The sequence below is a fragment of the Dipodomys spectabilis genome, unplaced genomic scaffold (assembly GCF_019054845.1).
Source record: "Dipodomys spectabilis isolate Male_0828 unplaced genomic scaffold, ASM1905484v1 ptg000526l, whole genome shotgun sequence".
NCBI lineage: Eukaryota > Metazoa > Chordata > Mammalia > Rodentia > Heteromyidae > Dipodomys > Dipodomys spectabilis.
The window spans coordinates 2,126,057-2,270,235 of NW_024871203.1; the positions used below are offsets into that span (position 1 = coordinate 2,126,057).

The 144,179-nt window shown below is 40.4% G+C and overlaps 1 protein-coding gene and 1 pseudogene across 1 annotated transcript; one reads left to right on the top strand and one right to left on the bottom strand.

Moving 5' to 3' along the window:
- Window positions 1–53,269: 53,269 nt before the first annotated feature.
- Window positions 53,270–106,224, bottom strand: Ptchd1 (patched domain containing 1). The gene is made up of 3 exons (XM_042670206.1): window positions 105,865–106,224; window positions 67,300–67,960; window positions 53,270–54,924 (listed from the first exon to the last, which is right to left on the bottom strand). Exons 1-3 carry the CDS (start codon window positions 106,213–106,215, stop codon window positions 53,270–53,272), a joined length of 2,667 nt encoding a protein of 888 aa, XP_042526140.1. The 5' UTR covers window positions 106,216–106,224.
- On the top strand, window positions 92,266–92,382 carry LOC122099647 (annotated as a pseudogene).
- Window positions 106,225–144,179: the final 37,955 nt, after the last annotated feature.

Below are 144,179 nucleotides of genomic sequence, written 5' to 3' on the forward strand. Positions count from 1 at the left end.
GTGAAGGATTGCAGCCAATTCCTCTGGGTGGCTTAGACAACACATGGCATAGCTTGCGTTGAGAATCGGGGAAGGGGGCTGGGATGTAGCTCAGTGGCAAAGTGCTTACCTAGCAAGTACAACATCCTGGGTTCGATCCCCAGTACCAAAAAAGAAAAGAGTCAAAAAAAATACAGTTAAAAAAAAAGAGAATAGGGGAAGGGAAGAGAATCATGGGACCTCACTCTTGTTTTGTGTGTATTTGTCGTATGTACCCATATCCTGTCTCAAGTGGCTTTCTTACTCTATATAAAATCTTGATCTCCCTTTGCCTAACTACAACTCTTTATCTTGTCTTGCATTTGATTTTTTTGGAGGATTTTTTTTGCATCGGATATCTGTATCTACACTTGCATCAGAGGAATAAAGCACTTAGAAAATGATTTTTAATACTTGCATTAGTATGTTTTGATCGCTAGTCTCTCCATATAAACCTAGATACAGGTTATGTGTATGTGTGCTTATTTGTTTTTGCCTGTCTCTTATCCTAGAATAGAAATAATGGAAGTAAGGGGTTTTCCTTTTTTTTGTTTAGGTTACATTCCCATATCTGGGGTGATTTGTCCAGCAGATAGTTAATCCTTAATAAATAATTATTGAATTAATGAACAAAAGGCATTGTGCCATGTCATCTGTGGAACATAGAATGACTAAGACATGGTGCTGGTAAATATTTAGCCACTAACTCTTCAGGATATAAAAAAGCCCATATTTGTAGTATTTGCCTATTGCCTAATATGACCATGCCCACTACTATGCACCATTTCCAACTCCCAACATGATATCAAGTGAAGAGTTAAGAAGGGATTCTCACTTGGTTCTCAAGAACTTGTACAAACTAACTTCAGCACATTGCTGTATGGAATTTAGCAGAAGAGATAAGTGTGCCTATAAATACCTTTGATATGTAATAAAATAGGATAAATATCGAAAGAAATGGGTGAAGGATTATGGAAATTGAAATGAGGAAAGTGTTTTGCCCCCTGGATGGCTGAAGGTGTTTGCACAAGGTTGGGGTCAACATAGATTCCGAACTAGTCTTGAAGAGAAATAGTCTAGAATCTTGCTGAGGAGCTCAATTTTACCAGTTTACCCTGGTTAAAGGCATGCTACTGTTTGATACGAAGTAGTTAGACAAGGTTCTTGGTGAAAGTGGCACTGGAGCAAGGACCTATCGGAAGTGAAAAAGCAAGTTCTGTTGAGTGTCTGTGGGAAGAACATTAGAAATATAGGAATAGAGCACTTGGCAAGGGTGTGTGTGTGTGTGTGTGTGTGTGTGTGTGTGTGTGTGTGTGTGTGTACTGATCCTGTGGCTTGAACTCATGTGTGTGTGTGTGTGTGTGTGTGTGTGTGTGTGTGTGTACTGATCCTGTGGCTTGAACTCATGTGTGTGTGTGTGTGTGTGTGTGTGTGTGTGTGTGTGTGTGTGTGTACTGATCCTGTGGCTTGAACTCAGGCTTGAGTACTGTCCCTGAGCTGCTTTTGCTCACGTTTAGTGCTCTACCACTTGAGCTACAGTTCCACTTCTGGCTTTAAATTGGTGATTAAATTGGTGATAAGAGTCTCATGGACTTTCCTGCCTGGACTGCCTTTGAATTGCAATCTCAAATGACTGTATTACTTAGGATATTTTGACTATTAGTAACAGAACATTATAAGAAAAACATATTCCCTTATATTTTAAGGAGTCAAGAAGTGGGCTGGGAAACTGGCTCAGTGTTAGAGCTTGTCTTGCATGCGTGAGGCCCTGGGTTCGATTCCTCAGCACCACATAAGCAAAAAGAAAAAAAAGCCAGAAGTGGCGCTGTGGCTCAAGTGGTAGAGCGCTAGCCTTGAGCTGAAGAGCTGAGGGACAACACCCAGGCCCAGAGTTCAGGCCCCACAACCGGACCAAAAAAAAAAAAGTCAAGAAGTGAATATTCAGAGTTGGTTCAGCGGTATCACCAGAGATCCTGATTTCCATCTTTCTGCTATTCTGTCTTCAGTATGAGAGCTTTTCTTTGCATATTTACTCTCCTGGTGGTTCCAGTATGGCAGTCTTGTTAAGTGTAGTCATATGCAGACACAGTGACATCCAGAAGAAAGGTTTCATCACTTTGGGTGGGAACACTTTGTATTATGAAGTTCAATTGCTCAGCAAAAAAGAGAAAAATATAAATACCTTTACCCATAATTTAGATGTGATTAGGGTTAATATTTTGATTTTTTTCCTTTTTTAGGGAATAATTTGAAAATAGTTGTCATGACCTATCACATCTATAATAAAGATAGTTTCCTAAGTATTCACAATATCCTCATCATGCATAGAACTTAAGACTTATTCTGTAACATAACTAACTTTCCAGTCTGTATTCAGATTTTATAGCTTTAAAAAATTTCTAAACTTTGTACCAGGATGTCAGTTTTCTATATTACTGAGCTTATTATTTTACACTATTTGAATTCAGGACCTTATGCTTGTCTGGAAAGCACCTAATACTTAGGAAAGGACTTAAGCTCCTTTGTGAGCTTTAGAAAAGTATTCTATTTTATCAGCAATCAATATCTTTAGAAGTATCTTTTAGATGAGCTATCTCTTGGGGAGGCATCCACTCTTTATGTTCTAGCCCTTTCCATTTTATTTTATAGGCTAGCTCTTATTAAACTGTTATTTCAGATGGGATATTGTCCAACCTTTCTCCCAATTCAAGAGCACATCTGTTGAGAGTGTTTTTCCCTGTATGTGACTACAGAAAGAGGCTTCTAACAGCACAACAGATCAGAGTTGACAAAAGAAGCAACACAGAGCCGTTTCTCTTAATGCAGTTGGTAATTGCCCCTCACAGCGTTAGACGTTCCCTGGAAAGTGAATGCATAAGCAGCTTGATTATCTGCAGCTAGTTATCGCTTCCATCAACTTTACCCCTGTCCCTTTTCTTTGCTCTCATCTGCTGATTGACCAGTTCTCTGTTTATTAACAGTTTTTAGAAAGAAAGGCAGAGAAAGAGAGTTACATTTTAATCAGCATACTTGGGTTAAAAAAAACCAGTTCATGTGAAATGGCTTCCTCAAAGAGAAAGAGAGTGATGGAGTGAAAATAGAAAATGAAAATGCTTTTTGGGATATTAGTTGTTGATTTGATAGGATTCATCCTCAAATCCTAATGGTCATTGAGCAAATTGACAGTTATCACTTCAGTTATTTTAAAATTTGATTATAGTTTATATTTGAAAATGTTTCTATAATTTAGATTTTAAAATGTTATTATAATTCTAGTTTTCTTTGTATGCATGCATATGCACACATGGGGGTAAAAAAACATCAAAATTGAATGGTGTATTTTTCTAGTGATGAGACCTTTATTTTCTCTTCCATTTTTCAGCATTTTTGAATTATATACAATGAACCTCTTATTTTTAATAATAAAATATATTATGACAATTTTATTAAACGACACTTTGAAAGGAAAGAATGCATGGGTGCCATGATGTAATGTTTTCTAAGTGTGTATCAACTGCTACTTGCAGCTTTTTCTTTGTAAGCCTGTGGCTTGAACTCAAGGCCTGGGTGCTGTCCCTAAGCTTTTTTTGCTCAGGGCTAACACTCTACCATTTGAACCACAGCTCTACTACCAGATTTTTGGTGGTTAATTAGAGATAAATGTCTCATAGACTTCCCTGTGCAGCCTGGCTTTGAACTCTGATTCTCAGATCTCAGCCTTTCGAGTAGTTAGGATTACAGGCATGAGCCACTGGTACCTGGCTACTTGCAGCTTTTATAAGACAACAGTGATCTGAGATATTTGCCATACTTCTCCCTTCATAGGACTTTGTAATGTCACAGTACTTGTCTTAATAGAAACAAAAGAAATTGGGTGCTTCCTTAGTTGGAAGTAAGGCCTGTGTTGCAAAACTCAAAGATCAGTACATCATCTGGGTATATGACTACATGGATAACTGAAGTTCAATGAGGCTAAGGGTATCTGAGAGAAAATATGCAGCATGCCTCAAAGTTATCCCACCCAAGGGCCAAGCGAGCTGGGGTTTTTATCTTTCAATGCCATTATTACCGGTTGAGAACAGATCCTGGAGTAACTGCCTGTCATTTCTCACTTGCCCTACATGTGGACTGAAAGGAAGCCTTTAGGTGGAAAGTTGTAGGTGCTGGCCATAGGAGACAGGTAGTGGATTCTATTACATTTGGTAAGATCTGGACAGCATCTCTGACAGTTATCTCTATGCAGACAAGGGGAGGAGATGATCCATTTGTCTGATTTGCAGTGGGCAGCAGGGTCTAATACTTGACCTCTACTGTCAGTCATGACTGAGCTCTCCAGAGACTATAATAGAAAAATAGCGAGAAGATAAGCATGAGTCCAAGCAGGGTATCTTCTAGAAACATCTCAACTTTGGGAAGGCATTAGAGAGCTACAATGTGTTATTCTACTCTACTTTTTTTTTCTGTCCAATAGCTATTGTAGCCTGATCAGTCTAAGGACCAAAAGAATTTTAGAGCTGAAAATATTGTCAGACATCAGCCTTCCTCATACAGGGTTGCTGTGGCTTAGATTGGTTTCATTGTGTTCCCCCCAAGGGTGCATGTGTTTGAAGCTTAATCTCCAGTGTTGTGAGATTAAGAGGAGAGGATCTTTAAAAGCTGGGCCTAATAGGAAGTAATTAGGTTTGTTAGGGTGCTCCCCTCTGACTGAATTTATTTTGTTTCCATGCAATCTTGATTCCTAAATAGCTCTACGGCTTCCTGCATCCTCACATATTTGAACCATTATGCCATCCACCATGATGTAATGTAGCCAAGGGGCCCTCGCCAAAAGTTGAGTCACTGGGACTGCCTGATCTTGGAATGTAAGCCTCCAAATTTGTGAGCTAAAAAAACATCTTTCCTATGGGTAACCAACCTTAGATTATTTTGTGTGTATGTGGCAACAGAAAATGAACGAATACAAGTGTCCTGCTGCTGCTTCTCCATCTGCTGTGAGTTCTTTAGGTTCATTTATTTTGTTAATGGACTTTGAATGGGGCTGAGAGTTTTAGGGTGGTGTAAGATCCATTAAGAGCTTTTATATAGTAAAGCATCTGCAAAACAGTCAACCCTTTTCCATTGCCAAGATTCACTCCTTCTTAAATTTCTATTGTGCTTTTAAAAAAAGTGCTTGTTACACTAGGTGCTGTGGCTCACACCTGTAATCCTAGCTACTCAGGTGGCTGAGATTTGAGGATCACAGTTTCAAGCCAACATGGGTAGGAAAAATACTACAGACTCCTATTTCCACATAACCACAAAAACTAGATGTAGAACTGTATCTCAAATGGTAGAGCTCTAGTCCTGAGCAAAAAATGCTCAGAAATAGGGCCTAGACCCAGAGTTCAAGCCCTACTACAGGCACAAAAATGCCTCTTTCTTAGCCTCTTTAAAATATTATGGTTAGTATTTCCTTCGTATACTTGTTAATTGGTGCTGCATGTTGTTTTATAAACCTATTTGGTCCATCTACCTAGGGAAATTCAGTCATTAACCACCCCCTGCCCATCAACTTCCATAGAACCTGAGGAACCAGAGAAAGTTGAAGGCTATTGTGGAGCACAGAGGCTTTTCTGTTCAACTATGCTATTAATGCAGGATAAATTATTGATACAAGTTAAAAAATCCTGGCTTAATTTCATGCATGTGTTTGAACAGATATTACACATAATATTTCGTTAGGGAATCACAATCATTTCCTTTAAAATTCATCTTCCGTTTTAAAATGTGATTTTATTTTGTCTATGGAAGAAGGTCTTTAACTATGTCTTCTCAGAACACAAATATCATCTTATAGTGTTAATTATAATGCTAATTACCCTAATTCAGTATTTTATTAACTTCACTGGGATTCTTTTAAAATTACAATCTTTAAGTAGTTATACAAAGGGTTTCAATTCAACATGTCAATTTATGAGTACAATGCATCTTGATCAATGTCACATCTTTCATCATTCCCCCCCCCCCCCCCCCTTGGGACTCTTGGTGCTTCCTCAGAAACATGGATTGATTAGTTCATCCTACTAACAGATATACATTGAGCCCCTACTACATACCCATCAATGTTTTCAATGCTGGAAGTACAAGCATAGATCCTATCTTCGTGGACAGGTGAGATGGAGGGTGGTGGTAACACTTGTGTAGCAAATGCAGCCCGTGTGCCTCCACGAGAAATATACACGATAGAGAGGCAGGTGGTTGAGCTCTAAGCTGAGCTGTTTTGTCAGTTCCTGCTTCCCACCTGACTCCTTTATTTTGTTTGCTGTTACCCCTCCATCTGTCTGGAAGGGATTTTTTGAGCTGCCTCTTTTCTTTTTCTCCAATGGCTGGGTTCCCCTGGCACTAGCTCTCCTCACACATCCAACTCTTGAAGGTTGTGGAGAGAATGTCACCTTGTTTCTCCCCCACCCTCCAACTCTCCTTTTATATTTAGAAATCCAAGGTGATTTACAGCAATGATTCATACCTTGCAGTTCTGGAATCTAGAGTTGAACCTTAGGAGCACAGGAGCAAGGAATGAGTTAAACCCCTCAAATTCAAACCTCAAGTTGCCTTAAGCATTTGGAAATTATGCATTCAAGTCACTCTTACTTGGTTTGTGAACAGGTGGGCGAGAGCCTGGTTGGTGTCATGGGCTAGAAAATGCCGGCAAGAATTCCTAACAGTTCCTTTATAAACCTTCTGACACTGAAGCTGATTTGCATCTGAGCCTATAGCTTTGTGGCTGTGAGCTGTATGAAGTATGTGCTTATTTAATTACCCTCGTGATGCAGGGTTCCTTTTTGTACTTTTGAATTTGATCTGTTCCCTGCTGAACAGATTTTACTATTTTTAACTGGTTGTCATTAAACATTCTGTTGTTTGCTTTTAAACTTGTTGGCTGGGTAAATTAATTTAGAAAAGCTATGGAGATAAACATTTGAAGATTTTTAGGGAGAGGTTAGAACTTCATTCACTGTCTTTCCAGGCTGCTGTTATGCAAATGAATTTCTTATAGTCTCATTCCTGAGTCTGACTGTTGCTGCAAAAGGAGAGAAAAATGTATGTTCAGAGCAAAGAAGACATCAATATATTTGAGAATATATTATATATTAAGCATAAAATGGATTAGGACTGTGGTAGAGAAAAAATATGTACTAGATGGATAGGTCATATACATACAGTGGTCTAATTAATTTACTAGTCATTCATATTATTATCCCAGATTGATTAACCATGACAAGAGATTTATCATAGAATCAGAGTACTCTGTTTAGAGGAGAAAAAATATAGACTCATTCACCAATTAAAATGTTGCTTTGAATATTAGGGGTTTTCCCCCTCAAGGATTTCATCTTTCAGACCAAGAACCCAAATAAAATAAATATGAAATTTTCTGCATTGTGCTAGCACGCTTCTGGGTGGTTGGTATATCTGCTTCAAATTAAGGGTTTGGTGTCATGGAAACAGCTTGTTCATTTGGAAAGCTGCTGCCACTCTGTGGGAAGGCAATGGACCAGTATGTGTGAGTGTGGATGTGTTTAACATTCCCTATCAACCCTCAGCAAAACAAATACCCATTCCTGCCAGAAAGTATGGAATTTATGGGAAGGTTAAACTTCTCTGTTACTTTTGGCATCAAATTTTTTAGAACAGACCATATGAATCATCTGGAGACTAAAGTGAGAATGAAGATCCTGATGCCCTGAGATTTAGCATTTCAAAGAGTTCCCAGATGACATTGATGCTGTTGCTTAGGGGATTTTACTCAGAAAACCACTACTCTGAAGTTATTAATTTGGCTGAACATTCAACTCACCTTCCTCTTTGGCATGTGTGAATTAATGTTTGGCCAAAACATTTTTTTTTGCTGCTTCCTATGTCAATTTTAACTTTTGTCTGGAGCTCTTAAAATGTCTTGGCATATAAAAGAATTCCATGTTTTATACACTGTTTTATATTGGGAATTGCTCATAGACTCTCCAATTACATTAGATTCTTAGGGGAAGACAATCTGCCATTTCCTACCTTCACATGGAGGCCAGAGACCTGATAGGATTTTAATCTGGTAAGAGCTATGGCACTTTGGCACAAAGGTAAATGAAGAATACCCATTAGAGGAAGGGCAAAAACAAACCGTTTAAATAGGGATACAAGTGGACCCATTGCAACAATGAAATGTACAAGTCGTTCTGTGGACAAACGAACTTTACAGGGAGGAAAGGGGGAGATGGGAAGGGATGGGAAGGGGAAACAAAGGAGGAGGCAACAATGCTTGATAAGAAATGTACTCATTATCTTGCCTATGTAATTGTAACCCCTCTGTATGGTATTTTTACAATAAAAAAAATAAAAAAAGAATAGCCATTAAGAGTAGGTGGAATAGTATCTTTCCCCACAAAACCCCACCTCTATTGAGAACCTCACAATGTGGCCCTAATTACAGCTAGGTTATTTTTTGTCAGATTAATTAATACTATATTAGGGTGGATTCTAAATCCAATGAAGGCAGAGATTTGAATGATGCAGCTACCATTTAAGCTTCTCCAAGGATTATCAGGAGACAGTAGAAGCTAAGAAAAAAGAACGAATATTTCCCTAGATTAGTTTTGGTTGTTTTAATGTACCAAGTTTGTGATAATTTGTTATAGCATCCCCAAGGACCTTTACTTTAACACAGTGAGCTACACAGAAATTTGATCTTATCCAGGTTGAATAAAATGTTTTTCTTTCCTTGGGCTGGACAAGCATTTTATTTCCTATAGGAAGTATGTGATTTTCATTTTATTGATCCATAAACCCCTCACTCTGTTCAAGGATCACTGTGATTATCCTGTGATTGTGTGTGTGCGTGTGTGTGTGTGCGTGTGTGTGTGTGTGTCCTAGGGTTTGTACTCATGTCCGAGGTGCTGTCCCTGAGGTATTTTGCTCAAGACTAGCATTCTACAACTTGAGCCATATCTCCATACCTCAGTATTTTTTTGGTAGTTAATTGGAGATGAGAGTCTCATGGAATTTCCTGCCGTGAGCCACCGGCAGATAGACTATTTTGTTGTTAATACTTTGTAGCTTTAATTGAAACAAGCTATTTAAAAATGACAGGACAGCCAGGTACAGGTGGCTCACGCCTATAATCCTACCTACTCAGGAGGCTGAGATCTGATGATCACAGTTCAAAGCCAGCCCTGGCAGGAAAGTCTGAGACTCTTATCTCCAAGGAACCACCAGAAAACCCAAAGTGGCGCTGTGGCTGAAGTGGTAGAGTGCTAGCTTTGAGCTGAGGGACAGTGCCCAGGCCCAGAGTTCAAGCCCCATGACTGACAAAAAAAAAAATCATCCATCTTTCTTCAACATCCTTTAAGTTGTACTTGAGAAGTCCCATCTTTCTTCAACATCCTTAAGTTGTACTTGAGAAGTCCCATACATACAAATGGTCCTTCCCTTATCCAAAATGCTTGGGATCAGAAATATTTTGGTTTGGGAATTTTTCAAAATTTTCAGTATTTTCATATACATTATAAAATATCTTGAGGATAGGACCTGAGTATAAACACAAAATTCATTCATGTTCCATACACACCATTGCACAGAGCCCAAAGGTACTTTTATACAATATTTTTAAGGCATTTGCATTTTGACTGTGACCCATTTCATAAAATCAAGTGTCGAAGTGTTCTACTTGTAGCATCATGTTGGTACTCATAAGCTTTCAGAGTTTGTAATTTCAGATTAGAGATACTATGTATCTGATTTCTATGTAGCTGATTTCTATGTGATTCACCATAACTTCCTTGATACTGATGTGGTCAAAGTCATAGAAGTGATTCCTTGATAAAGCAGTTAACTTTATTTTAGTTCTTGGTCACATACTGCCCTTTTAACCCTGACTAGTGTGCTTGAAAATGATCAAAATTGGAATTGAGTGAAGATGTCTAAAGAAAATTCAACATTTGAACAGACAAAACATTTCAAGGACAGAGCCTTCTGAAGGGCTTCAGTAGGCATTGACTTTCATGCGAAGGACAGTGTGGTCATGATCCTGTGGGTGATGGTTTAATGTGTAAGTATGCTTCAGCAGTTTAGCTGTTCATCAGCATTTAGTTCATAGTTTGGAAAATTGGATTGTGATTTCAGTCTGTTAGATTTTAGACACAATTGAGATGGCTTTGAAATATATTAATTATTAATGCAGCTCCTTTGATTTTGAGGGGAACACTAATTACATGGTTTTTAATAGTTGCCTTAGATATAGCTTTGAGAGTTCTAGGGAGACACTGAAAATATTCCTGTCCATTTCTCATAAATCTTAGAATCTTATGCCGAAACTGACAAATTTGATCAAGGTTTTGTGACAATTTCTAGTTCAGTCAAAGTACTTTGACCGGTAGGGTGTTTGTATCAGTGCATATTTGGCGCTGTGATTTACATTCTAATAGAGGTTTTGAAAAAAGATCCTGGAAGTTATTTCCTTTATGGTAAGATGCTGTGAAAAGCTTTTCTGAGATTCGATGCTACAATAGGCCCACTCTTTTCCGTAAATATTAATTGGTAAAGTGTCTCAGTAGAGGCAGGGAGCAAAGAGATAAGACTCCTACCTTTTCAGGGTTTGAATAATGATTTTATTTTTCTGAGATGAAAGGAGGAAGTGGATTTGTCTTAAAGCATTTGGGATTTGAGCAAAAAAAATTGAAAAAGTGTGCTGTCATAGTGCAGCATTTCACAGTTTCTTAGAGGTTAAATATACTTTGCAGTAGGTTTTGTCAGAAAAAAGAGAGTTTGGCAGATTACCAGCTGATTCCATTAATAAGATGCCTATTTCCCTGGCTGCTCACTTTGTCTTATTTGGTGTCATTCATTACAGGGATGGGTGCCTTACTAAACATCTGTCCTATTTCTTATTTTCTTGCATGAGGAAAAATCCCAGATAGCCAGGTAGAATCTAAGGTACTCAGTGGCTAAGCCTAGTGTTTATTTGTCCTGTTCGTCTCTTGGAAATATTAAAGGGGAGAAAGGCTTAAAATGTTACAATACTCATAAAAGAGCAGTCTCAAGACCATATGTCTAAGTAGAATCTTTTAAAAAAATCCTAACATTTATCTATCAAGTGCCAGTTATTGTGATGATAAATTCATATATCCCAGCAGCCTTCTGACATAGGGATTACAATTTCAACGTCAGTTTTAGGAAACTGAGGTTCAAAAAAAGGGGATGTAAGCCGGGCGCTGGTGGCTCACGCCTGTAATCCTAGCTACTCAGGAGGCTGAGATCTGAGGATCGCGGTTCAAAGCCAGCCCGGGCAAGAAAGACCGTGAGACTCCTATCTCCAATAAACCACCAGAAAACCGGAAGTGGCGCTGTAGCTCAAGTGGTAGAGCGCTCGCCTTGAGCTGAAGAGCTGAGGGACAGCGCCCAGGCCCAGAGTTCAAGCCCCACAACCGACAAAAAAAAAAAAAAAAAAAAGGGGGGGATGTAATTTACCCAGGGCTACACAGCAATTAAAAGAGATTTAGGTTAGTCTGACTCCACAGCCCATTTTATTCAGTATACTGTGTTATACCCTGTTACCTTTCAAAAGACAAAATAAATAGAGTATTGAGTCCGACCTTTATCAGACACTTTACATTCACCTGCTAGAAGGTGGTAGAACACAGTGATTAAAAGGTCAGACCTTGAGCCAGGTTGCTTATGTTCAAACTTCATGCCAGCTACTTACTACCTGTGCGACCCTGGGTATATAGTATGTCCTACAAGAGCCTTAGGTTTTCATTGTATAAAGGGTAGTAGAGTTAGCATCTCCCTAGCAGGGTTGTGGTGAATTCAGAATAAGCAACTAGAGTTGTATCTGATATATGACGAGGACCAAATTAGTATTTATTACTGAGCTTCATGATGACACTCATCAACTGAGGAAATAACTAACTTACCTAGAGTACCACAGCTCAAATGGAACAGCACAGAAGAGACAAGGTTTGAGCCTTGCTTGATGCTAAGTCTAGGGTTCTTTCTACTATGTCGCAAGAGAAAATGATCAGGAGTCACTGAGAATCTGGGAGGATATAATATCTGCAATGTTTGTGTGGACACACACACACACACACACACACACACACAGCTGTGCTCTGGGTCATGCAAACCCCAACACAAACACACACACACACAGACACACACACACAGCTGTGCTCTGGGTCATGCAAACCCCAGCAGCTAGAACCAGAAGGGTCTGATTTCCAGCTGCAGCTCAGGAAGCAGGTCAAGAAGGCCCTCATAGCTTCCTCATTCACTGCCTTTCCTTAAGATACTGACTCACTGCCACCTGCATCCCGTCTCCCTCCCTGTCCCCCATATCTGGCATGAGCTGTAGAATTGCTGTGGAGGCAGCAAGCATCTGATCCCCATGAAATGACTGTGCTTTAAAGCTCCTTGCAGAGTTAAATCTGGAGTTGCTGGGCAGTTAAAAAGTACTGCTTGTCAAGTCCCTTCTAACTGTCGGTTGTAATGTGAGTGTGTTGGCTGGAGGTAAATGTCAACCTTTGCAACAGGAGGAACTAAGAATCATCACTTTCTACCACCCTCACCTCCCTTTTACTCTTTATGAGAATGGATCACAAGTCACTTGGGCTGGTGTAAAATACATTTCTTGAAACGTTATTGACAGACTTTGAGTAGAAAGGCCTGCCATAGTTTCTTCCTCTCCTCTGCGTCCCTGGAATTGATTCTGTTTCCCTGGAGTTGATAATGATGGTGTTCCTATTAGCCCTGTTTTCCTTCTCATCCCTTGGACACCCCTTGTGAACGCCCCCCCCCCCCCACGTTTTTGCTCCTGCTCCTGCCTTTCCCATTCTGCCACTTAGAATTTTAGGATACCTGTATAGAAGAACAATTTCAATATTTCCCATATCCCTAACTATGACAAAGATAAAGACTTGCATTTTCGGAATGCCTCTTAAATGCCTAGTGTGGTGCTGGCAAAGTCCCATATCTCAGAATTCCTCTGAGGGAGGTATTGTGATTATTACTGATATGCTATTGCTTCTTTAAGAATCAATTAAAACTTGGGGTTGGAGGCATGCATGGTTCAGTTGGTAGAGCTTTATACAATGAGCAAAAAAACATAAGGTCTGGAGTTCGAGTCCCAATCTTAGACTTAAAAATAAGTAAAGAATTAGTTAAAACTCTACTTTTTCTATCACTGGCCTGATCTCCCCATATGAGCTGCTGCCTAAATGGCATCTGCATCTAAACCTGGTGCCTGAGACTATCAGAGCCTTCATTACGTCATCCCTCAATACACACCGCCGCTGAGTCCTGTATACACAAACCCTGCGTTCTTACAGGGAACACTAACTATTCCTTCCTGTGGATTTTTTCTTGTAGATTTATGCTCAACCCATGTGCAAAACAAGTGAATGCCCAGAAGTAGCTCTCAGCTAATTATGGGACAGTTGTTAGATAAATTCTGCACTTCCCTTATCCTTCATTAAGGTAACTCTGAGACATATTCCACAGTATGTCCCCGAAGGCAGCAGCAGGAAGGACATCAGCTGCCCAACAGCAGTAACCCACTCAACAATAAACCCTAGATTAGCTTCTTTTCCTCCCCTGGCTTACTCCCAGCCTTTTACCTGGCCTGGAACCATTTCCTAAATGAACTACTTGCACTGAAATCTGTGTGTCAAGGACTGCTTATGCAAGAATCCAACCCAAGCCATTCTTTATATTATTTTAAAATACGATTATTTTTCCTCACTTTTTTGGCCTTTTTTGTGTATGTAGTGACGTGGGAAACAGCTTCTTCTTTTGATTTCACAATATTTATGGAGCACTCACCTGGGTATTGAGACACTGCACTGGATTACATAGAGGATTAAAACACACATGACACAATTCTTCACCTCCAGAAACTGTGAAAGTGGATTTAAAAATAGAAAACTTCAAGTTATTTTCTTTCTCTTGGCTTTTAATTGATATACTATTTGGAACAAAAGAAATGATGTTATGGTAACACAGATTCAGAGATGACACATTGCCAGCAGTATTAGGTGATCCTCTGAGTTACAAAAACCCAACAACCCATAATCCCACACTTCTCAAGCATCAAGTATCAATTTGTTTCATGCTTTTTTTTTTTTTTTTTTTTTTACCATTTCTCTCTATATTCATACATATTGTAACAGATGGCAATCAGAGAATAGAGACAATTTTAAGTTCTGCTTTAAATAATTATCACTCTACTGTGTACATTTCTATTTTAAACAATCTTTGTTAATTATTGTGAATAACTTCAGAGGATTGCAATGAGTCAGTGTATCATAAATTATAAAATATTTTCCACATTGAGGAACATTTAGGTTGTTTAAATTTTTTTATTGCGTGTTTCAGTGAATGTCTGCTGACCTTTATTTTCATGTTGAAATGCATCCTTTTCTGTGTGCCAGCCTTGGGGCTTGATCACAGGGCCTGGGTGCTGTTCCTGAGCTGTTTTTGCTCAAGGCTAGTGCTCTACCACAACCACAGCTCCAATTCTGGCTATTTGGTGATTAATTAGAGATAAGAATCTCATGAACTTTTCTGCCCAGGCTGACTTTGAACTAGCTTCCTAAGATCTCAGCCTCCTGAGTAGTTAGGATTAAAGGCATGAACCACTGGTGTCCAGCTCAGATAACTTTCCATTTTAAATGGAAAAATATGCTGTTTTAAAAAAATACATAATAGGAACATTATGATTCTGAAGTTACATATATAGCATCTGGTGGCATTGTTCTGTCCTGTTTACTGAAGTGGTCACAAGGAAAATAGAAATTGAGTCTTATTCATGCTCAACAAGTTATTTGGACTTGGTGAATCCATTGATGTCAGATAGATTAGGCCCTTAAGACAAAAGTGATCTGAGAGCAATTAAGCACTTATATATGAGTTTTTTCTACTCATAAACAATGAGGAAATTTCCAAATGACAATGTATTTTCTTCTTAGCAATTTGAAATGCAGTGTATTAAATTCAGAAACATAGCTAAATTATTTTGTACCATCAATGACAATTCTGAGAAGGTTGCCACTCAGTATTAAATTTAAGACTAATAAATAGAATTCCCTATTATTTATTCTTGGATGATATGGACTTGTGTAGGTACTAGATTCAGATTTCCTGGGTTCAGATGCCCTGTGAATTTTTTTTTTTGTCCATTGTGAGGCTTGCAAGGGTGCTGTTCCTAAGCTCTTCATCTCAAGGCTAATGCTCTACCGCTTTAAGCCACAGCTCTACTTCCTGTTTTCTGGTGGTTGATTGGAGATAAGAGTCTCAGGGCCTTTCCTGCCTGTGCTGGCTTTGAGACATGATCCTCAGATATCAGCCTCCTGAGTAGCCAAGACTACAGGTTTGAGCCACCAGTGTCTGGTGGAAATGTTCTTTAACAGAAGAAAATTTAGGGGCTAGTGGATTAGGTTGCTGTCATTAATACAGCTTTGTAGAATTTTAGGAACTTGATCACTTGAATATGTATCTTCATCTATCTATTGCTTAATTGGGGGGGTGTTATGTGCTTCATTTGTTGGACTTGAGTCTTCGGAGTATTTATTGGACATAAATATTACTGTTGCTTGATTACGTTTAATGTTATACACTATTGTTGATATAAAACTAGAAGTAGGTACATAGTGTAAGGTAAAGCAGGCATTAGCTCCATGGAATCTTACGGGATGTGTTCTCCAGCAGAAGGTGGTTATTACTTGAGTGCATGAGGAAAGCATGTGAGGACAGGAAGGCATGGACTATAGCTTTCAGAGTTCCTTATAGATACATCCCACTAAGTTAAGCTGGAGAAGACCTTAGAGAGCTGAACCAGTGACAACTCCAGTAACACATTAAGAATAATGTGGAAGCATTCAGAATGATTCTTGCTTAAGTACTATCCCAGAGAATTTTGACTGGGGTAGGTTCCAAGCATTGGAATTTTAAAAAGCTGTCTAGGATTTCCAAGACACAACCAGGGTTGGAGACCACTGATAGAAACCACCTATATCTTTTCTGAAAAGCACTGGCATTAAAACGGACTATTTCAAGGCTAGGTCACTACAGTGTGGTGGGGCTGTCTGCACCGCCTGTACCTTTGCTGTTATCCCATGCTTCCTGCTTCATTAATTTGGCAAATTCTATTTTTCTACCTTCCCCAAACACAGTTGTACGTTTTGACAGGACTAAATAATACAGTCTGCTTGGGAGTGCATTGGTGTGCTTTGGCTCCAAGAGGTAAATTACTCCCTATGGACAAACATTTTTTTTTCCTCCAAGGAGAACATATTTTATTCACCATACTTTATAGCACTCTGGCGGGGTGGGGGGGTGAGGGTGGGGGGCAGTCCACATAGATGTTAAACAGCAGGAATTCCCTGGGGAATAAAGAAGGCATTGTATTAAAAGGGCACGGCAGTGCGCTGGAACCACAAAGGGAAAACAAGTTTAGGAGTCTCCTGCCTCCTGTACATTTTAGTCTGGAAATGAATTCTGAGGCCTTGGGTTTATTTTGTGGAACATATTTCTGAGATGAAGGTCGTCATTTTTTAAACAAAGAAATCTACTTTGAAGGATATGTCTTCTGTTGAGATTTTAAGAAGCAATATTGCAGATATGTTTGTGAGAAACTGGTGAGGTTTACTTTTTAATCTTTCTTCTCTCTTAAAATTAAACAGTATTTTAGCTGGGCATGGTGGCTCACACGTGTAAGCCTTGCTATGCAGGAGGCTGAGATCTGAGGACAACGGTTCAAAGCCAGCCTTGGCAGGAAAGTCCGTGAGACTCTTATCTCCAATAACTATCCCCCAAAGCCATTAGCATAGCTGTGGCTCAAGTGGTAGAGCCCTAGCCTTGAGCATAAAATGTCAGGGAAGGCACTCACACACAAAATAAAACAGTATTGCAAGCACAGAAATAAATAGAGAAAAACATGATAGATGTGTGCTTACCTCTGGGTTTTTCAAGTCATAACATTTTAATACAAAATGGCATATAAAACATGAAAAATGTTGAAGAATTTACCAAAGTACTTTACATAATATAATACTCATGCAGTTTTTATTCAGCTTTAAATATTATCAACATCTTTCCAGTCTAATTATATCATCTCTCTTCCTCTACCACCATTTCAAATTATACTAGAACATTTTAAAGAAAATCCTAGATATCAAGTACTTTTCTTCATAAATAATCTGGTATTGCTGAGGTTGTATTTTTGCACATGATCATCATACAATTATTAAGCCTAACAGAATTGTAAAAAGTCTTTTTTGACTCAAAACTCTTGTTATGCCATTCTACTTTAGCCTCTTGCGTGCTGGAATTACAGTGTGCACTACTAACCCTATACATTTCTAAATACCCACCCCACAATCAAATTTCTCTTGTCTCAACATCTGTTCATCTTTTTTGTTTTCTTACTGTTGTTTGTTCACTATAGTCATTCGGTCATTAAAAATTGAGAACATAGCAGAGACAATAATAGATGACAACCAATAGCTCATCACCCAACTTTAACAGATAATAATTCGTTTTTGTGTGCTGGCACTGGGGCTTGACCTCAGAGACTAGATACTTACTGGCCCTGAGCTTTTTTGTTCAAGGCTACTGCTCTACCATTTGAATCACTTCTGGCTTTTTTGATGCTTAATTGGAGATAATAGTCTTATGAACTTTCCTGTCTGGGCTAGCTTTGAACTGTAATCCTCAGATCTCAGCCTCCTAAGTAGCTAGGATTATAGGTGTGAGCCATTGGCTCCAGGCACAAATAATAATTTGTTAAAGAGCTAAAACATTTTTATTGTATAGTTCCTCTTGTATTTGGCATGTTTCATTTCTTAGCATGTTCTAAGTAATCTCAGGAAATGTCCATAATATATAGTGTGCATTCTTTGAGCTTTACTTGAATAGTATGCCTATTATTTAGCAGTATGTCTCTACTTGAGGTTGTCTATTTTTAGTTTATTTTTGTGGCTTGGGATTTGAGCTCAGGGCCTTGTGCTTGCTAGGCAAGTACTGTACCACATGAGCCATATCTAAAGTTATAGGTTTGTTTTTTTAATGCTCCTTCACCTTTCATTTACCACTTGTATTGGATCTTTCAGATTTTGTTTGCTCTTTTGTAGTTACTTGCATAATGTTAGGTTATTTATGATCTTTCTACTTTTGTCATAGACTTCCTTTGTAGAATTTCTTCTTTCATAGCCTCTAATCTTTTGACATTTTTTAGTCAATAAAATCTAGTGGAAACAAGACCGAATTTTCATCCTTGGCCTCAGGAACCCCTGCACTATTTATTGTCTTGGGACCCTTGCCACTAATACCTAGAATTGTCTGGGATGGCATACTATGCCAGCTGAACTAGTTTAGATTAATTAATCTTTAGATAACCTAGCAACTGACTACCATCCCATGATTGAGCATGGCTGATAAGCTTCATGACCAGCTAGATTCTGAGGAAGCACTTTTCTGGAACTAAAGAAATCATTAAGCAAGAGGTCACATGTCCTATGAAAATGAAGGCAACCCTCCCATTTTTTTTTTTTGGTTCCCAATTTTTTCAATTCTAGTGCCTGTTTTATCTTCACAACAAGTTGATTCTCAAGGCTGCTTGTGTAATGTGTTCTCTTAACCAATGGATCTCAGTCAATACCCAACACCATCTTCGGAGGCCTTTGTAAGTGCCCGGCTTTAGAAATGTGAGTCACTTCATTTTCCTCTTAGAAGCCCTCCACCATTAATAATAAAAAGAAAAATTAAGCCATGTGCCGGTGGCTCACTCCTGTAATCCTAGCTACTCAGGAGGCTGAGTTCTGAGGATCGTGGTTCAAAGCCAGCCCACGCAGGAAAGTCCGTGAGACTCTTATCTCCAATAAACCACTAGAAAACCGGAAGTGGTGCTGTAGCTCAAGTAGTGGAGCGCTAGCCTTGAGCTGAAGAGCTGAGGGACAGTGCCCAGGCCCAGAGTTTAAGCCCCACCACCGAAAAAAAAAAAAGAAAAATGAAAAAAATCTCCACTAAAGCCAACTTATGGGCCAAGTAGTTCGAAGCACTTCATGTGACTGGATTGATTTATCCTCAAGAAATAAATAATTGACCTCTGTGGGTTTTGGTGTGGTTAAATAGTACAGATCTTTATACTATGTCAGTCTGTCTCTTTTTATAACAGAGTGTCTCAATAGGAAGATTCAGTTTGAAAAGACAGTACATTCATTTTAAATAAGCTTTCTCCAAGAAGAGTTAAAACTGTATTTCCTCAAAGGAGTTATTGTAGAAGCACATAGGAAGGCAGAAAACGGCCTCCGATTTGGGTAGCAGAGACAGAAGGCAAAACAGGCCCTAAGTTAGACAATCATTCTGTATTTGTTTTTATGAGTAGAAGATGGAAAAGTGTTCAAGCAGCTGTAGAAGACTGAGGGTGAGTAATTAAACTGTCTGCAAAGCCTCTGCTATTACTGTTACAAAAAGATTCTAAAATGGAAGAGACATCAGAATCAGCCTGCTTGCTTACATGTTGAGTAAAAAAAAAAAAATGGAGATTCCCTTGGGGGTGTTTTGAGTACTTGATTGGTTCTGGCAGAAGTCCAGACGATGGAAAAGTGGCAGGTGGCACATTCTCACTGGAATAAAGGCTTTCTGTGTCCATTGGCAGGTACCTCAGGGCCCATATTTGAATCAAGCTGAAGGGACATCAGGGAGATTTCTTTTGTCTTATTATCAGAAATAAAAATTTAAATGGTATAGAGCAGTATTTGTTGTCTTCTTCAACTTCTCTTTTAACAAGTATAAAAATCTCATGCCTTTAATGTTTCTTGAAACTCAAAATTAAAATATGACTGAAAATAGATCAATAAAATATGGACAAAGGACTTCCTGTTTTCCTTCCTTTCATCTTCCTCTCTTTATTTTTCTCTCTTTCCATCTGTCTTTCTCTCTCCCTTTATTTCTTTTTAGGGAGAGGAAACCGAGGCAGAGTTTTATATCTTGTAGGATATTATGTTTTTTAAATAGTGTGCTCAGAATCAGAAGATCCTTTTCTGAATGGCTTCTAATTCCAGAGTTACACCTCTAAAACTGACTGATAAAACTGTCTTTTCGATGTCAATTAATAGTGTTGAAGATTACACTCAATTGTTTTGCAGAGGCCAAAATATAGTCAGCGAGATATTTGAAAGACTGTGAAGAAACTTATTTTAAAGTTGGTGCATGGTATGCATTGCTGTCAAAGAGGAAATAATTCCCTTGGAAATGGTAAGTAGTATGTGATGAACTTTGTTAGTACTCTGGGTTGACCTTTGGCAGCTGTGTTGAATTCTTGTCATGTTTTTTACATTTGCAACCTATACAGTGGTCTGTAATATCTCACTGAGACTTTAGGTCCTTCATATGATAGAAAGATTTTTTTAAAATCTCATAGCTTTTAATACACAATCATTGTCTAATATGCCATGAAAATCCAACAAGCTATCACAATTTCAGTGAGTAAAACTTGGTGAGAAGCAGACAGATTTAAGAACTATTTTACACTGAGCATTTGATCAAGAAATAGACTAAGAAAAGCAAGAACTCTTACCCAGGTTAAAGCCTGACATTTAACACAAATGTTTTGAGTGTGCCTGTTAGTTGCTCTGCTTTCTTTTCTCCCTGCCCTGTTTTTATTTTCTTCACCGATTCTGCTTTCAGAACCAAATCTGGAGTGTTTTGTAAGCACATCATGTTCCTTGAGTCTTTTATTTTTCTCTAGAAATAGTATAGTGCTGACCACTTAATGCTCTTCCCTATGAATGAATTGTTCTTTTGAACGGAATCAAATGTCCTGCAGGTATGTTTGGGCTCCATTTCAACCTCCATTGCTTTGTGGGTATATTATTTAGCCTATTTTCAACATTTTCGGGAACAAACAGCTCCTTCATATGTTCCCTTTCTACCTTCAGCAGCTTTCAATCCAATTTTGGCTGCAGACTCTCTTTGTCTATCTTTGCCTTCTCCATTGCTCTCCCTCTTCTTGCCTCACATGTATTCCTAGAACCCTTTCTCTGACAATCCTTGTGCAGAGCATTACAGCTGAGCTTACCAGTTAAGCTTTATAACTTGGAATACTAAAACCTTTCTGCAGCTTATGCTTAGCAACGGGATAAACTTGGCATGGCAAGTGGGTCGTCAGTATGCGGTCCTAGCATGCTCTTTGCAATCTAGTGTGGTAGGTAACCTACCTACATAATGTAGAGTTGTCACTTGATATTCATGGGAGAAGGTTGCCAGATTCCCCACATATTATAACATCTGCAGGTGCTCAAATCCTTATGTAAAAATGATGTAGTACTTGTGTATTACCCATATATACCCTTCCTGTACTTTAAAAATTACTACTAGATTAAAGTTGGTCAAAGGTAAATTCTATGTAAATAATTGTTGTACATTAGTACAATATAGGAATAATAAGGAAAACACATCTATATGTATTCAGTACAGATGCAAAATTTTCATAGATATTTTAAATCTCCTGTTGGTTGAATCTATGGATGCAGAATCTGTGTATATGGAGGGCCAACTATATCTGAATCTTCTTATTTTCTATGCTTTGATCTGTTGTGAGGCTTGAACTCAGGGCTTGGGCACTGTCCCTAAGCCTTTTTGCTCAAGGCTATTGCTCTAACACTTTGAGCCACAGCCCAACTTCCTGTTTTCTGGTGGGAAATTGGATGTAAGAATCTTACAGATATTCCTGCCCAGACTGGCTTTGAATCACAGTCTTTAGATCTCAGCCTCCTGAGTATCTAGGATTACAGGCCTGAGCTGCTAGCACCCAACTTGTATATAATTCTATACTATCAAGTCTTTGCTCATGTTGAAACTTCTGTTCTAAAACCAATTTCCTAAACCTACTCCTATTCAACCTTTAATATCCAACTCAACATGTCACGGTTTTCTGCAATTTCAACTTGTATATCACCCCCAAATCAATTCCTTCTTTTTATTGTTGGTTATGGGGTTTGAACTCTGGGCCTGGGCACTGTCCCTGAGCTCTTCAGCTCAAGGCAAGTGCTCTACCATTTGAGCCACAGTGCCACTTCCGGTTTTCTGGTGGTTTATTGGAGATGAGAGTCTCACGAACTTTCTTGTCTGGGCAGCATTGAACTGTGATCCTCAGCCTCCTGAGTAGCTTGGATTACAGGCGTAATCCACCTTAATAACTTTTAATCCCGATATGTCAATTTATGCAACAAATGATCTCAAAATATCAGTTATCTGATATCTGATTTGGATATGAAATACATCCCAAAAAGACTCATGTGTGGAAGGCTAAGTCTGTAGCTGGTAAATTCCATATTTGGATCCTGACGTCTCTGACCTGCCCAACAGATGAATCCCTTTATGGATTCAAATACAATGGATGGCATTATTATGTGGTGAGACCTAGTTGGAAGAAGTTACTGGTGGCATCCTCTGAAAAGATACATATTGTTTTGGCTCCTTCTTGCCTATCTCTCTCTGTTTCTTAGCTGCCATGAAGGGAGCATCCCTTGCCTCTTTCTTTACTTCCTTCCTGGCTGCTATGAGGTGAGGAGCTTTCCTCAGCTATGCCCTTCCTCCATACTGTTTCTGCCTTGTCACAGGTCTAAAAGCAAGATAGCCAGTTGACCATGGACTAAAACCTCTGAAACTGTGAGTCAAAATATTTTTTGTCTCCTTTAAATCATTGTCAGGTATTTGTCACAGTGATGAAGAGTATGACTAACATACACTGGTGCATTTCAAGTCTGCTGTGTCTCTTCTCTGAATCATCTGTACTCTGGGGCCATGCCAGAAAAATAGCATTTATCTGGGCTATTACTGGTCATTTGAAACAGAGTAAAGAAAATATAGTGAAACCAATGAGTCTTCACTCAGAAATGTTGAACGTCAGTTTTGTTAATATTCCATTGGCCCCTCCAAAATCAGATTATGAGCCAATGGGATGAAGAAGTATAATTACATGCCTAGAGAAGAGCAGCTTGTATTTGAATGCTGTTAATGTATTCAACCGAACAACTTCCTATACTACTTTGCCTTTAGCACAGTATTATTTGCTACATTTTACTGTTTTTTAAATATTTTGTCCTCTGAAAATGAGTTCCTTAAGCTCAGGAAATATATTTTATTCGCCTGTTTATTTCTATAGTTTGAACTTACCCATCAAGGCACAGAAGAACTATTTAATCATTGTTTGTTTACTAACCAATGCATAGATGAATACATATATTTTGCTTGAGTCCAATTGGGATATTTACCAAACAGTAACCCTACCTGAATTCAAGTGCTTCAATATCTTGCAAGAATGTCTTTCTTTTTTTTTTTTTTTTTTCAAAATAGCCTCATGGGCTTTTTTGGACCCTATGTCTTTGAATTATTTTCACAAAATAGGAAATTTTAAAAGCCAGTTGATATCATTAGTCATTGGAAATCATCTATTTGACACCAGTAAAAGCACCAGCCTACCACATTTTTTCATAAGAAAAATGGATCCAGTGGAGGTGTAATGATCCAATGAACTAGTTCTTGCAGAAGTGAGCTCCCTGACACATAAAGAAGGAAAGACAATGTGACAGAATAGAATGACCCTGGTCTCCAATGTCAGGTAAACCTGAATTTAAATTCTAGATTAGCTATTTGTAGATAGATATGTAATTGACTTTCTTAGGTACAGAAAAAGGGATAACAATATTTACCAGTTTGAAAATGGCAAATGCAAAGTTTCTGGCATGCAGAATTCACTTAGTAATTATGGAAAATAATATTAGGATGTTTTAAAGAACATTCTTATGTCATTTGAGGACAGAATGATTAGGTTGGTTAATTTCTAAGTCCCTTCAAAAGCTAAGATCTTATTCTAAAATTGTAACCACTATTTTTAAAAGGAGCTCAAAGATCCCACCAAATATGGCAGAATGGGGAATTCCAGGGCTTTGTTCTTCTAAAAAACCCAAAATCCTTGCTGGCATAAATGGCCAGAAACAACTTTCATGTAAGTCACAAATCAGAAATGAAACTAACCAGGGGAAATCTGTAGGGGAAAAAAACGGCTACATGGTAAGATTGTACCCTGACATTTTGTTTTCCACTTACCACCCTTTACCCCTATATTGCCTGTGACTGTGTACTCCTGGTACAGAGGGAGCTGTATAAACTTACTCCTAAATAACTATGATTTGGGGTTTTGAGCTATGGACTGGATGGACAAATTTTCTTTTGTTAGACTCAGACAATTCCCAAGGCTGGGTGGCTTAACACGTGTCATTTGCCAATAGTGTTTTAAGTAAAAAGAACCAAACTCTGCTCCCTGGAATACAAGAAACAGACGTGTGTGTGTGTGTGTGTGTGTGTGTGTGTGCGTGTGTGTGCGCGCGCGCGTGTGTGTGTGTGTGCGTGTGTGTGCGCATTGAGGAAAAACGTTCTAAAAGGAAATGCAGGAAGGAATAATGTATTTAAACACTTCCATATGTACTTAGGAATAGAGAAGGCCATGAATTTGCTCATAGCTAGATACATACTTAGTGAAGACATGAAAATACCCTGAATTTCCAACTCCAACTAACTTTCACGTTTTGTGCAGGGTGAAAGGTATCTGGCTGAATTTGGCTAAGTGTTAAAGGAATGCACCAACCTGGAACCAATCCACAACGTCTTAGAGAATTTCTTGTCTTTCCTTCCTCTTTTTTGCTTTGGCATTTGAGGAGACTTGCTGTCAAAACAAAAACTGAATAGTAGGTTATAGAAGTGGTTATACATGACAAAGAATATAGCATGTATAAAGAATTTAGAAAAGTCAATCACACAAGGCACGTGAGAATAGATAATATAGAGGAGAATGGATGTCTGGAGTTGAGACATTATACCTTTCAAAATATTCTGTCTTCAATAAAAGTATATATACAACAAAACAAGAAAATATGGCTCATTCTCAAGAAAAATAAGTTCATAGAAGCTCTTCTTGTGTCTACACACTGTCTTTCATAGATAGAAACTTTAAGCCAGCTGCCTTAAATGTGCTCAAAATGATAAAACCATGGATGAAACCATGAAAAACAGTATCTTGCAGAATATAGTGTATCAACAGAGAGAATTTTATTTTAAAAAATCGAAGTAGAAATTCTGATTGAGAAAATTAATGTAACTGAAATTTGTTTGACAGATTCAACAGCAGATTTGAGCAGGCCAAAAAGGAATTGGCAAAATTGAAGATAGGTTGTAATCTAGACTATAATCTAGACTGATAAAAAGAAAGAAAAAAATGAGTGAGGAAAAATGAACAGAGCCTGAAAGATCTGAGAGATACAAAATGAATCAATATATCCATATGTTCATATGGGAGTAGAAAGAGAAAAGGTCAGAAAGATACTTGAAGTAATAATGGCCCCAAACTTACAAGTTTCCTGAAAGACAGAATCTACACCTGAACAAAATCTACACAAAGAATTCCAAGCCAAATAATTCCAAGATTCATCCTGAGATCCAGTACCTTCAAACTGTTCAAACAAACAGCCAAGTGCGGGTGGCTCACAATTGTAATCCTGGCTACTCAGGATGCTGATAGCTGAGGATCATGGTTCAAAGCCAGCCTAGGCAGGAAAGTCCAGGACATTCTTATCTCCAATTAGCAATAAAAAAAAAAGCTGGAGGTAGAGTTGTGTCTCAAATGGTAGAGCAAAATAGCTCAGGGACAGTGCCCAAGCGCTGAGTTCTAGCCCCAGAACAGGCAACAAAACCAAATAAATACAGAGAGAAATTTGAGAGCAATAAGAGGATATTATAAATAAAGGATCCTCAGTAGCATTAAAGGTCAATTTCTCTTCTGAATCATGGAAGCCAGAATGCAATGAGATAATGTATTAATGTACTGAAAGAAAAAATGTCAATGAAGAATTCACCATTCTTCTATAATGGAGAGAATAAGGTACTTCCAGATAAAATCTGATGGAGTTTGTCACCAGTAGACCTGTCTTATAATAAGCACTAGTGGTATGCATTCAGACTGAAAGCAAAACAAAACAAAAATCTGAGCACACTCCCTCCAAATGGCATATCCATCAAACAAATGTTCACTGAGTGGCTATCTAGGTGTAATCTTGTGCTGAATACAAGTGTAGAAAATGCATGTTTTTCTCAATGAACTTTGATAAAATAGAACTTACAATGAAGCCACTTTTACTATGAGAATATAAATATGGCAGCTATTCAAATTTTAGGGGGCTAAATAGAACCTGAGGAAACTGCTTTGCAGGCTAAAAATAAGTGACCACCAGGACAAGGTAGAGTTCCTGTGTCTTTTCTGATGGATTCTTTTCTTTCCTTCTTTTCTTTTCTTTTTTTTTTTATAATTTATAATTTTTTTAATTCTGAAAATACCATACAGAGGGGTTACAATTGCATGAGCAAGGTAAGGTAATGAGTATATTTCCTGTCAAGCATTGTTGCCTCCTCCTTTGTTTCCCCTTCCCATCCCCCCCCCCGCCCCCCCCCCCCCCCCCCCCCGTGCCAAAGTTGTAAAGTTCATTTTTCGACATAACATCTTGTACATCTCATTGGTGCAATGGGTCCACCTGTATCCCTATTTAAACAATTTGTTTTTTCCCTTCCCCTCCCCAAATTATACCAACATCAAATACAGTGAAAACAGGGATTATACCGTGGGGGAGGAACATACAAAGCAACAAAAAAATATCTTATAAGTATGTTAGACACAATAGCAAGAAAGAAAAAAAATTGAGTCCTTAACTTGTGGTTCATTTCACTTAACATCAACTTATCTGATCATTTCTGCTTGTCCCAGACATATACTAGTAATTGCAAATAAGGGAAACCATGGGACCTATGTTTCTTTGGGCCTGGCTTACTTCACTTAATATAAGTGACTACCAGGACAAGGTAGAGTTCCTGTGTCTTTTCTGATGAATTCTTTTCTTTCTTTCCTTCTTTTCTTTTCTCTTTTCTTTTTTTCTCTTTCTCCTTCCTCCCTTCCTTTCCTTCTTCCTTCTTCCCTTCCTTCCTTCCTTCCTTCTTCCTTCCTTCCTTCCCGCCCCTCTCTCTCTCTCTTTCTTTCTTTCCTTCCTTCCTTCTTTCTTTCTTATCTGGAAGTTACTTCTTTTAGAAAAATAAGAGCTTATTCATTACTCAAAGTATTCATATTTAGAGGAAGATATACACTTCACAATTGATTCTGATTGATGCTTTTTTTTTTTCTATATGGCTAACCGAAACATGGAGAGCTGTTGGATGAAATAAGGATAGGAATGGGAAGGTAAGATCATTTAACAACCCTTCAATACCTTGTTGAGATAACCGATACAGAAGGTCCTATTGGGAAGTAAGTAAGGCTGTGCAGTCTATTAATAATGGTTCTAAATTCAGTCTTCTACTATTACAGAGTTGGAATCTTACGATTTTCTCTTCTTTTCCATCTGGAATGTTTCTGTGATTGATTGATCAATAGAATATGGTGGAAGTGATACTGTGTTAGTGACAGTCTTAGGGCTCAGGAGTCCAGAAAACTTTTTACTTTCTTCCTCTTAGAACATTGTCTGGGAGCTTTGAATTACTCTATATGAAAGCCACGGTACTGGAAAGAATATATGTAGGCACTGTGGTTGACAGTTCTATCTGATCCCAGCTTGGAAGGAAAACCTTCCAATGTGCTAGATATAATAAAAGTGAAGCCAATTTGACCTTTAGATCTGCCCATTTTTGAACAGAATACTGACAAGTGTACAAGGTGAGTCTTTAATATATGTGAACAGTGTAGAATGGTTAAACCAAGTTAATTATTCATCACCTCATATACTCATTTTGGTAATAAGAAAATTTAAAGTCCTATTTTCTTTGTAGTTTTCCAGTGTATTATACGTTATTATTAATAAAAGAAACTAGTAAAATATTAAATACTTATTTCAGAATTAAACTTTTTTAATCTGTTCGCTAAGAGCATACTTAATCCCCTCTGGTTCTGCAATTTCTTTTTTCTTTTTTTTCCAGTCCTGGGGCTTGAACTCAGAGTCTGGGCACTGTTCCTGAGCTCCTTTTGTTCAGGGCTAGCACTGTATCACTTGAGCCACAGTGCCACTTGTGGCTGTTGGTGATTAATTGGAGATGAGATTCTCACAAACTTTCCTTGCGAGGACTGGCTTTGAACCGTGATCCTCAGATCTCAGCCTCCTGAGTAGCTAGGATTACAGGTGTGAGCCACCAGCACCTGGCTATTTCAGTGATTTTTGTTGTTGTTGTTGTTGATTATGGGGCTTGAACTCTGGACTTGGGCGCTGTCCCTCAGCTCTTTGGCTCAAGGCAAGTGCTCTGCCGCTTGAGCCACAGTGCCACTTCCTTCAGTGAGTAATTTACCACAACATTTATATACGTCTGAAAAATACTAGTGTCTATATGTATAAGGCATATGAAAATGTTGAGCTTTTTTGAAGCGTCATACTTACTCTATAGACTCTAAAAGAATTGTAATCTTGGAGATGAAACTAATTCTAATTGTTAGTAGATGTAAAGCAATTGGGTATGAATTAGGAGCTAGTGGAACCAGCACGTTGAAGCTTATTGATGATTTATTACTAAAGGATGAAGTTCATGAATTGATTGTTAAAATATAGACATTGAGATATTGGGTAAATACTGTTACATAAACTTATCCTAAGACATACATCTATTTCTTGGTGTTTAGTACTGTGATTATTTTCATCTTTATTTCAAGGAATTATTTTCTGAATATAATAGTTCACCTACCCATTGCACATATATCATAGATACTTATACATTTTCATTATTAGACATTTGCTTTGATTAAATTTTGCTTTAAGGTGTCTCATCTTGGAGAATAAAAGGTCTTCTCTGGACTGTTAAGGCAAATTTTAGGATTCTTTTCCCTTAAAGATAGAATGTCTGATTTTAAGCTAGTTCAACATTGTAGATGCTTCCAACATCAATGTAATTTCTTTTTCATTGCTCTGTATTTTGTGTCTGGTATATTTCCAGAGCTGTTTGAAAAGTAATTGAGTAGACTATGTAAGTGTTCTATCTACTGAGCATTACCTGGTGTAAATGGATTATATAATAAGACCATCTACCTCTGTGGAATTCAGCGTGTAATGGATACATCTATTAAACTTCCTTTTGGCTTGCCATTACACAAAAGATGTAAGCTTAAAACTAGAAAAAAAGTAGTATCTATAACGAAATCCACTAATGCTGAACACTTACCTAGAAATAAAGGAGGGTAGTTTAGAAAATAGTGTTTGGATATTTTGCTGTCCTTTTGCCAAGGACAAAATGTTGTTTTTGTATTTTAGTTGGTTACTAACATTGGTTAGTAATTTGATTTCTGTAGGAAAAATTATTGTAAAGTTATGAGTTTGAAACTACCTGCTAATCATATGTAAGCTTTATTTATTTATTTATATATTTACTCACTTACTGTTGTGGGGCCTGAACTCTGGGCCTGGGCACTGTCCCTCAACTCTTCAGCTCCAGGCTGGTGCTCTACCAATTGCGCCACAGCACCACTTCCGGCTTTTTCTGTTTATGTGGTGTTGAGGAATCAAACCCAGGGCCTCATTCATGCAAAGCAAGCACTCTACCACTGAGCCACCTTCCCAGCCCCATTTTTTAAAATTTTTGTGCCAGTACTGGGGCTTGAACTCAGCATCTGAGCATTTTTGCTCAAGGTTAGTGCTGTACTACTTAATTCACAGTTCTACTTCCAGCTTTTTGGTGGTTACGTTGAGATTGGGGTCTCATGGACTTAGCTACCTGGGCTGGCTTCTAATTTCAGTCCTCAGATTTCAGCCTCTTCAGTAGCTAGGATTACAGGCATGACTGGCAAGTGGCTTAAGTGCTTTTTTCTTTTAACTTTTTTGTAAAGGTGATATACAGAGGGGTTACAGTTACATAAGTAAGGTAATGAGTACATTTCTTTATGAACAATGTTACCCCTCCATCATTTTCTCTTACTACCCCCTAACTTCCCTCTCCCTCTGAGATGTAAAGTTTATTTCCAACGTATTATCTAATGAGTGTCACTATTACATTGGCTCACCATTTGTCCCACCGTTCCTGTGATTCCCCTTCCCTTCCCCAAATCACATAAACGTCTTTAAAATTTTTTTTTTTTATTGTGAAAATACCATAGGGGTTACAATTACATGGGCAAGGTACTGAGTACATTCCTTATCAAGCATTGTTACCTCCTCCTTTGTTTCCCCTTCCCATTCCCCCCCACACACCAAAGTTGTAAAGTTCCTTTTTTTTTTTTTTTGTGAGAATACCATACAGAGGAGTTACGATTACATGGGCAAGATAATGAGTACATTTCTTACCAAGCATTGTTGCCTCCTCTTTGTTTCCCCTTCCCATCCTTTCCTGTCCTCCCCCCACCTGATCCTCCCCCGCACAAAGTTGTAAAGTTCGTTTTTCAACATAACGACTTGTACATCTCATTATTGCAATGGGTCCACCTGTATCCCTATTTAAACGGTTTTTGTCCTTCCCCTCCACAAATTATACCAACATCAAATACAATGAAAGCAAGGGTTATACCATGGGGAGGGACATACAAAACAACAAAGAAACCATCTTATAAATATGTAAGAAACAATCGCAAGAAAGAAAAAAACATTTGAATACTTATCTTGGGGTTCATTTCACCTACCATCAACTTATCTGAACTTTTCTGCTTGTCTCAGACATAAACTTCTATACAAGAAAAAAGACACAGAAATTTTAAAAAAACAAAAAACAAAAAAACAGTAACCACAGGGAATAAGCCAAAGTGGGGAGAAAGAAAAAAAATAACTGAAAACAGTACAATAAAAAAGTCTTGTTTTCATTTCTTGGTGTTCATTTCAATAAGCATCATTTTATATGGTCATATCCATATTGCTGTTGAGTCATTATAATCTTCTGCTAAGAATATCTGAGACATATTCCAGTTACTACAAATGAGGGAAACCATGCAGCCTATGTTTCTTTGGGTCTGCTTAAATGCTTTTTAAAAGAAGCATAGTTGGGGCTGGGAAGGTGGCTCAGTGATAGAGCGCTTGCCTTGCATGCATGAGGCCCTGGGTTCGATTCCTCAGCACCACATAAGCAAAAGGAAAAAAAGCCGGAAGTGGTGCTGTGGCTCAAGTGGTAGAGCACTAGCCTTGAGCCTTGAGCTGAAGAGCTGAGGGACAGTGGCCGGCCCCACGACCGGACCCCCCCCCCCAAAAAAAAGCATAGTCTATTTCTAAGCATAGAAAATTAAAGAGGGGCTGGGAAGGTGGCTCAGTGGTAGAGCGCTTGCCTTGCATGCTCGAGGCCCTGGGTTCGATTCCTCAGCACCACATAAGCAAAAAGAAAAAAGCTGGGAGTGGCGCTGTGGCTCAAGTGGTAGAGCGCTAGCCTTGAGCTGAAGAGCTGAGGGACAGCGCCCAGGCCCAGAGTTCAAGCCCCACAACCGGACCAAAAAAAAAAAAAAAGTTAAAGAATGTTGGATTAGTTTCAATTGTTTAATTATTTATTAATTATTTAATCAAACAATATTTATTTATTTATTTATTAATAATATAACACAATATATTTATATACAATATAATATAATATATTAATTAATAATTTTAATTAATTTTTACTTATTTAATTTTAAAGTCTTGAATCACTGATTCTTCACTTCAGATTTTGTTATAATCTTGGTATCTGTCATTGATCTTGAAAGATGTTACAGAATTCTAAAAATTAAATCCCTCAAGACAAAATAAATTTTAGTGTAGTCAATAATTATATCAAAACTGCCAGAAAAAAACCTTGCCATTCTGGAACATAATATGGAAACATTGGAAACTAAACAAACAAAGGGGTGCTCAAACTCTGTAATTCTAATTGTCACTGTCTTTGACACTGGCTGCATGAATCTTACTATCTTGTCTCATTTTGTACACATAGAAATAACTTGTACTATTGTCTTTAAAACCACACTCAAATGAAATCTGTTCTTTTTGTATTTTGCCATGCTGGAGTTTGAACTCAGGTCTTTATGTTTGGTAGGTAGGCTCTGTATTGCTGAACCATATCGATAGTCCATTTTTTTGAACTGGAAATTTTGTGATATGGTCTTCTTTTTTCCCAAACTGTGATTCTCCTATTTTAGGCATCTAACCACAGCTGCAATGACAGGTGTATGACACCATGGCAAGCTTTTGAGATGGCTTCTTGCAGATTATTTTTTTTTCTAGTTGGCCTAGGATAGCAGTTTTTTCCAATCCCAGCCCTCAGTCTGCAGACACATGTCGCAATACCCAACTATTAGTTGAAAAGGGGATCTCGGGAACTTCTTCACCCAGGTTGACCTTAAACCATAGTCCTTTTGATCTCAGACCCCCAAGTAGCCAAGATTAGAGATATGAGCCACTGCACTTGGATAATTATAGTTCTTAATATAAACCCAGGTGCTGGTGGCTCATGCCTATAATCCTAGCTGCTCAGGAGGCTGAGATCTGAGGATCACAGTTCAAAGCCAGCCCGGGCAGGAAAGGCTGTGAAACTCTTATCTCCAATAAAAAAAAAACAAATACCAGAAAACCACAAGTGGTGCTGTGTCTCAAGTGGTAGAGTGCTAGCCTTGAGCTGAAGAGCTGAGGGACAGCACTCAGGCCCAGAGTTCAAGCCCCATGACTGACAAAAAAAAAAAAGAAAAAAGAAAAAAGTAAAGCAACAAATGTTTCCTCACATACAAGAAATGACAAATTAAGTCTCAGAAGTACCAACCAAAACACAGTACACTGGACTTTCTTAGTAGAATATGTAATGTCAGGGCTGCCTGTCATAATGCAGCAAAAGAAAACAAATGATCATTGCCAAGCACACTTTTGTTGCAGACGTGAATGGGAAATGTTTCAGGCAGACTTCAACCTGTCATTCCCTATAAATTAATTGAGTGTTACTAAATTTTGCTGATGGCAAATAACTATTCTTACCATGAGCTACTCCATTTATCAAACTTGAAGGCAATGGAGGATCTGGTGTGGAAACCATGCAAAAGCACATAGACCAAAAATCTACTAAAGGGAGGAATCCTTTATGGCCTTGTCTCCATACAGTGTTATACTCTTCATGGTCTTCATACAGTGTTATACTCTTCATGCAGTGTTATATTCTTGGATATCCACTCACTATCCAAGGATAGGCCATTTGAATAGTTTTTGATATCCTAGGGATAGAATCACAGGAATCAGTTGTGATTGGACAATCACTACACTCACGTAATTCCTTTTACTGGGACATCTTGCAGAAGCAAAGCTTGCTATACATTGTGACTATTGAAGAGCTAATAGTAAGGGGCAGAATCCATAAGTGAGGCTTGTCTTCACTCTTCTTGCCAGGAAGATACTCTTAGATTTTGCCTTACGGATTCCTCAGTCACCTTATCTCATGATTAAGTGGAGCACCTATAAGTACTCAGCTGTTGCTTGAAAAATATGTGCAAGAATTAATGTGTCTTGGCCAGGTGCTGGTGGCTCATGCCTATAATGGTTGCTACTCAGGGGGGCTGAGATCTGAGGAGCATGGTTCAAAGCTAGCCCAGGCAGGAAGTCTGTGAGACTCTTTTTTTTTTTTTTTTTCCGGTCATGGGTCCTGAACTCTGGGCTTGGGCACTGTCCCTCAGCTCTTCAGCTCAAGACTAGTGCTCTACCACTTGAGCCACAGCGCCACTTCCGGCTTTTTTCTTTTTGCTTATGTGGTGCTGAGGAATCAAACCCAGGGCCTCAAGCATGCAAGGCAAGCGCTCTACCACTGAGCCACCTTCCCAGCCCAGGTCTATAAGACTCTTATCCCCAATAAACCACTCAGAAAACCAGAAGTAGTGCTGTGGCTCAAGTGGTAGAGTAGTAGATTTGAGTTCCTGAGGGACAGCACCTCGGCCCAGAGTTCAAGCCCCATATGTCTCAAGTATTTGCCATGTCTGATGAGAATGGAAGGAGCATTCTCTATTCATCTGGACTTCCTCATTGCTGGTGGGGGAAACCTAAGGGGCAGGAAGAGGTAGGGATGGTAAGAAGGTGGAGCGCAAAGGATGGCCATATACAGAAGCAATGCTTCCCAGACAAGCAGTGCATTGGGGGAATTATATTTCGCGAGTACTGTTCATCTTTGGCTGCGGTATAGAGCAGTCAGCCCTGTGACAGCCCCGGAGACCACCATTCTACCAGACAGCTCTCTTCTTGTGTGTTCATGTTCCCCATATCTTCAGTATATAGAATTATCTTTTTTGCTGGGTGTGCCAACCATAGATTTGTGGTCATGGCTCCAGCTTTGTGACAATGTCTAACCTGTGGCTCAGAATTGGCTACACTGATCTAGCTTTAAAAGGGACTCATTTTGTTGAAAAGGAGAGGAACATATCTGAACCCCTGGCTTTATGTGCCATGCCCTTACCTATTTATTATCTCTCAAAACACAGTAATTGTTCTAGGCTCCTTTAAAGCTTATGGTGCCAGGAGAACAATGAGCATAGATAATGGCTTTCTCTTGTAGAGAAAGATGGCTCCTCGTAGGATTCCTTCTCCAGCCTAGTAGCCAGAAGTGTCTTTCTGTATAGATTTCCCTAAACCTTGAAAGTTTTGGTTCTATTACCCCAGATGCTTTGGGGGAAACCAACCTCATCTCTGACTCTTAAGAGGGAGATCTGTTTTTTAGGCTTCTGTGGTTAAACCTATTTCTTGGTCATAGAGAATTGGTTCAAGGATAGATTTTTGACATAACACTAGGAACTCTTGGAGAAAAAAAGCTTCCAGAGTCTTCAGAACTAGAGTAACTCTCTCCGTACCCGTGGGACTTTCTGGAACTAGCTTGAAATCAGAGAAAAGCAACATCCTGAATATAAATTTGTCATAGAGAGGAAAGAATCTGGGACTCCTATTTCAGTATGGAACTGCTGAATCAACTCTACCCTGAAACTTGCATAGCTGAACACCAAACTTATTAGAATTATATAAGCCTTTTATTGTTCAAGTTACTTGACTCAAATTCATCCTAATAATACAGTGGATGGGAAGGGAGGGGGTGGTTAAAGAAGATGAGTTTCTACCATACTTCCAAATTGGTGGTGGAAACTCTTAGAGGTGGTGAATTAGGAGGTGGGTAGATGACATGGCAGGTATGAGGGAATCTTGTGGATGTTAGATGAGCTTTTCTTTGTTTAAAAAAATCTGACCTCAGGGTCATCAGTGAGCTGTGTTTCTGCCATGGCTGTGTAATACTGAGCAGGTACTCAATGACTGTCATGTACAATGAATGAAACCAGTGCTGTACTACGGAGAAAGCAAGTACACCTCTGCCATTTGCTTCTTGGTTAATTTAGTAGTGTCACCAAGAGGTCCTATTTGCACAGTCCATCATGTCCCAAGTCCCTAGGCTTTTTAGTGAAGAGTAGACCTTTGGGATTATAGGTGATGACCTTTCGAAAGGCACTAGAAACAGATAGTGCCTAAGAGCAGAGGACAAGCAGGCAGCACAAATTAAGGCTTCTTTTTGTGGCAGTTGCCTCCGCAATGCTTTGACACATTCTTGCCCTCTTTAGTGTCTTTTTAAGCTGCATCGAACTCCATGCCTCTCATGTTTTCTTCCAGAAGGAGTTTGTGTCAGGGGACGTCCACTTTCTTTAAACCGGTCAAGGACAAATATCACTGTTCACTGCCAGAGTACATACTTGCTGCCACTAAAATGACTGGAATGGATTTCATTTGGAGCAGGGGGTCCTGTATTACCCTTTCATATCCTTTTGGCCCTTCGATGTGTCTTGTCACAACTCATGCCCACTGCAGTGCAAGACAAGCAGTTGATTTGAAGCAACAGAATTTATTTACTATATGTTTCCAAAAGAGACTCCACAGTAGGTCTCCTGGTTAATGCTACAGTGAATATAATCTATTTTATGAACCATCAGGTGAGATATAAGCAATAATTCTAGGACTTTTAATATAGAAGCCATCCATCAAAACCTCTGTGTGACTTGAAGTTTTAATAAATGTACTTGTTTATTAGATAAACCACTTGTAAAATGCAACAGAGAAAGCATTAACAGAAGACTTCAATAAAATTCTTAATACTTTGTTTGTTTTCACTCATTTATTTTGATTTCTCATGTTACACTCAATAGTTATATACAAATGTACCCCAAATGATGGCAGACATGAAAGATAACATTACTATAATTTAATGAGCTAAATCTCGACTCAATTCCAAGTAATGACAATGGTTTACAAATATCCTTTTCCATGAGATATTGAAATGCCTTTGATTTCAGAAAATTGTTTTCCATTTTTTATCACCAAAGAAACTTATTATCTTGGTAGTCAACAAAGTGGTTTTTTTCATGCCAGTTAAGGAAATAGCATTACACATTGAACCTCTCTTTCATGTGAACTATGTTGCGATGTCATTTAAATCCTTTGAAATTGCAGTTTCCCTGGTACATTAAGGAATTTATTAGGCAATTATTATTCAATAGAATGGTGGATAGAACAATTTAAAGCTAAGATTAACATAATTGAAAATTTATTTGAAATTAAAAAAATCTTGAGATGATAATATAAATCAGTAAGCTTTCAACAAAAAATCATTTTATAATATGATTTCCTTTTTTAAGAAAGAGGTATATTTGAGCATTGGCAAATTCTATGGCAGCTAGAAATGATGGCTCCAAACTGCTAAGTACTTTATTAAAAAAAACGAAAACCCAGAAGTTAGAAAGAGGTCAGCCTCCACAAAATGGAGATCAAAACCCAAATCAGTGTGTTACCCACCCCCACAGAAACTGAGGTAGTTATAGGTATAACCTTCAACATCAGAAGCTGAATATGTTTTAATGATTAGTCATTAGCCCTTTAAACTTGAAAGAGTAACTGGATATTGGGTGGAGATTGGTATGTATTAGTGTGTTGCAGCCAGTTCATGTTTTTGACAGCCAATTATTTCATTTTCAGGAATTCTGCAACTCATTTAATAAACTGTGAACTTGGAACAAACTATGCATCCTCTTCTCCAGATAGTAAGTTGGTAACATTTATTACTACATGGCTGGATGTGAAGTTTCTTGTATATACAAAGATAAACTTAGAATCAGAAGTCTTCTTGTTCCTGACATTAGCACCTAGTTTTTCTTTAGCCATCTGGTTTCTTAATCTTGTTCATACCTCAGAATGATCTATGATCCCCAGTAACTACTGGACAGACCCTATCTGTGTTCATGCCTATAGCCTTCAGTGTCATTAGCTTTTTTTAGTCTTTCCTTGGTTGTCTTAGTACTATTGTTGGAGACCCGAACCAGATTTTAGCTCATTTACCTTCAGTCCTGACTTAGACTCTTGCAGCCCCCAAACCTATCCTTTCTGAGAAAATGAATGAAACAATCTCAAAGAATACCCCTAATTATAGAAGATAACACCTAAGGTCCGTCCATGCCTTTCAACATGCTTCATTTCAGCATGTGTTTAGAGTAAGCATCTACTCCATCATCCGCAGTTCTTTCCTGACTCTTCTTTAGGTGATGGATTGGAAGGCTGCAGGTGAGTTCATACAAAGTTCTCATCTAATATCTGGTAGCACTTCAACTTAGATGTCCTAGCTACCTTATCCCTCAGGTGTAAACACCCTGAAGTATGTGCCACAACTATTTCCAAAAAATGGCTGGTGGGGTGGAGCCTTGTAGAATAACCTCTTCATGAGCAAATCCCTTATTGCCTTTCTTTTTTTTTTTTTTTACTTGTCTCACCATCCCGCAAGTACTTCTGGCATCACCTCCTAAATAAACCAATTGCACACACATCTTACCTCTGAGTATGATTCTGGGAAAGACTCAGCTTGAGACATTCATTGTTCTCATTATTATGTCAGTAACCAATTGTAAGGGATTTATGAACCAAATTCCCCCCAAAATGCTTGAGTTACAATACCTGAATAAGAAGATTCTTGGCTGGAAGATGACACATTTGTAAATGTTCAGCTCAGCATCTGCTTTATTTTTAATGCTGTATGATGGCCAAAGATTTTGCAGTATTGCAAAAAAGGGAAATCATGGGACCTATGTTTCTTTGGGCCTGGCTTACTTCACTTAATGTAATTTTTCCAAGTCTTTCCATTTCCTAACCAATTGGGCGATGTCATTTTTTCTGTTGGAGGCATAGAATTCTGTTGTATATATATATACCACATTTTCTTGATCCATTCATCTACTGAGGGGCATCTGGGTTTAGTACATGTATAGAACAAGCAGAAAAGGCCAAAAGCTATGTACGTATGACCATATAAGATGATGTTAAGTGAAATGAACCCCAAGTTAGGGACACAAATATCTTTTTTTCTTTCTTGCTATTGTTTCTAATGTATTTATAATGTACCATGTGATTTTTTTGTTTCTTTGTATGTTCCTCCCCCATGGTATAACTCCTGTTTTCACTGTATTTGATATCAGTGCCCTGGATCTTGTATATACACTTCTCTGATTTGGGGAGGGAAAGGGAAAAAACAAAATGCTCAAATAAAGATTCAGATTGACCCATTGTAACATTGAGATGTACAAAACACTATTTTGAAAATGAACTTTACAACTTCGGTGGGGGTTCGGGGTAGTTATGAAGGTGGGAGGGAAGGGATGGTAGGGGGAAAACAAAGGAGGAGGCAGCAATGCTCAATAGGAAATGCACTCATTACCATGCTCATGTAACTGTAACCCCTCTGTACAGCATTTTTGCAATAAAAAAACGTACAAAAAAAGATTTTGCAGTAGTGTTTGCTGTTTTCCCTTTGCCATGATCAAAGAAATGAAGAAGGGTAACAAGTACAAGTACACACATGTATTTGTTTTTAGTTGTGGGGTTTATTTTTAAATCTGTGTATATACAAAATGATGGAAGTGTCTGTTTACTAAACATTGCATTTGACCGTGACATTTCACAGGCTGTCAAAATAGTTTAGCTTGTAATTGTGTCCTTTAGCTTACAGTACATAATTCTATATCTTTTAGGATAATATTCACTTGGAAGATGCATTGGACATGGTGCCCAGAAATGCTTACAATTGTAGCAATTGTAAGAGTTTGTGTGGGAAGGTTTGAGCCATATTAGCTGAAATTAATAAACATGTTTTGCCATCTAAGATAGTAAAAAATATAAGGAATGTGAAAGAACATTTCTAGAAAGACAAGGACAAAACATCCAACATAATGCAGTGAAGTATTTTCACTTGGAAAACTTTTCTATTACTTTGATAATAGAAATGAAATTACCAGACCCTCAAACAATTGAAAGTGAAAGAAGGTATATTTTGAATTTGTGTTTCACAACGTTGCAGAAATTTCAGATTTTCTTTGCATGTTCATACAAACAATCCTGACAAGTACAGTTATTTCAAGTTTAAGCATTGGGCTAGGTGTGTGTGTGTGTGTGTTTGCATGTATAGGAATTATTTGGTATAACTGGATTTTTCTTCATGTACAGAAATTATTTGGTATAACTGGATTTTTCTTTTCTTTTGGTTGGTAGAACTCAAGGCCTGTGCACTGTCCCTGAGATTTTTTGCTAAAAGGGCTAATGATCTACTACTTTGAGCTTTGAACCACAGCTTCACAGTTTTTTAGTGGTTAATTGGAGATAAGATTCTCAAGGACTTTTTTGCCTGGGCTGGCTTCTAATGGTGATCCTCAGATCTTGGCCTCCTGAGTAGCTAGGATTATGGGTGTAAGCCCCAAGCACCCAGCTATTTTTTCTTTTTGTCATGAAATATCAGTTGCTAACAATTAATAATCACATTCAGTACTACTCTAAGGTTTGGGAGGATCTTGCATCATTTTTCTACAGTTTTCCTATAATGTAAGATTAAATGAATATAATTAAATGGATCCTTTTCTAACAACCTATATTGCTTATTTCGTATGGCCGCAAACAAATACAACAGCCTCGGGTCCATAGGAGTCAAGATTTTACATCTGCTTATGCTATAGTGTTGGGTATTTACTGCAATTCTTTTAGAACTTCCCATAAATGAATGTTTTTGAATTTGTTTATTTAAGCAGCATCATTTAAGGGAACTTTTTGTGTTTTATATTTTTGTAGTCAGTGATGTTCATTGTGGAAATGGACAGTTTCCTGTAGATAATACAGTGGAATCTCAATGTCATCCTCCAGGAAGAGGGAAGCTGGCATTTGATGCCAAGTGTGAAGGGTCTAACATGTTAGCTGTACCTTAGTAGAAGTTTTAGTTTACCAGCCCTTCACTCTTTTCTGTTGACTATTATTTGAACCCCAAGAAATGACATCTCCACTTTTCTGAGTAAAATCATTATCTTTTCACTTACAATGGCTTTAAAGACAGAATTATCTTTTTTAACTTTTCTATTTTTTTCCATTAAAATATGACTGGATGACCTCTAGTTTTGCCTATATTTTTTGTCAGTCATGGGGGCTTGAACTCAGGGATTGGGTGCTGTCCTTGAGCTCTTCTGCTCAAGGCTATCATTCTACCATGTTGAGCTATAGTGCCACTTCCTCTAGTTTTGAATATACAGTGGTAATATCCTCATCCATTTATAAGGCTACACATCCAAGTATAAATCCATAATGAGAATACCCTGCAGTGAGTTTTTTTAAGTTTGTTTAAGCATATTTTTCTTTTTTGTTGTTGTTTAAGCATATTTTCCTTCTATTTTTGTTGATGTAATTTAACATGTTTTCTGTTTATGATCGGGCATTATTGTCTTGTTGGTCTTTGCCAGCTGATGCATATAACAGTTCATCCTGGTTTGGGATTCTGGCAAAAGCTTCATGGGTTGTAGCAGTCAAACTTTGCAGAGGGACTTGATTTTTTTTTACACTTGCTTCAAAACCAAAATTATCAACTTTAACTCATTTTAAAGTGAAAAATCTTTAAAAAGAAATCCTGATTTTTGTACTTTTTCATGGGGAGAAGGGACAGGAATGGGAAATAATATATTAGCCCTGGTCAAGAACTGTCCTGTCTGCATATAGAAGGCATCTAGGTTGTCTGATGGCCTCATTGGGGACATATAGGAAGGAACAATGTTCATTCTTCTTCCAACTTTGTTGTTTTTTTTGGAGCCTTTTATAGGCAACAACTTGAATATTGGCCTGTTTTCAAGGGAAGTATGAGCTAAAATGGGATCAATTATTAGGCAGTATCTCTACAAACCTGAAGTGTGTACATATTAATTTGCCATTTGGATAGAAACGTAACCGTGTATATGTTGAAAACTTAAAATGAATTCATTTACTTTGTCTTTTCCTTTAGCACTTATTTTCTGGGTTATTTAGGGAAATGTCAATGTTTCAGAGTAAAGCAATGTAGGCAAAAATCCAAGAGATTAAATTTAGTATTTTTGTGAATAGCTTTTCACTGTAAAATATTTCCATGGTAAGCTCAATTAATTGAACATGTGCTTATGAACTGGAATGCCCCAAAGAATTAGTAGTGAGCGTTTAGTGTAATATATTTATTTTTCTAATCAGGATTTTTCGTCTACATTAGGCTTGAAAAAGGAAGTTAACTGAATTGCTCTCGCTTCTATTTGTTGAGGAGTTGTGTTTGATGAGTACATGTCCATGCTGAAATTATTCTGTAGAACTATAGTTTTCCTGTATGTGTGTATGTGTGTGTGTGTGTGTGAGAAAGAGAGACAGACAGACAGAGACAGAGACAGCGAGACAGAGAGATAGACAGCGAGACAGAGAGAGGGAGAAGGAGAAGAGGGAGAAGGAGAGGGGGCAGAGAGAGAGAGAGATCTGATTTCAGTTTCCATGGAAATAGGCTAAATAAGGACTTTAACAGACAGGAGTATGAGTGTGACTTCTCTTTTGCAATTCCCAGCTGCTGAGTTCTAGCTCAGTACTATTGAGACAAAATTTAAAATCTCCCTATCCTTTATATTATGAGATCAATATTGTAATTTGTACCTGTAACATATAATTTTGGACTCAAGCTTTCTTTTGTAACAGTGATAATCACTCATCCATTCAGTTAGTCCTGTGAAATGAACTAAAAAATAGAACCCACCCACAATTGCCTTCCACAACTGCTTTGACATCCCGTGCATATATATTGCTTTGTTACTTTTTCTAGGTTTTTCTCTTCCCTCTCAACACAGGTTTTGACCTATAAGCTAATATATTCAATGTGCCATCCCTCCCTCCCTCCTTTCCTTTCCCTCTCCTTCGTTCCTTTATTCCTCCCTCCCTCCCTCCCTGAGTTCAGGACTTTTTGATTATTAGGCAATTGCTTAACACTTAACAATGTCATCAGTGCTTTTTTTTCTTTCCAGATAAGGTCTCAAGCTAAATTTTGCCAGAGCTGGCCCAAACTTGGATTCTGATTGTCCTGTCTCTATCTCCCAAGTAGCTGGGCTTATAGGCATGCACCATCATTCCTGCCTCAAACTTTTTCTTAGGCCTTTATTGACTTTGTTTTATCACGTAAAGTGCTTCCTGCTATAATTTTATTACCCAATTTTCAATTATGTATTAAACTAAGGCCAGGAATTTTTTTCTTTCCAGAAATGGAGAAATTTGTGCCCATTAAGCTAAAGAAGCTTAAAAAAATGTAAAACACCAAAACCACGACTTAGTGTCTATTGAAATATCTGGACAAAGAAAGGAAGGGAAAATTCAACTGGAGATATTCCCCTTGCCTACTTTGGTATGCATCTGTGAGAAGATTTCAAGTACATATGAGCAAGCCAAGCAAAAAAAAAAAAATAGGATAAGTATATGAGGTGATGAGTATGCAAATTAGTTTGATTTAATCATTCCACAATGCATACATATATCCAAGCATCACATTGTATTCCACAAATTTATACAAGTTTAATATTTAAATTGAAAAATAGTTGAAAAGAAAAGATGAAAGCAAAAGTTGGAAATCATTACACTTGGAACATGACACCAAGATTGAAAGCAGGATGGTTCATTGGAAGATGGGATTTCAAAGGACAGTCAACCAATGACTCACTGTATTTGGCATGAGTCATTTCCCAGGTTTAGTGTGCTAAATGGCTTACAGGATTCTACAGTCTATAAATTCCATGTGCCACCATAATATATTGCCCTCTGGTGAAAGCTAGTCAGATGGAGAGAACTATGAGATTGCCAAATATCAGTGGCATGGTTTTCCCTACTGATTTTGTTTGTTTGTAGGATAGGTGTGGGATGATTTAAATATATATTTTTGGCATCAGAGAAACTCAAAGTGCTACGAATATGGGACACTTTTCCCCCAAGAGTTGGCCATTTTTTATTACACTGATTTTTCTGAAAAGGGAAAAATATTGGAAGTCTGTCTCAAAATGTAACCAGCTTTTAACTTCATTGTTATAAAGAAAGGCAGGGCTCTGGGGGCAGCATACACAGCCTGTTTAGATCAACTGTTTGTGCTGAAATCTGTGAAGCATACACCTGTAGATACTGAAAAACAGCAATATAAATCTCAAGGCTTGTTAATGCTCCAAAGGTCTTTCCCTGATAAAAGAAGAGGGCTCTAAAATGGTGTGTGTGTGTTTCTTCATTTGAGGTCAAAATGATAGCTTATTAAAGCTCTTTGCTGATAGGTGTTTCAGCTGTTTGTGGAAGTTGTTCTGGGTAAGTTTCCCATTAAATCCCACCTAAGCAGAAGCTGCCTGCCATGTATAAAAGCAATTGACTCAGACTTTGTCCAGCTTACAGTGCAACTGCATTAGTTTTTCCAATAGGATTTTTATGCTTATCTGTCTCAAAACTGAAAAAGCTGAAGTAATTATGTGCTCTAGTTTTTGGATATTTTTCCTAGTATAAAAATAGTTTATTGCTAACAGAATCACCTAATTGCTTAGTGTGAAAAATCCCAACCAAAATACTTGGAACTACAGCATAATTATAGGGTCTTTTTTTTTTTTTAAAGGAGAAATAGTTACATTTTCTGAATACTGCATTAGTGGTTATTCTGATGGATACGATGTAGTTTTGTGGTCTATTATCATGGTTATAGCTTAAAATAGCGATTTATTTTTCAAATTATTTTAAATATTATTGAATTGATTAATGTAATTAAATGAATTATTTAAATAATTAATAATTTTAAAGTTAATTTTACTATTTTATGTCTAAGGGTAAGGTTTTTTTTTTCCAGAATTACTAAATACTTAGTATAGACTCTTTTACTTTTGTTGTTTTTATATTTTACCCACTAAAATTGTATGCTAAAGGGACATTTAACCAATAGGATTACCTTGTTAATCATTATTGCCAGATTATGTTTGATGCCTTGGCTATAAAGGTACACTTTCTACAGCTCTGAAATATTTGCACATTTAGATGAATGAGAGAAATTTGATTAAAAAATGTCTAAAATCAAGCCGAAAATTTCCTTGTTTGGGCCTAGCATTCAATAATTCTGATCATAGGAAACTGTCATTTAACTCCATAACAAATAATGATGTGTGAATTATGGGATCACAAACTGGAGGAGTAGAACCTGAGTGTATTCTGACCGAGTAACTGAGAGGAGTTATATGCCAATAAATAATTCAAAGGAAATGTAGAGTCCTTTTAGTTTATTCAAAAGACACATATTGTGGCTTTATGTTTTCATCCTATAGTAAATTTTGAAAATCTTCATTATTATTAGCTCATATATTTAGTCATTTCCTACAGATTTGATTAGTTTCAGCTTCCTGATACTGCTACTCTAGTCTTAAAAATCCAGGTATGGTGATGCATGCTTGTAATCCTAGCACTCAGGAGGCTGAGGCAGGATTGTGAGTTCCAGGCTAACTAGCCAAGGTTACATAGCCAGACCTTGTCTGAAAACAACAACAAAAATATAGAGGGGAGCACTGTACAAGGGGTCCTCTTAATGTCCATTTCCCAGACTCTGTGTGTGTGTGTGTGCGTGTGTGTGTGTGTGCGTGTGTGTGTGTGTGTGTGTGTGTGTGTGTGTGTGTTGTTGGGTTTGGCTACTTCTTCTGTTGTTTATGTGATTTTTCCCCTAAGCTGAAGTGTTTCTCACCAGTTCTTTCAGGATAACATTCCACCTTCCTTAAGGTGAATGAAAGTCACTGTTTTTCCCCACTACACTAATGCTAGGGATAAAAGGAGAATGCATATTCCTTCCTGAGAATTGGCAAGATGGAGTAATCGCCCTGTATGTCATGATGTACTCCTTCCTTTCTCCTCTTTATCCCCTTCCTAGATCACCAGTAAAAATCTCCAGATAAGGTTCCATCATTCTAGACCTTGGAAAACATCTCCATGGGTCTCTGCTATTATTATGCACAAGTTGGAAAATTCCATGAAATGATACTTTTCCAATATGAAACTATTAGCAATTTGTAAATTTGAAGTCCAGATTTCTTGTCATTTAAATGTGCTGTTTGGCTGCTTTCATATATATTTATGCATAGGAATCATATTGAAGAGGAAGTTAACATTTTCTTTTTTGTTTGTTTGTTTGTTTGTTTTTGTCAGTGATGGGCCTGAACTCTGGGCCTGGGTGCTGTCCCTCAGCTCTTCAGCTCAAGGCTAGCACTCTACCACTTGAGTCACAGCACCACTTCTGGCTTTTTCTGCTTATGTGGTGCTGAGGAATCGAACCCAGGGCCTCATGCATGCAAGGCAAGCACTCTACCACTGGGTCACCTTCCCAGTCCCAGTTAACATTTTCGTATATAGCTCTAGCCCTATCAGACCCCACAAAAACAAAGGGCTACATCTGTGAGCATTTTCAAGTGTCAAGCATATTGTAAAAGGTATTGAGTTTGCATGTGTATACATATTTGCTAAATGTGCACACTTATGTGTGTACAGGCATACATGTATACATTGCTGAGAATGTTTCGTCTATATGTATACACATGCTTGTGCCTCTGTGTATGCTCTTGTATGTATATTTTGTTCATGCTTGTGTATTTGTGTGTGAGCTAATGAGCCATTACCAGTTTTGTCTTACCATCCACAGTCCTGGAAGGCATTACAACATCTGTCTAAGTGATTCTGGGACAGAGGTAAAAGGAAATTTTGTCAGAATATTAGGTAAATATTGGAGAGTCTGAGTCAAACATGACCAGAGATCATTCTGGAAAATCAAGAACATTGTTTTGATCAAGGGAATTTTATGGCTTTCTCCCAAACAAACCTAAAAGGCAATGGAAATGGGCTGAGCCTATACATTTTGTAGAGAAGAAATTGTAGATCCTAATGAATAAAGCCCTCACATGTTACATCAGATGCTACAAAGTGCAACAAATACTCTATCTTAGTAGAAGTCTTCCCTTGTCATGGCTGGGCTGAGGGTGAGATAAGCAACACTGCTAGGTTGTGGGTGATTCCTCTGTGCATCAGGGAAGCCTACCTGATGATTCTTACAGCCATGCCTTAGGTGAACCAAGGTAAATGCCATTGGACCTAAAGTTATACTAGAAAAAGCAGCACCAGCAGAGGAATCCCCCTCTAGTAGATCTAGCTTCTCTACTAGTCAACAGAACTAGGATTTGACTTATATGCTTCTAAGATACATGTCTTTGAATGTACCTGTATTGCTTCAATTTCTTCTTATGCCCACTTCCACTAAATATCAAGATGAATGAGTCTAGTTTTTCACTGTTTGTTGGAGAATCAGCTGTGACAAATATGTGCAAATATGCCTGGTGTAGACAATTTGGAGTAGGGCTCACTCAGAAGCAACTATTCCAATTATGTGGAACATTGCTGCCAAGGAGTATGTAACTATGTATCTTGGAAATAGGCTGCCCTTTCCCCGCCCCCTTTTTTTTGTTGGTTGTGGGGCCTGAACTCTTGGCCTGGGTACTGTCCCTCAGCTCTTCAGCTCAAGGCTAGCACTCTACCACTTGAGCCACAGTGCCACTTCCAGATTTTTCTGCTTATGTGGTATTGAGGAATCAAATCCAGGGCCTCATGCATGCAAGGCAAGCGCTCTATCACTGAGCCACCTTCCCAGCCCCCTTTCCCTTTTTTGTTTTTTGATAGGGAGTATATCAGTATTTGGCTGTCCACTCTGAGTATTTGAAGGGGATGGTTTCTGTCATCTTGAGGCTATGTACATTTTTCCATAACATTGAGAATGTGGTATTCCTCCTGAGAGTTCAGAGAGATCCATTTTTGGTCCTGCCCTGGAGGGCATATTGAATTAATAATGAAACATAAATTGGTAATGAAGATATTGTTGCAGAAGAAATGAATGAATAAATGAAGACTAAATCAGTATTTGAAAGCATTTTTGAGAAGTTCTTGCTTTCCCATTAGCCAAAATGTGGACACCAGGATTGCACTCCTAATGAGGTCTTCCTTAAGTAAGGAGAGTAGATCACAGAGACCTTTTTTGGATTCTGATGACAACTACGAACCCTTGCTTGGACACATCTTTTTCATTGAATTTAATCTTGATGAGCTTAGAGATTCTCCCTTCCCCAAGTCATTTATGACCCCCACATTAAGACCCCATAATTCAGATATGTGAAATGTGGCAGTAAAGTGGTAAGACTAGAGAAAGAACAGAGATGAGTTCTGTATTTGCTTCTAACTGGCTCTGTGGATATGATTCCACTTTTCCTGATTTGTTGTCTCAGGTGAAGCAAGAGGAATAGGGTCACTTTGACCCAAAACTTCATGTGATGCCAATATTCTGGATTGAGAAGCTGGCACGTACCACAGGAACATTATTCCTTCCACTATTCCTCCCATTATTCCCCTGTGGGCTGCTTGATTGTTACACATTGCTTTCTTCATGCTTTGAGAAGCCTTTCCCCATTCAGGCAATGTTTTTATGAACCGTTGTGGTGCTGATTTTAACTAAAAAATATGCACAGAGACCATAGATCTCTGGTCATTTTACTTCTTACTCTTTGCCTGGCACAATCATGGAAATCAAAGAGGATTTCAAACATCACCTGAGCAGAAGGGAGAAAGCAGCTGAGAGGCAGGCTAGGAGGACATCCTGACATGTTCTATGCCGGTGAAGAGATTCTTGCTCATTCACTTTGCTCTTGGCTTTCTCTTGCATGAGCAGGAAACAGAAACAGCTGTAACCACCATAGGGAGGAACTCTGCCATGTGCTGGTTGGAGCCATTCTTGGTTCTTTCTAGCTAATCCACTATACTATTAATTTCATGTTTTGCTTTGTACTAGAACGTTACTAGGCCCTAAAATATTTGGAACTTGTCCCTCAAATGCCTGGTGCTTTTTATTTAGCACAAACTTAAAAGTAAATTTTCCAAAGGGTACATCCAAATGTCTTCATACCAGCCTGGTATAGATGATAATCTGCCCCACCCCACCCCACTCCCACCAAATCCCAACATTCCAGTGTTCTGGATTCACAGTTCCAACCCCAACATATAGCCCTTGCACCTCCTTTATAATTGTCCCACTAAATGGTGATTCAACATATAGCCCTTGCACTTCCTTTATAATTGTCCCACTAAATAGTGATTCAGTCTGATTTTCAGTATCTTTAAATGACCAGTAATTAGTTGCCTTCTATGGTGACCCATTGCATTGTATATATCTGTGACCTTGGGCCCAAATCTACTTTGTAGCTGTGTGTGTGTGTGTGTGTGTGTGTGTGTATTTTTTTTTTTTGCCAGTCTGGGCTGGCCTTGAACTCAGGGCCTAGGCACTGACCCTGAGGCTCTCTTGTTCAAGGCTAGCACTCTATCACTTCCAGTCTTTTCTGTTTATATGGTACTGAGGAATCAAACCCAGGGCTTCATGCATGCTAGGCAAGCACTCTACCACTAAGCCACATTCCCAGCCCTGTAGCTGTATATCTTGAACCCGAGCTATTCCATGTGTGATTGACAAATGAAAGAAAAAAATAATGTCTGCAGTTCCTTTGTCCCTTCTCTTCACTAGCCCAAACATCTTCACCTCAAGTACTGACTCTGAGAGTCACAGATAATCTTTTACCTGATTTGTTTGCTCTTGTGTCTCCGGTCTCTAGAATAGGATATGGGCATGATGAGGCACTCAATAAATAGTTTCTGAATTTAAATATATTTACTGTTATTATCCCCATTTTTACAGATGAAACAGCAGCAGCAACAACAACAACAACAACAACAACAATAATAATAACAACAGAGATTCACAGAGGCCAAATACTGCTACAAGCTGCAGGGATACTTTAATAGGATCCAAAGGAATAAAGCCATTATGAGGAGGATACCATTTGTGCCCAAGAGGCTTTGTCTCACAACACCCCCCAAGGCAGCTCTCCATCCCACCTATTCTTGGGAGGGACACAGCAAAAGCTCTGTTGCTGGGGTTGGAGGAAAAGTAGTGCCATGATTTCATAATGCTACTTACAATTTGGTGGTGGTTATCTCAAATAAAAAGGTTCTCAAGGGCCTTGATTAGAGCAGTATATTACATAACTAACTGTAGCTATGGAGGATAGCATCTGATTATCTTACAGCTAACTGAAAGATGGACTGGGGTAGAAGAGGCGGAAGCAAAACAAACACAACCAAGAAGCATGAACTAAACCAAAGTAAACATCAGGAAAAAAGAAACCCCAGAACAAAACAAAACTTCTGAGCTAGAACAATGAAGAGGGTTTTTATCTTTTTTAAAATTACTCTCTCTCTCTTAATTTTTTGAGACATTTTGTTATGTAGCCCAGGCTTGCCTTGAACTTACTATGTAGCCTTGGCCGGCTTCAAACTTGTGATCTTCCTGTCTTACTCTCTCAAGTGTTGAGATTTTTAGGCATGTGCCACCGTTCTTGGCTTAGAGAGAAATTTTCATGAAGGTTTACCTTCTACTTTCTCTGGAAAAACTGTTCCTTTTAGTCTGAGGCATCTTTATGCTACTTGTTGGACCATTATGGTAGGACTAAACAATGGTGTCTTAACAAGTATCATTTTTCTCCTTGAAAACTGTTAAGTTTCTTGTGAGTTTACATCTGCTGAATTCCACTAAAATGGAGAGGATGTCATTAACTTTGCCTTGGCTTCTCTTATTTTTCTTATGAAGGCTAAGAACGCCCAACTATCACAGTTTTATAGTTAGCCAGGAGAAATATTTTTTGATGAATTGATTTTTTCTTTGGTAAACAAACACCAAACACCAACTCAAAACCAATCAAATAAGTTTCTTTGGTAAAGTAGATATTAATGTCTTGGTTGGAATTAATTAAAGAAAAAAAATTCAAGTGTTTTCTGGGATCATACTTCCCTTTTTATGGCAATTCAAAAAGTAAAAACTTCAGGAAGTAAAGACTTAAATTTTATGGAGGTGTGATTTTGAGATACTTCTAAAGCTTTCTCCATGGTGAGGCTAAACCAGCGCTGCCAGAGCAATAATTCGTAATTAATATTAACAAATAACAGTTATCTAACAATAAAGAATAAATCTTAGCATGCATACAGTCCCCCAATAGAAAAATTCATTTCACAGTCAGAATTTCATAAGTCTTGATTTCAAGTGCTGAAAAGAGAAAGTTGACAAGTTTGAAAATGCCCTTCATTTAAAAATACAATATCCCAAGATACACAGAGATTCATTCAAGTTGGAAAACTTCAATCTGTCATAAAACAAAGTTCCACATTTTCATTCTGGTTGACCAAATAGTGATTAAATTCCCCACAAAATCCATTTTAGTTGGTGTTTGGTGTGTGTGTGTGTGTGTGTAAGTGTGTAAGAGAGAGAGAGAGTCAGTTTTGTGGAGTCACTTTATGCTGAGTGCTCCACATGGCACACGTGAAATCAATGGCTGATTTAGAACACACTGCTCAGAAAATGATTTAACAACGTAGGACTTAAGAATAAAACCAATCCCTTCTTCAGTAATTTCTTTTGTGTGCTGGTCCCAAGGCTTGAACTCAGGGCTTAGGTGCTGTCCCTGAGTTTTTGTGTTCAAGGTTAGCACTCTACCGCTGGAGCATAACTCCACTTTCAGCTTTTTGTTGGTTAATTGGAGATAAGAGTCTCATAGACTTTCCTGCCTGGGCTAGCTTTCAACCATGATCCTCAGATCTCAACCTCATGAGTAGCTAGGATTACAAGCGTGAGCCACTGGCATTCAGCTGATGTGTTTTATAAATGGTAGCCTATTTGTAGGCCCCTAGAAGAGAGCATTAATTGAAGACCTATTATATAAATTTGCCCTTTTGCCAGGACTGTACTTGTCCTCAGATTAAAGCTCATTATGTTCTTGAGCAAATAACACATTGGAATGATCACTTAGTGAGTCTGGAAGGGAGACTGGACAAGTGTGTAATGCACATGAATTTAGAACTGTGTGGCCAACAACACATGAAATCGAAAGCACAGGTGCATTTGGTGTGGTCATGGAATCACTGGGGCTTGCTTTTTTTTTCTGTTTAGAAATAAAGTGATAAACCTAAATCCCAAACATTTTCATTTCTATTTCATCTGACACAATAAAACAATGTCTGTTCTGCGGCCAGTAAAGTCGTATGTTCCTATGTTAGAAATGTATTTCAAGGGATGGGGGAATGAATAGCTGTGATCTAAAATGAAATCTAAAATGGACCTGTTCTGTCTTAGACAGGCTAGAATGGTAGAGAATGGTGTGACCTAGGTGAGTTTCCTTATTCTCCTAGGTCTCAGTTTTCTCCTTTGCAGAAGATGGGGGAAGTGACACAGTCTGTCTGCCAAGGTCCAGAAAGGTAAGGTGCCTTTGAGAAATCCTTACTAGTGTAGGTAACTGAAGCAGCTACATCTCTAGTAGCTTCCCCGTTTGGGCTTCAATTTTATAGGTTTAAAGAAATACAGGGATCTAGCGTCAGCATACCTATCCTGTTCAGATCAAACCCTTTCTGTTTAGCTGTAATGAACCTTTCCCCCTATAGATTGTGTGAGTCAATAGCATACGTATCTGGGCTTGTTAATGTCCAGATGGGCTTGGTGATGAAGCAGAGATGTGATAGGGACCACATGGAGGGTGAATGAAGTACAGCCAGTTAGCAGCAAAGTTTGACTGCTGTCATGAATAGGTTTGTATAGGTGAGTGTTTTGATTCCCCCCATCAGTTTCCATCTTTCTTTGGCCTTTATCTCCTGGTATTTCTACAAAGTTGCTCAGTGTCAGCATTTAGACTTACCAAACCTCCTCTCTAAGCCTGTCAGAAGTCGCGTCTCCTAGCAAAGACAGACGTACTCTAAGGTGGTAGCTATGACAAATACTCATTCTCATTTTCCCTTCCTCAGGTGTGTGGGCAATATTTTGTGCATCCATGCAAAATGGCTTGTAGGGTCAAACAGCTGTATGCTGACTGATTTTGTGGTTAAATTGAAGGGATACTGTCTTTAGGTTCACGTAGACACCTGCTTTTCTCCCCATCTTGCCAGGTATTTTGGTTTGGCTTTACGGTCTTACATTTCCAGAGCTTCCTGCCAAGAGCTGTAACTAATATAGCAGACTCATTCAGTGACAAGTGACAAGATATTCCAAAATAGAATCACCCCAGTTCTGTAATGCTGGAGTTGTCATTGATTTCCAGGTGTATTAATCAAACCATATAAATGTGAGAAGTTTTATCAGTGGGGGAATATGACAAATTCATTCTAGACAACAAAAATACCTCACCCAGGCAAATTTAGGGGTGACTCAGTCTCAGTTCATGGTCGATGGCCACTCTACCGTCTGCTTCTGAAGTTCTGGCTTGCTTTCGTTCATCACAACTTTCACAAGTATCTCCGTGAGTGTTAAGTAACATATCCAAGACCTCAAGCCACAGATCCTAGCTAGAGCTTGTGCTCTGCAGAAGTTTTGGAAGCCTTGTTATTTGAACAATGCTTAAAGCTATTTTTGCTTTGGCAGCTGACCTTTCAATCAGTTGCTTTTATCCCAATGCCAGCAACATCTGCAGTGTAGATAAAATAGGATTCTACTTGTTAATAAGCTTCCTTCTATTTGATCTTAGCTTAAGAGACAGTAAGTCTCCTAGGGTCTGTGTGTGTGTGAGTGTGTGTGTGTGTGTGTGTACATGTGTATCTCAACAACCCTTTTGTTTTAAAGGTGAAAAGGATGCCATGCCTGTTATCATCCCATTGTCCTTTGTCCTTTACTTTCTTTTGTTTTGCAAAGCCTGTTTCTTATCCTTTAAGAAAGGGAACAACTTTGAGTTGAACTGTTTCATTAACATGATCTCCTTGTTCTTGACAAGACCTAAGGTGAAACTGTTAAGCAGATGTGATCACACGGTTGTAATTTGGTCAACCACTCGGGTACTACCCATATCCGCCATTTCTACGCATTCAGCATCCTCACGGTTTTCAGGATTTTTCTTCTCTTTCCTTTTTTTCTTAGAGGGTGGCAAGAAAGTCAGTATCACAGGTAAAATGGCAAAGCAGTGAAAGAAGGTGACAAATGCTATTAAAAACAAGCACCTGAACAGTGTACAGGTCAGATTTGAAGGCACAGCTGCGAGAGGAATCAGACCAACAATGTAGCAGAGGTAACTCTGTAAAATAGCTACCCCATGCACTTCCAGGGCATTTTTTACCCACTTAGTTCTTGTGAAATCCTTGCCCAAAACAAATGTGGATAACAGTGGAGCACAATTGTCAATTGTATAGTTAATTCCATAAATCAAGCATAGCACAGAAATGCAGTCCAGTTGTACTTTCCATAGTGTCATGAAACCTATCACGCCGAACTCCACGGACACAACTGTTATCGTGATCCAGACGTTAATCAGAGAGTCTGCCACCAGGAATGCCGAGAAGAAGAGCAGGAACAAAGCACTGATGCAGGAATTGTGCAGGGGAGCTCCCAGAGAGGATGCATATCGATCCATGAACACAAAAGACGGATTAAAGACAATGAACTTCACCTTGGAGGTGACTGAAAGTCTCCTCAGGGTCTCCAAGAGATCATAAAGTTCTTCTCTGTTCGTTTCCATGGTCTTGGCCACCAAAAACATTCTGGAGGCCACTACATCAACCTCATCATTATACTTTTTAGAGAAGATGATGTCTTCTTGAAAATGTGAAAATTGGGGGGCTTTCAGGAAGGAATTCCTCAACATGTCTGTGAAATTTTTCTTAGTCAAGCCAGTAGAGACATTGAGTTTCCGAAGGTAATTTAAATAGCTTTCAAACCAGGATATCCGCACAAACCCCTTGGTATATTCTAGAACATCTTCTTGGACACTAGTGTTCCAGTACTCTATGGACTCATAAATGTAAAACCCAATCACGGGACTGTAGTTGCTAAAGTACTTTTGCTGGGCAGTAGTGTACTCGATGGTTTGTGTGGCGGTTGCTACGATGTTACTAAGGTCTGACCCTTCACTGACCTGCAGATAGCCCATTAAGGCAAAGGAAATATAAATAAGATAAAAGAGAACTACAAAAGGCTTGACATAGGTGTTGGTTATCCAGTCACAGTAATAGCGTTTGAGGAAACATACCAATAGGTGACTCTCGTAAGTGTTTGCTTCCTCGCCTTCAGCCGTGTCCTCACTGAATCTGGCTGTCAGGAAAAACCTGTACCATGCTGGTTTCTCCTGCAATACCTCGGGCTTTGGAACTTTCCTACAGAAGATACTATGCTGGTAATTGTTTTCTATGTAGCCAGTGAACACCAGGCTGGAACCATAAAACGAGAGTACATAGAGGTAGTTGAAGAGGATTGCAATACAGGAATTGCAGCAGAAAATCCTGGCTGCCTCAATGTTCGTGAAAGGGCTGGCCCCTATGCCAAAGGTGACCAGGTACATGGCAGTGGTGAGAGAAAAGGAGAGCATGGAGTCTGCATAGACTGCTGCAGTTCGCTCTTTCACGTGTTGGTCTTCTCTAGTTTTCCTCCAGGAGGATAACATTTCAAAAGTCCCATATAATCCATGACCTAAGGGGAAGGGGAGTAGAAAAAGACCAGAGCGTAAGTTGAAAGTACTAAATCTCTTTAGGAGGGGAACCAACTTGAAGGAAGACTAATGGGTTATGGAAAGACAACCAGTGCTAGTGTTGCCAAGCTTGGATAATGCCTAGCGATTCTCCGCTATGGGAAGATAGGTCTGGGTGTTGGTGAATTCTAAAAGTGTGTGTTAATGCTATCATGGACCAAGGAACTTCCTCAGGGTTCCCTCTGCTTTCCAAAAGCTTTGGCCCGTAGAACGCTGAGTAGAGTCAAGCCTGGGTCTCTTGAGGAATCATCTACCTCCATTGTTTAGGGATGTTGGTGTGGCTGGGTGGAACAATCGAGAAAAGATACCTGGGCTGTCATCATTTTGCTGGCTATCCTCAACCTTCTAGGTGAAGGCAGAGGAAGACCGTGGGCAGAGGGTTCAAAGATTCCATTTTCTTACATTGGCCAAGTGGAAAGCTTTAGTGAGAAAGAGGCACTGTATTTAGTTTGAGTTATGACAGGAAACTAAATCATAGCCTCTTTTTTTCTTTCCCAAACATCAGGGCAGGAAGCAATAAATCTGAGAAACAAAGGCAAGCGAAATAAGAAAGAACAAATCTGACTGAAGAGGAAGGAAGGAAAAGAAAACACAGAAGGAATACAATCCATCGGAACTCTACTATTGTTAAAAATGAGAATTCCAGTTAAAGGTTTATGACTTGCATTTTATCTTTTGGCCAATTTTAGTTGTTCTTAGACGATGCACCAAGTAGGCAGTGACTGCTGGCTTCTCCGCACTCTTTGGCAGTAGGCTCTGTGGGAGAGAGCCAGGTCAGAAACTTCTTTCCTTAACTGTTTTAGTGCCCTTGCCTTTCTGAGTAATATTCCAGCAACAGCAGAAGAGTGGAGGGACAGGTAGTTCCCACATTCTAACTCCATTCTGCAGCCTAGCTTCTGCTATCTGTCCTATTGGATTCCCCTGCTCTATCCCCGCCTCGATTTCCAGGCCCCGAGTCATTGAAAAAGCCCATCAAAGTGACCCATTGTGGCTTTCCATAACCCATATCTTGGCACTGGGATCAGCAGATCAAATTTTCTGCTTCCACACCTTGGTATATTCAATCTCATTATTGAGCATAACAAAAACCTTACCCTGTGATACAGTGGTTTCGTTTTGAAAAAGGCATTTAAAAGTGCCAGTCCGTGTGAGTGAAGCGAGTGAGTCACTGTCATTTTGCATGTACAGTAACGGAGGACACAGTTCCCTCCCCAACCCCTGATGCCCAGACTGGTATTTCTATCCTTAGTGTGAAGTTCTGGCCTCAGACTTAAATGCCCATTCTGGAGTAATGAGCTAGGCCTGTTGCCTAGAGGAATTTGACATTTATCTTAATTTATTAGGCATCATTTTACAGCCACTTTTAAGAGGTCAGGTCAAGACTGTCAAATTGATTGCTAGTACTGTGTCCCTTACTGCGTTGGTGGCCTCTAAACTCCTTGAACATAAAGTAAAAAGTGTTATTTGTTGCCTGAGATCCCGTTGTTCATTATGCTTTATGTAGTTCACTGTCTAGTCTCAGGAAGGAAAACTGTGTATTAAATGTATTTCCCCTGTGTTCTTAGGAGGGACCAAACTGACTTTGATGGAAAGTAAACCATCCCTTGACAGTGAATAAAAAGTAGATACTTCTGAGGCATCAGCACCTTGGTACAACAATATTGATGATTTAATCTGGGGGCAGGTAGACTAGGTAAGCACTGGAAGACAAAACTCTCTGCAAGAGCTTGCTGAAAATGGCAAGTCATTTTCTATGATGTTTACTTGCTAGGAACAAAAATATTTTAAAACAAGGATTTTGTACTGAGTTGTTAAATATGGTAATAAGACAAGAACGCATATGGCAGAATAAGAATTAATCATATAGTAGAACTTGAATTAAATCTGTTTTGCAGTCATTTTAAAACTTCAGTGTGATGTTTTATGAGAGTGTATGATCCCGACTCTTGTTGAAAAATACAATAAGAACCCATTTCTTACCTTACTGGTGACTAATTATAGAAGTTAACTGAGAAGTAGAATTAGAATTAACAGAGCTGGTAAGGTGACATGCGTGAGGCTTGAGGGTCCAGAATGAAAATAATCAAACCCAAGTAAAGATAGAATGAGCCTGTTAGCTTGTCTCTTGAGTTCTGTTGCTGCATTTTAAGTGCCTGTCCTTCTCTAATTTGATTTTTACAGATTGAATCTGGATTGGTTTTGCATGTGTTTTTGGTTCTGGGGGCAGCTCCAGAAGAATTTTAATTTTATCCTTAGGTGCTTCTGGAAATAAGGCCTTTCCTTTATTCCTTTATCTAGGTATGCTCGTGCATGTATACTAAGACCCTCTTAAAGGCCACAGGAGGCCCTGAGAAACACTCTGTTCCAGCTGATCACCCATCATTTGTTGCTAGTGGTCATTGGCTTTGCTACCATTGTTCCTGATAGGCCAAATTCTTGTTTCTCAAACCATACCTCTCTGAACCCCAAATTGCAATTGCACTTGTGTAATGACTTAGAAAAGCCCTTTGGATTTCTAGGACAAGCGCCTCCTTTCCGTAGCTCAGTCAAAGGAAGGCTGAGCGCCAACAGAGCTATGGGTACCTCTAAGGGATTAACAGCCTGGAGTGCCTAGTTGGCCCCAGACCCAGCTCACAGCTGGGTATTTATAGGCTGAAGAGGTTGATCTATTGCCTTAAAGCAAAGAGAAATGGTGAGGCGCTTGTTTCCTGGCCTGGCCTCAAGGAGAAACACATTCTAAGAACTCTAGGACATAGGGAACACCCTGAGCTCTGGGAAAAACACACACACACACACAAAACACCCACCTACTCTGCCAAGAACTACAGCTGAATTTCCTTTGGTTTGGGCCTTCAAAGGTATTGTTTCATTTGCAGGCTACCCTGGGACAGTGGGCTGCTAAATAACTTCCCTTAGTTCTGGATTATAAGTCAGGACGGACAATGGACTGGGAAAGTATTAAAGAGGAAATGGCATATAGGAAAATTTCACAAAGAGTAACTTCGTAGAAATTTTCTCATCAGCCAGTCCTGCCTTTATCTTTGATGGCTATGACAGAAACTGGGGGGGGGGGAACCCAAAGAAATATAGAATGAAGAAAAAAAGCTTTTGCTAAGTTCTTTTCCTTTCCCCTTTTCTCTCTCTGACGATGGGGCCCATCTTAAGCCCTGCCACCATTCACAGTCCTCTTTTCTGGAACTGGAATCCAGCAGGAATGACTGTCAAGCTATCCACTACGTGGATTGAAGACACTTTTTTAAAAGGTTCCTTACCAGCAAAAACATTGCTGTTCGCCTTGTCCTCTGGTTTGAAAAGTTCACTTTGAAGTAGAATCCTGTTTACAAGGACTCCCTGGTAGCCAAGCTCACAGGTGGGCACAAGGATGCTCCCTAAATGTAAAATCCCAGGCAGATTTTGACCTTGATGACAACCAGGAGCCCCTATGATGGTAATGGGAGTCATGGCTCATTATCAAAGGGGTGGGTCATAACAAGATCCCTACAGATAAAGGATTGTATCAAAGCAGCACAGAAAGGACTAACCCTAATGTTGGAAGAAACTAAAAATCTAGCTAATCCTCTATTGTTGTGACTCTTGGGCACACTCCCTGATTAGGTCTTGCTTTCACTCCTGTCTGTTTTCTGGGTGGAGCCCAAGTCCTCAGAGTTGTTTATAATCTACCAAGGCAGGAATCCACTAACAAATAGTTGAGAGTTAACCTAACTTTACCTGGTAGATATACTTCAAGGAGAGTTGTTTGTAAAGTGAATCGTGTTTTCAGTTTCTTTAATGGTTTTGCTATCAGAAGGAATCTGGGTGATTTGTTTCAGCGTATTTTTTTGTCAGTGAATAATTATGAGTAAACTGATCTACTTTGTACATTGAGATTTCCTAAGTGTGATACTTCTGCAAGCCCAGATTTTTTCTGCCTTACTCAGTCCACACACACAGAGGCTGGTGATGCCTTTGAATGCTGGATTTGTCTCACATTTAAATCCCTTCATCATTACCAGGACTTCCTCAGCTTGAGTCCCTCAAATTGAGGAATGTCTGAGAAGAAGATCAGGTGAAATGAAATGGCTTGCTGATAGATAACCTTTGAGGTTGTATGTGTGTGTGAGGGGGGGGGGGGGAGAGAAAGAGGGAGAGGAGAGAGAGAGAGACAGAGAGAGAGGAAGGGAGACAGACAGACAGACAGACAGAGAGACAGAGAGACAGAGAGAGTAAGAGTCCTGGGGCTTGAATTCAGGGCTTGAGCACTGTCCCTGAGCGTTTTTGCTCAAGGCTAGTACTCCATCACTTGAGCCATAGCTCCATTTCTGGATTTTTTGTGGTTAATTGGAAATCAGAGTCTCACAGATTTCCCTGCCCAGGCTGGCTTTGAACTCTGATCCTGTGATCTCAGCCTTTTGAGTAGCTAGGATTATAGGCCACGAGCCACTGGAACTTGGCAATAACCGTGAAATTTTAATCTAAAAACATTTAATAGCATGAAGCCATTTATAGCATATGTGGAAACAAAATGACCATATTCTCCTTGGAAATCCCAAGGATATAATATATAGAAGATAATACATGAGCAGATTCTGCTTCTGACATATTTTATTGTTAGGCAAGATCCACTAAGTAGCTCGTGTTTATAAAATGCTTTTCTTTCAATGACATCCACATAAATTCATAATTTTTGTTTTTTTGAGAAGAAAGTTAAAGTGTATATGTGTCTGGATTGAGTAAGATCTATTTTCAGAGAGATGTTCATTAATTGGGTTACATTTACACTTTGCCAGTTATAAACATTTACTTTATAAGCTGAATTGTTTGGCTTATCCTAGCCTGTTTTGTCTCACAGTTAAGAGTAAGAGTAAAGGTGTTCTCTGCTGAAGTAAAGACAGATGCTCACATCAGGGGGAGTATAGCATGTTAGTCTTTCTACTAGAGACTTGACACATTGTGGTTGTTCTAACATGGCATTAAGTTTGAATCTGAGAAATAATTTTCCTTTAATAGATAGTAGCTACAAATGAAAGTTCAAGAAATGGATTTGTTGTTGGGCATCAGTGGCTCATGCCTGTAATCCTAGCTACTGAGGCGTCTGAGATCTAAGCATGGCCATTCAAAGCAAGCCTGGGTAAAAAGGCCTGTGAGACTCTTTCTCTCTAATTACCTACCACAAAAACTGGAGCTATGGCTTAAGTGGTACATACAAAAAAGAAATGAATTTGCTAAGAGATCTTCCTTGTTTAAAGATAAAGTATTTAACAGGGCTATGTCCATATATACACAAACTGACTATAGTATGGTATATACAGGGGTAGATTCCCAGGCTGTCATGCTGTAACTCCTTTGAACAATTAACTGACATTTTAACAAAACAAATACCAGAAGGCTGAATCATGTTTTGTCTGAGTGGTAGGAATTAAGGGGAGGGGGAATAGATGAGTAGAGAAAGGAATGGTGGGTGAAGACATAGTATTCAAATGTATATATGGGAAAGTAGAACTAGATAACTTGAGAGGATAGATGGGATTGGGCCAGATGAGGATGGAGATGGATAATGAAGGAGTGACACTGGTCAAGATGCATCGTACTCATAAATTGATATGTTGAAGTCCCTTTGCACAACTAAAGATAGTAAAAATAAATTTAATAGATAATTTAGATATAGTGTATATAGGTACTATATAAAACGACTGTGTATAAGCATAGCATGTAATGTATACTATGGCCATTGTGTGATATCTTTTCATATAGAAGACTTATATAATATATAAACATGTATATGTGGCATTTTTAGTAAAATCTGTTTTATATATTTACATATAAAGTGCTTGAATGTATAGCATATATTACTACATAGAAAAACAGTATTTCTATATAAGTAGTCAAATAATTTATATATTGCATCATGTTATGAACACATTGTATACATATAAATATATAACATGAGGTATATGTCATATATCTCTAATATAGCTAATATGTGTAGTATGTATGCAGATTATACACATATACATACACATGACATATATAGTAAGCTGATGTGGAATTGATTTTACTGATGAGGCAGAGAAATGTCAATGCTAATGTATCAACACAGTGAAGGAGCTAGAATTCTTCTCTTGGGGCCCATGTGTCTACATTTTAGTTCTTGACTAGTATAGTAGTAAAGATTAGATGAAAAGCAGGATTTCTGTGACAATAACTATGGATCTGCTTGGGCTGTGAGCTCCTCATGGACTCATTGGGTCAAAATCACCCAGTTCTGACGTTCTGAGCTTGCCGTCCTAATGTAGATACCAGGTGTTTTCCTAGCTCAGTGTTGCCAGGGTTGCCTCTGGTTGCCTCTGGTTGCTTGACCTTCGTGGTTTTGCTAATTCCCTACTCTCTGGGCAAGACCACTCAGAGATACCTGAGACCTGAGTTAAAAACAAAGCCCCCTGCATTCCTCTACAGGATTGAGTTTTACAGACTCAGGCCTATGTCCTTGTCCTGGACTTGTCTTAGCTTATAATGAGGACTAGAACAAAAAATACTGCTTTGTTTGTTCTGTTTCACAAAGCTATTTATTTCTGTCCTCTTGCTCCATAATATGATTGGTGGAGCACAAGAATAAAATGATGAGAACAAATCACAAAACTAGATTACATGATCTCTTTGTAAATTACTCCCATATGACTATAGGCTATTACCAAAAAGTAGGAAACAAATTTTGAAAATATTATGTGGAATGACTCACTTGTTTTAAACAAGATGTACACAGAAATGTGAACAACAAAACTGCTACAAACATTTTCCTAGAAACTACTGAACTTATTGTACATAGAAGTCAAAATTTTTTCCACGGTACTCTAATATGCTCCTATTTTGTTCATGCATTTGCTGCAAATAATGGATTTCTGCAGTAACATGTTAGGTTGGACCATATGAATTTACCATTTTTGTTGTTTGAAAATGATTGGATATTGGTACTAATTTTCCCATCCAAGTACTAACCAGGCCCGATCCTGCTTAGCTTCCGAGATCAGACGAGATCGGGCGCGTTCAGGGTGGTATGGCCGTAGACAATTGGTACCAATTTTCTAGGTGAAAAGTAGTCGACAATATATGATTTAAACTTTATTATTATCTAGCTGCCTTTCCCCCCATTTTTCTCATGACTTTGTGAATATAATCAGAACACAGAACCTTTTAGATTTGTTAAAGGGAAAGCAGTTAAGAGTTGCAACTTCTTGTACAATACAGTGCACATTTAGATGAGTTTCAGATTACTATATCATATTTCAAGTGGCATTATAGGAGAATAAATTTTTGGAGAACTAAATCTGGTTTCTGCTAAAAATACACACTCTTAGATTATATAGCAGAAAGAAGCCAAACTGCTCTGCTATTATTCCCTTCCTGGCACTTAATTCCCTTCTGTCCATCTTGAGTCTGGATCAACTGGGTATATCCCTTCCTGCAGAAGGAAGAGGGTTTCCTGGATTTGACATTTTACCTCCTCAAACTTTACAAATATTGGAAATAGCACTTGTCGAGTATTTTCCATTTCGTCTAAGTTCCAGGGCTCAGGTATCTTGAAAAAAGGCAAAGCGACCCTTACCAGTTAGCCAAATAGAAAGCAATACCTAAACTATCCTTCACCACAACTTTCAGTTTCCTCTTTTTGTGCTCAGAATGTACAGGAAGCAAGAAACTCCCCGTATGCACAAGGAAGAAAACTTCTCTTCTGTTCCTTGTATATTCTCCAATATTCCATTCCTTTCTTGATTTATGTATGATCAACAAAGCTGTGGAAATATTAAGCCTGTAAGGAGAGCTGCACATACAAAATCTGTGCCAATATCTTAAATCATACCCAACTGGAGAACAGTAGTATAAATCCTCATCCCAGAGAGGAAACTCTCAAACAGATAACAATGATGCTTACAAATGGCAATTCTGGTACCTCACTAGCTGATATCAATATAGTTTGGAAAGAAGGGGTACAGGGGGAAAACAATCTTCTTCTCTAAATTATAGTAACTGAAAATGTCAATGAGCACTTGTAATACTACAGACCTTTTAGAATTTCAGCTCCAAATAAACTAATCTGACTCATTTGGACAGAGGTTTTGGCAGAAGGAAGATTGTCTAATATACACGACACTGATTAAAAACATTCTAAATCATGATGTATCTCTGCTTACATCATTGCCAAAATGATTCATCTGTGTAGGATATATTCTTATTGCCGGAGATGTCACATATCATCTTGGCTAGAAACACAGTCAAATTCCCATTATGGCGAACTCTCAGAGTTTATCCAAATTCTTTCCTCTTTTGGAGTTTTGTTAGGCTAATACAGCTTGACACACATGGTCTTAAAATTTTCCACTCTTAAGTGTATTGCCATTTTGGCATTTGACTAGACCTTGTCTTACGTGACCAGCGCTACACTGAGAATATTTAGATTGCTGAATTTCAAATCTATAATATTTATCACATAGACTTGTTGATAAGATAAGGGAACTTCTACATTCTAGACTTTTTCTAAGGTATTTTTCCTCTAAATGAGGCTATCCATAGTTGATTTCATTTGATACTATATTTATAGAACATACTAAATCAAGAAATTTTCCCCTAAATCTGCATAGGTAAATCATTAGCATTTTGTTACTTACAGGCAAATTTAATTTAACTGACATATAGTGTAAACATCTTAGCAATGCATTTCTTCTTGGTCATTTCAAATAGTTTGTCATCAAGAAAAGCAGGGCTAAACATAGGCCTGGAAGACAACATTTATGAACCTGATCTTGCTTATATTTCATTTTACAATCATACTCTGAGAATGAAGCATTTATTTGAGAAATCCAGAAGAGCAACCGTCCTAAATCCAGGCATGGTTGGTTTTATGAGCATATTAACCATCCATTACATTGTGAAAAGTATTTATTGCAAATGGACCTTAGCTTCTAATATGCGTAGCTCCCTTTCATGTTGTGACTAAGTAATTTGAGAACACTTTGGGCTGAAAATGTACAGAAAGGTTGCACACTGATTGTCAGCAGGGAAAACTGCCATCCAATCGATGCATGTAGTATTCCTCACAAATTGCAAACAAGGGAGTATTGGGCACCTACAGTGCCTGTTCTCTTTCACAGCAAATGCCTGATTTGTCTGCATCGAACTCTGACGTCATGCTCAGTGATACTTGGTCTCTGTGGAGTTATGGAACTACCTCCTCTTTCTGGATTTATGGTTTTAAGACATTCTTCTGCTAACATCATCATTCCATCCTACCGGTTCCCTTTCTCTTTCCCTGCACTGATACAGTCAGTCATACTTTGGGGGTTGAATTTTACTTACAACATTTAAAACTTCTCTACAAAGTACAAAGAGAAGTCTTAAGAAGTATGAAGTATTAGTCAGGTGCTGCTGGCTTATGCCTATAATCATAGCTACTTAGGAGGCTGAGATCTGAGGATTCCAGTTCAAAGCCAGCCTGGGCAGGAAAGTCCATGGGACTCTTTATCTCCAATTAACTAGCAGAAATTCAGAGGTGGAGCTGTGGCTCCAGTGGTAGAGCACTAGCCTTGAGTGGGAAAAACCCTCAGTGACAGCACCCAGGCTCTGAGTTCAAGTCTTAGGACACACACACACAAAGTATAAGTGTTGTAGTTTTATTAAGGAAAAATTTTAAATATTTTAGTTTTATTTTCCTTAGTGAAGTTCAAGTTTTGTGTATTGCTATTTAAGAAGCTTTACATATTGCAATTTATTTTATTTAGAACAGTTAATTTTGGGACAGTTTAAATAGTGTAACCTGGTGCTCACTGATAACAACCTGGACTGTTATAAAGCCATCACTGACAGTACTGTTTCTAGTGCCTCTATCTGTTGTCCCTCCTCCTAAGAACTTTTTCTTATTCTTGTTTTCATCTTCCTACAAAGGCAACATAAAAAACCCCACTATTTTGAAAAGGAAAAGCCAAAAAAAATTTCTCCCAGATAATCAAACATGAGACTAATCATGAGGAAAATGTCTTTTTTTTTCTGAGTTTTTGACAGACACTTTTCCTTATTCTTTTTTTTTTTTATTGTCAAGGGGATGTATAGAGGGGTTACATTTACCTAAGTAAGGTAGTAAGTAATTTCTTGTCAAACTTGTTACCCCTTCCATCATTTTTATCCTACTTCTCCTTCCCCTAACTGCCCCCTCAAGTTGTACAGATCATTTGCAACATATTGTCTTGTGCATGTTGCTGTTGCATTGGTTCCCATCTGGTCCTTTGTATCACCAGAAAATATCTTAACTTAAAACCTGACTCTTAAGTTTCTGCACAAGCTCCTTACTCTTCAAGGAACCACCCTGTATCCCATGAGTGACCCACATGGTTTTAGGATAATTTTTGCCAGTCCTGGGGCTTGAACTCAGGGCCTGGGTGATATCCCTGAGCTTGTTTTACTCAAGGCTAACACTCCACTACTTGAATCACAGCTCTACTTCCAGCTTTTCTGGTAGTTTCCTGGAGATAAGCATCTCATGGACTTTCCTGCTTGGGCTGGCTTTGAGTCATGATCCTCAGATCTCAGCCTCCTCAGTAGCTAGGGTTACAGGCGTGTGCCACCGGCACCTGTCAGTTTTAGGATTATTTTATTATTTTATTTTTATTTGTTTATTTTTTTGTCGGTCATGGCGCTTGAACTCTAGGTCTGGGTGCTGTCCCTCAGCTTTTCAGCTCAATGCGAGTACTCTACCACTTGAGCCATAGTGCCACTCTGGCCTTTTCTGCTTCTGTGGTGCTGAGGAATCCAACCCAGGGCCTCATGCACGTGAGGCAAGCACTCTACCACTGAGCCATCTTCCCAGCCCTAGGATTATTTTAAACAAATAAATTATGGTGTCTTCCTAACAGACTGAGCTCAAGAAGAAGGAAAACAGATGATATGTTGTTTTAAGTAGTGACAAGTGAACTGATCTAGTAAATTCTCAGACTTCTTAGTTACTCCACAGTGCCTCACTTTTCACAAAAGCTACTAGTTTATGCTTACTGACTAGGTCTCAATTCCCATAGGCCATGGAGCACTAAGCAGAATGTAATTCTGCGGCCTTACATCCCCAGCACAGTTTATCATTTAACCATAATGCAACTGATTGTTCCTGAGGATTCTGTTTTCTTTTCTCTACTTTCTTCTTCTTCTTTTTTTTCTTTTCTTCTACTCTAAAACAGGACATAGGTAGACTGATGAATTCAATTATGATTATTTCCCAGTCAGCAACAACAACAATAACAGTAAAAGGTCAGTTCATTTCTCATGTTAATATCTGATTCCAAATGACATTGGAATTTTGCTAAAGAAATGGATGAGAATTTACCACAGAATGAGATCAAATTAACTGCTTGAATCTTTGGCTCCTTTCCCATCAGGCAGGCTGGACATACTGTCTTTGATAATGAATAGACAGAGGAAACTGGTGACCGCTGCGGCTTTGTTTTGACTCTTGTCTCTATTAAGGAATTCCTGTAACCCCCCACTCTGTGCTAACACTAGAAACAAACTTACCACAACTGTAAAACCATTCTCCTTCGTTCATACCAAGAAAATGAAAAGAAATACCTTCTTCGAATCATGTCTCACATGCCACCTTCAAGGTTCTCTTGCATTGATCATGCCCTTTCTCATGATGCTCACACAAACCTATAAGCTGGAAAAGGGAGAGGAAGTAGGCTCTAACAGTACCTAACTCACAGCCCTCATACACCACTCTAGAACTCACTGAAGGCTTCCTACCACAAAGTCACCAGAGGGCTTTATCTGGCTTACAAGAGTGTACTCTGTCTTCTCTGAGCAGTGGTGAGGAGTCAACTATCCCAAGAAGCAATCCCCAGTGACTCCCCCACAGGGTTTCAGGGTAAATATCTTGGCTTCCTCATCCTTCAGAAAGAGCCTGTCTATGGTGTCTTTGGCCAGTTCTTCCAAGCGTCTCCCGTGCCTCCCTTCCCACTGCATCCTGATTTCAAGACCTGCTTCTGGAGAAACCCAACCTAAGACACCGAGGCACCTAGGAAATCATTAGCTGCTAAATACCATATAGTTGCTTAATGGAGAAGTAGAGATGGGAGTCCAGGTCTTCGGATTCCTGGCATATGTATCAGATTAAGTTGCTGCTTGCCGATAACCAGTACTTTATAGAACTGGCCCTCAGGACTTCTGGGTAAAATGAAGACACTACAAATGAGATAGAATTATTAAATGACTATCCCTGGACATGAAGGAACCCAGTCATCACCATCAAGAGGATTAAAAACAGACAACTGAAGGGCAATAATTACCTAGCATGACGAAAGGGACTCCCAGGAAGGTGGAATTGTATTTGCCACCAGTAAGATTGATGATTCCAGCTGCAGTGAGTGTGGCCAGGCTTATGGTCACCAAGCCAAGCAGGCCTAGCCAGGGTTTGCTGCGGACACAGTCCTGCATGGAGCAGCAAAGGATGGCCATGGTGATCACCAGGATCAGGCTGGTGACCAGGTAACGTTCCGACACACGGCTAGTCTTCTGGAAATCTTCCCTCAGTGACGAGGATGTGTACGGGTACATTTTGACTTTGCTGTTGGATTTCTGGAACAGTCTGACAGTGTCACAGAAACTGGACTCCCACCTCTCAGCCACCATGTCATTGAGACTGTTGATTGACTGCAGGTAGTAGGTGAGCTGAATAGCCTCCGCCGATTTCACCCGATCCTTGCTGTGTACGGTGACACCCCCAAGCTGGTGCCCGTTGTACACAGCCCTCCCATCCTTTAAGTGAGTGATCGGGTACGTGATAGCAAAATTGGTCCGATTGGTGGCCCGGGCATTCTTTAGTTCTTCCAGGACGTGTACTATGTCATCCACGATGCAAGTCTTATCATTATTCAGGATACATATGTGCGCAAACGTGTAATTAAAACCAGGCCTTGGCACCTGGATCTTGGTCACAGCGGTATGCAACTATGGGGACAAAAATAAAAGACAGAGACAGACAGTATTTATTACAAAAAGTTAAATGTGAATAAGTGGCATTATATCCATGCTCAAATAATACTCTTATCAGACATCAGTGGTTCATGCCTATAATCCTAGTTACTCAGGAAGCTGAGATCTGAGTTTCATGGTTCAAAGCCAGCCTGGTCAAGAAAGTCCATGAGATTCTTATCTCCAATTAACTACCAAAATACGCTGTGGCTCAAAGTGGTAGACTGCTATCCGGAAGCACAAAAGCTCAGTTACAACACCCAGGCCCTGAGTTCAAGACCTAGGACTGGCACACACACATGCATGCACGTGCGCGTGTGTGCGCATGCGTGCACACACACAGACACACACACACACACACACACACACACTATTCTCTCTGTCTTTCTTGCCAAGGAGAATCATTCATCTCTAAGCCACCGTTTAAGTAAGAAAGTATAACCTTAAGTTAGAAACAAAGATGCAAAACATGCATCTGACCAGTGGTCTCCATCATTTGTGGCCGGACAGGCAACATTAGCCCAACCACTCACTAGTGCTTATAAGAAATGAAATTGTCTAGAGTTGGCAAACCAGAATCTCTGGGCTAGCACCTAGGAAGCTGGGTTTTCACAGGGTTCGGAGACTGAATCTTTGAGAAGTGCTACCATGAAAAGCACCATCATTGTTTTACATATTCTTTATTTGTGATCAAATTCATTTATCTTTGCAAATCTTACCTAGTGGTCTTGAAAAGATGATGTAAAAAGTGAATGAAGGTGTAACTGGGAATTCAGAGTCCTGGGCAGACCAGTCCTTTGCTGCAAAATAATCTCTTCACCCAACTACTCTAGACCCTAAGAGATAAGAGGTTCATTTTGATAGTCTTTGATTTTGCTGGCATTCTTGGTCTGCATCTATGGGAAGAGAGCTGTAAATGTAAGAGCTTGGCTTGAATACAAGAAATCATGTTAAAGGAGCACAGGAAGATTTATTTTACATACTTGCCCCGTGTAGTATTTGCTACACCCAGAAGCTGTACGCCTGATGCGAAAGTGCACATTGTAATACAAGCACTAACTTAACAACTGCTACTCCATGTCAGGCATAGTTCTAGGCCCTTTTAGACAGATTAGCTCACCTAATACGTTCAAGAAAGTACAAAGCACGTATGAGAATTAGCTGCACCGCACAGCTAAGGAAATTGAGACAGAGAAGCTAAGTCATTTGCCCAAGCTCACAGGCAGAGTACAAGGCAAAGCTGGGCTACACAGTCAGTTTGGTTCTAGACTGGGCCTTAACTTTTCACCATACACCTCTAGGTTGGCAATGCTGGAAGTTGCAGGTGGGTTCTTGCCAGTAACTAATTCTTTGTGTTTTTTACCATAACACCCTTGAAAAAAAAATCAAAGTACTTGAGTACAAGATATGTAGGGGTATATACAATTGCCTGTCTCAGATGAGGAAATGGGGAGGGGGGGAGGGACTTAAGGAAACTGAAGTTCTTCACACTTTTTTTTTTCTTTTTTTTTTTAATTTAATTTAATTTTATTTGAGAACGTACTGTACAGAGGGGTTACAATTACATGGGCAGGATAATGCATACATTTCTTACCAAGCATTGCAGCCTCCTCCTTTGTTTACCCTTCACCTCCCTTCCCAGCCTCCCCCCTCCCCCCACCCAATCCTTCCCCCCCTCCCCCCCCCCCACACCGACATTGTAAAGCTCGTTTTTGACATGATATTTTGTACTTCTCATTGTTGCAACAGGTCCACCTGAATCCTTAAACGACTTGTTTGTCCATTTATAAGATTATTTCTTAGTTCTTCACACTTTAAATCCTCTCAACAATTCACTTTACAGATGAGAGAACTAAGGCTGTGGAGGCCATGCAAATAGAGGTGGTAGGGCTAATTGCTGTCTTTTGCAATGCCATCACCTATTACACAGGTCTGTAATGGCCACTAGTTTTCCTCATAGTGGCTTTGCCTTTATCTGCAAAAATGCAGCCAGTTGTAGGCATGTTCTTAAGTGTTAAATAAACAAGTGCCTGGCACCGAGTGGATGCTCCCATGAAAATCTCCATGATTCATACATTTTCTCTCAAATCTATTCTACATGGATTATTTGTTAAGGTATTTGGTTGTGCACGTGTCTGAGTAAGTGGGATTATGCTTTTTTTGGAAAACTCTGAGGGGCACCAGCTGTCATAGTCACTTATTTGAACTAGTATCTGAGTTGATGATCCTAACTCTCAGCGTTCCTTTTTCCCACATCTCTTCATGAGCGCCAACCCTCAAGGTCAGAAAACACTTTATTTCTTTGGGCCTGGCTTACTTCACTTACAGGTTCCATGGTTTCCCTTATTTGCAATAACTAGTATAAGTCTAGGACAAGCAGAAAAGGTCAAAAGCTATGTCCATATGACCAGATAAGATGATGTTAAGTGAAATGGACTCCAAGATAGGGACACAACTTGCATTTTCTTTCTTGATATCGTTTTTAATTATCTAAAATGTACAATGTGCTTTTTTTTTGTTTCTCTTGTTTGTTCTTCCCCCACAGTATAATCCTGTTGTCACTGTATTGATTCTGGTGCCCTGCATCTTGTATATACATTTTTCTAATTTGGGGAGGTGAAGGGAAATAACAAAATGCTGAAACAAGGATACTGGTTGACCCATTGTAACAATGAGATGTGCAAGATACTATGTAGAAAACGAACTTTACAACTGGGGGAGGGGAGGGGGAAGTTAGGGATGTGGGGAGGGAAGGGATGGTAGGGGAAAAACAAAGGAGGAGGTAGCAATGCTCGATAAGAAATGTACTCATTACCTTACTCATGTAACTGTAACCCCTCTGTACAGTATTTTTACAATAAAAAACATAAAAAACACTTTATTATATTCAACTAAAATATTTTGATCTCTCCTCTCCTTTCTTCCTCCCCCCTCGCTCTCACTCTCCAATCTCTATCTCTCCCCCAAAGTTACCTAGGAAGCTATGTTCTCAACTATAACCATATGCTAAATATTTGTTCTGGTGATTTGAGATTAAAAGTCACCAAAGTGTCTTTCAATGGTAAAGTTGTGAAAGTATTTTTCCATTCATTCTTCAACCATGTCAACAAATTTGGATTATAATAATCCCTAAATACAGAAAATTTCAAGATTAAAAGGTTATTTTGGAAGATGGGAGAATAAAGAGGAAATGAAAACAACAGAATGTTGATAAGAGTTGAAAGAAAGATTCTGGGGAAAAGATTCAGAATAGACTAGAAAAGGAGTGGTATTGAAAACATGCATATGTGTAATATTTAGTGCATTGTTTGTTCCCTTAAGAGGTATAATAAATCTCCCTTAGAGTGATTACTAAATATGTCAAGAGAAAAGGATTGCCAAATAAGATGGTGTTAAGCCACAGGGCTGCACCCAATTATAGCAAGGGGATATTTTCCATCCATTCTCTAAGGCGACCATACGCTGCTGGGTGGGGAGGTGTAAACTATGTAGTGACATGCTATGATTCTTTGGCACATCCACTGAAGAAAGTGGATACCATATTAACCTCTGTACTGTCAGACAATAGGAGGGAGTCTTGGAAAATGAGATGCTTACTGAAGTTTTAGAGGGAATATTCCTTAACTACTTTGAGTACCAAGGCTGCAGTGAGAGATAGCTGCTTTGCAGTTCTGATGGAGTGGTGGGTAGAACAAATGTCACTCTTGTTTCTGTGTGGCATGGTGATAAAATGACAAAGCATTGTGGTGGTGGGGGGGGTGGCAGGGGAAGTCTGTGGGATCCTACTGTAGGATAAGAGGTGAGAGGTTAAATAAGGCATGGCAAATGAGACATCTTTTTGTGACTTCTGAAATAACTCAGTTCTGATCATTGGTCCTCATTTCTGTGTATCAAGTACACACACAATCCATTTTTGGACATCTATACAGACGTGGTCCAGACCCTGTACTATAATACTCTGACACCTATCTGTACATGTCATTACAATGCCCTGATTTAATCTTCTATAGGACCCTCCAATCAAGGAAAAAGAAGCAGTAGATATTCTAAACCATGATACTGGGTATATTCACAGGGGAAAAAGGAACCCAGAAACCAAAGTTACATTTAGCTAAACCATAAAATGTACACAGTAGGCCACACTAATTCTAATTAAGTTAGGTAAATTTTCTGAGATTCTCAAAAATGACACAAAGTAATAGTTCTGGCCTTTAATAAAGTCTCAATCTGTCATGTGAATCAACATATAATTCTTGTTTGTATAACAGTGTATATATTCTAGATTATTCACTCAACATACATCCAACAAGTGTTCATTAAATAGACTATGTTGCCAACAACAATAATTTCACTGGATTTAGTATGCTGGCACTTATGCATGGAAAATCCCATGAGTTACAATGGTACAAACTATCAGTAGATTCTCACAGTAAACATACCAGCACCTAGTGCTAAATCCTGGTAAAGACTAATCCAATGTTAATCGCAATCATAATACTTTGATTACTGATTTGTTGTTAGAGACCAAAACTGAGTATTAAGGCTTTGAACAGACCATATAAATTGTTAGCATTTTTGTCCAGCACTAATCAAGTTAAGAATGCTAATACTAATAGGGACTAGTCTACTAAATAAATTCCATATAGTTAAGAACTTATTCAATATAAATACCCTATAGAAATTATTAAATCATCTCCACTTTACAGCTGGAAAAATTGAGGCTAAAAGAATTTCAGTAACCCATCTAAGACCACCCCATAAGTAAAGGGCAGATGGAGGATTATAAATCAGGTCCACTCCTTCAGGTGTCAGACTTCAGACTTCAGGTCTCAGTTAAGAAAATGGTGTTGGTCTAGCTAATGTTTAAGGATAGACCCTTCTATTTCACTATGTATTTGTGTGTGTGTGTGTGTGTGTGTGTGTGTGTGTGTGCATGCGTGCGTGCACACGCGCTGGTCTTGGGGCTTGAACTCAGGACCTGGGCACTGTCCCTGAGCTTTTTTGCTCACATTCTACTACTTCAGCCTCAGCTTTTGGAGATAAGATTCTCACAGACTTTCCTACCTGGACTGGCTTTGCACTTCTATCCTCAGATCTCAGTTTCCTGAGTAGCTAGGATTACAGGTGTGAGTCACTGGTGCCCAGCTTTCACTACATAATTTTAAGATGAGTATTATTTAAAGAGTAATAAAGGGGGGTGAATTTGGTCAAAGTACATTATATGTATGTGTGGAAATAGCACAATTAAACCCCTTTGTACAATTAGTATATGCTAATAGAGAAAAAAATCATGTACGAAAGGAAGTGAACTTCATAAATATCAATTTGAGATTTATTACAGCTGCCTGTGGTATGCTGTACCTACACATTGAAATTCTTTTGGGGGCAATGATAGATCTGATAGTAGATGAAACTCCAAAAGAAAACAGGGTAAAGAAAATATACTCACTAAAAAACAAAATGAATAAAATAAAGGATTCCCTTTGCTGATTTCCCGTTCTGGGGAAGCATTGGCTCTTCTAATCCCTTTCCACCCCAGCCTGGGATAAAGCCAATACAGGCTACCGGTCACGACAGGCCAAAGTCTCATTTCCTCCTCTGTCTCTCCTTGGCACACACAGATCTTCCTCAGAAGACAGCAGGGACACCTTGTAGAAGAAAGTACAGAAGGGATCCGGAAGGAAGTATCTGCTCCTGGTGATTAACATAGGAAAAATACCTGTGGGGTTCAGGATCTTATACAACCTATTTCAGCTCTTTTCAATTTGCTTCTTATTTCAAAGGGAAGGGAGAAGGCAGGAAGGCTGTTCTGCCATGCTCTGGAAGCAGCTTCAAGCAGTCACTTAGTAATGTCAACTGTGAGAGGAGACGAGGAGAGGATGTGGGTTCTTTACGTCCCTGCAAGATGGCGCCCATCTCCTTCTGTGAGCATGATGACATCGCTTTTATCAGCTGTCTTCCTTTCTCTGTCTCACATTCCCAGCCCACTTCTGCTGTTACTCCCAAGTAATCTGCATACATTTAAAAATGTAAATAGATGGCTGGTTTGCCTTTCTAATCTCTATCATTTACCCCCAAATGTCATTTACCTTCCAAATAACACTAAATCAAAATGATAGCAAAATGCTTTCAAGGAATATCTTGTTTTCATCCCTATATCAAATACATTCTTCACTGAATCCAAGCAACTTCCCACATCTTGATCTACGTCTGTACTCAACAATGGTAAAAATGGATAGGTTCTAACCGGCAAGATAGCCTTACCTAGGACACAAGGAAACACCTTGAAGTGGACGGGTCTGGTCTCTGCAGTTCATAAATTACGCTCGCTCCTTTGGTGTTATGTTCTGTCTTTGCATGATCTCACTCTCACCCACTCTCTTTCCTCTTCTTTTAATAGAAATGTATTACATCAGAACACCAGAAGTTGCAAGTTGGGGATTGTTACCGTGATTCATTTGTAGTGCAGCCAAAAGCAAGTTAGTCATCCCTTAATAAGTGAACAGAAATAATCATTCTGCCTTTGAAATATTACATTTTCAGAGGACACTAGATTTCAGTTGTGGTTGAAGCCAAAGAAGTGACTCTCTAGTCACAGGCTTCCTTTGCCCATGGGTGCCTGGTGGCACACAAGCCAAACTGCTTCTCTGTCAGTACCGCAATGCCCATTTGAGTCTGACAGTGAAGCACTTCTGTTTTGCTTCTTACTTCACAGGAGGTACACATTCATATTTTGGGTGTTAATAATAAAAAGCAGCCAAGACAACCCTACTTTGTAATTCCCACAACACGCTCAGTTTATCTTTGTAACCTTGACTTGTCAAACAAAGCAGCCTTAGACTGGAGGGAAATAAGCCTTGGATTTTTAAGAAAGAAAAAGTAACCCTGCTTAGCAAGTATGGTGCTGAATTCAAACCCTGCTATTTTAAAGAACCGAGAAGGCTAAACTTTCTGTTGAAAGTAGTCAGTTTGGTCAGGTGCTGGTGGCTCATACCTGTAATCCTAGAGCCTCAGGAGCCTGGTATCTGAGGACCATGATTGGAAGCTTGAGTCCATGAGACTCTCATCAGCAATTAACTAGCAAAAGGCCGTTAAGTGGAGATGTGGCTCAAGTGGTATAGCATGAGCCTTGGGCAAAAAAAAGCTGAGAACCCAAATTGAGCTCAAGCCCCAGCACAGCTCCAAGAAGACTAGATACCCACAGAAATGGGCATTCAGCTAGGCATCCTGCCTGGGCTGACTCTGAGTCTTAACTCTTTGCAATGCAGCCTGCTGATTAGCTAGGATTACAGGAGTGAGCTACCAATGCCTGGCTTAAATTGCCTTTTCTATAGATTCAAAGTGGTTTACGGGTGGCATGTTATATGGTTCATTTAACTGAACTTCAGCTGAATGTTCATGCTCCCCCCTCCCCATCTTTTCCTCCTCTCCCCCATGTGTCTTGTCAAAAACTCAGCTTCCCTAGGAAGTGTATTCCACATTTTGTTTGGATTTCTCGAGATGGTTTGGTAGTATAGGGGCAGGATTAAGAACCGTTTCAGGCTAGAAAAATCTTACAAATATCATAGCTGTCCTTTATTCTCTTTTCTTCAAGCAAAATAAGGTTGCATATGCTGTGGGTCTGTGTCCCCACCTGCCAACTGTAATTCACCCTTGAACTTTCTGCTTGTGAAAATAAAAATACTATGCATCCCATGCCCCTGATATATTTGAAAGTGCAAATAATTAGTGACAATGTTAAAGCTAAAAAAGAATAAATGTCCCCATCCGATGAGCGCTTCAGCATTGCTTTTCCCTTGAAAGAACTTGCTACGTTTCTAATCAACTGTAAGCTTGAGAACAATGAAAACTGGTTGAAGAAAGAATTACCAAGAAAAAAGTTCTATCTAATGACATGGGTCATGCATGTTCTCATGAATGATGACCATGAATCGTACAGTACTTGAAGTGGCATTTTACTGATAGGGTATTTTTTTTTCTTCCTGGAATGGTATTTTTCTCCTCTGTTCTCAACCAGATCTACTGCCCTTAAAAAAATCACAGGAGCATCTCAGCTGCTGCCTTCCTTTTCAGAGGCCTGACAAAATGGATGATCAAGGCTAGGATCATTTTGTGATTCAGTTTGCTTAAGGCACTGACCCTTCCAGCAGGGCTGCTATTGGGGGCACCCTTAGTAGAGACGGACTGCTTGTACAAAACTGAAATCCTCATCTGTCAAGTTGGGATAGTAATTACAACTATCTCATGAGGATTGTGGAGAATAAATAAGAAATTGAATACAAACTATTCATTATAGTCTCTGACACATATCTACTGGTACCCAGTAAATTTCAGATGCAAAACTAAAATGAACAAACAATATTCCATTTCTATCCTCTGTTTTGTCTTGCTTCCTCTCTATTATTTCTTATTAGAACAATGGATATTCTTCATTTGCTTTTGAAAAGTACACTTGATGAAATGTAAAGGTAAGAATTTTTTCACTAAGAGTTTAAGGGGAAAGAGAAGTTGGTAGCATGTATCACTATAAATATTTTAAGAGACTAGCTGGGAATGTGTTTAAAAGTTAAGACAGTCTAATTCTAGTATAAGCTTCTAGCCTGAAAATGATCCCATGATCTTCTGGCTAGCTCCCTAGATAGATCACTGTTTACATCAACTGAAAGATTCCAGACCAGGCAGGGAAAGATGGTGGGTGGAAAAGAAGAAATCTGAAAGGTATTAAGTGCCTACTAAGTACTGGCCATTGTACAAAGAATGATTCATATATTACCTCATTTAATCTCAAACTAACTAATTTGTATATGAGGAAAACGAGCCTCAAGGAGCTTGATTAACCATCCCAAGCCACAAACTTAGTAAATAAATCAGCCCACATTTCAATCTTAGGCTAGACAATCGTCTCCTAGTGGGAATTCCTTTGACAAAGTAAAAAATTATTTCTACAACTTTTTGGGTTGGACATTTAAGATAGTGATACATTTGCTTTTTGGTATTAGGCTTAAACACAGTCCAACCATAGCATGAGTTGGTACTGACATAGCAAAATCAAAGGATTAAACATGGCAAAGCCTTCTAGGGTAATATTCTGACCTATACTACATGTTTTCACCCAATGAATACCAGATATGTACAACAGCCATCTCAGAGTAGCCAAAGGCCATTGTCAGTGATGAGCATGCTCAGCCAGGTGGACACCAAGCAAACAGATATGAAAAGAGATTATTTTCATCAGTCCGAATTGTATCCTCTGTATCATCTGTGTTTCCTATGTAACCTCTTCCTCCTCCACACACACATACACACAAGCACCAAAACTTTGTAGATGTGTTAGTGCAAAAGGGCTGGCAGCTGGGATTTATTAGTGTATTAGGACTTTGATAGTATTATTCCCCAAAGGCAACTGAACACTAGAATGAATATATGGTGTGTGCGTGTGTGTGTGTGTGTGTGTGTGTGTGTGTGTGTGTGTGTGTGTGTGTGTGTGTCTGTCCTGGGGCTTGAACTAAGGACCTGGGTGCTGTCCCTGGGCTTTTGTGCTCAAGGCTAGTGTTCTACCACTTAAGCCACAGCTTCAGTGCTTAATTAGAGACAAGACTTTCACAGGCTTTCCTGCCTCAGCGGGCTTCAAACCACAATTCTCAGATTTCAGACTCTCAAGTAGTTAGGATTACAGGTGTGAGCCAACAGCGCCTGGCTTTAGAGTATGTGTTTTATGAGGGCAAGGACTTTGTCTGATTCCTGCATCCCAGACACCAGAGTAGAAGGAGCCCAACAGAATTGTGCTGATCACACCTTCAGTGTTTGTTCTTTCTTGCCGATTTCTATTCTCACTGGTGACATTGAATGATATTTCATTTGTACCCAAAGGCTACTGAGCTACATGCATATCATTTACATCTTAAACAAACAGATGACATTGAATTTGGTCCTATCACTTACATGCTGCAGACAAATGGCTGGTCTCATTAGACAAATGGATATTGTTAGACTATAATCTAAAAAAAAAATAAGAGCAGAGAAACAGTGTAGGTAGGCAATTCAAGATGGAAATAATTATGTGCTATGCTTAATTATAGGGCAGCTTGAATTTTTCATGTGTATTGGATTTTTTTTAGAAAAAAGTAAAAAAAAAAACATACAGAAATTTGGAGACTAGTATAAACACTCCTGTGGAACTACCATCCAAAGTCATCTCTAGTTGAGGATTTTGTCCCTACTATTAAAGCTGTCATTGGGTAGTCTGACTATAATATTAATATTAACTAGAACACTCTTGGGAGTGCAAGAGAGCACTGTGCGGTTTCACAGGAACAGAAAATGTAAGATGAGCCTATCACAGGCAAAGTGGAATACATCCCTCTGGATTCTTAGAGGACTTGAGCATTGATTTCATCCATTTATGTCTCTCAGTGGCCTTTAATGCTTTTGTTTATAGTCCCTCTGCTGTTGATGGAACCTAGAATGTTGCCCGTGACACAATCTTGTTATCATAGAGGCTTCAAGGGAAGGGAATTGGAATTTTTTTTTCAGTTCTAGCCATTTCAATCCCACTTTCTCACTGACCATTGCAGACTCTTCCATTATAAAGCCCTGATGTTATGCAATATTCCATTTCCCCGGCGGCCCAGTTTTGCTCAGGACTGCAGAGGTAGAGAACACCCATTGAGTCCTCAGAGCATGTCATCTACTTTCCCTCAGCGTAGCAGCCCTGCTGTCACCGACAAGTAGCTTCAATTCAGCTGTCTCACTGATGGGGGGCTTGTGGAAGTGGTTCACCCAGCCAAGAGCAGAGATGATTTTAATGCCCCAAAGTGTCATTCTGGATGATTGTATCTTTCCTGAGGATAGTGACTTGCTTATTTGGCTGATGAGAAATTTCAGGCTCCCAGATATGAATTCTGTATTGGGTCTCAGATACTGGATGGGGGCAAGGGAGGGCAGAGTTTTTTTGCTTTCTTGAAGATTAGAGAAAGTCTTCTGTACCTCATTGCCAATTGTAGCAATTAAAGCCATAGACTCCATGAAGCATTGATCCAAATAGTCAACATGGGTTAAGTATCTACACTATCTGGGCATTATGTAAAAGCCCATGGACATTAAGAACATTAAGATATAATTTTACCCTCAAGAAATGTAGTCTTGTGGGGAGACTTTAGGTAGCCTATCCAAATTGCTTAGCACAGGTGAATCACAAAGTGAAGTGTCACATTGCTAGGACAGGAATAGCTAAAGAAAATGGTGGGGTACAGGGAGTCATCTAATGGTGGAGCACAGGGCGCCTGTGATGTGTGTGTGTGTGTGTGTGTGTGTGTGTGCGCGCGCACACACACATGCATGCACATATTGATGAGGTATATGTTCATAAACATGAATGTAGTAGTGAGGTGAGTGCAACTTGTCATTCATCCAGTTGATGAAAGTCCTTAGTAACTAACTCTTAAGCCACATGAATATGACAGATAGGGCTTTGATCTCACAGAGAATTCCAGAGAAAGACTAGCTGTGAGGCAATTCCAAAATCTGTATGGGTTTCTAGAATGAGAGAAGTGCAGGGGATTGATGGAAGCCTCCTTGGAGGAAATAACTTGTAAATCCAGGCCTCTGAATGGGAAGGAGTTCATCATGGGCAGAGAAGTAGCCAGGGGTGTGGAGCTGGTTGGGAGGGTAAGTAAGGCAGAAGGTACAGTATGAGCAAAGTCTAAAATGAACCACGAAGATGCAAGGGGGAAAATGGGAGTAATTCAGAGTGGTGAGAAATCCGAGGAAAGTTCTGACAAGAAAGTTAAAGGGGAAAGAAAGATTCAAACCTCATAAGGCCTCACATGCTAAACTTGGAAGACAGATTTTTGTTGTGTAGGCAAATGACCCTCAAAGACAGGCTTTAGGCGGAGGATGCTGAAATGATTAAAATTGTATTTCGGGAAATTCCTCTGCCTATAGTATGGCAGCTGGATTTGGGAAGGATGGAGAATTGAGGCAGGGAGATGGAATAAAACACAAATGCAATATGTAGTTCACTGGTGAAATGAAGATTGGAACCACTGCGGCCATGCTGCCTTGAATGTGGCAGGATTCTGTATCTTTGTATACATCTGGTAGCTTATTTTATAAGCAAAGGCTTAGGGAAGCTTTTCCTTTCATCTGGAAAGGAAAACCAGGTAGTAAAAATTGGATGACAACTTTCAGCTCCATGATACTGATTAAACATTTGGGTTGCATTTTGCATGTTTAAGCCTTAATGTGCTGCTTATCGATTTCAGAGATGTGCAGATTTAGCTGACGTCTGGCCTTTCCTTCTTCTGTATATAGACTTCCAAAGTGCAGTCATACACCAGGCAAGCACACGAGATTCTTAGCCAATTGTTTCAAATTCTTCTGTAGCAGATGTGGTTGGCACCTTCTTCATATCCTCTGGCCCTTATCTCCTGAGAGCACACCTGCCTGACTTCAAATGCCAGCACCCACACTTCTTTGTTGAAGAGCCCACTTTGCCATCTGCTTGGCAGGCCAGAAGTACTGGGGAATGAATATCCAATGGGAGCAAGCCCTCCAGCAATGGCAGATGGGAGTTTATGTTTGAAAAGCCAGCTCCCTGCCCATGGGTGGGCTCACTCTGGAGTGAGAGTGTTTTACATTGGTTCCTAGAGATTTCCTCCTTAACACTGCGTTGTAGTTTCCCACAACAGTGGCCTTTTGGGTCTCTCTCTCTTTCTGTTACGCCAAGTGCTCCCCTTCTGATAACTTGCCTTTAATTCATTTGATTTCTTGTCTCAAGGTTGAAAGACTAGCAAGGAGGCAATTGCAAGATCTGTGTGGACTTCTAAGATAAGACAAGTGCAGAAGATTAAGGGAAGTCTTCCTGGAGGGAGTGTTTTCTAAATTCGGCCCTCAATGGGGAGGAGTAATTATAGACAAAGGCATGGCTGAACCCAAACTAAGACAATACGCAATAATGCCCACTGCGTCTGGAGCTAGAGTATCTTCAGAATATCAAACCATCCTCAAATCAATTCTCCACTGTTTTGAATTTGAAGATTCAAATGTGGTTATGTCAACCCTAAGGGAGTAAAGTTAAGATCTTTATACTGAATCTTTTGAGGGTGACACATTTTTAGGATGTAGAACAGTAGGTATGTAAACATTTTTCTTCAAGTGGCCCTGTGAAATTCGTGAATACACATGACTAGTTGTATCAACTGGACTTCTTCAGCATTTTCATTAAGGATTAAAGCTAATGGTGTGGTAGGTTGGGAGTATACTGATAATAAGAATACATTCCTCAGGCTCAGGCCTGTATCCTGCCAGGAATGGAGAACTGTGAGATGACATGATGTCTCATTTTTCTTCTTGCTGAAGATAAGGCTTTTGCTTATTTGAATAACAAAAAAGCTTACTGATATAGTTAGAAGCCTCTTTGCATCCTTCTGGAACATCTCAGTAGGTAAGGTCTCATACTTCAATGTTCTCTGTTGACAAGTGAATGCTGGCATCCTGCCCAAGTTGGATGAGAGTCTCTATCTTTACATTTCTGGATTTCTGCTGTTATGGCGGTAGGTGTGTGGGAGAGACAGCTGATGTGTTCACTGGATTTCTTCCCAGGCAGTGATGTGCCTGGGAAGTATGTACTGGTTGAGACGAATTCTCCATGCATTGGCACGGCTGCCAGTACAGGTGCTGAAAGTCACCATGATGGCAATGTGTCAGATGTCAGGAAAACTGAGTTGATTTGTCTGCCAAGACTCAAGCTGCCTTTCTGCTTTTGGGCCTCACCATTGTTGGATGCTTTCTGAGGTTGAGGATAGCAATGTAATTCTTTCCCTTTACTAGCAGGGTCACTAAATAGCGTGCGTGCGTGCGTGCGTGCGTGTGTGTGTGTGTGTGTGTGTATGTGTGTGTGTATTCATTGAGGCATAGTATATAAAGTATAGCAGTGTTTAAGGATTGTTTTTAAAAGATGTGGATACCAATGTACACATTGCCCAGCCCAGAGCAAGAAAGAATATGGACAGCACTGAGAGGCCCCTTCTGTCCTTTCCCATTGAATACCTCCACTACTCTCAGAGGAAAACAGTTTGAAATCTATCAACATTGATTAGGTTTGATTGTTCTTGAGCTTCCTATACATGTAATTGTGTAGAATGTAGTCTTTTCTGTTATCTTTTATTCAAACAATGACCTATAAAATTTATCCATGCTTGTTTATTAGTTTATGTTTATTTCTATTTGCCAACTAATATTCTATTCCAGTTCTTTTTTTTGGTGGGTTTTGGGGCTTGAACTCTGGGCCTGGGCTCTTAAGCTCAAGGCTAGCACTCTATCACTTGAGCTACTGGCGCCACTTCTGGTTTTCTGAGTGGTTTATTGGAAATAAGAGTCTCACAGGCTTTCCTGCCCGGATCTCAGCCTCCTTAGCAGCTAGGACTATAGGCGTGAACCTTCAGGGTCCAGCTACCAATTTACTTTTTCATTTCCCCTCCTTGGTGGATCTTGTCGGATAGTCCCAGGTTGGATTGAAGGAAAAATTCAACGTTAAGTTTATGAGTACAATGCATCTTGATCACTGTCATCCTTTCCATCTTTCTCCGCATTGTTCCTAGCTCTGTCCACACCCTCAAGCTACATGGTTCCATTTTCACATAAGTTCATGGGATATAATAACTGTATTTGCCCACTTTTCTTCTCTCCATTCATTTTCCCCCCTCCACTAGTCATCTCCCCAGCCCCGACTAGACATGTTTCAGCTTCCTCATATTCATTTTGTTAAACTGTTCCTTAGTTGCTCAGAGTTACACCACCGGAATCCTCCCCTGAGTATACCATACTTTAATTTGTTTATGTACATATGCATATGGCCCTGTATATGTTTTCATAATTGTTTATAATTTAGATTTCACTTCTACATGAGAGAAATTATGTCTTGTTTGTCTCTCTGAGCCTGAGTTACTTCACTTAACATAATTTTTTTCAGGGTCCATCCATTTCCCTGCAAATGATGAAATGCTCAATGCTCTGGCCATAAAAGAAATGCAAATCCAAACAACATTGAGATCTCCTCTCACTCTAGTAAGACTGGTTATCATCAAGAATATGAACAACGAAAGATGCTGGCTTGGATGTGGGGGGAGATTCAGTGTTGGTAGGAATGGAAACCAGCAGGATCACTTTGGAAGGCAGTTTGGAGTTTCCTATTAAAAAAAAAAAACACAACTAAACATAAGACTTCCCTATGATCCAGCAATAGGACTCTTGGGCCCCTATCCAAAAGATTACAAGTTAGAATACAGAGAACTCACTTGTTCATCCATGTTCATTATGCATCATAGCCAGGTACAGAGGTTTATAAATAAAGCTTCTATGGCCATTCTTGGACATAGCCTTTGGAAGGTATTTGCCCTCACATCTCTCAGGTACATACAGTGACATATGGTAACTGTTGACCAGTTTTCTGAGAATAGCTCTGGTTTGTTTGTGTTTGTAAATACCTCCACCAGGGCCAATTTCAAGTTACTAAGAAGGTGTGAGGAATAGATGTGGTCAATCCGATTTCAAAAGTCAGTAGGAGCCTGTTCCTCTCTACCACAGTGTTTATAGACCTGAGGTGAAAGTTTGGGAACCACAGAGCAAGCATATATTTAGGTTAAGTTTTCTAGAGTGGTTATACCCTTTTATATTCCTACCAGCAATATATGAGATTTCCAGTTGTCCTATATCCTCAGCAATATTTCATATTATCAGTTGCTTTATTTTTTATTACCATCCTGGTGGGTACATACTGAAGTCTCATTTTGGTCTGAATTTGTATTACTCTGGTAACTGAAACTAAGCCTTCTCTCCACATACCCTGTAGCCCCGTGGCTCTCCTTTTCAGAAGTGTCTTCTTCAAGCCTTTTGCCCCTTTAGTTATTGGGATGTTTGGTCTTTTCCTCAATAATTTGTAGGAGAATATCTAAGTTCAAGACTAACAAGACTCATTGGAAACATGAAAAGAAGGAATTGCTCCAGATAGCCAGGTGTGCTTGAAAGAGCCTGGCATGGAGTCCAACAGACTTGTTTTCATGTCTAACTTAGCCACTTCCTGATGACTTTGTGCAAATTGCCCTGATGGACTCTTAGTTTTCTGATCATCAATATGTGGTTAGTGTTTTGTAATGTTGATTATTGAATGAGACAATATAGACAAGATGCCCCACAGAAAAGCCCATCGCATGTGCTCAGTATTCTATAGACTGAGAAATCCTCCCCATCTCATTTTGAAAATGGAGCTGGTATAGCCACTCAGAAGTAACTATTCATGAGGTACGATGGTTTAACTGAATGTCCAGAAATCTCACGTTCTTCCTTGTTGCCTAGTACTATTAGAGCCATAGAAGAACCGCCTTCATGATGAGAGGGGTATGTAATATTTATGAGAAGTAGCACGTCCCTTCTTGTGGGAGATCACTGGCAAAGTTTACTAAACATGGTAGGCCGCAGTGACTTATATCTGATGGCAGGATGAAAGATCCATATGACACTTTTCAGAGCCCTAAAACATGGAGGAAAAGCTGCTGCATGTCAGCACTAGTAAGAAACCGGGGCTGTTTCCAAAAGGGCTGCACAGTGAGTGGGCTTCGAAGCTGTAGTCAGTCCTCTGACTTCCCTTCTGGTTTGGGGATGTGAGGAATGATAGGCTTAGCTTATGCATCACCTCCTCTAGGAAGCCTGCAGTAGAAATGCAGATTAAGTTCTCCTAGGTCCCCTGTGTGTAGACATATCTACTGCATCACTTCATAGTGAAACAGCATCTTGTTTTCACTCTTTGGAAAGGAGTTGATGTGTGCATATTTTTTCGTGTGTGTGTGTGTGTATGTGTGTGTGTGTACACCAGTACTTGGGCTTGAACTCATGGCCTTGCACTCTTGCTTTGCTCTTTCACTCAAGGTTGGTACTCTACCACTTGAGCCACAGCTCCACTTCCAAGAAATCATATTCTTCATTATATTCCCTGTTCCCAGTTCAGTGTATGTAAGAGAAGGTACACAACACTTAAGTTAAACATTCTGGACAAGCCAAAATATCTTTTTCTTGGAGGGGGGGGTCCGGTTGTGAGGCCTGAACTTTGGGCCTGGGCACTGTCCCTCAGCTCTTCAGCTCAAAGCTAGCGCTCTACCACTTGAGCCACAGTGCCACTTCCGGCTTTTTTCTTTTTGCTTATGTGGTGCTGAGGAATCGAACCCAGGACCTCAGGCATGCAAGGCAAGCGCTCTACCACTGAGCCACCTTCCCAGCCCCTAGCCAAAATATCTTGTATAGTCTCTTTGGCATTTCCCACATGCATTCAGCAGCTTCCCCTGTGTGTCCTGAAACAGTTATACACTGAGGAGTGATTAAGTAAAAATGCTGCTAGTTAGTTCCCAGAAACAAATTTTAAAAAGTAAAAAAAAAGTCTAAGAAGCAAAATACCCTCAAACACAAATAAATTGAAACAACAGGAGGAAAGTACAAGGTTATTAAAGTAAGTACACCTCCTCTCGTGTTACTCCAAGATACTGTGGCAATTTCAAGACATAAAATTATAACAATGTGTTTCTCTATCCATTCTCTCAAGGGAATACACAGGCGGCTATTGAGGTATGCATTTCTTGAAAGAAATAGCATATCAGAATTAAAAATAAAGAGATTTTAAAATTCTCACTTTAACATTTCTTTCTAGGCTGAAGTCACTTTAGTTACCAACATAAACCACCAACTCTCACTTTGGCTTCATTTAAGAAATAGATGGTAACTAGGCAGGCATGGTGGTGTACGCCTGTAACCTCAGCCATTTGGGATGCAGAAAGAGGAGGAGCATCTGACCCCTCCTTCCTCAATAAGGATTCAATCTCAAAAACAAACTGGTGGTGGTGGCATATACTGATAATCCCCACAGGGATAGAAGGCTTGTGGTCCCAATGCCTGCTTCAAAAGACAGACCTTATTTGAAAAGGTCTTATTTGAAAAGAGAGGCCTTATTTTGAAAAAAACAAAAAAACAAAACCCAAAACCTAAGAAGCAAAAGGACTTCAGAGGTGGCTCAAGTGGTAGAGTACTTTCTTAGCGAGTGGTAGGCCCTGAATTCAATCTGTAATACCACCAAAGAAAGAGGAAAAATGGATGTACTTAGATGTTACTGTTACCTTGAAATAATTTAGCTACTACAAAGTGAAGATGGTATGGAATCTAAGAACCTTTAGGTGCCATCTTAATGTTTTCTATCTCGCATGCACCACTTAAAGTAATTGTAAAAACCTGTGTGTGCCAATTGCATATTATGAAGTGCTTATGCATTGTTATGATGGTAGTAGCAGGGTTTTTTTTTTAACCTTCTCCTTTTTAGTAACAAGGGGGCAATTGGAAGTGGAAATCTTTTCATTATGGCTTTGCACATAGCTTTATTAAGGGAGATCCCAGTTTGAAGCAAGTAACTCTCAATGGGGAAGCCTCAGATGATGTTTTTGTGCCAGTCCTGGGACTTGAACTCAGGGCCTAGGCACTCTCCCTGAGCTTCTGTGCTCAAAGCTAGTGTCCTACCATTTGAGCTACAGCTCCACTTAGAGCTTTTTGTGGTTAAATGGAGATAAGGGTCTCTTGGACTTTTCCCGCCTGGGCTGGCTTTGCATTGCAATCCTCAGATCTCAGCCTCCTGAGTAGCTAAGACTGCCTGCCTAGGATGGTTTTGATGGCTTGGAGAGGGTGGCTTTGGCAGATCCATTGCCTTGTGAAACCAACAGGCTGTGAGCATGGGATGCTTGTCACTTACAGTTTGAGGGCGTGGCCATGCTCTGGGAAAAACTTTGGTGCACTCTGAGAGCGTCCTAGCAGTGGGAGGGCTGAGAAGGCTTTGCTGGCCTGAGCGCAGGTGCAGGAGCATCTATGCCTGCACTTGTTGCAGCATTGGGCTGAATTCCAAAAGAAAAGCTGCCCAGGAGCCAGACCAATCCCAAGGAAAGGCATTCATGGCAGAGGATGGGAACAAGCACTCTGTAGACTTTAGGAGAAAAGTTGCTTTAGTTAGGCCATGACTAGACAGTTAGGTTGCAAGAATGTCAGCTTTACACGTTTTATCTTAAGAGTTTTACATTGTTGTTGGTTTTTCCAACATCAAACCCTTTAGTTTTCCTGGCTGTGCCTACACTGCCTCCCCGTCCCTTGAGGATCTGTGAGTTGAATCTGTCCTTCCCACTTCCACTCCCTCAGCCTGAACCTCTGGGCCCAGCCCCTCTCAACCCTCCTCATTTTATCCACCGTGGAGCTGCAAAATTCAGATGCCTGCTCCCCTACCCCTCTCCACCCCGCACTCCTCCCACGCCAGCCACCAACTCAGAGTATCTTGGCAAGGGCTTAAGGCTTTGTATTTTAGAAAGCTTTCCAGAAGACTAACACACAGACATGGTGGGGAATCCTTACATCCTTCATCAAATCCTACTTGTTTTGCCTCCTGAATCTCTCAAATCCATCCTCTCCTGCCCCATTCCCACCATTCCAGATTTGTCTCTAAACCTTGGAAGTTGATGATGGAAACAACCTTCTAAGTCATTGTTTTCTTCTGTCTTACATCTACCCTCCATGCCACTACCATGTTTATTTTTCTGTAACTCAAATCCAAACCTGTCTTCCTTCTGCTTAAATTCCTCCCATGGCTCCCTTGGGAATGGGCCATAGAGCCTGTTGACTTCTTAGATGATGACAAAGCAGTGCTTTGCAGCCTATACAGGATGGGGTGCAGCTTATTTTTACAACAATGGAAGACTTAGAAGCAGTTGCAAATATAGTGCAAGTTTCCAGGTGTCTCTCACCTAGCTTTCCCTACCGATCACATCTTATATAACCAGGAAACTGACTTCGGTACAAGACTATCAACGCCAGGCCTTATTTGGATTTCCTAAGTTTTTATATGGCTTTCTTGTCTGTGTATGTGGAATGCTGTAATGTTTTATCACGTGAGCTTAGTGAAGTTTTAAAACAAGCTTTTCTCTCCAGCAGTGGAGTGAGTCTCAAGTGATTCTAGATTTGAATCTTGAGGTGAGCTTCTAAACAGTAGCCATGGTTGGGCCCCTGGCTTTAGTCTAGCATTGCTCCAACTTGAATGTATACACAAAGCAACTGGAGTTCTGGTGAAGCTGCAGATTCTGATTCAGTAGATTTGTATATGACCAATGTCTTGGGGGATGCAGTTGCTGTCAGTCTGCGGGCCACGTTTGGTTTTAGGCCCCATGGAACGAGAGTTCATGCTTGTGAGGTCTGACAAAGTATATTTGAGTTCCCCTAGTGAGTCTAACATGTAGCCGCAGTTGAGAACCACTGAATTTATGATGTGATTTGAAGGTCACACCATTTCAACTGTGTTTAAGCAATTCTAAGTCATTTCAGTCTCTTCTGATGAGCTATTCAACTGCCAGAAGAAAAGAAAAATAAGTTAAGAATCCTTCCCTGAGTAGCCAGTGTGATTTCTCTCAATTTGCTTTACTTCCACTTCAAGTTCTTCTTTATGTTTTTGCCTACCTTGAAATGATTGAGGAGAGACTGACTCTGTTTCATACTCAAATTCCATGAAAGAGATCACTTCTACATCACACCCTAATCTCATCTTCCTTTATCCATTGGTCTCTGAGCCACAGATATTAGAATGTTCCCTTTCTTTAATACTTGATAAGATTCACTTTCAATTGTTGACCTTGTTTTCTATTTTGCAGAGAGAACCTAAAGACATCAGATGGAAATTACCCTCAACTTGCTGCTACCATATCCATACAAATACCCACATTTACACCCATCCCCTTTCCTAGGAAAACCAAAGGTATAATCTTCCTTCTTTCTAAAGTCAACTCCTTTCATTAGGTTCCAGCTTTCCTTTCCTTTCCCCTCTTCTTCCACGTTCTTAAACACTTTGTACTAATGCTTTTTTTCCTAAGAGCTTTGAAATATGCATTTACATCTCCCTTATTTTACCAAGGCCTCATTAATACTATAACTCCTTCTAACTTTTGCCACACCTCCCATCCTTTATATTTGTTGTCTCCAGGTACATCTCAAAAAATTAGCTGTTTCCAGGTGTGAGAGCAGATATCTGAACTACCAGTAGTTGGGCGGCTGAGGCAGGAGGATTCTGCCTTCCAGGCCAGCTAGGAGTACATAGGGAGACTGTGACAAAAACAACAACAAAACGAATTCCTGCCTGTTAACTGAATTTCCACACATCTCATTCACTTACACACCATTTCTGTCTAGACTCTATCCCAAAGCTTAACTAAAACTCAACAAGATAAATCCAGTAGCTCCTTTCCAATCTTCCTTAATTTTTCAGCAGATAAATGATCAAATCAGTAAATCAAAATCAAAGGAGGAATCTGAGATGATTGAGCACATTGCAATTTCCATGGGATTCTGGTAGGTTCGACCAGATTTTTAACTTTTGACTTGGAGGTTGCACTCAGGATGTCATGTTCACCACACAGGTACTCTACAACTTGAGCCATGCCCCTAGCCCTATTTGCTTTAGTTATTTTTGAGATAGGGCCTTGTGTTTGACTGGAGCCAGCCTGGACTGCTATCCTCCAATTTATGCTTCCTCTGTAGTAGGGATGACAAGCATGCACTGCAATGCCTAGCTATTGGTTGAGAAGGGGGGGGTCTCAATAAATTTTTGCCTGGGTTGTCCTTGACCCTTGACCTCCCAATCTTTGCCTGAGTAGCTAGGATTATGAGCACGAACCACTGTGCCTAGGTTGGGCAGGTTTTCTTTATTGCTTTCCTCTCTATGTGCCTGGCAAACAAAGGTGTTCAGTAAAGACCTGTATCCTTCCTCTCTTGGATGACGAATTCCATCACCCAACGCTTCTCTCTTCCTTCATCTTTCCACCTAGCGTTCTCAGTTTCCAGTCTACCTTTGACTATTTATAAATATGGTCCAAGATACTGTCTCTGGAACTTCTGATCTTGTCACATCAGAATCAATTTTTATGGGCAATGAATTCCATTTCCATGGTTTGACTCCTAACCTTTATGCTGACCAATCTCCAGTTCACATCAACACCTCCCCTCTTTTTCCAAACTCCAGATCTGAATTTCCATCTGCCTCCTGAAGATTTGCAAATACAGGCTATGGCAGTATTTCAACTGGTGTAAATCCAACAGCTGAATCTTTTCCTCCAAATTTGTTCTTCCACCTGTTTCCTGTTATGGCTAACAGCATCACCCTCATTCTATTCACCCAGGTGGGAAACTTCGAAGCCAAAATTACCCTTTCTCCATAGTTTCCTCCAGATCCAAGGAACCTCAGCTTTTATTGACTGCATCTATCTAGTTGGGGGCTAGGCATTTTAGAATATGCCCTAATTGTCATTAGCCCCCAGGTATGTTAATAGTCTCTCTCTCTCTCTCTCTCTCTCTGTTTCTCTCTCTCTCTCTCTCTCTCTCTCTCTCACACACACACACACACACACACACCTAAAATGTGTCCATATCAAAACATTCAGTATGATAATGTACATTTAATATAGGGACTCAATATGGGGAGACCATGTGTACTGAATGCACAAACCAGGCTACATATCCTGATATAGCATCAAAGGGAGCTTTCCTAGAACACATCTTACAAGACAGTGGTCTAATCTTACTCCTTCCTTCCTCTACAGTTACCCTATTCCAAGCTTTTTGTTTATAGAATTACAGAAGTTTCCTGGGTGGAGGAGGGGAGTCTCCTTGCCTACAATGTCTTGGTTATGCAATTTAAGTTATATATTTTTATAAAGCTATCCTTAGAAAAGTCTGAACATGATACTTCCCAGAGCAGGTCATCCATATTCTTATTTACTGTCTGTTATTCATTCTATCAACCACTGAAAGAGAGAAGTTGAGATCTCCAATTGGAACCATGGATTTACCTATTTTTCCTTTCAGTTCTGTTGTTAGGTATGTCTGTGTTTAAAGCTTTTGCACCTCTCTATGAAATTGGTGCTTTTACTAATCTGTAATGCCCTTCATGGTAATTTTTTTTTTTTTTGGTCGGCCATGGGGCTTGAACTCTGGGCCTGGGCGCTGTCCCTCAGCTCTTCAGCTCAAGGCGAGCGCTCTACCACTTGAGCTACAGCGCCACTTCTGGTTTTCTGGTGGTTTATTGGAGATAGGAGTCTCACGGTCTCTCCTGCCCAGGCTGGCTTTGAACCGCGATTCTCAGATCTCAGCCTCCTGAGTAGCTAGGATTACAGGCGTGAGCCACCAGCGCCCAGCTCCTTCATGGTAATTTTATTAATTCCGATGTTAGTTCTGTCTGAAATTAATATAGATAGCTACTTGAGCTGTCTTTTGGTTAATATTAACATGGCTTGTCTTTTGACTCATGTTTTTAAAGTGAGTTTTCTTTAGACAGCATGGTCTTATTTTATTTCATAATTCACATTTAAGTCAACTTATTGATGTAGATTAATAATCAATTGGAAAAAGCGTCTTACAAAGATGTTCCTTACAGGGGAACAAAAGTAGCAGAAAAATATAAACAAGTGGAGTAGATCAATATAATGTATATTCATAGATACTGATTACAATTGTTCTATTACATTTTCCTTGCTTTTCTTTTATTGACTGCTCCAATTTTTAATCAAGCATTTATTGCCTCTCTTAGTAGATCAATTATATTTTTGAAAAAATATTTACAGCTGGTGCTTGTGGCTCATGCCTGTAATCCCACCTACTCAGGAGGCTGAGGTGTGAGGATTGCCGTTGGAAGCCAGCCCAGGCAGGAAAGTCTGTGAGACTCTTTTATCTGCAATTAAGCAACAAAAAACCTGAAAGTGGAGCTGTGGCTTGAGTGGTAGAGTGTTAGCCTGGAGAAAAAAAGAAGTTCAAGTACAGTGCCCAGGCCCAGAGTCCAGGCCCCATGGCCATGTACACGAACACATGCACACACACATACACACATTTAGTGGTTATCCTAGCACTCATAATACACATTTGAACTTCATGTAAGCTCACCTTTAAATAAAATTATGTAGCTTCATATGTAGTGCCCTCAAAACATTCCCATTTTCTTCCTCAGATTCCTTCTTAAATATGGCTGCCATTCTAGACTTATCCATGTTATACTATTCAGTTATATTCTTGTTTGAAAGTAATCATTATCTTGGAGATCCATTAAGAATAGGAAAAAATTTATGTTTTTTTGTCAGTCGTGGGGCTTGAACTTGGGGCCTGAGAGCTGTCCCTGAGCTCTTTTTTGCTCAAAGCCAGCACTCTACCACTTTGAGCCATAGCACTACTTCTAAATTTTTTTAAATGATTTTAAATGGATTTTTGGAGCTAGGAGTCAGAATAGGAGCTTGCTCCGTCCGGTCCACGCATCAACCTGGTATTGCAGTACTTCCAGGAACGGTGCACCTCCTTCCAAATAAAAAAAATTTTAAAAAAATGATTTTAATTAACATTCCCTTATTCTTTCCTCAACACTCTATGTAGATCTGAGTTTCTGACCTATTTCATTTACCTTCTGCCTGGACAACTTTTTGCTAACCTTTCTTGCTGATGATAAATTCAGTTTTTGTCTGCAAAAGTCTCTATATGCCCTTCACGTTGAAACATGATTCCTGGGATATGCACTTTTAAGGTGGTATTTTTTTTCTTTCAATAATTTAAATATTTTACTGCATTTCTTTCTTCTTCTTTCTCTTCTTCCTCCCCCTTCTTCTCTCCTCCTTCTCCTCCTTTCTCTTTTTTCTTTCAGCTGGTCCTGGGGCTTGAAATCATGACCTGGGCACTGTCCCTGAGCTTTTGTGCTCAATGCTAGTGCTCTACCACTTGAGCCACAGCTCTACTTTTGGCTTTTTTTGTGTGCTTAATTGTAGAGAAGAGTCTCACATACTTTCCTGTCTTGGCTGGCTTTGAACTGAGATCCTCAGATTTCAACCTCCTGACTAGCTAGGATTACATCATGTGCCACTGGTGCCAGCTCTTGTCCAGTAATTCTAACACCCATATCTAAGTCTAGTTTTGAGACTATATTCTTTTCCCTTAAGCATACCTTTTGATTTCCCCCATCCCCAGTTTGCCTTTATGGGATAATAGGAACTGAGATAAATAAGACTTTGTATTGAGGATTTAGGTTAGTCTACGTGTCAGGGATGCCTTTAGTGGTTGTTGTAGCTATAGGTACTCTAGGCTTCCAATTCTTCCATTATCTTTGTTTTTGTCTCTCCTCTTGACTTTGAGCTCCCTTACACATTCTTGGTCTCTTGTTCTTTGAGCTATAATCCACTATTATTACATCAGAGCCTTGTTGATGTGGTGGTAAAGTGTGAGATGGGGAAATGCTATGTAATCTTCCAAATAAATGTACCTTTTAGTGGGTTTGTGCCTTAGGCTTGTGATGTTCTTAAGGATTTCTCCACTTGAATCCCAGACCCTTGTTGATAACCCCTAAGGTAGGCTAACAGGAGGGCCAAAGGGGGCTGAAATAGGGAGGAACCTAAGATAAAATTTCAGAACTGTGCTCTGGCTCGCTACCCTGGAGAGACTACCTTTGTTATGGTGACTAGGTCGAGTTTTGAAATGATAATATTTGAGACCCCTTAGAGATACTGAGTGACTTAAAGAAGGACACTTGAATAGCTCCTAGTCTCAAGACACAAAACTTCCACTTCAGGAGCAATGCTTATTCCCCTAGGCCAAAATCGGTAATTATTGAACTTCTTCCTTTCTCCCTAACAGCACTGACATCAAACAGTAGTTAAGAATGAACATTAGTTGCCAGGACTTTCTCTGTGGACACCTTACCTCTGGCAACTTTCTCCTTGACAGAACTCTCCCTATTGCACCTTTGGGTTTTCTTTCTTTCTTTCTTTTTATTTATTTATTTATTTTTGGTCAGTTGTGGGGCTTGAACTCTAGGCCTGGGCACTGTCCCTGAACTCTTCAGCTCAAGGTGAGCACTCTACCACTTGAGCCACAGTGCCACTTCCAGCCATTTCTGTTTATGTGGTGCTGAGGAATCAAACCCAGGGCCTCATGCATGCAAGGCAAGCACTCTACCACTGAGCCACCTTCCCAGCCCCACTGAAGGGAAGTGTCTACAAAGGCAAATTGCAGATAACCCAGTGTGGGAAGTTTTGAAAGAAAGAAATCTTCAGCAATCAGATATGTGATGATAGCAATACATGCCTGGTGTGAGTGGCTGTGTATGTGTGTGCACACATGTGTAATCTCTTTTCTTCCATCTTGGAATGTATTTTCCTTTATTTAGTCCCCTGACAGAATGTTAGCACCTGGACACAGGCAGCAGAGGCAGACCACTGTGTCCGACCTATCTGCTTAATATAAACTTCAAGTATTCAGACTTATGTAATATCCTTTGCACAATAGTTATTTCAGTATCATTCAGAATGAACTGCCAAACAAATAGCTTTTGTAACCCATTTCTAATGTACAGGACAAAACTACCTTTTTAATTACTAGGATGTTTCGTAGCAGCACTCTGAAACTGTGGCTTGTGGATTAGCAGAAACAACATTAGTTGGAAAATTCTATTAGGCTTCATCCTAGGCCTACTGATTCCGAAACTCCGGAGGTAGAGCCCAGTTTGTGTCTGGAGAAGCCTTTCGGGGGGGGGGGGGGGGGGTTAGTCACTCAAGTTTAAGTGCTACTGTTTTTAGCTTATGAAAGCAACTAAACAGCACTGAATATTCAGTCCATATAAAGGTTCAGCCAGGTCCTTTGAATGCATTGATTGACTGCTTTACTGAGAGTTTGGTTCACAGACCAACAGCATCAGCATGTCTGGGAGCTTATTAAAAGTGCAGAATCTCATGCCTGCTGCCCAAACCTACTGAATTGGATTCTATATGTTCTTAGACATTCCCAGGAAATTCAAAAGCATATTCAAACTTGAGAAGCATTGCCAAGCCTCATTTGAATGGAAGCTATATTTTGTTGTGTTTTATTTTGCATGTACTGGAGACTGAACTGAGAATTCTTGAAAGGCAAGCACTCCATCAATAGAACTACACTCTAGTCCATTTGACTTCAGTTATTTTCCAGGTATAGTCTCCAGTTTGTGTTTGGGGCCTGCCTCTGACTGTGAGCCTCCTCTCTTGGCCTCCTGTACAACTTAGATTACACTCCTGCACCACTATGCCTAATGTTTTGATTTTGAGATCGGTCTAGCTAACTTTGCTCTGGCTGGCCTTGAACTCTTGATCCTCCTACTCTACCCCGAGAGTAGCTGGGACTGTAGGCCTTTGTCATCACACTCAGATGGACTAATTTATTTGGAGAGATTAGACATAGAGAAGTAGGTAGGAAAAATAATCTTCTTCAGTGGATTTGATATTGAGCCTAATTATTGATTTTTTAGAAGCCTATAGTAAGAAATTTTGAAAAGGACTAGATGGGTAGGGGAGTGGGCTGAACTAAATGATCAAAATCTCGAGTCAGCAAATTTTTTTTAACAGACATTTCAGTTTCAAAGAGCTTTACAATGATCACTTTGGCTGGTTCTCCTGATCTCTGGCAATTCTGACAACACTTTCCTTTGAAGTGCTTACAGATTGACTTATGTGGGCAAAGGTTCCCAGGGAAACACTGTAGTCATGTAAATTAAGTGAGAGGAGAATTCTCAACCCTCTCACTTAAATTGCTGGAGAAGCTCTTCCTTTGGCATGCTGCTGCAGAGTGGTGAAGAGAACCTTGAAGCCAGAGCTGTTCATTCCAAAGGCACTTCGGGTGTGTGTGTGGGGGGGGGGGGGCTGAAGGCTTCCTTTGTTAGCAAAACCCTTTTAGGCGTGAAGATAAGGTTCTGAACCCAGAGAAACAACCTTGATTAGCTAGAATGCAAAACACCCAGCCCCAGAGTCAGCTCTGCTTTTCTAAGAACTGGCTGCTGGAGGAGGAGCGGTGTGCTCGGAAGTAGGATGAATCTAGTCATCTATAAGGACTCCGATGAGAGTAAAGGCCAACAAATTGACAACCTTAGTATGGAGAATGTAGATTGATCACCAATTGTTGGCTGTTAGATCAAAGAAAAAAAGTCTACATGTGTATTTACTTAATAGGCAATCATCACAACAAAAGAGCTGGCACCTATGAGAAAATACCAGTCAGCTTCAAAGCAAGTAGTCATACTGATAACATACCCTCTAGAAGGCTGTGTTTATACAGTGCTTCTTATCCTACTGTGTCCTTACCTTAAATGGATGAGGAGATGTGATTTTGTCCAGGGCAAAGGAGGAACCTGCTTCTCAAGATGGCTAGCGACTTGTCCAACATCACATATTTAGAAGAGCTGAAACGTGAGGTGGTTTCTTGACTCCAAATCCAATGTTCTGTCCAACTCAACTAATCAAAAGTGTGGTCTGCTGGCTAATAGTGACCACAATCCCTAAGAACTTGTGAGAAATACTGACTTGTGGATCCCAACTAAGGCTCAATCCAAATCTGTCCTTTAAAGAGGCCCAGGAGAAAAAGCCAACCAATCAAACCTCATGACATTAAGGTAATACATTTCACAAAGATATTTTGAGAGTTTATATTGACAGCTCTATGTCAGAGAATCATTTTTCCCCCTTGTGGTCATTGTAAGAATTGACAAGGCTCTGACATTAAAGACAGCAGGAGAACTTTATGGAGTAAGCTAAAGGATATTCACTTTCTAAGCTAAATTTTAATATTCGAGTGTCACCATTAACTGACAGAGATATGCTGATTTTATACCAGTACTTTCTTTTTTACCTGTAGGGTGTGGAAAGCCTGGTCTGTTGGCCATATAAGGCCCCTAATTAAAATAATTTGATCATGATGGGCCAGGCATGTATCTTTCTCATTTACTCCTCATAAGTGTACCCCAGCCAGCTGTATTAATAATTCTGTCTGGCTTTTGAATGATATTATAAATTTCTAAATAGCTCTTGTCAGGAAAAAGTTTCCCTGACCTGTACCTGTTAACTTCAGGTTACCTCAGACTCAGTCTTTTTTTTTTTTTTTTTTTTTGGTTGGTCGTGGGGCTTGAACTCTGGGCTTGGGCGCTGTCCCTCAGCTCAAGGCGAGCGCTCTACCACTTGAGCTACAGCGCCACTTCCTCAGACTCAGTCTTAAGAACAGGGGTAGGCCAGGTGCCAGTGGCTCACGCCTGTAATCCTAGCTACTCTGGAGGCTGAGATCTGAGGATCACGGTTCAAAGCAAGCCCAGGCAGGAAACTCTGTGAGACTCTTATCTCCAATAAACCACTAGAAAACCGAAAGTGGTGCTGTGGCTCAAGTGGTAGAGTGCTCGCCTTGAGTTGAAGAGTGCAGGGACAGCGCCCAGGCCCAGAGTTCAAGCCCCACAACTGACAAAAAAAAAAGAACAGGGGTATATAACATTAGAGCTAGTAATCTGTTGAATATTGTGGCTTTGATTGGGAAAATTATCTATCCTCATTTTATTCTGGTCAGTCATGAGGCTAGAATTTAGGGCCTGGACACTGTCCCTAAGCTCTTTTGCTCAAGACTAGCACTCTACCACTTTGAGCTACAGCTCTACTTCTGGTTTCCTAGTGGTTAATTGGAGATGAGTCTCATGAACTTTCTAGCCAGGGCTGGCTTTGAACCACAATCCTCAGATCTCAGCCTCCTGAGTAGCTAGGATTACAGGCATGAGAAACCAGTGCCTAGCTTATCCTCATTTAAAAAATGTACTTACTTTTTACAATTCGACATAGGTGTGGCCTATGTTCTGAGACTTTACTTGAAGCAAAAGAAGACATATGTAGTGTGGAGAGCCGACTTCCTACATACTTACTGAGACGTGTAGAGTCCTTGACCTTCTAACAAGGGAATGGACTTCTCCATGGGGACTAAGATCAAGTTTATGCCTTCCCTAACTGTACTTAAACCAGAAGAGATGATCAGGTACTTGGTTTCCTAAGAATTTTTCCTTATCTAAAGTAAATGCCAGTAGATCTGGGAAAAGAATGAATGCTTATCAACAACTTTGAAACCAAGAGGTGTCAAGGATGAAAAATGAAGATAGATCTAACGAAATCTCATGGTCATGCTACCATACCAAAATGTATTTGGCCCAAATCAGTCAATACAGAGGGAGAGCACATTTCCCATCCTCTAAGCAGTCAACCAGCAACAATTTGTTCAATCCTTGCTGCACACTACACATTATGCTAGAGTCTAGGAGTGATTTAGCATTATCAGACATCTTTCTGCCCTGAAAAAGTGCCCAATCTTGCTTGAGAGAAATGGTCACATGACAATACAGAAATCATACAAGCATTAAAGAATGCGGATGTGTTGAGGGCATGGCTCAGGTGGTGGAGTACTTGCCTAGCAACCCTGAGGCTGAGCTCCAACCCCAGTATCACCAAAAAAAAAAGGAAAAAAAGAAGAATGGGATGTGAGTGTGAGCCAAGTAGATTCGAGGGAGAGAAGCCATCGATGTGAAAAAGCCTCATAAGGAGGAGCCATGTGAGCTGACCTTAAAAGGAAGAGAGAGGACATTCTAGGGAGAAGAGTAGATGCGGGATGGAGGCCTATAGACTTCTATATTCATAAATAAGAGGGGCTGGATATGTGCTATTCAAATGCGGAAGCTCAGTATCTAAAACCATAGATCCTGGTGAGGTCATAGCTCTGTTTGGTTCCTATCAAACACAAGAATAGCTAAATAGCGACACTATTTCATGATAGTAAACTTCATAGAGATGAGGTCACAACCATTTACAGAGTAGATGGCTAGCCTCTAGGAACTGAACCCGAAGTCCCCGATCTCTGGCTGGGAATAAGACCCTTAGGACAGATGCTGTTAGGGTTCTCTTGCCCCAATCCTCTCAACTCATATTTCTACATGTCAAGGTCACTTACTGCAAGCAACTACAGGGTTCTGCTTGACACTTAACAACCAACATTCTGGTTGTAGGGAAAGATTCACATATGGAAAGGCATGTGATTTATTGCCCCCACACCCAGCTACATTGGCTAGAAGCCAGGAACAGATACCCAGCTTCTTCACACAATGCAGATTGCTCAGACACATTCTACAATGTCTCCCAGAATCCCCCACTGAGAATGAGCCATGGCTGCCCACAGTAGACGCTTGCTGGATAATGCTCCTGCTTCCTGCTATGCCCCAGTTGAGCTCTCATTCTCCTATGTGTATTTTCCGATCTCATTTTCCAAGATAACTGTTTTACACTCAACAGATCCTCATCTTGACTGTACTCTGAGCCCACAACTTAACAGTAGAAGACCTAACAATGGAGATATTTTAATAAAATACCAGAAAATCAGATTCTCAGGAGGATTTCTTAGAGAGCAAGAAGATAAAAATAACTTCTCTATTCCCTCATTGCTTCCTTTTGTTCAAAACAGGAATTCTGAAGTTGAAGACACGGACATATTATGACATGTTATTCAGGGCTTCCCAAATGAAATAACAACTCATGTTGATTTCCTCCCCCCCTCCCTTTGTCTTTTAAAGGTTAGAGATTACTCACCTCCCCTGCTGGTCATTAAATCAGTCTGGCAGGAATCCTCAGTAGTTTTGTGGCCTTCCAGGTACGTGGTGGAGACACAGGCCTGCTGTAGACAGGTCTGCTTGCTGTGATGTACTACCAAGCAGGTGACTTCAAAGGTCGGCCTTAAGCCTATCTCCAGTATCACTTGGGGCTCACACTGAGCCCCAAAGTCAGGGACCAGATGGCACATCCCACCAAGTCAAAGTTGATCAGCTCAGCCGCATCACACATTTCCCTAGCTCTTGTGCCAAGGGATGCTGTAATCTCTCAGGTAGAAAACAACATATTTTCTGTTACCTTAGTTCTCTTCTTATTTTTTCATAAGAAGTTGCCAATTAACATTCAAAGCTTTTAGGTCTAGAGAATCCTGAGAGATTATGTGTGTGTGTGTGTGTGTGTGTGTGTGTGTGTGTGTGTGTGTGCACTTAAAAAATTAAACAGCCTTTCCTAACACTAATATGGCCTCTATCAGGACTATGAATCATGACAAATTAGGTTTTTCCTCTTATAACTTTATATGAAGATTTCACTTTCAAATCAGTAGAATAACCAAAGTTTGGTTATTCTGCATGGGAAAAGTAAAAAAATCTAAATGAGGTGAGTGGGGTGGGCACCCGAGATACATCACGGAAATGGAATGTACTTAGAATCACAGTGGTTGCATTTAGATTATAAGGAAATGAGAGGAGAATGAAAAGTGATTGGAATCTCTTAATTTTCCTCTACTGAAAAAATGACACGCAAAAGGCACTTGACTGGCAGGGCAAATTCATGAAGGCTGCCCTTTCAGACTTGAACTGAATCTTTTTAAAAGTAGCTTCCACTTGGTTAACTCACAGAAGAGACTGGGCTGCCCAAAACATCATAGCATCTGTCACTAGACAAAGCACCCTGAGATGCTAAGAGCAGATTCCAGCATCAGCATCTGTGGAGATGACCTTTAAGGTTTGTACATAAGATTCTTTGATTCCATGTTCCCCAACTGCAAGCTCTTCTTTTGTCATTTTCTACTCAAAAAAGCAGAGCGGCTGAACTAGGCAAAAAAAAAAAAAAAATTGCTACGTCCTTGACAGTGGGGTTTATACACTGTCAGAAGAAGCCTGGTCTAAGTGGGCAACTGTTACAGATTGAGGCTTTAGGTGTACTGCTAATGGGCACTCTGCCACCTGACAAGTCTCAAAGGCTGGTAGAGCCATCCAAGCACTTCAATTGTATTTGGTTTCTTCAGTTCCTTTTGCAGGTAGGATTAAACCATAAGGATTGAGTTCCAGGAGGGAGCAAGATGACCACATCTCACATCTCAGGGAAGGCTATTACACTGATAAATCTGGTATCTGCCCAACTGACCAAGCCAGCAGCACCACAGGGTATCATAGTTGTCCCTAAAGTTCTGCAAGATTTTTTTAGATGTTACCTTCTGCCTGGCATTTCCCCCTCATTGTACATAATTTATGCAGTGAAAAAAATCCTAACAAAAAATAAAAGCAATATATAAGGGAAAGAGTTATCAGGATACTATTGACATTTGGGACCAGAAAATTCTGTATTCTGAAGGCTTTTTATGGACTGCATTATGATGTTAAACAGGGAAAAAAAGATTTGAAAATCTTACTGATCATAGTTCGAAGGTGCCATTTCTCTGGCCTCTACCCACTGGAAGCCAGTAAGTAGCTCAGCTTTGGCTCATTATTATAACAATCAGATATGTCTGCAGGCATTGTCAAGTGTCCCCTGGAGATGCAGTCACCCCAGTTGAGAACTACTGCCTGAAAGTTTATTTTAACAGTAGTACCATCCTGAAATGACTCCAAAATTGGAGTATAACTGTAGAACTATGTAAAACACTAGGAAGTAATACTTTAGGTCTGTGAGCCCCAGGTCGCCCTTCCGTACTGCATACTCTTTGCTTTTGTGTTATTTTGTTTCCAATCATTTCAAAATGTAAAAACTCACTCAGGCTCCAACATTGGTTGGAATTTGAAGATCCTTAGACTGTACAGGAAGGAATGATGGTAATTCCCATAATGATTGAAAGTGTAGAAAGGGTATTTGAAAGACTGGGATCTAGCTGTCGGGTCTTTCTGAGGATAAGATAGCAGTTACGCTGTCTTTCTTGGAAAGCCAGAATTGAATAACTCCAAGTTAAATTCTACTAATGTGATTTACAAGTTAATTATATTTCATGTAGTTAAGCAAAAACAGCTTAAATTCAATATTTGAATGAAATGAGCAAACATCTCCTTAGTGAGGATATGTCCTTCCTGTGATCTGGAATTCATTCTGAAGAAGAGGACACTGAACAATGAAAATGTTCCTACCCAATTCTAAAACTAAAAATGTGTTGTGATGTGACTCCAGAGGTTACAAAGGAAGAGAAAAATGGTGTTTTGGAAAAAGAGAAGCCCAGAAACTGCCGGGAAGGCTGTAAGAATCAAATGTCATTTTGAAAAACACAGTTCAAAACAGTTTCTAGAAAATTTCCTTTCCTCACCACATAAACAGTTTAATAAACTAGAGAGGGTAAATACTATTCAACAAGGGTTTATTGAGTACCTACTATGTGCCAGGGATTAGTTGGTGCCCTAGACTTGAATTCACCTAGACCCAGGTAGTGAACAGCACGCCAGACAGGAAAACTGCTATATTCAGTCTTCTTGTGAGTTTTTCCTGTAAAATATTCTAACTTTCTATCTCTGTTTGTTGCTGGTTACACATATTTAATGCTTAACTTTGGGTATTTGGAGTTTCTGCATGTAGATTTTCAGTGCCACTGGTCAGAATCTTCCAAGAAAAAAAATGCCTTTATTCCTAATTACCCTGTTAAGACAATAGGATAGCAATTTTGTCAAATATGATAAAAATGTACCTTGTAAATTATTCAAGTAATTGAATGTAGTATGTTACAGTGTAAAGAGCACTTTGGAGACTAAAACCCTATGACATCTTAGTCCTGGCTCTGTTGTTTTGTTGTACCCATGCACAAATTAGCTTCTGAGAAGTATTTGTTTCATCTGTAAAATGGAATAGCATTTTAGTTTCCCAGTACATTTCAACATACTGCATATTTATAATCTATGGGGTTTAATGTAATCATAAGGACTCAGACTCTTCCTTCTGTATGGATGGCTCTGGGATAAATAAAGCATTGTCTTGGTTGTAGCCCAGATCAATTATCCATGGGATCTTCCTAAACTTCATTTTAGATGATCATGAAGAACTACATCCATAAAACTTGTGAGGCCCTACTTTGAAATTGGCTGAGATAAACATCATGGATTTTCTGTTAAAAGACATAATGAGCTAAATTTAATTTCCTAGTGAAATGAAGACTTTTGAAGATCAACATTTATTTTATAAAAGAGGTTCACAATAGTGGAATCCTTCCCAGCACCATCAAATTCCGTCCATTGTTAGCACAAATGACATTTTTGTCTCACAGCCTTCAGAAGAAAGCATTGCTAGGTAGCGTGACCCCTCAGAGAATGGGGCCCAATGCTACACTATGGGGACAGAGTATGGTCATCACAGCACTTGAACAAATTTGAGAAATTGCACCTTCGAACTACAATCAGTAAGATATCCAAATACTTTTTCCCTGAGATACTGTCAATTACATTTTTCAAAAATCAACTCTTTTTTAAAAATTTATTTTTATCATTATCCCCGCTTAGTCTATTTCTGATCAGCAAAAAAAAAAACCCACACTAATATCTGAAGAGTGAAGATCTTACTGGCTAGGTTTAGCCCTAAAATATGATGTTTTGCTTACAGCAGTACCCTCCACAGCCCCACAGTGACTTCCTCCCATTTGGTAGTCAGGAAAAAGCTTCAAACCTTGTTTTTCCTGCTTCATTTTACTTTAAAAATGAAGTAAAACAGGCAGGGACTGTTCTGTGTTGTGTATAATAACATTAACTGTTGGTGCTATCCTTGATGCCAGTAGCGAAGTATCAGAATAACACTAGTAACAGCAGTGACTTTCACTCCTAACACCTTTTTGTAAAGGACAAGCCATCATGTCTCTAAACGCATAAAAAGAAAAAAAAAAGTGTTCACTCCCACACTTTACATTGCCATGACTACTGAAGGTCCATTTTCCTATCCCCCTGTTTTATGCATACCAAAAATAGGGGTTGTCTGTAGAAAGAAAAAAGGCTATATAATTTAAAACTGAAGGCAATTCCCTGTGGTTCATAAGCATGGGTTTTGATAAGCTGTATGGACTCATTTGACCAGAGAACCATGAGCTAGAAATGAGTCCCGACCACTGTTTGATTCGGCGTTCATTTTACCTATACACCTAGGACATGAAAAACCATCCCACTGTATTTTAAAGTTGCCCATTAGATCCATAGGCAAAGCCAGCTTTCTTCTTTCCAGTCCCAACCTTTTTGTGTTTTTCTGCCCTCATCTGATCAAAATCTAATAGGAAGAAAAAATCCTGTTGGGGAAAAAAAAATAACCCACAGATCTGATGTGCCTGTTGATGTCTCATTAACCTTGAGAGTGAATGTAACTGGTGACTGTCCATCACAGTGGCATTGATGGTTTGCTAAAGAGGAAAAAAGCCAGTGGAAACATCTGGGGTGGGGGGGAGATACAAACAGATGCATTATTTATTAGATAATCTATCAAAAATGGGACATTTCCAACTGTCAAGACTGGCTAAATGATATAGTTTCTTTAAGCCTGTGATGAATCTACTACATGTTTCCTTGGGAATGCATTTGGAGTAGTATTACTTTGAGTGTCAAAATATGCTCAACTGTAGTATTGAGAAACCCATTTTGCTGTTGGGAGTATAATCAGGAGAAAAAGCAAACATCTCAAGAATCACGTTAATAAGGGTGAGCAATGAGTGAATATGTGTGGTGATTTGTGTGCCATTAAAAAAAAAATCACGAGCTAGTCAAATGCGTGAAGGTCCTTATTTCATGAGTTCCTCAGTCAGATTCCCTTCTTTACTAATTGCTGATTGATCACATGTCAACAAACACAGGGAGCGAAATCATAGAGGGAAATGAGCTTTCCTTTAGGGATAAATGGTTACCTGGAGAGGAAAAGAGGAGGAAAGATTTTCCCAGGATCACTAACAGATTCCCCTCTTGGAATAAACAGACCAGAAACCTAACCAAACCTGGACCAGAACTCCCTAGAAAACTAGTATCTTCCATCCCTGAGCACCAGAATCTCAGCTGGGACTGCATCCTGTGTAGGCTCCCCAGAGGCGACTCTGAAGTAAACAAACCCTAAGGTCCTACTCGGCATTCAGAGAGAACATTCTCACCTATGTTTTGCTATTTCCCTTCCATGATTTCCACTTTCCCATGTCTGGTCCTCACTCCTGTGCTTTTCTTAGGAACTTCTTGAAAGTTCTCACCATGAACCGCACTTTTCACATCAAATTCCCACCTCCCGCCGATGGCACAACCAGTTTCTGCGAGTGTCACCTTCTCACCAGCTGCTCGCTTTCCTCTGCTCTTTTCAGGGTTACACAGCCAGGCTTGTGCCCCTCAGCCTCCTGGCCCTGTCCCTCATTCCCACCCCCCTCCAGTGCACCCAGATAAAAGTGGATCCAAGGATTCCCCCCTTTTATTCCCCCTAAAGAAGTTCCACCCCCCCTCCCACCGCCTCGCATTTCGGAGGACACGAGCGACTGTGAAAGATGAAGTAACTGCGAATTGCAAACATCATGTCCTACCCTCCATACAGATATGGCTACGATGCTGCGGAGAGGCGAGCAGCACGCAGCCCCCGTTTTTGCCCGGACCCCACTTTTGGTTAGGTGGGAGGCATTTTCCTCACCATCCCATTCCCATTCCTTTATCCCCAACCGTCACCCCGATCTTAAATCCTCTCCCGCAGCAGCCTTTCTCAACACATTTCGGGGGGCGGGAGGGGGGAGAGACCAGAGGGGAAGGGCGAGCAAACTGGGGAGAGGAGTGGGGTTTCTGCGGCTTCCCTCCGCCCCGCCGAGCATAGTATTTTATTCGCAACTAGCGAGACTTTCTGGAATGTCTTCTCCCGTCCTACTTCGGGGCCAAGTGACCCCCCCTCACTCCCATCTTCATCCCCCCCAAAAAACCAAGCGCACCGACCACAGCACCGCCGCCGCCCCAACTGTTGCAGCGGTTGCGGGGGTGACGGCGGAGGCGGGCCGGGAAGGGCCGGGCCCGGAGCCGGACGCTCCCTACCGTGGAGGCTGGGAGGCTCCGGGGTGGCCGCCTAGGGGCGCGCAGTGCCTGGGGAGCCCCTGCCGCCACCGCCTGGGATAAGGAAAGGCGGCGATCTCAGGCGGGACCCCGCGCAGATCGAGCCCTGCCGGGGCAGCCGCACCCGGAGACGGGCTGTCCGAACCCGCCCCCTTCTCACCTTTAAGATCAGGTCGGTGTGATGCTGGTCCAGCATGTTGGCTTTCTGGAAGGAGGTGACGATGACCCGGCCGTAGCGCCCAGGGGTCTGCAGGTCCGAGTAGAGCCGGTGCTTGGAGCGGTTGACCGGGAAGAGGCTGTTGACGAGGTTGCGCTCGATCTTGGCCAGGCTGTGCTGGGGCGCCAGCAGGTGCTCCACGCTCTCTTCCACCTGGTAGCGGCTGAAGCTGGCGCCGAGCAGGATGGAGATGAGCACCGGTGCCGAGGCGAAGAACACCGGGTGACTGGCAATGAAGTGGCCAAGCCGGGAGAAACACGTCCTCAAGCCCCTGTGCAGAACCTGCCGCAGCATCCTAGAGCAGAGCGGGCGCGGGAGGAGGGCGAGGCGCACGCTCGGCGCGGGCTCGGGCGGCGGCGGCGGCGGCGGTGGTGGCGCCCGCGGTGGTGGTGGTGGTGGTGGTGGCGGTGGCGGCGGCGGCGGCGGCGACGGCGGCGGCGGCGGCGGCGACGGCGGCGAAGGAGGCAAGACCCTGAGCTCTCCTGGAGCCGCGGCACCACCATCGGGGAGTCCCGCGCCGCGCCTCGGGAGGGTCCCCTCGGGCTGGAGACACGCCCTCCAGCCCGCAGCCGCGCCCGCTTGGAGAGCCCCCCAGCTTGGCGGCCTCCGCGCCGCCCCCACCCCGCCCTACCCTAGGCGTCCTCCCAGCCCCTCCCCCCCGCTACCTCCTGGCCCCGGGGGGGGGGGACTCCTCCACCTTGTCCCTTCTCAGCGCGCGTACGGTCGGGATTAGCTCCCCCCGCCGCGGTGCGTCGTGACCCTCACTCCCCACTCACCCGACCCCCAAGGCCAACGATCGGGGAGCGGCGGCGGCTCTTGCAGCTTAGAGACTCTGCGCGCCAGCCCTGGAACACGAGGACGGAGAATTCCAAGCTACACCCAGTCCCCTCCCCTTGTGCACTCCCCTCCCCCGGCCTGGCCGGGGCCGCACTCCCCCCTCCTCCCCCCTCCCCCCCACTTGCCCTCCTCCCGGGGAGACCCAGAGACAAATAAAGAAATGGCCTGGATTTTCCAAACAAAAAGTAAAGAGTTCTCCCCGGGGGGGGGGGGGAATAGGGGAGGGGGAGGAGGACCCCACTTGCAGTCAAGTCTCTCTAGAGATGGAAAGGAGCTGGCTAAAGACTGCGTGCACCCCAGGCTCTCGCCAGGCTCAGGTGGGGGCGAGCCCAGGCTGGTGTGGAGAGAGAGAGAGAAAGAGAGAGAGAGAGAGAGAGAGAGAGAGAGAGAGAGAGAGAGAGAGAGAGAGAGAGAGAGAGAGAGAGAGAGAGAGAGAGAGAAGGGGGGAAGCGGGTAGGTGGGAAGCCAAGACGCTCAAGCGTGGAAATCACGCCTCCTCCGAAGTAAGAGCCATTTACGATCGCCCCGCCACTGCAGCTTCCGTGGGACCCTGGGCTACCGGTGTACGTCTGGAGCAGGTCCACGCAAAATGTGTCAGTGGAGAAGCTTCCTCCTGCACCCTAATTTTAAGATTGCTCCAGAGTCGATTGGAGCTGGCTAGTTGTATTGCACACATACATCCCCCCATCCCACCCCCCAGTACCCCAATAATAAAAGTGCTGATAATGACAAGTGAGTGGAAAACTGTGTATCGCCAGGGCTCGGAGCTCCCTGCCCTGCCTTCTCCTCCCCCCCCCCCCCTCCTGTCTGTCGTCACTGGCAGGTTTGGGGGACCTGGTACAGCGGAGCTGGCGCGGGCGCCCCTGCGGGTGTAGAGTGAGGAAGGATAGTCAGGGGGTCGTGGCGTGAACCCCCTTTCCCTCCCTCTACCTTCTCCACACGCGTGGATGCATGTGATGGGGGGGGCAGGCATTATTTCAGACCTGGAGAGATGCCGGTCTGGGAGCGTGTCGAGCCGCAGGGGGCGCGGGGGAGCCCGTGGGGGGGGGGCGCCGACGGTTTGGCAAAGTTGGGCGTGTGCGTGTGAGCGCCAGCCATGAGCTAGCAGGCAGCCACGGTGGCTCCCCTCACACTCCCCTTCGGGAGATTCCCTCCCCTCCCCCTCCCCCAGAAGGCGGGCGCCGGCTTCGGCCTGGGATAGACCTGCGGCGGCGGCGGGAACGGCCACGCACAGGTACCATTTAGCGCGTTGCTCTGCGCGCTCCAAACCCTTGGGTCCGTCCACTGCCAAGGGGACCGAGCTGGATCTCGGAGTCTGGGTCACTAAGGCGCCCAGTCTGGCGAGGGTGGAGGTGGGAAGCAGGGCTTGAGGAGCTGGGAGGGGGAAGGGGGTGGGGGAAGGAGGGGGGGGGAGGGCCCTCGGGGCTTTGCCCTCCGAGCTCTGGGCCTCCCCATCCCACGCCTCCGGTTACTGCCTCTTGGCTTCCCAAATGCCCAGAGGAAGTCAGCGGCTGGGAGACGCGATCCATGGAGTTGTGGCTCTCATAATACTGAGTGAGGATCTGACTATGAACCCAAATCGAAGGACTGTGGAATCGGGACGGGAGGAGGAAGAAGAGGAGGATGAGGGGGAGAAAGAGAAGAGGGAGGGTGTGTGTGTGTGGTGGCGGGGGAGGGGGGGGGAGATCAATGGGTGGGAGAACGCGATTTGCATGTGGTTCCCATCCCAGACTCCCTACCGCCCAGTGGCCCTACACTTCTCAAACTGAACTTGAGAACTTGCACGTTTGGCGACAGGAAGTGGCGGGCTGAGAAATCCTCCTTTTTAGACAACCCCTTTCCCTTTCCCCACGCCCTCTTCTCCATTCCCTCCGCCACACCTGCAACCATTTGCACGGCCCCATTCCCGGGACACACTTGTCTGGCTCGGTCTGGGCTCCTCAGGTCCTTCCCCGCCGTTTCTCTCTTCCGAGATTTCTCTGCTCACGCTCTCGATTCCCCTCCCTGATCTCGGTTTGTGAAAGCTCTCCAGTATGCCTAAATCTAGCAGCTCTAAGGAACACCTCCCCCCCCCCTGCCCCCCAGCTCTTCTAATTGCCATCCTCAGAAAGGACACGTTGAAAGGGGCTCGAAATTCCTCGGCCACACTCCATTGGTGCCCTTCCCCCCGCCCCCCCCCGCCCCCCCCCCCCGCCCCAGCATCTTAATTTCTGCTTGCCGCGCTGCTCTGCAGCGCTTTGCTGATTCACGATGATCGCGGAGGGAGAAGCCTCATTGACTTGTGCCCCAGCAAGCGGCGAGGCGAGCTCTAGTGGCTGCGAGGGCACGTGCTTTGGGAAACCACCCACTATTGAGCAGCCAAGGCATTAAATGGCAAGGTGCATGTCCTGTATGGCTCTTTAGTACTGGAAGAGGAAAACATGGAAGGGGGGGGGATGTGTGTGGAGGGGGAGGGGGAGGGGGGTTGGACGGTGGGAAATACTGCGTGCCCAGCCCCCTTCCACTGAGCCAGTGTCAGCCTAGTGGGTGGACATATCTCAAGAGGCCTTAAAACGTTCTCTGCACAGGAACAGAAAGAGGGATTTTTTTTTACATGCACCCAGGTGCCAACTTAATAACAAAAGTAAGAGGAGGGAAACCAGCCTACTGATCTACTTGGGAACCTTTATTAATATTTGGGTAAAGGTCTTTTCATTCTAAACCCCAGTGGTTCCCTTCCGACCTTGATTCACTGTACTCCTTAGAATTTGTGGCCTTTTAATGTCAGCCCTTTCACCCGCTGGAGAGTAGGAATGCTCTCTCTCCTTGCTGGGCTGAATCTTAGACCTGAGACACACAGCACTGCTCAACCAGCCAGGGTGGGAATGCTGACCTCCACATAGAAAGGACATTTCCTTGGTGACAGAGCATTAAGTCGACTCCCAACTCCCTTCCTAATGTCCTGTTTTTGGAGGGAACTTCCACCTGCTCAGGTTTGCCTCAGAGACAGAACAGCTGAAGTGTGAACATTCAGCCACTGTTAATTGTTGGCATTATAGTCAGTGTTGTTTATGTGGAGGACAGAGAGAGAAGGATGGGGAGAGGAGTAGAGGAGGAGGTGGGAGACACACAGACAGACAGACAGACAGACAGACAGGCAGGCAGGCAGGCAGGCCCCAGAGAGAAAAGAAATCTTCATTCAGATTTCCAGAAACATTGCCACCACCAAAGATTTGGTTTTGCATTTGGGACAATGACATAGAGAACAGAACTTCCATCTGACTGTGTCTAAATGAAGATCAATGCATATTAATATTAGATAATTTAGGAAATAAAGGAAATGAAATCACCTGTATCCCTGAACACCCACCAACTTTCAAAGGCAACCATTGATATTAAACAATATACTAAACAATAACAATATACTAAGCAATTGCACTATAATAAGCAATAAACAAAGGCTTGGTTGAAAAGCTACTGGATTGAAACCTTACTATCCTGCTTACTAGCAATCATAAATGGGATGAATAATTTCATTAATCATGTCAGTTTTCTTTTCTGGAAAATAGAATAATAATAACTATCCTCATAGACAATTTAAATAAATTAGAAGATGTAAAGCACTTGAAACAGCACCTAGAATGTAAAAAGCATTTAGTAAGTGATAGTATAATTCTCATCTCTCTTATTGTGTGTGTCTGAACATAAGGTCTATGCCTCACACCCAGGAGCTGGCCCGGTACTAGTAGCTGGGTCTCGGTGTTGCTAGAAGCTGGCCAGACACTCAGAGCTAAGCTTTGGTGTTCTTGTGTTGAACATAAACCATTTCTCTAAACACTAATGTCAGATAAGGGCATTTTGTAACTGTGATAGATTAAGCCAAATTGAGGACCACTCCATAATCATATCTGTACCTAGACAAAGCATGAGACTTGTTAAAATCATTTAAAAAAAATGACCAAGCAGATCCTTATCCTGGCTAATGTAAGTTAATATTATCATTTTCTTAAAGCAAATTACATTTTTAACTTTGTTCTATCCTTTTTTACCTCTAGATAAAGGTTTATTAAAACACCTAATCATAAAATTATTGTATTCAATCTGGAGCAAGGACCAATGACTTAAACTCTGAGATCACTTAATACAAACTCAAATCCTTTGGAACAGTGCCATATTAAAATGCAATGAAACTGTGAACCCAGCTTGATTGACTACTGGTGTAGTCCTGACTGGTCTTTGATGTTGACCATGTGCATACAATATGCACTGTTTTTTTCTAAATTTGAGGATGACTTAAAAAACCCACTGGTCACCATATTTTCCCTTAATATCATCAGTATTTTCTCATGTCAATTAAGATCACTATCAAGGATTCTAATAGCCTTATTGAATTCCATTGTATGTGTGAACCTTAATTTATTTAAATTACATTGTGGGAATTTTTAACTTTGCTTTTACCAATAACTCTAAGCTGCACATCCTGTATATAAATCTCTGACTGCATCTTTCTTTTTTTAGAGTCAAATATCCACCACTATATTTTAAGTAGTGTTCCTAACAGATGCCTTTGTAATTATTGTTAAATTGGAAGAGACAAAGACATTCCTTCACAGGTATTAAATTATTTGCTAAACTACTGATTTAGTCCCATTTTACAGATATGTCTGTCATCTGTTAAATTTGAGATAAGCCAGTTGGCTTAGTTTTGCTCAGAGATGTCAGAGGAATTGATCATGGAATGGAAATGGAGTTCCAAAAGAAGCAGTTATTTGGTTTGCTCGTGTTAGAAACATGGGACGAGGCTTGTCTACCAAATGTATCAAGCTGTATCATGCATTAACTTTCAATTACAGCACCATTTTCTGACTGAGAAACAACAAAAACATTTCTATGCATATCTCTAATCTAAACAGTGCTGTGCCAACTGTGAAATCATTTTGTATAGGAGGATTGTGCAAAAGGTGTTTAGAGAGTCTTAAACTGAGGTTGGAATGAAGTGCAGTATATTTGTCATTAGTTTATATCAATCTCAATAACACTAAGATATTGCTAAGTGATATATTGGCATATCTGCCATTCTTCAATATCTAGATTTCTTGGAGAATGGAAACTGGCAGGGAAGGCCGAAATATTGCAAGGATTACCCACTAAAAGTAAGAAAGTTCACCCAGCAAAGTTACCTTGAGTGAGATTGTCTCCATGAAATATCTGTTGCTTCTCATCTTTGTCTTAATCAAGAAGCTGTGTGTGTGTGTGTGTGTGTGTGTGTGTGTGTGTGTGTGTGTGTGTGTGTCCCTGTTTAAGGTTAGCACTCTACCACTTGAACCATAGCTCCACTTCTGGCTTCTTTGGTAGTTTATTGGAGATAAGAGTCTCAGGAATGTTCTTGCCCTGGCTAGCTTTGAACTGTGAACCTCAGTTCTCAGCCTCCTGAGTGGCTAGTATTACAGACATGGACCACTGCTGCCCAGCTTAAGAAGATGTTTTTTATGCAGAGCAACACTGTGCTCCTCAAGACAATATCCCAAGGAAAACTTCTAAAAATAGTTTAAACTTGCAGTGAAACAGAGAAAGCATGCGTGGTAAGCTCTAATAATCGGTTTAAGATAAAGACACACACTACTAAATGATCTCTGCCCAAAAGTGTGTAGATTATATGCCTAAGGTCTTCTTCAATGTTCTGTCTTAGCAGGCTGTTAGTATTAACATGAATCTTTTAATGGGCCATTATAACATAAGGAAAAAATCATACAAAAATCATCTTCCTGAAGACACACGGCTAAGGTCTAAGAGGGGGCTACTTCATGCATTGGTCCAGGGGGAAATATTTTAGCAAACAGTCTGTTTGTGCTCACAGTGATACTGCTGGGTTGAAGTGGCTGTGTCCCTATCTTTGTTTTTGTTTCTGTCGTCCATAAAATATGACCTCACTTTCCATCATTCAAAATCCTTCCATCTTTTAATGTTTTCCTAAAATCCTAAGACATATAGCTAATAAGAGTTTTTTTCAGATTTCCATAACCAAAACTGATTAACTTTATTCAATGATTTTATTTGAATTATTTCAGAAAGTATGCACACCATGGTCAACAATTAGGTTTCTTTCTCTTAAGGAATTCATAGCACAATAGGGCTGAACAAACATAGATAAAAGTAACATAAGAACCTCTGAAGGGTAGATGCTAGGGAAGGGGGTCCATCTCACCGCTGGGTGGGAGCTCATCTAATGTATAGGTGGGAGTGGACAGTTAGCTCAGTGGTAGAGCACTTTTCTAGCATGCAGAAGGCCCTCAGTTTGATTCCCAGCACCCACACAGGAGTGCATGCGCGTACACACACACACACACACACACACACACACACACACACACACACACACACACACACACACACACACACACCCCTATTCTCTTAACAAAATTGTAATTTCCTAATGGCTAAGAACCTTACCTTGAACTTTTGATTCTGCTTTCAGGCCCTCAGTGCCAGGAACTGACATAGAGTAGGCTTGAGTAAATCCATGTTGGTGGTTCATTGCAGTAAAATACATAAATTGTCTGAGGAAAATGAGTGTATGGTTACATTCAGACAAATGGTTCTTAAATAATGTTTTGTATTGGAACCAAGGAAAAGTAATTGTAAAAAGGAAGCAGTTACCATTTCTGATCCCACATGTTCAAAATATGTGTTACTCAACAGGAGAAATTTGGGTTGTAAATAAGCTGGATGTGGGTGCCGGTTTAAAGAGAAAATCTTTAAATTGGACAAGCACATTTTAGTATACAAATACATGTTGCTAAGTATAAATGTGCATCTTTTCCCTAAATTTGGCTGAATGGGACGCTGGTTTAGATACATTGCACAAAGAGACTTAGAGGCAATGGAACATTGAAAGCAGTAAAGAGTGCATGCATTTAAAAACTAATCTCTAACTCAAGTGAGTGGGAAGGAAGTTGTATTTTTGCACACATCAGCTTTGATTACCTTTGGTCCCTGGCTGGGGAAATAGTTCTAAAATTTTGAACGTGGTCAGAGAAGGATGATCATTCCTTATTTTGGGTGTACCTGAATAATATCACTGTCTTAATAGCAAACAAAGTGCAATTCAGACTTTTCATTAAGCCAAACTAGTTTTCCCTTCATTGCATTTAAATGAGGAGAGTTTAGGTACATTATTCACTTTCAGCACCAGGGACAGATCTGATTAAACTTAACTACCCCTACACTTTCTAGCTTCCATCACTTCCAAGTTGACTTTAGAGAAATTTGAGAACTAACAGAGGTTCTTTAAACTAATATAATCAACGAGTTGATCATCATTTTCTAAGCCAGGCTAATTAAAAAGGAAATGATTTTAAATTGGTGGATCACTAATCCAATATGATGTTTCAAATTATGCCTAGTAATTTATGCCCTTGTAATGAGTTTGACTGGAGAGGCAAGCATTTAAAGAAGAATGTTAGAAATGCCTGAACTATATTGTCTTATGTTTTGGTGAGTAATTGTGCAGAAAATTTAAAAGAAAAGATAGAAAATGGGGACAAGCACATTTTTAATGCATTTTTACATGCCAAATTTAGCCCTAGGCACTTTCAAAATAACTTTGTGGGCTATTAATTATTGTCAAACCCATTTTAAAGAGGGGAAATTGAGGATTATGGGGATTAAATATCTTGTCCAGGATTGCACTGTAATGGAAATATAAGTTGAACTTAGAACCCAAGACTATCTGAAATATGTATTATGTATTATGTTTAATCATTCAAAATTTTTTTCTTTTTTTATTGTGAAAATACTGTACAGAGGGGTTATAATTACATGGGCAAGAAATGAGTACATTTCTTATCAAGCATTGTAGCCTCCTCCTTTGTTTCCCCTTCCCATCCTTTCCCATCCCCCGCCACCCCCAAACCTCCTCCCCCCCCACCAAAGTTTTGAAGTTCGTTTTCAACATAACAACTTGTACATCTCATTGTTGCAATGGGTCCACCTGTATCCCTATTTAAACGATTTTTCCCCCTTCCCCTCCACAAATTATACCGACATCAAATACAGTGAAAGCAGGGGTTATACCGTGGGGAGGGACATACAAAGCAACAAAAATTAATCTTATAAATGTGTTAGAAACAATCGCATGAAAGAAAAAAAAACATTTGAATACATATCTTAGGGTTCATTTCCTTAACATCAACTTATCTGACCTTTTCTGCTTGTCTCAGACATATAGTAGTTATTGCAAATAAGGGAAACCATGGGACCTATGTTTCTTTGGGCCTGGCTTACTTCACTTAATATAATTTTAAGCATAAAATTACTTGACTCCATTTCTAAAATGCCTTGACTGGATTTAAATGTGTTAAAAGCATCTTTTGGATGACATAGGGTGCTATGAATATTCTAAACAAGTTAATGCAATTTCTGCTTTGGCTAATCATTTCATAGTATTGTAAAATGGCACTATTGAGACCGTCCATTAATCAGTGTTTTTAATGTTTGGATTCATTTCTGATGTTGATATTTAGAGGCATTTTGTGGACCAACAAAAATATTGTTATGGAACCCGAAGTGTTTGCTGATCTAATTCAACCCACACTTTTTACAGATGACAGAACTTTTGCAGTCCTTGTCTGGATTCTACCATGAAAAAAAAAATCCTCAAAATGTTAAAATGGAAAACTGTTAAGTTGTTCCAAAAAATATACAACAGGAAAATGAACCAAATAAACCCTGACCTTTTGCATGTTGAAATGCTTCCAGCTTTTAGAGGTTCACTAGTAGTCATTATATTGCTAAGTGAAAGCTTCTTTAATTCCCTTCCTTTACTATGTAAAATGAGCAGAGACCAATCGCCAGATCCGTTGTCTTATGTTTGAACATAGGGAGCACAACAAAGCAGGGAATTTCTGGATACAACTTTTAGCTTCGGGGCAGTCTTTCTTTGATGTTTATATATTTACTCCTTTCAAAATCATACTCTAGAGCATAACCCAAGAACAAAGCCCCTCATCCCTTCCGTTATTAGAACTATGTACTTCTTGCTTTGACTTTAAAAAAATGACAAAGCTACAAGGCATTCTGTTCCCCGTGGCTGATCACTTCCTTCCAGTGCATGGCATTAGATTGGTGAATTAATTAATTGTAAAATATGATATACATATTCACACATATTAGAATTGCAGAAAAGTTAAATCAGGAAGCAGCTCATAGGAGAGGCTAACAAAGAAAAATCAAAAGTCAGCTGGGCGCTGTTGGCTCATGCCTGTAATCCTAGCTACTCAGGAGGCTGAGATCTGAGGATCATGGTTCAAAGCCAGGCTGGGCAGGAAAGTCTGTGAGACTCATATCTCCAATTAACCACCAGAAAACCGGAAGTGGTGCTGTGGCTCAAATGGTAGAGCGCGCACCTTCAGTTGAAGAGCTGAGGGACAGAGCCCAGGCCCAGAGTTTAAGCCCCATGACTGGAAAAAAAAAATAATCCCTGTTTTTAAAGCATGAGACTTGGCACTTCCACCTTCAGGCATCTTCTGAATATCTTATAAAGGGTAGGTTATTCTAAACATGAGGAATTCTATTCTGCCACAAGTTGAAAAGTTTAGCCTCAGCTGAATACCACTACCCCCTGTAATGTGTGCCAAGCAACAGGAACTAAAGTAGTTTTGTTATATAGAAATTCAGTCCTGAGAAACAGAAAAGTCACATTTTGAGAGGTCTAATTGTGAATCTTTATTGCAGACTGCAAGTGCACTCCTGTCTCAAAGACCAGCAGCCTAGAATGGAGCTTGCACAAAGCTTTAAAGACAAAAACCACATGTTTGTGGTGATGGAGGAAGTCCAACCCAACAACCTAGAAAATATAGGTAGATACTCAGGGGTTGAGCAAAGCAGACCATTTAGGGAAATACTCAGAGGCTAGGGGGACAGTCAGAGGTGAGAATTCTCTGTAGCAAAGCTCTCCTGGGGCTAAATAGCATGACATCTGCAATTCAATGAATGGCCTCTCTCACCTCTAGGCTTTTCAGAGCTGGGTGGAAAGGCCCCTCCACCCAGCAAGGCACCAGGATGTCTGTGAGGACAAGGCCATGCTACTTAGACCCAATCTCTTTATATCAGCTTATGGTCCTTCATCTAGTTTGGCTATCACTGTATTTAGGATTTCTGTCCTTTAAAGAAGAAGAATAAAGATGATGATGCTAGCTCCCTGCCTAGAATTTCTGATATAAATGTTGATGATGGATATAAGAAGCTTAGAGACTACCACATATATTATCAGATGTAATAGGTCCAAGATAGTTGGTTAAAAGTGGCATGTGAAGAGATGTAAGGACTTTGCTCTGAAGGCATCCATACTCTAATGGAACAAGGCAACCAAGTGAAAGAATCAAATTGTGTAGTGTGGAAAGGACTTTGGTTGGCTGAGACCAAGGAGAGTGTTCTTTTAACCCCATCTGAAACTGGGTTTGGGAATGCTATAAAGAGGTTACACAGGGCTGGGAAGGTGGCTCAGTGGTAGAGTGCTTGCCTCTCATGCATGAGGCCCTGGGTTCAAATTCTCAGCACCACATGAGCAGAAAAAGCCGAAAGTGGCGCTATGGCTCAAGTAGTGGAGCACTAGCCTTGAGCTAAAGAGCTGAGGGACAGCGCCCAGAGTTCAAGCCCCACTACCAGCAAAAAAATACAATAAAATAAAAGAGGTTGCACATGGATGTTTTATGGTATTCCATCCTTAAGTCTTGTAGGCTGCCTTGGAAATTCACTCTGAGCAGCACCCATGTATCCTGATGGCTTTGTGTCCCGCTCTGTCTGAAATATTTTCTAGCCATGAGACATGCTGGAAATGTTAGAGAGCTAACATACCTGGGAGTGACTCTTAACTAATGAGGAAAAGGGAAAATAAATAAATACCCAGGCTTCTTCGCCTCTCTATGGGACAACTTGGAGATGCCTTTCCCAAAGGATTTTAAGAACTTACCAACAGAGTAGAGCCCTAGATTCTCACAGCTAACACACTGTGCTCATTACATACACCGATGTCTTTTTTTCTCTTCTCTACTCCCTTATTCTGCTTTCTGGGAATTTCTCAACCCCCACCCTCCCCTCAGAAATCTATGTTTTGAAATACCTTTCTTTGAAATAGCTGTCTTTGGGAAGAAGCTAGCTGAAAACAGGAGGTGATTTCCTAGTAGAGTCTCAAAGGTTAGCAGTTAGTCAAGCCCTGTAAACTTCACGCTATGTGAATTATAGCTCAATGATTCCATAGAAGAAAAGAAGTAGCCAACCCATTATGGAGGGAAAGAATATTCCAAGCAGTGGAAATAACATCTGAAACTATAAGAATGGGAGAGAGAATTCAGGATGCATAGGTAGTTGTTTGGGAACGTAGATAGGAGCTGGGTTAGAAAGGCACTTACAGACAGAGATGAAGAGCTGAGTATTTATTCTGAAGGTGACAGGAAGTCATTTCTGGGATTTATGGCCATGCTCAGAGAGCATGTGAGAAGTCACACAATATGCCTCCTTTACCTACAGTTTTGGTGGTGGTGAGACCATGTTTGAGGAAAGTGGTAGGTCTGGTTTTGACTCTTTGGAAGCTGCCTGATCCTATATAGTTAAATGTCCTCCAAAGGTCCATGTGTTAAAGTCTTGGTCCCCAGTGTGATTAGGGGGCATGCTCATGAACGCGATTATGGGACCCTAGCCTCTTCCTTACCCTTAAAAAAAAAAACTCCTGGCCATCAGATGAGCAACCTGGCTCTCCTATGTGCTCCTTTCCATTACCATTTAGCACACCTATGAGAGGCCCAAAGCAATGGGTTTCCCTGATCCTGGATTAAGACCTCCAATACTGTGAACTAAAGTGGACTTTTACTTTGATAAATTTCATTGCCTTGGGTATTTCATTATAGTGATAGAAAGCTGACTAATGTACTTGATTCATGTCTTTCAAACTAAACCACCCAACTTTCTCCTTTCAGTTCCATTCTCCATCTCTACATCTAGTCTCTAATATTCAGCCAGTGGGTGGGGAGGAAAATTATGGGATAGGAAAAAGAGGAAAATGAAGACATAGGTGTTCATTACCCCCCACTCCCCTCCACCACACACATGCTTCTTGGCCTCCCTGTTTATTATGAGCTCAGTAGGACTGCTATTTAGCTTGCCTTACCTGGAGTAATAACACTTTGCTCTCTTTCAAGCAGTTAGTATCACCTAAGATATGGCAATTAACTTCCTGATAGAACAATAAAGGTAAAATAAGGTACTGACAAAATCCCACAGGAAGGACTATTAACTAACATTATTAAGTGATACTTTTTAAATGAAGCGTTTCCTCTATTGTCATATTTCATTATTAATAGATCTTGAAAGATCAAAGAAAAGACAGTCCTTTTTAGTTATCTGGTTTGGACTCCTGGTACCTAAAAGTATCCAGGTTATACTTTATGATGCCAAAATCCTGTGGTCAATAGAGTCAATCTGCTAATAGAACAACAATCAACCACATTATTTGGCATTATGTAGACAAAACAGATAGGTGTTGGAAATATTCATATGCAAATCAATTATTCTGACATTATATGGGCACAGTCCAAGTCAATATTTAAACAGCAATTGAAGAAATCATTAATTGCAACCGTATTTGTTGATTATTTCATATGCACAGGGATAGTTCTCATTTAACAGATGGCTTTGCATCAATCCTGTCTTAGAAATTAGTAAACACAGATTTTCCTTACTGTGAAGCAGAGGTAAATATATAAGAAGAGGCCAAAGGAAGAAGGCGACTTGCAGAAGAAACTGAAAATGGAGACAGTGGTAATGTTAGTGGTAGAAGAGATAGTACCTGGGAAGTCAAACTATAGGGTGGGGTCATGCTTGTCAATGTGGTATATTAACAACAGAGGGTTTCCATACCAGGCAGTTTTTTCTTTTTCTTTTTTTCTTTTCTTTTCTTTTCTTTTTTGGTTGTAGGGCCTGAACTCTGGGCCTGGGCCCTGTCCCTCAGCTCTTCGGATCAAGGCTAGCGCTCTACCACTTGAGCCACAGTGACAATTGTGGCTTTTTCTGCTTATGTGGTGCTGAGGAATTGAACCCAGGGCATTGTGCATGTGAGGCAAACACTCTACCACTGAGCCACCTTCCCAGCTCCCATACCAGGCAGTTTTAAGCAACAAAAATAAATGGTATCCCAGGCTGATGCTGAGTTGTGGGCAGGGTTGGCGGTTTCGTGCTTAGGGCTGTTCTATGCCAGTCACCTAGCTTCTAGTGGTGCTGGTAATCTTGCCTTTCCTTGGCTAATGGGTGTAGCAGCCCGATCTCTGCTTTGATATTATTTTGGGTATTCTCCCCTTGTCTGGATCTGTCTATATCCACTTATTTTTCTCTTTTTATAAAGATACAAGTCAGATTGGATTGGGGCTACCCCAGTTTGATCTTATCTTACCTAATTACATCGCCATTTCCAAATAAGGTCACATTCTAGAATCCAGAGGTTTGGGACTTCAGGAGATGAATTTTTGGGGATGTATAGTTCAACCTGTGGAATCTGGTAAGAGATCATTCCATACTACCTTTGCAGAGAGGCCTAATAGTCTGTGAGCTGTGGCAAAATTCACTTTGGGAGAATGATCCAATTTTTCATAAATCAGTTGTCACATGGGTGCTAGGAACAGGTAATCCTATTTTTTCACACAATATACTTTTGATGCCTCCTCTCCATATTTCAAATGGCTGAGACAGAAAGTTGAAAAGCCTGAGTTTTGGTAAAACTCTTACATTTTTGGAATAGGTCCAGGTCTCACGTGTAGCCAAGACTTGTCTCCAGTTTCAGATCTGAATTCATGGATTACAGGCACGTATCATCATGCTCAGCTTAACTCTTATTGCTAGAGTACTGGGATTTGAACTCAAGGCCTTGTGTTTGCAAGGCAGGTACTCTACCATTTGAACCATGCTCCTAGCACATTTTGCTTTAGTTATTTTCAAATAAAATCTTGCATTTATGCCACAGTTGACCTGATCCTCCTATTCATACCTTCTGCATAGCTAGAATGACAAGTGTGCACCACCATGGCCAGCTTTTTATTGGTTGAGATGGGGTATTGTGAACTTTTTGTTTGTTTGTTTGTTTGTTTTTTTGTCGGTTGTGGGGCTTGAACTCTGGGCCTGAGGGCTGTCTCTGTGCTCTTCAGCTCAAGGATAGCGCTCCACCACTTGAGCCACACTTTTGGCTTTTTCTGAGTAGCTTATTAGAGATAAGGGTCTCACAGACTTTCCTCCTTGGGCTGGCTTTGAACTGCGATCCTCATATCTCAGTTTTCTGTGTAGCTAGCATTACAGGTGTGAGCTACTGGCACCTGGTGGAGGTAATTATTTTATAGATAGAGCCTCACACTTTTGTCCAATACTGACATTAGACTTAGTTCCCCCTATCTATGCCTCCTGTATAGCTGGGAATACAGGCATGTACTACCATACCACTTTTCCATTGATATTCAAGTGTCCTTCAAGAGTTTTCCCTACTGATCTATTTGAAGCATATTCCCTGGTTGCCCAGTTTACCTGCTGCACCCCCTTCCCTCACCCACACGATGGGCATCTCTGCCCGATCCTTACCCCTAAATGACTTTCTGTTTGGATCTGAGACAAATACTTGGCTATCATTTCTTACCTAGAAAGAGACCGAAGACATCTGTAAGTGAGAACCACCATGTCAGAGTGTTTTGTCCTGGAGAACATGACTATTAGTATGTCCTAGTGGGCTGGAAACATTTTCTGAGTGATGTCACAGGATATTTGGGAAAGCATTCACCTAGCCTCAGAAGGCTCCATGCTGTTATTTGTGATAAGATCGTGTCACCTTCTGCTTAATTGGCAAATTTCTTCAGAAATGTCTTCTTTAAATTGAAAGTGATTTTTCTTGAAAGTTTTCAGTAGGAAAATATTAGACAATGTCAATGATGTGAAGACAATTAGAGGGTTGATTCATTTTGCCATTCAATTTGGTGGGAAACAAATGATCTGATCAAGCTTTCATTTAACACCAATTGATGAAGCGTTGCACATGTATATTTTATGATTAGATATTCATATACGTGCATATACAAACATGGTGTTCCTTAGTTGTTGAGTGGAATTTATTGAAGTGAAACCTGCCCTCTTCTCTATCTAAACCACTGAACAAATATTTATGGTAAATCCACTGTGTATATGACATGGGTGATATAAAGAGGCAAAAGATCAGAGTCATGTTCTCAAGGAGCTTGATATCTTGGTGGGAGGAAAAGAGTCTTCATTTATTCAATAAGTATCTACCAAGCATCTCTGATTTACCAGGCTGTTTGAGAACTTATCTATGTGATATCTATTTTAGAAGGCTCATTTGGAAGATGGTAGGATGTTGATAGCAGGTGTCACAAGTATGGTGAGACTCAGAGTGGAGTATTATGTGTGCAGAAATCAAACTGAGAAAACCAGGGAAGCTTCCTGGTGGTGGAAGACAACTAAGAGCAATGCCTGTCTATGCTGTACGTGTTCTGCCCTAACACAGCGGAGTGGACATGAGTAGCATGAAACCATAGGTGGTGAGGGGAGATTGCATAAAGAAGCAGTGAGATAAACTGTGAAAGTTGGTATAACAAACGCTACAGACCTGGTCACTCTGCACCTGTATCATGGAATTCTGCCCTAGGGAGTTGGGGTGATGAGCTAAGCCTACGATTCAGTATGGTAAGAGCTAGATATCATTAACCAGAAGAGACTATCTGCCATTCAATCTGAATCCAAAAGCTGTTTCCTGAGTTATCAGTCCATGTGTGCACTACAAGGCTGCTAAGAAGGGGTAGGCCTCACAGAAGATGGGTGTGGGGGGCAGAGCAGGGTGACAGTTTACTTTGAGTTGATGGTGAGGTATTGGAAGGAAGGGGATCTTCTTATATATGACTTATGAATATTTTTGTCTGCAGGTAATGAAACCCAGCTGAGAGGATTGATTTTTTTCCCTGCATGCAACAGTGTTGGGACTAGCTGCCCCACCCCCCATCCTTTTGGCTTTACCTTCATGTCCATAGTGTTATACTCAAAATATAGCCACCCCCATCAAGCAAATTTCCTTTCCTTTATTTTTTAGTGGCTGAACTTGTAACATATAGCAGCTCCTGAAATTAAAAGAGGTCATGGAAAAGGTAAGAAATGAGTGTTGGGAGGACCAGAAAGGGATTAGGGCATCTATTAGTTTGTGTGTGTGTGTGTGTGTGTGTGTGTGTGTGTGTGTGTGTGTGTGTGTGTATGCCCTTTGTGTGTGTGTGTGTGTGTGTGTGTGTGTGTGTGTCTGTGTGTGTATGCCCTAGTACTAAGGTTTACTGGCTTGGGCTGGGTGCTACGGCTAGATGCAATACCAGAAGTAGCCTCAAGGGGGAACCAAAGAGAAGGCCACTCAGCTGGGCTTCCCCCACATACACACCCCAATGCTCCTTTTTTTTTTTTTTTTTTAGTGATTCTTTGGGCTAGTTTCTCTCCATCATCATTTTTTTTTTCGGTTCCATCCCGGGATTCAGGCCCCTTTCTTGCCCCTCATGAACTGGCTTTCCCTTGTATTCGGCTATTGGTCCCTTTTCGTATTCCTTTGCTCACACCTGGGGAGAATTCAGGAAGCTGAATCTGGCAGGGCCAGAGACTTCTGCCAGGCCTAGCAGCATTGCCAACCACCAACTGTCTTTGGAAAGACTTGGAATTGCCAAGTCACATCGTAGTCAGACAGAGAGGAGGAAAATAACAGAGGCTTGAGTGCCCAACGATCAGTTCCAGATCAGCCTGTGTTAAGCCAGACAGGAGTCACCCTCAGTTAAAAAAAAAAAAATCTGTTCTCTGAGGACAAGCTTGATACCAGATCGCTGCATTTCTATATTGGATTCTGCCTTTCCTTCTAGTGTCTTGGTAAACTTGTTTCCCAGGAACTTCACATGCATCTTCTTTCAGTTGAAAGAGAAAAGAAATTAACCCGCATGCCATCAATTAGACCCTTTTCCTTACCTCCCAGTATATGAATGAAAAAAAAATTGCAACATGAGCAGTTTGAGATTCTTGTAGAGACAGGGTGGTTAATGAGGTAAATGACCTGGTGATAGAGTATGGGAAGGGCATATACATGGTCAAAGGTGATTTCTACTGTCCTCTTATAGGGAAATTCCTTTGCAAGTGATTTTCAACCAAGGTTGTTGATGAGATTGTGAAATTAGAATTTCTAGTAAAGCTTGCAAATCAGGCTTTAAAGCAAAGAAGTATTTTGCTCCACGGAGTAAGCATAACCAGTGTTTAATTGATGTTTGCCTTTCAGAGAGCACTCAAAGTGGATGCGAATGTGTATTAGAGGCGGTATTGTCTTGCAAAGCCTGTGGACACTGACACAAGAAAGAGTGGAGCATCCTTCAGAGAGAGGTAAGAAAGAAAGCCTCTGCTTTATAAAGTTGCCCAGGATGGAAACTTCTCTGATGCATCATTCAGAAGATTTGGCTTCTTTAATGTTTGACTCAAGGCAGGAGTGAGGGCAGACATTTTGAATCATGGTTTTTTTTTTTTTTTTTTGGTGCTGGCAATTGGGGCTTGAATTTAGGGCCTCAAGCTCTCTCCCTTAGCCTTTTCATTCATGGCTGGAGTACTACCACTTGAGCCACACCTAAACTTCCACTTTTGGCTGGCTACTTGGAGATGAGTTTCATGGATTATTCTGCCTGGGCTAGCTTTGAAGCTCAATTCTCAGATCTGAGTCTTCTGAGTAGCTAGAATTACAAGGGTGAGCCACCATCACCCAGGTTTACCTTAGTGTCATTTTTTTTGCAATCTTGATGAAACCTATAAAATAAAATAAAATAGGATAATAAAGGAAAACAATTATATTAAACCATATGTATTTATAAAAACATGTTTTAAAATATTTAGTATTATTATTTTATTGGAAAGGTGATGTACAGAGGGGTTACAGTTAGGTAAGTTAGGTAATGAGTACATTTCTTTTTGAACAGTGTCACCTCTTCCCTCACTTTCTCCCAGTTTTTGCCTCTCAACCCCACCTAAGTTGAATAGTTCATTTAAAACCATGTTTATGATAGTAAAACAAGTACTTCTTAATAACATTTTAAATAGCAAGACTTAGCATCAGGTCTAATGACTGCTGTAATTTTGTCTTTTCTTTTTTTTTTTTTTCTTTTTTGGTACTGGGGTTCGAACCCAGGACGTTGCACTTGCTAGGCAAGCGCTTTGCCACTGAGCTACATCCCAGCCTGACTGCTGTAATTTTGAAGTAGTGAGTATTAGTAGGATTTTGAGATACCTTCAACAACCGAAATGTGATACGAAGATAACTGTAAATTTTATTGGTAACAAAATCACAGGCATGACCAGTACTTCTGCAGTATATTGTCTATGTTAAATGAAAGGAAACACCAGATTTTAGAGATTAGAGAAAAACAAAAGGTAAAATTTTCCCATCCAAGTTACAGACCCCGTGGAATCTATCTATAATCCTTTAGCAGAGAGGAGAAAAGACGTGGCTGTTACCATGGTAGGCTAATGGTGCAGGTGGGGGGGGTGGCAAACAGAAGACCAGAAGTTAACCATGGGGATGGCTCTGCCCTTGGTCCCAGGAAATATTTATGCTTTCATAAAGGATGTGGAATAGAAGCTACACTCCATTTTCTGGGTTTGTTTTGATTCTTAGATAATGCCAAGTCCAAGAAATGGTATTGTTAATTTTTTAAAATTGGTGGTGGACTTAGTTATCCCCCAAAAGATGGATGGACTTCAATTCCATGAGGGTTCCCGTGATAATGTGCTTGCAGCCTCTCTGCCCTGATGGGATCTGCTGAGCATTCACTTAGTGTTAGTAGGTGTAATTTGTATTAGCTTCTTCCCTGAATGTGCTAAATGCAAGCACAAAAGTCAATATCCAAGGAAAAGAAAGGATTTGGCTTTGAATCTTCCATCTTTCTGAATATGGCATGGGTAGTATAATTACTAACCCATATCAAGCCCTCAGCCAGAAAGTTGCCTCAAGACTCAAGTTCATCATAATTCTCATTTGGCAAATGGAGAAGTGAAAACTAGCAATGAGTTCAAGGCTGTAGAGCATGTCAAACAGAATATGGAGTATGATGAATAGAATTTCCAGCTAAAGATTTCACTATTTTTCTGGCTATAGATAAGTCAGTTCTATGGGTTTTTTTTGAAGTGGGGTGGCGTGGGGGGGGCTCAGTCCTAGCGCTTGAACCGAGGGCTTGCACACTGTCCCTGAGCTTTTTTGCTCAAGGCTAGTGATCTACCACTTTGAGCCATAGCTCCACTTCTGGTTTGGGGTGGTTAATTGTTGATAAGGATCTCATGGACTTTTCTTCCTGGGCTGGCTTTGAACCACGATCCTCAGATCTCAGCCTCCTGAGTAGCAACGATTATAGGAGTGAGCCACCAGCGCCTGACTTCTATTTTGAGAAAGCATGCTAACCAGCAAGCAAACAATGACTAAATTCCTGGCCTATAATCAGCAAGGTGAAGATGAGGTTCTTTCTTAAATATGTGGTTAGGCTCAGACTCTCTAATAAGGTGAAGTTGGAGTTGGGAGCTAAACAAGGAACAGATTGCCATGTAAAGATCTTGGTAAAAAGCACTACAGATAGAAGGAAGGACTGGGCAAGTAAGGACTTTTTAAGAGTTCTGCAGTAGCTAATGTTTAATGCCCACTCGATATGCGTCATTGTTCTAAATCCTTGTCTCCACCTCTCTTTTCTGGCCTTAGCCATGTTGACTATCCTCCTTTTGCTTGGAAATCCCATATTCCCTGCCTTCCACCTATCTCTTGTACTCTATTGTGAGTTCCTCAAAGACAAAGACATGTTTGTTTTGTTACCCATTGGATCTTCAGTGCTTATTCAGGCTGGGGCCTGGGGGCTGAATCCAGTCAAGTGGCCACTCTGCTACCTCATGTTCTCTGTGTTTTCTTGTTACCTGGCATTAGTTAGGGCCATCCAGTGGTTTTTAATAATGTTGCGCTTCAGTATGATTTCCTGGCTATAAATTATTACATAGGTAGGGAAACTGAGAGCATTTGTCCAGATAGCACTACTAATGTCTGTATTGGGGATAGAGGAAGCTCAATTCTACTGGCCCAGGCCAAAATGGAGTCAAGGTATTTCCTTATCAAAATGCTTTACTGGCCCATGAATCAAAAGTGCATTTTTATTAGTAGTAATATAAAAGCAGATCTTGAGACCTGCCTACGCATCCTATGGTGGCGTTTGTAGTGTATTTTGACAAAGCTCCAAGGTTATTTTTATGGGACTTTTCATAGTTCAAAGTTTGTAGGCACAGAAAAAACAACACCCCAATGGATATCATTGAGACTATCTGTTGAGTGGTTTGAGGAAGGATGATGGGAAGTGAGCCGCAGAAGGAAGGGAAGCCAATATAGGCATGTTGGTAATAGTGTTGCTTTCGTAGGTGACTTGACTCAATCCCTTTAGAGATTTCTGAGAGAGGGTTGTAAAATATCTTCCCAGCTAACAAGTGAAGGAGGAGAGGGTATGTCTATTTACTACCATCCTTCATTAGTTGCTAGCCACTGGGAGGGGGAGTGTCAATTCCTGGCCCATCCAGCTCCATTGTGGAAGCAATGCATTCAGGTAGACAAGGCATTCAGGTAGAAAGCCACATAAGCAAGAGGATGTGGGCAGGATGCCAACAACATCTTCCCTACCAAACACCTGTGTGTGTGTGTGTGTGTGTGTGTGTGTGTGTGTGTGTGTGTGTGTGTGATAACACTAGGAATGGCCATGAAAGGCTGATACTTTATTAGAGGCTTAGGGTGCAAATGGCTGATAATTCTGGCAGATCTACAGGACATGTATTAAATGTCCAGAACACATCCACATCTCCAAGTACAAACACATAGACTAAGAAGGAATGTAATATATACACAAACTGATACGTCTTACCAGCCAACGTAAGGCCCTTTCTATTCTGTATGGAAGTTTGCAGGATTTGGGGAAAGATTTAAGAAGTGTTAAAGATGTCACTAGATAATTGTACTTCTATGCTTTCCATACAACTGTCTTACAATCAAAAGGAAAAATATGAAGAGATTTAAAGTAAGAAATTTGGGCCAGGAGCAAGTGGCTGTGTCTGTAATCTTAACTACTCACAAGGCTGAGATCTGAGTATCTTGGTTAAAAGTTAGCCTGGGTAGACACATCAGAGAGACTCTTGTCTCCACTTAATCACCAAAAAGCTAGAAATGGAGCTGTGGCTCAAGTGCCAGAGCACCAGTCATAAGCAGCAAAGCCAAGTAAGAATATAAGGTCCCAAGTTCAAGCCCTAGTTCCGGTACAAAAATAAAGGAACAAATTTGAGTTGAGGGCTGTAGCTCAGTGATAGAGCACTTATGTAGCATGCACAAGGGTTTACTCTCAAGCCTCACACATAAAAAAAGACAAAGCTGTCACATTTACGAATAATTTATCTGCCTCTCTGATACAATGGAAGAACAGGTACACTGGATCCAAGTTGCCTTTCAATTAGGGTTTATGATTGTAATGCACAAAAGTTGAGAAGACTAGTAGGGAAAAACAAAGGAGGGGGTAACAATGCTTGATAGGAAATGTACTCATTACCTTACTCATGTAACAGTAACCCCTCTGTACAGTATCTTTACAATAAAAAAATATTGAAATAAATAAATAAATAAAAAGTAAAAAAAAAAAAAGAATGGAGCAGATGCAGAGCGCAGACCTTTAGATGTGTGACAGGCTCTGTGCTGCATGGTGAAAGCTAGGCGGGGTGGAAAAGAAGAGAATATAAAATAAGCCAACAGCTCATGTGAGGAATTGGTAAATAAAAGAGAACCATTGTGAAACATTTGTCTTAGGCTCCATTTCCTTTATAAGATTCCATGTGTTTCCCCCCTACTAAAAGGTAAAGAAAGCAGGAGGTGTTAACTTAAAAAAATTATTTATAATATTAAGGCCTTTGCCTGCCACACAAATGTCAACTGGTAGCACAAGGGAAAAAAATATTTACTTTGACTGGCTTATCTTTTGCTTTTGGTTTGACTGGAAACCATGATTAGCATTTATTCCCTACTCCCCCCCCCACACACTGCCTCTAAATCACTAAGTCAAAAGCTAGCTTCATTTTCTTGAGGTCCTATTAGCTCTGGGCATCGGGGGCTCAGAAAGGGGAGCTGAGACCTGCGTTCAATGTCTACCTGAGCTTCATTTTTAGAAGCTCACCTCGATTCATTGCATTAATAATTTTTAGGAGTGATTCATTTTTTTAAGTGAAAGTTATTTACTTAGGGAATCATCTTCCTACGTTTCTTGAAACATTCTTTGGTTAATATTTAATCAAAATACAGAACAACCACCACACTAGAGAAATAAAGATACCCTACAGATATAACAACATAATTATAGCATTCATGGGTGAAAACCAATATGAAAGAGTTTCTAGTTTTCTAGGTGACTAATTTTTTAAACTTGAATTAATTTCTGGCTGGTGATCTGTGCTGGGGTGGAAGATGTGCAGTATTCTTGGCTAAATTTCAATTTACTGCTGGCATCAGTGGCTCATGCCTATAAGCCCGACTACTCAAGAGATTGAGATCAGAGGACTTCGGTTCAAAGCCAGCCCAGGGAGTAAAGTCCATGAGACTCTTATCTCCAATCAACCACCAAACAGCTGGAAGTGGAACTGTGGCTCAAGTGGTAGAGTGCCAGCCAATTGAATGCAAGAAGTCCGGAGTACTGACAAACAAACAGTGGAATTAGCAGTGAGGTTGTTAGCTGGAAACTCCTCCCCTCGAGTCCTGTGCATAAGTGCTGCTTGTTTAGTTCCTTTGTGGACTGTGTCATCAAGGTGGGAGATAGGTGTGTGGCCTCTTAACTCCTGTGGAGGGTTAATACTTTGAGCGGCAGGTGAGGCCAGCTTTTGAAAAGAATGGTGAAGGGCTGGGAAGGTGGCTCAGTGGTAGAGCGCTTGCCTTGCAATGTATGAGGCCCTGGGTTCTATTCCTCAGCACCACATAAGCAAAAAGAAAAAAACTGGAAGTGGCGCTGTGGCTCAGGTGGTAGAGCACTAGCCTTGAGCTGAAGAGCTGAGGGACAGCACCTAGGCCCAGAGTTCAGGCCCCAGAACCGGACCCCCCCCCCCTCCAAAAAAAAAAAAAAGAGAAAAGAATGGTGAAGAAGCATTGTCACATTTGGTCTAGCATTATTACAAAGTTGCCCTGTTGACACATGCGTGGTAGGTTCATTTAGCTATAGGGTTAATGGACAGAGGGACTCCTTGTCTCTCATATATCTCTTCTACTGAAGCTACCTTTAGATGTACATGGTATACCTTTGTAAGGTGGCCCAGGGACATTTCATTTGAAAGATATGAAGAATAATGGTGGGGGAACTGCAATATTATCAGAATCACCTCTCCAGCTTCTAAAGAATAACCCTCATATTGATTCTTTCCCCAACCTCTCACCAGTAACGGGAAAATCTCCTCTCTTCTTTCCTTGACAATCACTGCCTTAGTGAACCCATCTGTCAAGAGTTCATTCAGAAAAGAGAAACTGTACTAGCATTCTAAATGGGAGAGATTTAATACAACAATTGACTATACAGGCATTGGAAAGCTAAAGAACAAAAAGGGAAGCTGGGAAAGTTAGAGATGAGTAATCGTCTCAGGAAATAGTCACCACCCTTGGGCTGGGAGAAGAGTGGAGATGTGGTGGTTTAGGAACTTGGAGAAGGTCTTACGGGGGCTGGTGCCTGGAGCTTTGTGGCACAGGTACCCTATTACTAATGCTTGGGCCAAGGAGAGGGTGCTCAGATAGTCCACATGACCTGGTTTGGTGACTTAGGGAGCAGAGATGGCTGGTCTTCTATCTGCTGCTGACATCTCTGGAGTCTGCTGATAGAGAGGGATGCCCACAGAAATTGGGCGAGAAATAGGAAGTCCCTTGGCCCCTTCAACCAGGTTCTAATCTCTTCAAAGAGATCCTCTACTTTCAGTCTCCTGCTGATAGAGTTGGCCAGAAAGCCTGCTGTAAAGGAATCAGAGAGAAGTAGTTCTAGGATTAGGTAGCAGTGTAGAATGGGCCTGGAACTGAGCCACAATAGGTGAAGAAGCATTAGAGTGTTCCCGTGAGATGTGTGGAGGTGAGTCCTTGTACTTCCCCTTGTTTTCTGTCTTACATTCCTACTCAGCATGGACTTTCCTTGGCTTGACCCAGATCGGGGAGTGGGCCAGGGGAAGGTGTTGTACAAAATGCAGATAAGAAGGCTTTGGTTGTGCTAGCATAGAAAGGAACAACAACAACAACAACACAAATACGAATCATAAAACCTCTAATACCCAACATCCTAGTAAATAATCAATCTAATGGATCACACCATAAGGAATGATTAATAGTCCATACCTGAGCATGTGGGGAAGGTCACACAGTGGAGAGGTCTCAGTGTTGTACCAACCAGTAACCTCATCCTATTAGATAAAACCCCAAATCTTGACCACTTGGCATTTCTTCCTGTGCCTTTCTCACCCCTTTTGAAGTGTACTGTCCCATTTGAGTCTTGAGCCATTGACTTCATCTAATTGCTCACCTCATGTCTTCCAGTTTACTAGTAAATGAGATCACTCTTCACTGTCTTTCCACTTGTCATGTTTTCTTTGTTTCCTGTGTGGTTCTATTATGGCATCTGCAGCAGCATCCTGATCTTGGATGCAGTATCAAAGGATGGAGAGCATCTGAAACTCTCCAAAACACTGCTAATAGTTGCTACTTAATGTCAGCAGTGTTTTCTCTGCTCCCGTACTTGTGGAAGACCCACTGAAGCCTTGCATGTTCATTAGAATGGAATAATATAATTTTGATTTGACTTTAAAATATATCATTAATTTGAACAAGATTTTGAATATTGAGGCTTGTAAGAGAAAAAGCATGAAAGTGAACACAAGACAAAGGTCCGACTCAAGCAATAGATGAAGGCAACTCCCCCATGAGCCTTTCGAAAATACTGTTTACAAGTCAAAACATTCTTCCGCTGCTTAATTTGAAGGATTTAATAAGGTCTTAAAATCTTCCTGGTTCACTTTGAAATGAACCAGCAAGCTCTAAGATTTCCTTTGATCCATGTATGCAAATTGATCTTCTAGGCTGATGCAGATGACAATGGAATTTTCCAACTGCACAGCACTATATGCTTAATTATACACCGTATTTTAAGAGACACCCATTTTTCATGGAATTAGGGACGTTTCATAACTTCGGCATAGCCCTTTAATGAAAACAGTTCTGAGATAGTGGCACTGATATATTCTAAGTAAGGTTTCTAATCTCCAGTGATCAGGCTTTATAGGGCTTTCAAATTTGTGATTAAAACACAACCTCCCTTTATGTCTGAGGGCATGTGCTTTATTAACACATTTACACATTTTATATTTCTCAAGGAAAGTTTTTGATAAGATAACCTGATGCAGAGGCTGATGCCACACTGTACCTTCCAGCCATCTGCATGCTGTCCTTTAGAAGAATTGGGGAAAGGAAGGAAAATAGAGGAAGAGAAATTTTTGTATGGAGAAGGACAGATTTAGGTTAGTTGGTTAAGCAATGATGTGTAAGTATCAGAGCTGAGAAGCAAACTCTTATTTGCGGTTAGAATTCACAGACATCTGTTTCCTATCAAGGAATTTCGTTATTCCAGAGATGGTCACTCCATGCTCATTCATTTTTAGGTCCATGTCCAGTTGTTCTCTCAGTCTCTGGGCCTTCCTTTGTGGTGGTACTGGGGCTTGAACTCAAGGTCTTGAGCTCTGACTTAACTTTTTTTTTGTGCCAGGCCTGTACACTGTCTCTGAGCTGCTTGTTGCTCAGGGCTAGCACTCTACCACTTGAGTCACAGTGCCATTTCTGATTTTTTTTTGAGTAGAGTATTGGAAGAAAGAGTCTTACAGACTTTCCTGCTGGCTGGTTTTGAACCACAATCTTCAGATCTCAGCCTCCTGGGTATCTAGGATTACAGGGGTGAGCCACCAGTGCCAGGCTATGGCTTGACTTTTTCACTCAAGACTGGTGCTTTGCCACTTGAACTACCCTATCACCTGTGCCTTTTTGCTGGTTAATTGGCAATAAGAATCGCACAGATTTCTCTGCTCAGATTGGCTTCTAACCATTATCCTCAGCTCTCAGCCTCCTGAGTAGTTAGCATTACAGGTGTGGGCTACAAGCACCCACTATGCCTTTATTCTTATTTGCTGCTAGGGCCTACGTGTTTCCCATCTCTTCTCTTAAATCCTCAAAGACTGTCATTTTATCTGCTGGGCTGGCAAGCATCACAATTTTTTCCATTTTTAATCATATTTTCTCAGAAAGTAGAAACAGTAATGGCATATGGTTTTGGAATCAGGGTATTCCTCCATCCGCTTCAAATTGTCTCAGCACCACAGATTTCCTTGTAGATAAATTAGGCACTTCTGAAAACAGGATGAGGTCTTTGAGACCTACAGCTATGCTTAATTATAATACCTTATATTTGCATAATGCTTTAAAGAACACTGTCTCCTATAAAGGCACTTACCTCATTATATTTAATTGTATTGTTTACAGGTCTGTCTCTCTTAATAGAATGTGAGCTTCTGGAGGGCCAGAAATATATATTTCTCATCTGGTAGGCACAGTGCCTGGCATATAATTAGTGCTTTAATAACCATTTGTTGAATATGGGCTAAATCTTGTACTAGTTTTGCTTACAAGATTATCATGAGGATTAGATGAGTCATTAGTTAGAAAAAAAAACCCTGATCGCAGCCTGGCAACTAGATGGCCCTCAGTAAATATTTTTGATGTGATACAAACTAGGGGTGTTATCAAGATGCTCGTAAAGGGGGTGAGCCATGGAATGCAGATCTTTCTTCTTAAGGTGAAGGCTTTTCTATCCTGCTGATTCTCACCCTGCCACACAGCCAGAAAATCAGAGCAGGGCTATTCCATAGACTCTCTAAATCAACACCATTATTCACTTTGGGACTACTAGATCATATGAGATTATCTTGTTAATGCTTGGCAGTACAAGTGAAACAGTGTGAAGAGACTTCAACATAATAGGTCATCTCTCAGGGCACCTATTCCTTATAGAGGTGAAAAAGTAGGATGGAGACAGCAGATTTACCTTCATGGTTCAATTTTGATTGCAATTATAAGGGTCCACAGAGGAATTTGTATATTGTCTATTGATGGATATTTCATCATCACTTTTGACTGCAAGCACCAGGTCAGCTACTGTCATGATGGCACTGTTTGTTCAGTACCTGGAATGGTACCTGGAATGTGATAGGCATTCATAGACCTCTTTATCAACATCATTTACCATCTTCCATTGTAGTTTGTCCAATTAAAGAGGCAGAGTTTATGTGATTTGCTTTGGTCAATGGAGTGAGTGTTAGTAAGTCAAATGCTTAAAAGGCAGGTAGAACAACACATAGAAATCACTGGAGCCAGGATCAGGTGGATCACACCTCTAATCTTAGCTCTTCAGGAGGCTGAGTCCTGAGGATTGAAGTTTGAGGTCAGCCCAGGCAGGAAAGTCCATGAGACTCTTATCGCCACTAACTCACTAAAAAACTGCACATGGAGCTGTGGCTCCAGTGGTAACATTAACCTTGAGCAGTAAAACCTCGAGGATATCACCCTGGTCCTGAGCTCAAGCCCGAGGACTGGCAAAAGAAAGCACTTGAAGGTGAACTTTCCTTCTTGTTCCTCTGCTGTTGCATGGAATGGTACATGACTGGTGTCACCTTAAGAGAAGAGACAATTGGTGAAGAGCTGAACCATCCTGGCCAAGCTGAAGCTAGATCAGCCTACCTGCAGTTTGTTCAGTAGAGTTGTTCAATTGAGCCTATGCTCAATCAGCTGACCTTCATTCAACAAAGACTTGTGACACTATAATGGGTGTTGATTAAAGCTATGTAACTTTGAGTACTTATTTTCAATATCTTTGTGGCAATGGTGGATTCAGACGCTAAAGAATATTTGTTGAATGAATCTGTGCATAACTGGTATGGCAGAGCTAGCTGTTCGTAGGTACTCATTTCATGTCCTGTTAGTCACCCCCTCAAAAGAAGCTATCAGATAGTGAAACATGGAAGGAAATACCCAGAGTTGTGCATTAGGAGATTCGGTTTTAACAATGGTTCTCCCAATAGGAAGCATCACTGAGGCAAATACAAATAGTGAGGGTAATTGGGCCAACAGAGTCCTGGCAATTTTGTAGCAAGTGTGAGTATGAAAAGGGACAGTAGGCTGGCTACTAATAAAACACAGATTATCTACTAATGTTACTGCTGAATATATACTGGTTCATATATCTGATCTTATTGCGGAAAAAAATATTTTATAGAATAATGTTTTCCAGAAAATAGAAGGGTGTGTGTGTGTGTGTGTGTGTGTGTGTGTGTGTGTGTGTGTGTGTGTGTGTGTGTGTGTGTGCATGCACACGCGTGTGTGTATAAATGCCATTACATCTATTTACATTTTTGTTGCCTTCGTAAGTATTTTAGGTCATCATTACTTTTTAATGACTTGAGATTATAATTATGGAAAGCAATAGCTTAATTATGAAATAAGGAGGGCACTAAGCGACTTCCAGTGACCTCCACCACACCTTCTTGTTCTAATGTTTCTCTATGTTCTTGTCACACTGTGATGCCATTAGGGGCTAATGAAACCAGGAGAACTCAAATGATTCACTGAATTCACACCCTTGCCCAACTGTTCTGCTTAAATAGTTCTGCTCTCTGTTCTTTTGCTCTCTTGTTTCTCAACCTTGATAAACTTTCTCTGTTTGCCAGTCCTGAGGCTTGAACTCAGGGCCTGGACACTGTCCTTGAGCTTCTTTTGCTCAAGGCTAGCACTCTACCACTTGAGCCACAGCACCACTTCTGGCTTTTTCTGTTTATGTAGTACTGAGGAATCAAACCCAGGGCTTCCTGCATGCAAGCACTCTACCACTGAGCCACCTTCCCAGTTAATAAACTTTCTTAAGCTGGCAGTATATTATTACTTTGATCCCAGTGCCGCTTTTTCACATCCATGATAATTTGGAGACCAGTGGTGTTTTGCTGTATTTCTAATATGATTATGCTCATAGCTTTTTGGAGCATCTGTACTACTGAAAAGTCCTTTAAGTGAAGTATGGGATGACATGAGTTACAACTGGTTCAGGTGGTTGTAGATCAGACCTCTGAGTGGCGAGTTTATCTGAATTGTTGGCCTTTCTTCTATAGCCGTGCTTTAGCATAGTCTCTCATTGTTTCCCACATGAATTTTCACCCTTCATTCTACAGTATTTTTTTGGTGCCAGTCCTGGGGCTTGAACTCTGGGCCTGGGCACTGTCCCTGAGCTTCTTCTTGCTTGAGCCTAGCGCTCTACCACTTGAACCACAGCACCACTTCCGTTTTTTTCTATGTATGTGGTACTGAGGAATTGAACCCAGGGCTTCATGCATGCAAGGCAAGCACTCTACCACTAAGCCACATTCCAGCCCTCAACAGTACTTATTACGAGAAAGAAAGTCAACTTTCCAGTTGCGTCATCTTCACCCTTTTGATTATTTCCTATTCTGCCTTCAAATGGAGAGCATCCTTGTATGTACCATACCTTGTGAGACTAGAACTCCTGAACATCATAACCATAATTGAGCCACTTTGGATCTGTGGTATAGCTAAGGTTCTTCAACATCAGTGGTACCACATGGTATAGTAGCAAGAATGTAGATATGGAGTCAGATAAACATGGACTCATTTATTGGCTTTGCCACCTGTTGGCCATTCTACATTTGCAGCAGTACTATGAAAGATCTCTAGGTTGTGGGTTTCCCTTCTAATCCTAATTCCCACCTTTCTCTTTTGTTTTGAGGTTTAAGCCAAGACATAAGCATGCAAGTTTATTATAGTGTTTGCTATGTAACAATTTAATAGATGTAGTCCTCATTTACCATATTACTAATGTATATGAATTGCAGATATTTGTAAAAGAGAATGATATAAAACAATGAAACTAAGAGATTCTATCACTTAACTGTTACTATTATACATACACACTGCACACATAAATGTGAATGTATGCCTATATATAACATGGTAAAGAATAGTTATCATATATAATACTTATATATTAATAAGAATGTGATATATTTATTTTGGACCTCTTTTTTGGTTTCCCAGGTTTTTTGGAGCAAAATATTAACACATATTTAAAAAATGTTTCTTCTCAAGGGATGGGGGAGGAGGCTTCCTAATCACATTATATGCAACAATTAAAACCTTTTCTTGCTGATAGTTTCGTGTGATTCCATACTTTCTAAATATGTGCCACATGGATTAGATATCACTGCTTCTGTGTACATCTTAGATTAAAAAGATCAAGAGTGAAAGGGCTCTAAGTTCTACTTCTTGGAGGTTTGGGTATCTGAAGGGCAGAGATTTTCCTGGATGAGATGGCAGGAATTATCTGTACAGAATAGGTACATTTTTGATAAGGCTCTGTTATCCTTCCTTTGGACATATCCCACAGATTAGGCAGCAAGAAATCAAGTTCAATGCTTCAAAATGTCAAAGCTTAAGTTGACAAAGAAATCATTTCGGAGTCATGGTGTGGAGAGCAAAATAGGTTTTATTTTTCCCTGGAATTTTGACTAGAACTCATATCTGAGAACAAAAGGCACCAAATCCTGGGTGTTTTGAGTTCAGAGAATCGTCAGTCCTTAGGAACAGCTTCAAGCCTATGGAGAGGTACCATTTTAGAGTATCAGGTACCAACACTTTGATCAAGAAAATACAGATCTGGATAAAAAGTTAATGGATATAAAGCTATCTTTAGGATATTTAGAGATTAGTAAAGTTCAACTGTTCCTTCTCTATCCCCTTGTCATGAGGGATTCAGTGCATCCCCTCTCTCCTACAAGACTTTGGGCAGCAGAAGTGTTACAACCCTCCTGCCCACAGATGTCCTCCTGTGTGATATTTTGAGGGACATTGTGTCAGGTGCAGTAAACATTCCTACCCTTTGGCATAGTAAGGATGCAGGAGTCTTTGTGGCTAAAGCTGAAATACTCTTGCTTATTCCCCTAAGAGGGTTACTAGCTTTCCAAAGGAGTCTCTTCAGCAAGTCCCCAAGGGAAGGTGTGGAGCAGTAGGAAAGGGGCCAACTTCAGCTCCATCTGCCATTCTAAGGTACTGTTTATGGGAGATTCCCCCATTAGTTCTCTGAAGACTCCATATGTTCTCCCCTCTCAGCAAGTCAGTACTTGATTTCTTGCCTCACAGAGGAAACCGAGGACAGTCATAATTAGAAAAATGGTGACACCAACAGAAAATGGACAATGACCTTCCATGATCACCATTGCCTTGTAAGGGAACTGGAGTCATAACCAACAAAGCAGAGAGAAGGCAAGAAAAATGCTTTCTCTTCTTGTTTTCCACTGGAGGATTCTGAGCAGAGAAGAGGGCAATGTGCAGGACAACATCACCCTATCATCTTGGTCTGACTCCCATTCTAGGCCTCTGGTATCCATAAGAAGCCTGGCTTAGAGAAATATTTTGAATGCAATATTGGATGGAATTTTAAAATAGGGAATGCTATGTTTTCGACTGTCTTATTATGCAATTAGCATTAATGAAGTCATTATCAATTAAAAATCAGAGTGTTAATCATAAAAATCACATACAAATAAGATAATATATAAAATATAAGCAATATAATTAGACATCACGATGAATTGCTTCCTGACTTGCAATATTTGTCCAGTCTTTTATCAACTGAAACATGTTTATAGGGTTAACTATTGAGCAAAATTGTTAGGGGTTGGAAAATGAATTACTGAGGTAGATGTGTACCACTTATAGTAGAGATTTCTGAGCACTACCAAATTCATGTTCCTCTGCTTCTAGGACAAAGAGCTTGATTCTATTTCCCAGTCTCCGGGCCTTTGAGAGGGGTCATGTGACTAGTTCTTGCCATGAAATGAGAGGAAGCTATTTGTCACTGGCTCCTCGATACAGTTCCACCATTCGTTCTCTGTCAGCTCATTGCAGAGAACTGTAAGGTTTTGAAGATGGTGGAGCCACAAGGGAACATAGTCTGAATCCCTTAATTGCCACATGGGAGAAGAGTCACCCACTGACCAAGAAATATCATTTGGAAATTACATGAGCAACAAATACAATTCTATGGTGGTTGAGCCATTCTGTATTTGAGAGCTTATTTGCTGTAGTAGTTTATCCTTCTCTGACTAACAGACCACGGTTTTAGGAATTGGACCTGTAATCCATCATAAGTTCGATTAGTCTCTGATTTGTGACTAGCATTTACTTGCTATGATTTTCTTTTGTCTTCCCAGTCTTTGTTGTTTTGTGGCTGGGATAAAAGGGACTGTGGGATTCTGTGGGAATAATATAACTAAAAAGGATTATAGTTACATGAAGTAATTAGAATCAGATTTCATTGATTTTGGGGGTAAATGTAAGATGTTTGCCTTTTGGATAGCCCAAAAGCTTCATAATTAGGGACAAAGAACAGCGTAGAACCTGGTCTTGTTAAACATAACTCTTTAATCTTGAATCCTGGGGCCTGGAAGCCCGCACTACTCTCTTTTCTATCCTTTTGTCGTAAGAAAGCCTCAGAAGTATGCTGTTTTCCTGGAATGGGAGGGGTACTTTGTAGACTAAAGTAGAAGAAAAAGAAGTTAAACTTTATTTTGCTCAGGAAGGAAGCTGCTAGCAACTGTGAGCTAACCTTGAGGAACTAGAAGAGAGTTCATCTGTGTTTACAAAATTTTATCACAGCCTCCCTGATAATAAAAAAACTGCAAGAAAAATGAGTAAGACAATTTAGGCTAGAGAACTGATAAATGATTTTTGTCTGTTGTGGGGCATGAACTCTGGGCCTGGGCGCTGTCCCTCAGCTCTTCAGCTCAAGGCTAGTGCTCCACCAGTTGAGCCACAACACCACTTCCGGCTTTTTTCTTTTTGCTTATGTGGTGCTGAGGAATCGAACCCAGGGCCTCATGCATGCAAGGCAAGCACTCTACCACTGAGCCACCTTCCCAGCCCGGAAAACTGAGAATTTTTAAAGATAGGAATTTTCAAATTAACTCAGCAAATACTTGATATGTAAAATTTAAATGTTTTGTTAATTATCACTTGAACTGTTATTTAAAAATCAACGCTAGATGTAACATGAATCCACATAGAATATTTTAAAGTAAAAAAAAATAACCTGTTTGGAAATTCCTCACTATGCTAAAATATATTTTATGAGAGAGACAGTTGCAAAAGAAATTAGAATAACCAACGTGTTTAAGGAAATGCCATAAATAGAGAGACCGCAAAATCTTTTCCTGTCGACTCCCCTAGTTCTGATTGGCATTTCCCTTTTCTCTACTGCTCTGCCAGTGGTTTATTTGTGGCTAAGGGTAGATGCCTGGGTGATTTGTGAGGCCTACCTAATGCCATGGTGATAGGGATCAATGGTTTGCTCTAAGAAGTAGTAAAACGTATCATCTCTATTGAACAAACAATATTTCTAAAAAATATTTTGCTAAGCATAGAAGTAAAACTTGAGACTTACTGTCAGGAAAGAAACATTAGAAAGTTAATCCATCTGCCTCCTGAGACGATTGGCATTTCTCTCAATCAAACTTTATCTGTCAACCCTGTTGAAAGGAAACAGGTGCCTCAGAAAGATGTTCATTTTTAAACAGTCTTCCTTAAAGATGGAGGAAGAATTCTGCTTTGATACAGTGCGTTCTGCTGTCTCATTCCTTTTCAAAATGAACTTGAAGATAAGGGACTGTTAAGTCCAAATGTACCAAAACCCAATCTTTAGATATAATTATACTAAATGCCAAAATTTTAAAGAGAAAAAAAGTTCTTCCCAGGGTAAAGATCCTAAAAACCCTTTTAGGAAAATAAATATTAAGTAAATGATAACTAAATTGTATTCTACCCTCACCAAAAAATTTCCTTTACATTTCAAAATTAGCCCAGCAACTTTATTTCACTTAGAATGGCCTTCAATTAAAATCTGGGCAGGGCTTTGGGAACATATTGACTGAGTTCTCCTTTAAAAACATTTTGGTCTCTTCATGTTCAACATTTTCCCCAAGTCAGCCTGTTAAAATATTTCTTTCATGTTTCAGATAGAAACATTTCCAGCGCTTGAAAAGCAAATGCAGTATGTTTATGTCATTTAAGGAGTCACTAGCTTTTTGCTAGTCTTCTACTGATGTTAAAACGACACGATTTGTAACAGCCCCAAATGTTTGAGATTATAGGAAGTTGAATTGTTTTCCTTGAAAAATTTCACATTATTTTGTCATCACAGAGTCTTTCTTTAATTCCTCTGTATAAGTCAAGATAGGGTGTCATAACAAACAATTCCAAAAATCTCGGGGGCTTAACACGGTGAGAATGTATCTATCGCTTGTGTCACATTGAACTCACGTAGGTGGGATAGGTAACTGGCTCCACTGACTCATTCATCCCATCCCATCATGTGGCAAAGATCACTTTTGCCCACATTTAAGCCCTTCCTAACTGTAATCTAGCTTTATCTTTAGAAGGAAAACAAAAGATGTTTTGTGAATTCACAGTAGTTTCTGTCAACCCTCCCCCTCAAATTTGGAATCATTTAGCATCTTCTAGCTTTTTCTTCAAATAGAAAGGTATTGATGGGAAGGAAAAGCTGGGAGAGAATGAGGGAAGGGTTGACATTGTCTCAAAAGAAATGTACTCATTATCTAACTTATGTAACTTCAATCCCTCTGTAGAGCACCTTTATAATAACAATAAAAACTAAAAAATTAAGAGGGAAAGGTACAAATAAAATCAGAATGATTATGTTGTAGACACCCTGGATTTGAGATGTTCCTGTTGCATAGCTGTGTATCTAGAATTGATGTCAGGCAGACTGGGAATGATTGGATAAAAGAGGAGCAGCTAGCACCTTGTCCCAAGGATGGGAGTGTGGTGATCTTGTGACTAGAGACTCTGTTCCATGAAGTTTTACCCCCAGGGGTCCACAGGTAACATGGGATCTACAGTAGCAGTAGTGTTTTGGGGAGACCACATTATTTGCTTCATTAAAATAGACAGCTTTCCTTTCTTACATGAGAAAACGTTTCTGCCTGACCCTTCTTTCCTGAGTCTTTCTTAGGAAGCAAAGCAAGCAAACTTGCTTAGTCTTATCATGAGAAGTCTCATTCTGTCTAAAATACATGCTTAGCTTCTTTGCCAGCTAAGGGTGATTAACAAAATGTAGGCAAAACTGCAAGGGTGATACCTATGAGAAGACTCCGTAGGAGGGAGCATTCTTTTAGAACACAGGTATGATGGCTGGAGATAAAGCAACCATTTGCTATGCAGCCAACTTGATGGTGGAAGCTCTGAATTGAGGAGCGTAGAGCAGAGATTTAAAAGGACCCCAAGTTCCTGGTGACAACATGGAAGCAGTCCACATCTCTGGACTATCAATCCACACTTTTTGTACAAATGAAAAAGAAAGTCCTTTCTTGTTTTAACTGCTTATACTTTAGCCAAATACAATTGTCAACTAAATGTGCTTCTGCTCTTCAGCTGACTTTCTTTTCTAAAACATAATTTTTGAATTTCTGGGAGCTGCTCTATGTGAAATAGTTTCCTTGGTGAAATCAGTTTGGTGAAGTTTGTGTACTGTGTTCACTCGGGCCTTCTTTCATTACCCTACCTCAGAATGCGTCACCAGAAATAGTGCAATCTAACCTGTACTTCTCTCTTTCTGCTTCAGTTTCCTATGGCACCCATTATTTAACATAGTACAGGACTTATAGATCCTATAAGTCCTTGTAGAATTCAAAAGTAGATTGTATGAAAAAAAATTGTATGAAGGTTACGGTTTGGTTGATTTACTTGTATAGCTTCTGATCTTCTGATTCCACCAAACTGTTCAGTGAGCAAGGAGACGGAATCAAGACCAGGTACCCATGGCTTATACCTGTAATTCTACTTACTGAGGAGGCTGAGATCTGAGGATTGCTGTTTAAAGCCAGCCCAGGCAGCAAAGTCTGTGAGACTCTTATCTCCCATTAACCAGCAAAACTTGAAGTGGAGCTGTGGCTCAAGTGATAGAGCACAAACCTTGAGTGAAAAGGCTAAGGGAATGTGCCCAGGTCCTTAGTTCAAGCCCCAATACTTGCGCACACACACACACACACACACACACACACACACACACACACACACACACACACACACACACATACTGTTATATAGTTAGATTCCATTCTCTCTGATCTGTGCTTTACTGGATTACAATATACTTTAGAAATCAAGGTCAAGTACTAATTGAAAAGGAGGAGAGAAGACAAAGTTCCCGTTATTCCCCTATCTTTTGTCAAGATGGAGCATTTTGAATGATGTAGACTTGTTGGCAAATGTCCCCTGTCTTCCTTCACTGGGCATTAATGTTGAATTTCCTGAATTGTTTTGGTAGAAGGAAAAAAGAGACGGTCCCTTGTTCTCTATCTGAAGGCTGCTGGGAGCAAGTGCTACTGAGATCTGGGGCTGAAGTCAATGAGGAATTTGGAGGGATTTTGCCTTTCCTACCACTGATCCCTATCTCCTGCCTTAGCTGACCTGGATGCATTTTCAGTGTCCAGATTCACTCTTTTGCCTCAGTGTGTTGTAAATTAAACAGCAATGAATGTTTGCTAGATAATACAAAGGACATAACAGAGACTACAAGTGACCTCTGATAGGGAGCAATATTTTTGACACCAGGAAAAGAAACACATTTTCCACTTGTCTGGATAGGATATATTTGAGAAGTTCTAGAGCTCAGGGCAGTCTGGTTGCCTCAGAAATGTCCTTGTTTGTTAACGAGGCAAGATGGTTGGGTGGCAAGGACCTGAATCTAGTCTGGGATGCCAAAGGCTTTTGTTCTGGTTCTGTGATTCTCACTTCCTAGAACTCTGTTCCTGTGATCATAAGAGGAAGATGGAAAGCCTGAGACCTACCTGTTTCTCAGCAATTTGAGGAAATGAATAAATAAAATGCAGATTATCTGCTTTCAATGATACGTTGCTGCTTAACAAGCCATTCTGAAGTTCAGTACCTTAAAACAAGGAGCTCTATTATTTCTCATGATTTAATACAAGTATAAAATGAGATCATGTCTGTGTGGTCCTGAGCACGGGGCTGGGCATTCAATAATAGCCTTTACAATGAAGAAAATGGCCTGACCCATGAGACTATTCTGAGCCAGGGGCTGTTGTGAAATTGTATATAAGAACAGCACAGGAAGGCTTTGAGATTGCTGTATAGTAAGGCTATCCTATAGTGTACAGGTCTGGGGCAACTATTTTGTGTGTGACTTCTA

What these genes read in the sequence shown, in the direction of transcription:
- Ptchd1 (XM_042670206.1), bottom strand. Translation starts at nt 106,215, where the DNA reads ATGCTGCGGCAGGTTCTGCACAGGGGCTTGAGGACGTGTTTCTCCCGG. An exon ending in ACACCGACCTGATCTTAAAG is followed by an intron (nt 67,961 to 105,864) that starts GTGAGAAGGGGG and finishes TTGTCCCCATAG; the next exon opens with TTGCATACCGCTGTGACCAA. An exon ending in AGTCCCTTTCGTCATGCTAG is followed by an intron (nt 54,925 to 67,299) that starts GTAATTATTGCC and finishes CCTTCCCCTTAG; the next exon opens with GTCATGGATTATATGGGACT.